The 144,179-nt window shown below is 37.1% G+C and overlaps 11 protein-coding genes, 1 long non-coding RNA gene and 4 pseudogenes across 14 annotated transcripts; 9 read left to right on the forward strand and 7 right to left on the reverse strand.

Moving 5' to 3' along the window:
- The first annotated feature begins 18,913 nt into the window (after positions 1-18,913).
- LOC143575144 (transcription factor bHLH157-like) lies at positions 18,914-24,194 on the forward strand. The gene is made up of 10 exons (XM_077059587.1): positions 18,914-19,398; positions 21,629-21,718; positions 21,822-21,924; positions 22,016-22,057; positions 22,174-22,233; positions 22,343-23,215; positions 23,325-23,426; positions 23,502-23,642; positions 23,729-23,860; positions 23,954-24,194. The coding sequence occupies exons 1-10, from the start codon at positions 19,286-19,288 to the stop codon at positions 24,143-24,145; spliced, it is 1,848 nt and encodes a 615-aa protein (XP_076915702.1). The 5' UTR covers positions 18,914-19,285; the 3' UTR covers positions 24,146-24,194.
- Positions 24,195-30,174: 5,980 nt separating this feature from the next.
- On the forward strand, positions 30,175-32,454 carry LOC143575123 (aluminum-activated malate transporter 10-like). The gene is made up of 5 exons (XM_077059570.1): positions 30,175-30,811; positions 30,883-31,023; positions 31,131-31,403; positions 31,479-31,723; positions 31,817-32,454. Exons 1-5 carry the CDS (start codon positions 30,481-30,483, stop codon positions 32,276-32,278), a joined length of 1,452 nt encoding a protein of 483 aa, XP_076915685.1. The 5' UTR covers positions 30,175-30,480; the 3' UTR covers positions 32,279-32,454.
- A 1,545-nt stretch (positions 32,455-33,999) lies between these two features.
- On the forward strand, positions 34,000-45,067 carry LOC143575145 (aluminum-activated malate transporter 10-like; annotated as a pseudogene).
- A 13,398-nt stretch (positions 45,068-58,465) lies between these two features.
- On the forward strand, positions 58,466-63,930 carry LOC143575124 (oligopeptide transporter 7-like). Its single transcript, XM_077059571.1, has 5 exons — positions 58,466-59,076; positions 59,888-59,985; positions 61,029-61,598; positions 62,462-62,717; positions 62,822-63,930. The coding sequence occupies exons 1-5, from the start codon at positions 58,564-58,566 to the stop codon at positions 63,611-63,613; spliced, it is 2,229 nt and encodes a 742-aa protein (XP_076915686.1). The 5' UTR covers positions 58,466-58,563; the 3' UTR covers positions 63,614-63,930.
- An 840-nt stretch (positions 63,931-64,770) lies between these two features.
- LOC143575126 (uncharacterized) lies at positions 64,771-66,835 on the reverse strand. The gene is made up of 2 exons (XM_077059572.1): positions 66,306-66,835; positions 64,771-65,444 (listed from the first exon to the last, which is right to left on the reverse strand). Exons 1-2 carry the CDS (start codon positions 66,790-66,792, stop codon positions 64,867-64,869), a joined length of 1,065 nt encoding a protein of 354 aa, XP_076915687.1. The 5' UTR covers positions 66,793-66,835; the 3' UTR covers positions 64,771-64,866.
- A 1,812-nt stretch (positions 66,836-68,647) lies between these two features.
- Positions 68,648-71,876, reverse strand: LOC143575125 (uncharacterized; annotated as a pseudogene). Its single transcript, XR_013142715.1, has 7 exons — positions 71,663-71,876; positions 71,408-71,554; positions 70,077-70,175; positions 69,805-69,996; positions 69,613-69,732; positions 68,951-69,022; positions 68,648-68,877 (listed from the first exon to the last, which is right to left on the reverse strand). The product of XR_013142715.1 is annotated as an uncharacterized LOC143575125 (transcript).
- Positions 71,877-74,820: 2,944 nt separating this feature from the next.
- On the forward strand, positions 74,821-75,943 carry LOC143575138 (uncharacterized). The gene is made up of 3 exons (XM_077059584.1): positions 74,821-75,081; positions 75,385-75,682; positions 75,769-75,943. The coding sequence occupies exons 1-3, from the start codon at positions 74,821-74,823 to the stop codon at positions 75,930-75,932; spliced, it is 723 nt and encodes a 240-aa protein (XP_076915699.1). The 3' UTR covers positions 75,933-75,943.
- A 900-nt stretch (positions 75,944-76,843) lies between these two features.
- Positions 76,844-79,408, reverse strand: LOC143575127 (uncharacterized). Its single transcript, XM_077059573.1, has 6 exons — positions 79,322-79,408; positions 79,029-79,232; positions 78,033-78,112; positions 77,489-77,564; positions 77,325-77,405; positions 76,844-77,251 (listed from the first exon to the last, which is right to left on the reverse strand). Exons 2-6 carry the CDS (start codon positions 79,173-79,175, stop codon positions 77,111-77,113), a joined length of 525 nt encoding a protein of 174 aa, XP_076915688.1. The 5' UTR covers positions 79,176-79,232; positions 79,322-79,408; the 3' UTR covers positions 76,844-77,110.
- A 605-nt stretch (positions 79,409-80,013) lies between these two features.
- Positions 80,014-81,919, reverse strand: LOC143575140 (uncharacterized; the record flags this gene model as incomplete). Its single annotated transcript, XM_077059585.1, has 10 exons — positions 80,014-80,324; positions 80,410-80,487; positions 80,568-80,619; positions 80,701-80,759; positions 81,087-81,142; positions 81,229-81,280; positions 81,357-81,461; positions 81,548-81,607; positions 81,678-81,772; positions 81,856-81,919. Coding segments are annotated over 9 exons (588 nt in total), but the record flags the coding sequence as incomplete, so codon positions are not given.
- A 12,234-nt stretch (positions 81,920-94,153) lies between these two features.
- LOC143575146 (uncharacterized) lies at positions 94,154-95,025 on the reverse strand. The gene is made up of 4 exons (XR_013142717.1): positions 94,953-95,025; positions 94,639-94,850; positions 94,326-94,557; positions 94,154-94,236 (listed from the first exon to the last, which is right to left on the reverse strand). It is a non-coding gene; the product is annotated as an uncharacterized LOC143575146 (long non-coding RNA).
- Positions 95,026-99,664: 4,639 nt separating this feature from the next.
- LOC143575147 (aluminum-activated malate transporter 10-like) lies at positions 99,665-101,773 on the forward strand (annotated as a pseudogene). The gene is made up of 4 exons (XR_013142718.1): positions 99,665-100,130; positions 100,202-100,342; positions 100,450-101,042; positions 101,136-101,773. The product of XR_013142718.1 is annotated as an aluminum-activated malate transporter 10-like (transcript).
- A 1,391-nt stretch (positions 101,774-103,164) lies between these two features.
- On the forward strand, positions 103,165-116,893 carry LOC143575141 (aluminum-activated malate transporter 10-like; annotated as a pseudogene).
- A 7,688-nt stretch (positions 116,894-124,581) lies between these two features.
- On the forward strand, positions 124,582-127,628 carry LOC143575142 (aluminum-activated malate transporter 10-like). The gene is made up of 4 exons (XM_077059586.1): positions 124,582-124,912; positions 126,898-127,142; positions 127,240-127,481; positions 127,544-127,628. Exons 1-4 carry the CDS (start codon positions 124,582-124,584, stop codon positions 127,626-127,628), a joined length of 903 nt encoding a protein of 300 aa, XP_076915701.1.
- A 2,953-nt stretch (positions 127,629-130,581) lies between these two features.
- LOC143575128 (oligopeptide transporter 7-like) lies at positions 130,582-135,941 on the forward strand. The gene is made up of 5 exons (XM_077059574.1): positions 130,582-131,094; positions 131,906-132,003; positions 133,040-133,609; positions 134,473-134,728; positions 134,833-135,941. The coding sequence occupies exons 1-5, from the start codon at positions 130,582-130,584 to the stop codon at positions 135,622-135,624; spliced, it is 2,229 nt and encodes a 742-aa protein (XP_076915689.1). The 3' UTR covers positions 135,625-135,941.
- Positions 135,942-136,805: 864 nt separating this feature from the next.
- On the reverse strand, positions 136,806-138,800 carry LOC143575131 (uncharacterized). Its single transcript, XM_077059576.1, has 2 exons — positions 138,314-138,800; positions 136,806-137,451 (listed from the first exon to the last, which is right to left on the reverse strand). Exons 1-2 carry the CDS (start codon positions 138,792-138,794, stop codon positions 136,877-136,879), a joined length of 1,056 nt encoding a protein of 351 aa, XP_076915691.1. The 5' UTR covers positions 138,795-138,800; the 3' UTR covers positions 136,806-136,876.
- Positions 138,801-140,420: 1,620 nt separating this feature from the next.
- LOC143575130 (uncharacterized) lies at positions 140,421-143,927 on the reverse strand. The gene is made up of 7 exons (XM_077059575.1): positions 143,670-143,927; positions 143,415-143,561; positions 142,086-142,184; positions 141,815-142,006; positions 141,623-141,742; positions 140,953-141,024; positions 140,421-140,879 (listed from the first exon to the last, which is right to left on the reverse strand). Exons 1-7 carry the CDS (start codon positions 143,898-143,900, stop codon positions 140,655-140,657), a joined length of 1,086 nt encoding a protein of 361 aa, XP_076915690.1. The 5' UTR covers positions 143,901-143,927; the 3' UTR covers positions 140,421-140,654.
- Between the last annotated feature and the right edge of the window lie 252 nt (positions 143,928-144,179).

Raw genomic sequence — 144,179 nt, forward strand, 5'->3', positions numbered from 1 at the left:
ATTAGTATATATTAGCTGGATGCTAAGTTAAATAACACATGCAATGATGTGAAATAGTAAACCTAGGCTTAAATCTAAATGGTCATTTCCCCTATATTCATGTTCTGAAACTTGGCGTAATACCTACTTAATTAAAAGATCGACACCAATATAATTTTGACATCATTTTACTACTCTCGTGAAAATATCGTTAAAAGTTGTGGAATGTTAATAAGGCACCATGTGGTGGCGTTGATAGCCAAAAGACAATGGTACATACACCAATCGGCCAATATCCCGATGGTTGAGTGTTATGTGCCTTATGTCTAAGGTTTGATGCAAAACTACTATCTAGCCGGGGGTTTTACTGAAAACAGCCTTCTGTTTCTACGAGGTAGAGCTAGGACTCTATACATCTTATCATCCTCAAACCCTACTATAGCGTTGATATTGATGTGTTTACTGAGTATGATGATGTGATGATAATAGTAGTACGCAAGATCTCAATGAACAGTTTGAACAAGATCTAAAGTTTAATGGGTAATTCAATTTTCTTGGAAATTAAGTTTAAACAATGTTTATCTTTATCTTAATGTACGTTTAAGATAAACTTTGTTTATTATTTTAATTAATTATTTTTTAGTTTGAATAGGATTATGGATATTATGTATACCCATCTCTAGGCTTGTTTTATTCCTTGTAAGTTTCAGTTTTATTAAATAAGGAAAGAGTCGTAGAGAAGTTCTACAAGTATCGTGTTGGGGTTTCTTGATTTACTTGCTAAATAATTTGACGCCGTCCCCATTTGCCTTTGGCATGTCTCAACGGCCAAATATATGTGACACCAATGTCACATCACCCCTGTTATGTTATATGGTATTTAATACTTGTTTTTGTGTGTTACATATGTCACAAAATGTTACTGATTCTCTTAACAATTTTTAAAAGTGACCAGTATAAATAATTTTATTTAGATCCATTGATATCTCTCTGTGATCATATATAGTGATCAACACTTGGCTTCATTTATGTTATGTTTATATCTATCTTTTTGAGATTTGATGATACAGTTGACTTAACTTGTATAACCGATATGATGAAGCGTGTGTAGATTGAAGGGGGCAACAATCATAACTCATATAGCGATGTATGCATGTATAAAGACACCACTTTGAGCCTCTCTTTCTTTCTGTTTCAATCTTTTTTTCTTTTTCTAATTCTATATTGATAATTTGATATATACATATTTCATTTGAATATATGCGTGTATGCTAATTAACCAGCTCAATCTGATGACTTAATGTTAATTGAACTTATATGTTGTTTAGCAAATGTTAAATGTTACAAAAGTTTGTCATATTAATTAGATTATAAGTTAACCGTCCTCATAACTATATATGTTAAATTGTTAATTGCACTGTTAAGGTTAAGGAAAGTTGAAATAGGAGGTTAAAATAAAAATAGCTTGAACTTACATTTTGTTTGAACTTTGAACCTTAATTTAACTAAATGCCACATCATCCACCAACAAATCCCTTAAGTCATGATAGTTGTCGACATATAATGATTCATTTACAGGTTGTACAAGTTCGATTACTTTAAATTAGAAGAGAGTTAAAAGTTGTTACGTTTAAAGATAAATATTAAAGTTTGTTAATAAATACAAAAATAGGTTGATACAATATGGTATCTGAAGAGGTAGGTCCCAGCAGAGCCCAGTTGGACCCGCAAGACTCACCTAAAATAGGGACGTCTGCGCAGAGACCAACTGGATCCGCAGGACCAACCATGCTCAGAGACGTGACGTCCTTACGCGCAGTACGCAAGCTGGTCCCGCAGGAAATGCCTCCCAATGGTGAAGGACTCCGCCTGTCCCCGCAGCCTCGGATACAAGCCATTAGGGAAGGCCACCCGCGCAGCATGGCTACACGCACAAGGCACTTAGCTCTCGATCATTCAGTGTCACCTGAAGGAATGAGCCAAGCCGGGAGCAATCCCGCACAGAGGCGGGAGGGGGAATACTCCCGCCCAAATAAGCCAGTCTGTATACTGAAGGACCTTTTACTGTACCTGACGAGGTATGGGCGAAAGATCTGATCAGAGATACGACAGCTCACTGATACAGTATGGCGAGCAACATGCTCCTGTACTGTATCACTATTAGCCGCTGCCTACTCACCAACTACTGTCATACCACGTGCGTAGCCGGCAGTTGGTAGAAAGGGAATAGTATACAGCAGGCCTGGTCACTATCAGCCGCTGCCTACCCACCAACTACCAGCAGGGCACGTACGTAGGCTACTGTTGATGAACAGGAACACTGTTGCAGCCGGCCATACCTCCTTGGAAACCTACCTTCGGCTATAAATACCCCAAATGGTATGATCATCTAAACACATTACATTATCATATTATCATCATAATATACCTGATATCTGCTCTAGCAATCTCTTAATATACTTTTATATTTAAAGAGCAATCTAGTCTGATTCTCACGCCGGAGGGTGGTCACAAGGAGGAACCCCCCCCTTCTCAGTGACGAGCTCACGGTGTCTGTTTTGCAGGTTATCAGAAGAACCATCTTCCAAGGGTCTAACCCCTCGTGGGAAACAGCTACCCAACCCCCAGGTTACCAGTAATCTGTCCGGGGTCCGGTTGGTGTTTCTTCATTGGCGCCATCCGTGCATAAAGCTAGAACTTTATTTTTCTCCAGTTTTTTCAAACTTCTACAAAGATGGTTAGAGAAATTCCGGTAACCACAACCCCAGCTACTGGGATGAACACCGGCAACACAGCTTTTACGAACACTACCCCGACTACCGGAGCCGGGGCAAGTGAAGTAAATTTTACGAACACTACCCCACTTACCAAAGCTGGGGCAAGTGCAGTAAATGATCGCCTACTGGGATCCACCGATACCCAGTTTGAGAAACGAAGACTCCCCCGCCAGACTCTCGATGAAGTTAAGGCATGGGCGGAGGCACGACAAAAGGAATTCCAGGCTGAGTTGGACGAACGCTTGCGTTCCGTGCAACAGGCCGACGAATTCGAATACTGGGAGGATGACTCGGAGGAATCCGACTCCGACGCGAACCCTCGCCATAGGGCAAAAGGGAAGCGTAAGGAAACGGAATCCCAACCGAAAAGGCATTTTGGACAAGCCTTCAAACCAAAAAGCACAGGTGGAAGTCCACGAGACTTCTCTAAAACGTTCAGACCAAACGTTGCAAATGCAGGAACGTCCAAATTTGCAAGGGACATTGCTGAAGCAATCGCCCCAAAGAGTGCCAAACAAATGCCTAACATAGGCACATATGACGGTATATCTGATCCAGACGATCATTTGAACAGGTTCATAGCGGGGGCAACCGTCAGTAATTGGACGGAACCCACGTGGTGTTACATGTTCCAAATGACGCTGGTGGGGGCTGCTAGAGCATGGTTCGATCGTTTACCGGTCAACCACATCTACGACTGGGCAGACTTCCAACAGAAGTTTAGCCAACACTTCAGCCAGCAACGGAAGTATACCGAGGAGCAATGGACAATCCTCAAATGCATACGAGAGGAAGATGAATCTCTGCCAAACTTCATCACTCGCTTCAACTCAAAGAAGCTAAGTTTGGGCAATATCAGCGAAGATCTTGTTCGCGCTGCCTTCATCCAGGGCGCACATGACCCAGAGCTCATCCGCACCCTAACGGGTAAAGATGGCATGCCATCCACATGGGATGGCATCATGACAGCAGCAAAACGCTATGCGGAAACAGAGAAGCAACTGGGTAGAGATCTCCCACAGAGCACAAACCTCTACACCCAGAGGACGAGAGAAGACAACGTCCTCACCGCCCGACTAAATAAAAAACGGAAGCTAGGCATTTGGCAGTCAAGGGTAAACTTTGACACCTCATCCGGCTTGCAACATCGGTTGGGCGGAAGGGATAATGTACAGTCGCACCGGAACTCCAGATGGACGCCACTCACCAAAAGCGTCACTGAGATATTCGCCACTGAAGAGCTCCCATGGCCAAAGCCTCCAATAATCCGACATCGTCACGATGCTGATCGGAGCAAATACTGTGACTTTCACAAGACAAAGGGCCACAACACTGAAGAATGCATAGATGTAAAAGACATGGTCGAAGCATTTGTCAGAGATGGGACGCTCGCGCACCTCGTGGCGAAATAAAGGCTGAGCAGGCGAGTGCGTATAGAACCCCAGCTGGGGAAAACACGAATCAATTCCAGCCTCAATCGAGAATACATGCTGCGTAAAGAACGAGATCCCGAACCAGGTGCGTATCGGCTCGATGGCACTCCCATCCCAACAACATGGAAGGGAGCTCATTTACACAGTTTGCATGTAAATCAATTCCAATCTGTAAAGAAAAGGCCAAGAGCCACTTCTAATGGAAATGATTCTCTTTAAGAACATCGAAGCTGATGATTTTACATTTTATACTTTTCTGAACTAATATGCCGGTTTCCACCGCATAATTACGTCGTCATTGCATGGGAAGGCGGTCCTACCCGCACGAACCCAGCAGCGTGACAAAACCTTCACGCAGGTCAGTTGAAGGGGAAAAAAGTTCAGCACCCAAAAATGAAAGTGCCGGTCTATCCGCATGAATCATTAAGGAAACTGTAATAACCTATCAACAACCGCGCGTCGAACGGTTAAACTATCCAACACTGGTGACGGCATTCACATTACGAGAAGTCGTTGCGTGGGAAGGCGGTCTTACCCGCACGAACCCAATAACGTGGCAAACCTTCACGCAGGTCAGTTGAAGGGGAAGAGTTCAATTATCCTATTAAATGAAAGTGCCAGTCTATCCGCATGAATCATGAAAGGAAACCGAACACTAACCTATCGACAACCGCGCGTCGAACGGTTCAAAACAATTCTTAAAAAGGATAAGGAAAACCTACACGCAGGTCAGATAAGGGTAAAGTTTTGCCATCCTACTAAGTGCAAGTGACGGTTCTACCCACACAATCACGAAAGAGGAAGCAAAACTTCACACCTATTATCAACCACGTTCAAAGGTTAACTTATCCTCAAAAGGTAAGAAAACCTACACGCAGGTCAGATAAGGGTAAAGTTTTGCCATCCTACTAAGTGCAAGTGACGGTTCTACCCGCACAATCACGAAAGAGGAAGCAAAACTTCACACCTATTATCAACCACGTTCAAAGGTTAACTTATCCTCAAAAGGTAAGAAAAACCTACACGCAGGTCAGATAAGGGTAAAGTTTTGCCATCCTACTAAGTGCAAGTGACGGTTCTACCCGCACAATCACGAAAGAGGAAGCAAGACTTCCTGTTATCAACCACGTTCAAAGGTTAACTTATCTTAATGCCTTAGAAATTTCGAAAAGGAAAACCTACACGCAGGTCAGATAAAAGTTAAGGTTTAGCCATCCTACCAAGTGCAAGTGACGGTTCTACCCGCACAATCACGAAGGAGGAAGCGAAACTTTAACCCACTATCAACCACGTTCAAAGGTTCTTATTCTAAACACTTGGAAAATTGCTAATTTAAACTAAGTATGCAAGTCATAAGTTTATAAAGCAAGGAACCCAAAGAAGGAAATAACAATCTTATACGCAAAAAGATTAATATTTCAAGAATATATTACAAGAATGGCTGGGTAACTACCCGCCTAAAAGAAAAAAAAAAAAACTATACAAGTCTATCTTAGCAATGGGAAGGGATCTTCAGGATCAAGCTTCAGGGCCGCTTCCACTTGGACCCGCTCCGTCAGAAGAACGGGGTGGTTCGAGGAACGCTTTGAGGATAGCTAACCCATCATCAGCAGCAGCTACTTCGTCCACCTTCTCCACAACTGGATGCGGGAAGGCGGCGTATTGGTTCAATGCTTGGTCATAAATGGCTTCGGTATCCACATTGAACAAAGGGAAGTTGGAAGGCGGGACGCCTTTCTCAACAAACCCTAGACCAAGCAAGAAGCCGGCCTTTTCCCCATCCTCATGAGAAGCGTTGAGGGCTGCGGTCATAGCATCATCGTAAGAGGTCTCTGAAAAGACCCGACGCACAACCTACAAAGAACACAAGTATTAGAACCTTTTCTTACAAAAGAAAAGCGTGAAGATAAATCTAAACATACCTGAGGCAACGCTTCTCGAAGAAGCCATTGGAGGGCAGCTTGAGCTTCGTTATGAGCGCGTTCGGCTTCGCTCTTGTTAAGGTTGGCAAGTAAAACTTCCTTTGCGGCAGCCTCTTCGACGCCCTTAAGCTTCCGCTGGGTCTGGTCAAGCACCCCCCTCTGGTCCAGGATTTCCTGGAGTTTCTTGGCATCTTCCATTGCCAAGGCATCATGAGCGCGTTGGAGAGCCTCTAATTTGGCCTTGAGCTCCTCATTCTCCACACGCAAAGGCTCAGCAACGGCTTCAGCCTTGGCAGCCCTCTCGGTTGCGTTTCGCGCAGTCTCCCTGGCCAGCCGAAGCTGTTCATTCACAGCTTGGGCAGCCTTGGAGTGGGCCTCGAGTCGCGCTTGAACTTCAACCTCGAGGGCCTTGAAGGCCTTCTCCTTGTCGACGGCAGCTGCCGCCAGCTGTTGGTTCTCCTCCCGAAGAGCACGCGCCTCAGATATGTCCTTGGCGTGAGCTGCTTTCAACTTGTCGTTTTCACGACAAAGCAGCTCGACGCGCGGCTGCATCCGGGCCTGGAGAACCCGAAGCTCATTAGTTAGCCTACCCTCCTGGTAGCTAACCATGGCTTCCCCCAACGCACCCGGAGGAGCAGCGTGGCGAGCCCAGTCCACGCACTCCACAGGTGTGCGAAGGGTTGTTCCTCGGCGTATGTTCCATCGAGGAACATACACTTCATTGGAATCCGACACTGCAAAAGAAACAAAAGCAATAAGGAAAAGATGATACAAAACATAAGGGAAAAAGAAAGGAACCCTACGCACCTGTAGGGTCAATGACAGGCCGATAGCCGCCAAACCCATCACCTGAACCTAAAGGAAATCCATCCAACAGGTCAGGCAGACGGGAAGGTGGCAAAGATCGGCGGAAAGCCCTGCGCGTACCTGATGGTCCGGCCATCGGTGCCGGTGGCGCGGGCATGGTGGCAGCCGCCGTGGTCGCCGTTGTGGTCGCCGCCTTGTAAGCAGCAGCAGTAACCGCCGGCTCTGTGAAGGATGCTGTAAAAATCGCACTCACAGCCGGCGGTGACGTCATCTCTGCCGGAACAGTTGGCTCAAAGGAATGAGCAACTGGACCAGCGGATGCAGGCGCAGGCGCCTGGGTCGACACCTCAGGAAGGCTGACCGAGCCTACCGTCATTGGCGGGGAGATACTCCCCTGCGGTTCACCCCGGAATGCGTCAACATCCGCGCCTGCACAAAGAGTGTTAAATTTATGAAGTAATAAATCTACAAAGACAAACTATGATTGTACTTACGGGTTTTCTTGACCCTGAACGTACGGACGGGCGGGGAGGAACCCGATGGAGCCGGCCTCTTGGTACCGGTCACCGTCGTCTTCGTTGGTTCTCCGGAGGTAACGGTTGTAGCCTCCGGAGCAGTGGTCTTCTCACCACCGGGCTTCCCCGCCACCTCTTCACTATCTGACTCCGAGTCAGATAGAACCACTGGATCAGCTGTGGAGGCCTTCTCCTTCCCCTTCACGCCGGCAGCAGCCTTCTTCTTCCGCACAAGGGGAGGACCATCTGCGGATTCCTCAGAAGACAGGATGTAAGGATTTCCAGCAACGGGTACAGCATTGAGGGGTTCAGGATAGAATATCTCCTTACCTGGCCGCCGGTGGCTCAGGATCTCTTGGCCCGGCGGATAGACCTCCACAAACCTATCCGCCGTTTGCTCCAGGATGGGCAACTCATTGTCGTCCAGAGCACGAGTGCCCACCCGCACGGGACTGTCAGCTTCCCGCGGGAACAGGAGCGACTCCAAATTATTCCCCTCTGAAAGAAAAAGAAACAGTTAGAAAATTAACTAATATCAGCAAGAAAGACAAGACATACCATAAGGAATAGAGTTCAAACCGTATTCAAGAAGGATGGGAAACCGGGACGCATCCTTCCATACCCGGCTCATCCCCAGCAGCACCATCCCGGACTCCGCAAACCGGTAAACCGGAGATTGGACCCGGGATATCTTCGCGAACCATTCCGCCTCCTGGTAGCTGGAAGCGTGAAGGCTCGGAAGCGCTTGACCCTTCTTGAACTTCATAGCAATGGGGATGGCGCGGGCAGAGATGTAGAAGAACTCCCGCTTCCACGATCGGAGACTGCGCTCGGTCACGCAGATCTTCAAACCCTTGATACGGGTTGTCAGGGTGTACCACCCCTGGACACACCTCCAAGTATAGAAGGTCATCAGGCGGTCCACGTAGGGCTCAATACCCAGAATCCGACACACCCACTCGAAGTGCCGGACCTTGGCAATCGCCATCGGATGCACCTCGGTCAGGTGCACCCCGTGCCTCTCCAGGACACGGTACACAAACTTTGTCAATGGGAACCTAAGGTTCCCATAAACAAAGAATGCAGCATATACCCCGATCTTGCCACTGGGGGCATCGTACACAGTCTGGTGGGATTCAGGAAACTCAGGCTCGAGAGACTCGAGCATGAACTTCCTGACGATGTACTGGTACTGATCGACAGGTAGAGCACACTGGCACTCGCCAGCAGTACTCCTATCGTCGGCTACAGCTTCAGCATCATGAGAAGACATTTTTGCAGAAAGAATAGTGATTTCGGGAAAATGCTTGCCTGAAAAAGGGGAGTATTTGCCGGAAATCACTAAGAAGAAGAAGAAGAGAGGTGAAAGTGTGGATTACAAAGAGGCATCTCCCCCTTTGTATACTAATCGCAATTAATGCGGTGAATTTAATGCGGAGGAGAGAGAAATCGAAGGTGCAATGAAACTATGACACGTGGCAAAAAGCAGGCTGGCAACAGCTGTTGACAGGACGTGTGCCAGTAATTTCGCGGCCACGCGCCCGAAAAACCGTGCCCACGCGCCAGGAAAAGCGTCTGGAATGACCATGTTCTGTCACGTCACCATAACTTCCTGCACGTCCTGACACAGTCAGAAGAAACCGTCGCACGACGTTTCAGAGGTTTGGACTGTTCTTATCTTTTCACCAACTCTTCGAATTTCAAAATTCAAAAAAATTTGAAAATATTAAAAAGTAAGCGGGAAAATACCCCTTACCCCTTGGCAAACAAGTAACCGTAAGACGGATGCGGGTACAGTGTAAAGGCAAAACCCTTCACATACCTAGCACCCGCAGGGAATTGAAGCCAAATAAACCTTGGCAAACAAGTAACCGTAAGACGGATGCGGGTACAGTGTAAAGGAAAACCCTTCACATACCTAGCACCCGCAGGGAATTGAAGCCAAATAAACCTTGGCAAACAAGTAACCGTAAGACGGATGCGGGTACAGTGTTAAGGCAAAACCCTTCACATACCTAGCACCCGCAGGGAATTGAAGCCAAGTATTCCTCGGCAACCAAGTAACTATAAGACGGGTGCGGGTACAGTGTAAAGGCAAAACCCTTCACATACCTAGCACCCGTAGGGAATTGACGCCAGGAATACCTTGGAAGTAAAGTAACCGTAAGACGAGCGCAGGTACAGTGTTAAGGCAAAACCCTTCACATACCTAGCGCTCCGCTGGGAATTGAAACCAAGAAGGATCTTCTGGGCAATGCTTGCGGAAACGGAAATAACATCCCCGCAGAGCGGGAACGTCGAGAACTACGTTGTTTGAAGCTCCAGGATGGAATTGGTGGTCTTAACATAATTGATCACTATGTTCAAAACTACCAAAACCTCATGGAAAATCCATACAACTGGGACTCAATGCTCCTGACTTGCGAGGAGGTTACAGACCTACCCGCATCATACCCAAAGACCAAGCAGGAAACTCGGGCATTTCTGCAAGTGACAAGGACTTCCGCGGAAAGAATCCCCATGGAAAACCTTACAAAACCCTTTTCAAAACCCTTTGCTCAAGTCCAAAAGTTCACCTCACTTTATTAAACACTCATGAGAAGAACATTGGACTGGGGGGACTTGAAGAGGTAGGTCCCAGCAGAGCCCAGTTGGACCCGCAAGACTCACCTAAAATAGGGACGTCTGCGCAGAGACCAACTGGATCCGCAGGACCAACCATGCTCAGAGACGTGACGTCCTTACGCGCAGTACGCAAGCTGGTCCCGCAGGAAATGCCTCCCAATGGTGAAGGACTCCGCCTGTCCCCGCAGCCTCGGATACAAGCCATTAGGGAAGGCCACCCGCGCAGCATGGCTACACGCACAAGGCACTTAGCTCTCGATCATTCAGTGTCACCTGAAGGAATGAGCCAAGCCGGGAGCAATCCCGCACAGAGGCGGGAGGGGGAATACTCCCGCCCAAATAAGCCAGTCTGTATACTGAAGGACCTTTTACTGTACCTGACGAGGTATGGGCGAAAGATCTGATCAGAGATACGACAGCTCACTGATACAGTATGGCGAGCAACATGCTCCTGTACTGTATCACTATTAGCCGCTGCCTACTCACCAACTACTGTCATACCACGTGCGTAGCCGGCAGTTGGTAGAAAGGGAATAGTATACAGCAGGCCTGGTCACTATCAGCCGCTGCCTACCCACCAACTACCAGCAGGGCACGTACGTAGGCTACTGTTGATGAACAGGAACACTGTTGCAGCCGGCCATACCTCCTTGGAAACCTACCTTCGGCTATAAATATCCCAAATGGTATGATCATCTAAACACATTACATTATCATATTATCATCATAATATACCTGATATCTGCTCTAGCAATCTCTTAATATACTTTTATATTTAAAGAGCAATCTAGTCTGATTCTCACGCCGGAGGGTGGTCACAAGGAGGAACCCCCCCCCCCTTCTCAGTGACGAGCTCACGGTGTCTGTTTTGCAGGTTATCAGAAGAACCATCTTCCAAGGGTCTAACCCCTCGTGGGAAACAGCTACCCAACCCCCAGGTTACCAGTAATCTGTCCGGGGTCCGGTTGGTGTTTCTTCAGTATCGTACGAAATTTAGAGTTTTAGACACAATAAAAGTCTTACGTTGAATTTGGTTTTGGACCTTTGGTAATCCATACAATCAAACCACAAAGCAATAATTTTTCAAAAATGAATTCGGAATTAGAGAAAATGATTTCAGTTTAAAGTACTTGATTAATTAGCACGAGCTGGTCTGTTATATTGTTTAATTAAAAAGTAGTGTTTAGATTGATTGAAATAGAAGACACACGAGTAACAGGCTGCGTCGCTAATCCTTTTTGGATATAAAACTAATAGTCTGTTTGGTAAGGTAAGGAGTAATGGAATTGAGAGGGAATGAAATGGAAGATCGAATGAAATGGTTAAATATCATTCTTTATGTTGTTGGTGGGGAGGTGACAATCGTGCTGGTGGCGATGATGACGGTGGTGATGTTGGCGGTGACGATGGTCAGGTGGTGGAGGTGGCGAATGGTCAAATGATGGTGGTGATGATGGCACTCAGGTGGTGGTGGTGGTGGAAACATCGACAATGGTGGCGGTTTAATGGTGGAGGTGGTTGCGGCACTGGTGGTGGTCAAGTGGTGTTGAGATAGTGCGTAGGGTGAAAGAAGTGAAATGAAAAATAAAACATGAAGTGAAAATGATTGTTTTGATAGAATGAGTTGATTTCATTCTATTAACCAACTAAACATCCAATTTTCATTCCCTCACCGTGATTCATTCGATTCTCCTTATGTATTTAAATTTCATACAATTTAAATACACAAACTATTATATATATATATATATATATAAGATCAGGATCATGAGAGAACCTTTTTAAAATTGAGAACTATGAAAACCATTTTGGACCACAAAAAACTCAAAAATAAAAAAAATCATAAAATAAAAAAAAACACGAAAATAAAAAAAGTAAAAAAAACCAAAATTCTTATTTTATCATCCCGGTTTCATAAAAAAAACTCGGTTTAGCTAAATTATATACACATATGTATAATATATACATATATGTACATTTACATGTTTTTTTTGTACACATGTGTATAATTTAAGATAAATGATACTGTACATATGTGTATATGACGTAACTAAAGATTATATAAAATTATACATACGTGTATAGTACGACGTTTTTTTTAATTTTTTTAATGAAACCGGAATGAAATATAAGAATTTTGGTTTTTTTTACTTTTTTAAAATTTTTATTATTTTTTGTTTTATGATTTTTTAAGTATTTTTTCTTAAGGTGTTTTTAGTGGTCCAAAATAGTTCTCAAAGTTCTCAATTTGTAAAGGGTTCTCTTAGGATCCTTACCATATATATATATATATATATATATATATATATATAATGTATATCCACCAATGCCAAATCTTATCAGAGTGTGATCCTGAGATCCCTAAAGACACACCTTAACAAAAGCAAACCAAGCACACTAATCAATTTGTCCAAAAATAACCCTATATTGAGAAGACCCGTTTAATCATTTAGTAGCCATAAGTATGGTCTACAACGAGTTAGTGTTCTCTAAAGTAGAAAATTATTTTTGTTGATGGTGGGTTATGAGTGGATCGTAAGAGATATATGCAATTGATTTGGTTGCTAATTATGAGTAGTAAATATCAAAAAGCTATAGAAAAAGGTTAAAATTTTTTTAAAAAACAAGATTTTCAAGGGTGTCACGATATGTCACACTAAAGTCAATATTCTCATACTCACACACAAAGATTTGGGTTTAGCCTAAAGGGTCCCCATATCATTTGAGATACACAAATTTCTTACCCATGTATATTATGCCAAATAATGGATGTTCCTTAAGGTTTTTTTGGGTTTCCACTTTCATACCCCAAACATTCACATCATCTTAATAATTAGCTCTTTATATCATCATTCTATCTTTTCTAGTTGTAAATGAATCGTTTATTATCGTAACAAGTTTAAACAAATTTTAGTGTGTCGTGCATTCTTCAGCCCCTATAACTTAAAAACTTGTTTTCAGTTGGATCGGTTTTGCTAACTCAAAGGGTGCTGTGACGTAGCTTTTAATCTGTTTACCTGTCAATGTATTGTAATCAGTTTGAAAATGTATGTCAAAATCATTTTAACAATTAAAAAAAATCCACTACAAAAAATTAAACTAAAAAAATACATCACAATAAAAGTTGTTTTTTATATCAAAGGTGACACGTATGATGATTATGTTGCTACTCTTGTTCTTTTCTCAATTATTCAGTATGAAACTTTGAACTCAATTGAATTATTATTATTATTATTATTATTATTATTATTATTATTATTATGGTTTGGAACCACCCTCAATGTCCGGATGTGTCTTTCTAAAACAAGATGTTAACTGTCTATACGGATTTTGACGTTCCAGTCCTGACTCATTCAATAATACCATCAAAGAGAAAATCCACGTTCGTGGGATATCCCTCTTGATCGAGTCATGTTTCAATCTTTAGGTCTTAAGATCCTAAGTCCTAACCATCCCTATGCCATTGAATTAGAGCGCCAACTGCTTAAACACTATGGTTGACTTGATTAAAAAAAATCGCACAAACATAAATATGATTAAAAAAAGAAAGTCTTGACAGATATCAACTGTAAGCACAAACCTAATTTTAAACAAGATTCTCATGTTTCTTCCTCTCTTTAGTACGTGTCTAATCCAACACCAGCATGAACACAAATGTAACATATTTTTGTGTATTCATTTACATAGTTTGAAGGTATATACCAGACAATGATGTGAGAAGCTTGACCTAACACTTAGTTTTCTAACATAGTCAACCTAATTATATATATAAACTAGTATAACCCGTCAATTATTTTAAAATTTTGTTCATGTGTTATATTATGTCAATTATTAGGGATACGTGGCCGGAAGGATATATAGGACGTACGTATCTTAGTTTATACAAACAGATTATTTTCTTTTTCTGCTAGTTTCAAAGGCTAGGATTAATAAAATATTAGGTGGTCACTACTCAAACTTGTTTCTAAATACTATACTCCTAGTTTCAAAGGCTAGGATTAATATTAGGCTATTTTTGAAGGGCGATTTTTTAGTCAGCAAACAATATTAACATTTATAATGAAAACGTTTGGTTTTTAGTCGATAACTGTTAATCAATTTTTACGAAGTGCTTAATTTGTATAATATTGACACTTTTTTGATATTTGTTATTCTAAGGTTTCAAGAAACGAGGTTATTACAATTATCTAACCTAATACTTGATTATTTTAGTGTTGTATCATACTTTACCCTAGTTTAATTAACTTAAACGTACATAAGAATACTATATAAAGTTATATTAAATTGCTGTAAAAAGTTTTTCATTTTATTAAAAAATGGTTGAAGATGACTTTTGAAGTTAATGAGAACATAAATGATATATTCTTTGGGAATCCATTTAATCCTTAGCTTGTTCATTATGGAGGAGCTTTAAAGCTCCGTCTTTCTACGTCAACGTCACGTTCGAAGCCTTCTTCATAACGCCCCGCAAGGAGTTTTATTGGAGATAAAACAGGTGGACATGACATTTATCATAGGGGTTCGGTTGGTGCTTTGGGTGAGAACATCATCGTAACTACAATCATGCTAGTTAAATCATTTTGGTATCACTCCCGTGTTCACAAACCCACTCTAGATGAGAGGAAAATAAGGCATGGGGGAGGGGTGATTGTCTTGGGAAGCGTGAGGTACATCTAGAAAAATGAGCTAGAAAACTACCACAAGTGATATGGGTTCGTTTGAGTTCACATGAGTTGGGATAAGGTGGCAATTGATGGTGAGCGTTGTCCACAAGATGAGGGACTCTCTAAGACCACTCGTAGTGGTTGGGGGGAACGAAGCAAAATTACAAAGGGGAAAAAAAGGGCTTGGCTGGCCCCACTACCGTACACAACGAACCTGGCTAAAACGAACCCAAAAATGACAGGGTGAGATGGTGCGTGACAGCGAGCCCACTACGAATGGACTAAGAGTGAAGGGTGACATTTTAAAAAAAGAAAAAAAAAATATTATGCATAAATTGCACCCTTCACAGATTGATAGCTGTGGTGCATGGTTGTTAGTGGTGGTTGAATGGAATTTACAAAGATCAAGGTGACAATATGGCAGGAGATAGCTTCAGAGAATGCACCCTACAAACCCCACAACTGTTGAGCCACTCACCCACATAGCTAGCTATCCTCATCGCTTCCCAATGACAGTCATCACTCGCCATTATTACCTCTTCTTCCTTTTCTTTTTAACTCTTTCTCACAATTGAACATCTCTCTTTTCTATGCTACATAGATTCTTTGTTTTTAATAGTAGAGTGTAACTGGCGACTTTAAAAAACGTATACCACCTATCCTAAATGAGTTCAAATCCTTCTTAAAGTGGTGCTCTGATATTTTAGAGCGTGAACATAAACCGACATTCAAACTTGAAAACCTCCTGACCAGATGACTTTTATGCTAGACGGATAAATATTTTCTATCCTCTCCCTTCACACTCTCTTCCTCTCTATTTATTCATCACCATGAATGTTTCTACTTAATCATGTAGTTGTCTCGTTTTCTTCTCTCTTCTGTCTAAATTGTAAACTCATGAATGTCCTCACCGCTTATGCTCTTAATGTCCACATTCATAATCAGTATGCATTCTAAAAGATATACCGTGTTATCTTGTGTAACAATATTGAGATAAAATGCATTCGATATTAGATTACACAAGCACAAACATCAAATAAAAGAATATAAAATATATCTAAAGCAATTGGTTTACCATATGGACGGAACTAAAGGGCGTGCGTCTTAGCGGTATTAAGTAAACCATTTATACGAGATGCTTCATTTCTATGATATGTTTGAGATTTTCTACTAGGTTTATTTATTTGCTTATTTCGTTTTGAATTAGTCGCTTTTGAATAAACGTAAATTTAAATAACTTATTCATAACAGCTCTTCATTTCTCCCTTCCTCATTTTCTCTCTATTTTATTTATTAAGATATTGTTTTACAACAAAAATAAATGATATTTTTTCTTGAAAGTTAAAATAAGTAGGGATTTTCTAATTACTATATGTAATTAAGTTTTAAAGTATAATATTTGGTATTAAATAAATGAACTTGAAGTTAATGTATCTTGATTTTGTGTTAAGATTAACAAAAACTAAAACAAAGACACCGTTTTTTTTTTCTAAATAAAAGATACAAGTTGTTAATGTTGGGCTTTATTTTTTTGTTATTTGGACCCAAATTGGAAAATTTTATAGAGATTTTTTTTGTTATTTTTGTTTAAAACACATAGCTCGCACACTCTAAAACCTATTACTAAATTTATACATTTGTTTTAAACGGTAGCGCACACACCCTCTTCTTGGCTTCTAATTTACATATTTTTTTACGATCACGAGACTTGAGTATTCATCCTTTCAAAAGGCAAGTTTTTTTTTTTTTTTTTTTTTTTTCTTAGGACACTAGGCCAAATGCTTTTTGGTACTAGATCTATACATTTCTCTACTATAAAAGTAAAAAATCAACTATTTAAGTAGCATAATATTTTTCATGTAACTTGATACGCTAGAATACAATATACCCTTTGGTTAATGTCGGGATAAATGCCTTCAAACTTTGAATCTTCAAATCTTTTGTATTTAATTAAAAAAAGACCCACTTCTTAATAAGTTTACGTATTTTGCATTTAACAGCATAAGACCCGCATAAAAATAAAATATACTGTGAACATATGATTTGGAAATTAACTAAATGATATTTATTCATAAAAGAGTGAATGTATATAAGTATCACTAAATAACTTTAATTAAAAGTATATATTTTTTTAACTTTAGTTATCAAACTCATAAAAAAAAGAGATTGATACGATTAATTTTTTTTAACGGCCAAATAAGTAACGCCGGGTACTCCGTACGCGGGTCCTGTTGGCTAAAGGTAGCCCGAGCCGGCCACTAGTCCGGACGGAGCCCCTAGCGGTCCACCTGTTGAGGGATTCACCGGATAAAACCCGACCCCCACGCCCGCCAAACGGCACGATAGCGAGGAGCCGGTAAAACCGGGTGAGATCAGGACTCGAACCCTGGCAAGCCAGGGTCATCCCTCATATCTCCCATATAAATTGGTGATAGTGAAGTTTGAACTCCCTACCTCTCACTAGTAAAGTGAGTGCTCCACCATTGAGCCACATCCAATTTATAGATTGATACGATTAATGAAAATAGGATTAAAAAGGTTTTTTTTTTTTAATTTTAATTATTTAATAGTTGTCATTTAAATTTACTCGTATAAACGTAAGTAAAAATATATTAAATGTTTGTTTGTCATTTAAATAATAGTTTACTTCAAACATACAAAAAATTAAAAAAACAAACTGTATACTAGAACTAGAAAGAAATATATTTTTAGGGTGGTTATTGTCGCCAAATAAACCAACTTTATTTTTTATTATTATAATTAAGTTCATATGCAATGAACTTGACCATTATTTGAAACGAATAATATTATATGGAGGTCAATGGGTTAACGTTATCGTTTGTAACTAATACTATAAACACATTATTTCAGAGGAACCAACTAATTAAATAAATTAATCCCATCTTAATTAGTAATTATTTTACATACAATCTCGAGTCATAAGGAGTCTAGTGTGTAGTGTCTATGTGTTTAAGTTTAAGGGCGCATACATACTACGTGAGAATGTCTAATTTTTTTTTAATAAAGATGTACAATAATTTTATTAACTTCAAAGCTAAAAGTTATCTACTCGTCAACTATTGTTAAAAGTATACTGTATTTTTATATGAATAAATATTTCATTATTTAAAGTACGTAATTAAATAGCTTATAATTTCTAGTTAATTTTATTAATTAGTTCAATAGGGCAACTATTGCAATATTATTTAGCAATGATCGGCGATAAGTTGTACAATATTTCTACTTTTATTATCTATGGCTGCTTGAAAAGTTTGCAGCTCACTCGAAAAAAACCAGCTCAAAAAAAGCTCTTAACAAATGAGCCGAGGCAAGACGGCTATGACTAGTTCGATTCAGCTCGTTTACAACCCAACTTCTACCAAATAGAATCCAAGTATTAAAAGGTAGAAATGCATGTATAGGTATAGGCATCTCTCTTAATTAAGGATGACAAACAAACTTATGCAAATGACACATGTAATTAATTAACTTTTCAATTCTTTAATCTAGCTTTTAATTAAACTATCCAAAATATAAAAACACAAGCATGCATCCCATTTTAGTTTCACAACTAAAAAGACATACTGAATAATAAAAAATTAAACTTCTATTTTTTTATGCACCTTACCATAATCTAAACTTCAAACATATTGTACATAGTGGGTGAGCATGAACCAGTCTTAACCGTAACACCCATGAGACCCTTTAAACCCAAACCGATCATACATGTTTAAAATACAACATCGTCGGTCCCTAGTTCCTAAAAATACCAAAAAAAAGGGGTCCTAATCAGGTATGGGTTTACAAGAATGACTTAGAACCTGCACAAATCGTTTCCGATACTAATAAATGGTTCTAGAACCTAAACCGTGTATTAACAAATAGGCCTCAGTTCCCTGATATATATAGTCTTTACCATTATCCGGGTCCAGATCAGTTTTTGTGGGTACCATACTCAAGGGGTCAACCTTATAAAAATGAAGAAATTACACATCTCAAGAATCAAGATGAAGGCGTATAAACTAGGCAAGATCTTTGTTATCCTTCGAACTAGGAAGTTTTTGTTTTGGCCTTTTCTTCCTTAAAGACACACCCCACCTACCTCTACCCCCCACCCACCCCCCCCCCCCCCCCCCCCTAAAAATTTGCATCTTTCTGACTGAACCCTTTAATAGGTCGAGAATTTTAGCTTTGTTTTCTCATAGAATAACAGCTTTTTTCTAGTCCTTTCATTTTACACATTTGCTGTATCTTTCTTTAACCTTTAACCTACTTGAATATATATAACCAAAGCTAGCTTCCATCACCCAAAAACAACTTAGAAAACCCTCATATGTTTGTTTCTGGACAAACACAAAATATTAAACCACAGCTTTAGCTTTTTCTGATCAAACAAACATCACAAATTACTTTCCCAAAGCACTTATTATTATCTCAAGTTGGGTTTGCTTGAAATCTTTGTCTAGTGGAAGGAGAACAAGACCTTTGCTTTCTTGCAGAGTTTAGTAGCAGAAGTAGAAAGAGTAGTGTTGTTCAAAGATCTCTAGATATCTTTCTGTGCTAATGGCTACAACAAAGAAAGATTCAACTGTTATTACAAATGTTATCAAGAATCTTTGTTGTTCTTATGGATGGTCTTATGGTGTTTTGTGGAGCTTTGACCAGTCAAATTCCATGTATAACTCTCTCTCTCTCTCTCTCTCTCTCTCTCTCTCTCTCTCATGTGCACACACATAGATATATACAACATAGATGTATATACATGCACATACATACATACATGTATATATATGTGTGTGTGAGAGTTAACCATTCATCCAAAGATCATAGTTTCATCATTTATGTAAATTTTCTTGTTTTTTATTTTTTTATTTTAATTAATTATTTTTTAAGGAAAGGGGGGGGGGGGGGGTGGTTTAGCATCATGACATACTGTGGTTGAACATGGTGAATCCACTACATTAATTCTAAGGCTGAGGGGTGTGGGGGCTCTAATGGGGGCTTTAGTGGGGGCTCCAGTCAATAATATTATGACGTGTGGCAGAGAGAGAAACTGGATAAGGGGGGTGTTGGAGCCCCTGACCCTGGTGTGGAGGGGCTCCAGCGAATTTTTTTTTTATTTTTTTATAAATATATTCAAACAACGTATTATTAAAAAAACACACATTAATAAAAAAAACAAATTAATATCTAAAAAAATAAAAATTAAAGTACTAAAAAAACATTATTCTTATTCTTCGGCTTGGTCTTCTTCGATCAACCTCTTTCGGATACGTTCCTTTTGCTTTTCCATTAGCATTTGATCGACCGGATTTAGGTTACTGAAGTCTCTAGTAAGGAAGTCCAAATCTCTCATTCGACTTTTTTCCATTTTGTCATTAGAGACCACCTCCATGGTTTTGTTGAATTTATCGAGGGATTCAACAAGATTGGCGATGTTTACGGCTTCCCCCTCAGCCGGTTTTTTCCCCTTGGCGTCCCTTCCCAATGGCCGCCTCCTCGGCGGTGAAGACGTTTCCTCCTCCGCAATGTTTAGGTCGAATCCAACGCGGCAATCCGACCCGATTGAAGTGCTATACGCTCCAGACGAACTAGTTTTAGTCCGTTTCGGCCGTACTTCCGAATCAACGTCCGGCGCCACCAGCTCAACCCACTTAGAACACCTTTTCAACCTCTCCCACAACTTTAAATCGTCCCACGTCTTCACCGTCCCATACCTCCGCAAACACTCCTGCTTCCACTCTTCGACCGTGAAATTGTAAACCGCCAAATCATCACTGTCACTTGGTCTCATACGACCGCTGTTCCTGTTGAAAAGATTAGTAAACAAGCCGACAAATTTTCTGATTTCGGACCACCGACCCGAAATCATATCGGCGTTCCGCTCTGTACTCCCAACGAGCGTATAGAACGTCTCCCTAACCTTTGTTCAAAAAATCTTGCTCTTTTGGTAGTCGGCTGCAAAATGAATAAATAAATTAGATTTCCATTTAACTTTTTTATTTAACTTTTTTATTAAAAATCATTTTTAAAAACGTTAAAACAATTACCGCAACGCCGATCCTCAGAAATGACTATCCAAGCCCGACACAAGGCTTCCTTCTCATCCGATGACCACGGAGTGGTTTTCCGTTTCGTCCTCGGAGTCGAAGCCGGTCCCGACCCGTCCGTTGCAACTTGTTTTTTCCGGTGGACGCGTCTTCTTGGTCCCGTAGCTTCACCGTGTGATTCTTGTGTCTCCGGAACAACAAAGTTAGGAGACGGTTGTGTGTTGGATGGTTGAAAGCCGGATGATTCTTGCGGCTCCGAATAAAACATCGGTTGGTGCGGTGACGACCATAAATCGTCGTCAATATAATCTGAATCAAAGTTGGGGTACCAATTTCCAGCCATTTTTTTAAAAAAATGTTGGGAAGATGAGTTTATTTTGGGTTAATGTTTGAAGTTGTGGTGATTGATATGGGTGAAATGGGTTTTATATAGGAAAAAAAACGTTTTTTTTTTTAATTAAATAAGAGCCCAACGGCTCTTTTATATCCTCCAACGTCTCTTTGCACACTATCCAAGGCCACTTTACGCTCATATCTGCCGCTAACCCCATCACGCCTGCCTCATTTTTCGTGCTAGCGCCCCGTTAGCGCCCCGGGTCACGCCCCGGTGGTGTGGTGTTAGCGCCTGGGGGCGCGAGCGGAGAAGCTCTAGCGCCCCCGTTGAAGCCCCACACCCCTCAGCTTAATAAGTGAATATTGCTCAACTTAACTGTTCATAAATTCACTTTTTTCAAATTAATTACTTTCTGATTTGATTTGATTTGATTTGATTAAATAAATTTGTATATTCTCTAGTATCTGTGTTAATTATATATTTAAATTTATCTTTATATATTTTCTTTGGTTTTGTTACCAGATTGTTGACTATACAAGATGCTTACTTTGACGACCACATAAAAGGTCTAATTGATGATTTACTTTTACAATCACCCATGTTTGGAGGAGGGTATGTTCATTTTTCTTAATCTTTTGTGTGAAAAAAACACTTAATATTCTTTAATTTAGAATACTAATAATATTAATATTTATACTTTCTTAAAATTTTTAAGGTTAATTGGACAAGCTGCTTTAACTAAAAAGCACCTATGGATATTCTCAAAAGATAATTACATGGGACAAAATTCTTCAGGGTCAATCTGGGATATGTTTCAGGTATTTAATTCGTTCGTCTATCTGATCTACAAATACTTGTTATAAACTTAAAATGTACCTAAGTTAACATGTTTTTCTTTTAAATTTTCAGGATGATTCGAAATTTTTTCGACAATTTTCTTCGGGTATAGAGGTAATTTTATTTATTTAGTTTCAACTTAAAGATGGTACCACCATGGTTGCACCTTGTGGGCCTATTTTGTGATCTTGATTCATGACATAAACTTTTCTTTTACTTTAATCTTGCAGACAATTGCAGCAATCCCTGTGGAACCACAAGGTGTGATACAATTTGGGTCCACTAATATGGTTAGTAAGCAAAGTATAAAAAAAAGTACAACTTTTATTTCTATGTTAACTTAGTATGTGTAGATCTAATGAACTGCTTTTGTTGTTGTTGTTGTTGTTTGTTGTACAGATTGTGGAGAATATTGAGTTTATAAATCATACAAAAAGAATCTTTAATGAAATTGTTAATGGAAATGTTACAAATGTAACAAATGCACCAACAGGTTCATCTTTGATATCGTCAGAAGATTGGTTTTCGGTTAACCAAACTTCTTTTGGTTTTCCACAACAATCTCAATCTATGTTTCTTGATCATAATCAGTCTGATATGTTTGACTTGTCAACGGATTTCGGTATCATGGAAAATTTTTTCCAATCAGGCGTTTTCGATATCTCTCAATGGTGCCCTCTTGATGAACAAGTCAAACCTTTGACTTTTTCTAGTACAGATGTTGACTTGTTTGGAAACACAGGAGATTTAGGAGATGTTATAACACCAGTCATAAATGGAAATGGTTCCGGTTTTGGATTCGGTTATGATTCATACATATCGGGGTCAAAGTCAACTCAAAGTATCGAAAATGGCGTAAACGACTCGCTTACTCTTCCTCCAAAGAAAGGATTGTTCTCAAATCTTGGGATAAAGGAGCTTTTCGAGGGCGTTTCTGGTACTTCAACATCTTGTGTTGAGGATCAAGGGTTGTCATGTTCAAAAAGAAGGAAAACCAGGAACCCCATATGGGAAACGGGCTCGTTACAGCCCGTTTTGTATAACAAGAGTTTTGGGCAGAAAAGCGAGCCCATTTTTAAGTCGGAGCCATGGTTGGGTGACGGTTATAGCATGGATGGTTCAAGCACAATATCGCAAGCTAAGAAGCCGGTCGAACCCACAAAGCCCACTAAGAAAAAGGCCAAACCAGGTACTCGGCCCAGGCCCAAAGACCGACAAATGATCTTGGACCGTATGGCTGAGTTAAGAGAACTCATTCCAAATGGTGCAAAGGTAACAATAAAAAAAGTTAAACACACACAATTTTATAAGTATAAGTATAAATATAAGTATAAGTATATATAATATATTTATACTCTTTACTAATTGTTTGATTATACAGATGAGCATTGACTGTTTATTGGACCGAACGATAAAACATATGCTTTTCTTGCAAAGTGTAACTCAACATGCTGACAGAATCAAACAAGTTGATGAACCAAAGGTGAATACAGTTCTTGTCTTTACAAAAATCATAATTTTAAAGTGTCGGTTTTCTTAAAACGATGAATCTTTGCAGCATATTGGTGTCACTCAGAACGATTATTTGAATGATCCAAGTAATAATAATGTGACATGGGCATGTGAATGGGAAAATCAAACTATGTTTTGTCCATTAAGAGTTGAGAACCTTAGTACTCCAGGACAAATGCTCATAGAGGTAAAAGTAACACACATATTATTGAATATTGATTATATATGTTAATAAAGTTGAACGAACTCTAACCGCAAAATGTTGTGATGTAGATGATCTGTGGAGAACACGGGTTTTTTCTTGAAATAGTGGACGTAATCCGTGGATTTGGATTGACCATTTTGAAGGGTGTGATGGAAGCACGCGAGGAAAAGATATGGGCTCGGTTTATAGTTGAAGCCGAGGTAATTTAAATCATTGTACAACAATCATTCATCCAATGTTTTAAAAATGGGAAATTTTTCGAGTTTTTATATTAATTTGAATTTGTTTCATAGGCGAAAAGGCATGTGTCAAGGCTTGAGATATCTGGAGCACTTGTTCAACTTCTACAAACATTGGGATCTAATGACAACCGTCTTGATAACAAGATTATGCAAACCTGGAACTCTATAGTTAACGGTTTCCATCATTCCGATATGCAACTTCCTGTAAGTTTAGCACACACAAGGTATCGCGTGGACTTGTAACAATATAACATTGTTTTTAAGGATACCATGAACATAGATATCCATGATTGGTATTTGGGTTTCTAGTAAGATTTGATAGTGTCTTTTTAGTTGATTTCTTTTGGCAGTTTTTAGAATTTAAGTGTTGATAGTTTGAAACTAACATGAAGAACAAAGAACCAATATAATTTGTAGGCTGATAGCCACCTTGTGATTAATTGTAACATATGTGCTTTGGTTGCTTTTAAATGTTGGCATTGGTTATTGGTGATTTTAGTATCATCAAGTTATATTGGCTAATTGTGATTTAATTTGTAGACTAAATGAGAAGTCATGATACATATTGATACGAGTCTAGTACGGTGTGGGTACCGGTACTTGGTACCAAATGTTCATCCCTACGGCTAATAACCGTTGTCAAGTGATTGTAAGCAATTATACCAAAGTATTAACGTGACACTACAATCATGTATTTAATCAGTAACGAATGAAACCGATAGAGTTAATATAAATTAAGTTATCCTAGTAAATTTATCCTAGTAAAATATGTCTTTCATAACCACATACACATGACAAACACACGTTTATAATCAAAAAATTCACAACAAAAATAAAAAAGGATATTCATGTTTAGTACAAATCAACAGGTTAGACCGTTCTGTGTATGCGATCATCCTTAGTAGTCTCGTGTAGAGGTGCACAAATCGGTTAACCGGTTACCGGTTATTTTGCTAACCGGTTTTTTTTTTGGCGGGCATTAACCGCTTATACCGGTTTTTCGGTTAGGTTAGTAACCGGTTTTGGCCGGCTAGAATAGCGGTTTTGACCGGTTAGGCAGGACCGGTTAACCGGTTAATAACCGGTTTTTAATAAAATAATAATTAAAAAAATCGGTTAACCGGTTTATAACCGGTTTTGAAATCAAGAATACAAACACGTTACTAACCGGCGGTTAGAATCGGTTAGTAACCGGTTAGGATTTGACCGGTTACAAAATCGGTTAGAAACCGGTTAACCGGTTATGTTGTGCACCTACTCTCGTGTTTTATTCTCTCTTAATTAATTTGATATAAACTGATTGGTTTAGTGGGCTTCTTGGGCCAGCCCATAAACTAATTTCATGCATAACTCTTCAATGTATTAATTCGGCCCACTCTAAATTTAGTTGCAAATTGCAATTCATCCAACCTCATATTTCTAATTCCATATTCCACACCTCCTAGTTTTTATTAATACTAACACATTCAATTAAAAATTAACACTCAAATACGAGTATCTAAAATGAACCGATCAACTTTCCCACGGAAGGTTCGGGTCAATGTGCCGGCAGAGTCAAGTGGTTCGGGGCAATTTGCATGGAAATTTTCGATTGATGGTAGTCATCAGAAACACAACAAATCGGTATGGATGGTGAAAATTTTTATTTGGAAAATGATCGTTAAAAGTAACTAGAAATAAGTTGCAAGTTGCTATTAGTCGGTAGCAATTAACTTGGTTGCTAAAGGTCGGTGCCAACTTTGTTCATATGGTAAACAATTAATATATAGATAACTAATGAGCTAAGTACCAAACAAGGTGCGGTATCATCTTGTACTTCAATAGTATATATTAGAATTTTGGTAGCAACATAATCGGTACCATGAGTTCCCGAAATACTTTGCTACTAACGCAATTGTAGTGGTTGCATCTCAAATGCCAAAAATGTTTATGAAACGTCACAACTTTCATCCTTACCACTGTATTGGTTCGACACCAATTTTAAAATAAACATTTTGGTCTGACTTCGTATAACCAATTTCATAAAGAGAACTCTTATTCTTTGAAAGAACAATTTATGTTTTATCTGATTATTAATTTCGTTACACGCAAGATACTTTGATCTAAACCTTATGCTTCTAAGCAAGTTCTGGTTACACAAGCCCATATCTATGGTCCGATATTCATGTCTGTTGGTCACAAGCATGACCTAATTCGGCATATCAATCGACAATCTTGTTTTTTAAGCATCGATATTACATTTGTTTTAGCTGCATTTTGAACATGTCACGGGCTTGTCGTGAAGCTCTCCCCAAAGAAAAGGCAAACCCAATAAAATTTGAATTCTGTAACTATTATATATACCGTTTTTTTGTCTAAAAATTAGTATAAAGCTTCATATCTTTAACTAAGCACGGTTAACAGAATTAGGTAAATGCGTTTAATACCCATATTACTAGAGAAAAAAATATTTATATATAACTGAAATCAATAGGTTATAAAAATATCGAAACAAAAGTACATGACTCTCAGTACAAACAAGCCTACGTCCGACCTTCATCTCAGAGCCCAAAATTCCATGGTAACAATTATAGCGATGGCATAGTAGTAAGCGTTTAAGTCCCTTTAGCAGACATCTCAGGTCCGAATCAACATTCATTGTGTTACGCATTTAGCTCCTTGAAGCCTACGAAAACTATGTTTTATTTAATCGCATTGATTAGCATGGTATTAGTTCACATATTCATGAAGTTAAAGGAGGACATATATGCATGGTTAATTATTTTATCGTCAGTTAAAATCTTTGGATTGAGTTAAGATGACGTATGGGCGAACGTGTCATAGGTAGACCCGTCTGCCAATATTCGTTTACCAAACGACTCATGTTTAGATATAATTCAAAAATCATAAGTACTGATCATTTATCTAAACATCTAAAAGATCAAAGACGTGTTATACAAGCAACCAAAAATATCAAGTGATAAGAAATAGACCCCTCTACCAAAGTAATGCAGAAAGAACTAATTTACTTTACATGCGTGTTGTGTTTTTTCCAGGTGTAACTTTTATAAAATCCAGTGCTTTGGTGACAAAACATACTCAAATATGTCCAAAAAAACTCAAAGAAAAAAAGTTTAAACTTTAAAGTGTATATATGGGTCTAGTTTACCTGGTATACCCATCAAACATCACATCAAAATTTTTTGTATCTTTTGTTCATTTATTTTTATTAGACCTGTGTTTTTTTAGAACGACGACTTTGTATTACACTTGTGTTATTATTCGATTATTATATATAATAATAACAATATTAATAAAGACAAAGTATTGGTTGTTGGTGTATTTTCAATTTGATAATTTCAGAAGTATAGTATAATTACAAGGCCATTTGTATATTTCAGAGGTGACTAATAAAAACCTGTAAATAGGGCGATACGCGTTTCATTTGTAGTTACGATCGTTCATGAATAAAAAGTACCCTTGACTAGCTCTAACTCTCTTAGTGAAATGCGTGTATGAATAGATCATAAACCTATTGTGGGATGAGTACATCACAAATGGAAAAAGAGAGAGGATAAGTGAACGTGAAAAAATCAAAGCTGTTAAGCCTCCAACCAATGACCTCAAATGTGACGTTGGAAATGTATTACCAGCTCTTGCATCACTACTTTTGTGATTAAATCATGAACATAACATTAAATAACAATTATCTTATGCATTAGAGGATATAAAGAAAGTTTACCCACCTAAATTTTGTGAACAAGTAAAAGCAACACCAATAATGCACATTCATTTTTGGAACTAAAGAACTGAGGTGTGTAAAAACAATGATAATTTGTATATTTTTTGTACTTTGAGACTTTTTTGAAACTATATATGAACCACAAGCCAATTGTATGACTTATTCAAAGAATCAAAATGATATGATATATTTATATTTTAAGTGAAAATGCAAGATCATACCCACTATGGATGTAGACAGGACAAAGGTACAAAACCTTATTCTCTCTTCACATTGGTGATATAAATATAATGCTAAGTTGCTAACATATATAAAATTAAAGGTGGAAACATGTGAAAAAGACATTACTTAAGATATTCAAGGGATAAAAGAGTGTGAAAAGTGGAAGACTCGCTTTTGAGCAAACTATAACTATGGGCTTGTACTCAATTTACATGTTTACTCCACTAAGAATTTATATTTTGACTCTTTTATCCAAAATCAACTATTATCTCGAGTTAGGCCTCGGACATTCTTAATTGTGAATGCCTCCAAGGTGCTTTTCAGCATCTGTTTATTACGAAGTAAGACTTTGTGTAATGGGGTGGCGCCCCTATGATGTCACTCGCATTTCATTTGTCACTCCATTACGGCATTACGTAACCTAATTACATGGACGCGAAAAGGGGAGGAGACCCCTTGGCCGCTAACAAGAAAATTGGATAATTATACTGCTAGTTAAATCATTAGGTGTTCTTAATGGAAAAGCTAATGAGAACCCCTATGCCTATGTAGTAGTGACGTGGGAGTTCCGTTTTGCATATGTGTAGTTTAACAACTACAGTACTACACATAACAAAAATGTTAAGATGTATAAAAATGAAGATGGGTGGGTGCACATTTTACTTGTCTACAATTTTAATTTGGTATATACTTTGTGGTCATTTTCCATCAAATAAACTTGCAAGTTGAGCATAAGTCTAGGGGTGAAATATAAAGTTCAATGTCGCTTTTGATATTTGGGTTTGCCTTTCAAGTTAGTGCATAAAAGTGAGATAAGTGGTCTTCCCATTCCTTAGTGAAGAGGCTAAACAAACCAATGACATTAATTCTTTACATTTACATATTTTGGTTAAAAGAAACCTTGCCATTCATTACCTAATTAATTCGTTGCCTTTTCAAATAAATCCAAAATTGACTTGCATTTTTCTATTGAATAAGACCAAATATTATTGTACAAATGTAAATAAAACTTTATATGCACTACTACAGAAAGGGTCCAATGCTATAGAAATTTATGATTGTTAACACTGTCGATTCCCTAGAAAAAAATTGGAGGAAAAAATTGCTACTCATTTTCATGCCATATACACGTGTTAACACCTGAAACGCCACCTCGCTCCAAGCAAAGAAGGGCATTACAAGATGGGTTAGTTCGAAAAACAAGATGGGTTAGTTAACACATTAATAATGCCTTGAATGCAAAATCTATTAAGGTCCATCCTCAAATGCACGAATCAAAGTTTTGTGTTTTTTCTTTATTTTAAACTCTAGTTAGCCCACAACATAATAAACGGTTGGTTAGTTAAAACTCATTGTCTACGTAAAAATGACGTGACAGGGCATTATGCACTTTTTAGTTAGTTTACGACACATACCCTAAAAGGGCAGAAAATGGGCTAATACCGAAAGGGCATAAGCTTACCCTTCCTGCCCTCCCGACTTTCGAAGTTTATTTTTTATTTTTCTTTATTTTTTTTTTCAGAAGTACAACTTCTGCATTTTGTTAATTTTTTTCTTACAATATTTTAACTCGCCCTACAAAAGCAAGACGAATGAAATGGTTTTTTAGTTATTGTATTGGGAAAAAAAATAGGATAGCCTCCTTTTGCATGTATCACAAAAGATAAAATCTTGATATTGTTTACATGGGGAATTGTCGCCATTACAAATGACGACCGTTTGAAAGATAATCATAGACGTCTTATAAAACCTGATCAAGATTTTACTCTACCCATTAAAAAATTGTCCCCCATCCTATTTCAAGAACTAGTTTTATTGACGTCTTATAAAACCTTATCAAGATTTTACTCTACGCATTAAAAAATGTCCCCCCTCCTATTTCAAGAACTACTTTTCTTTTTGAAGTTTTCTTGAACAAAGTATGTTGGTAAGAAACCAACTAGCTTCTAGTATGTAGTTATGAATGAAATAAACTCCACCTAGGATCCCATTAACCCTTTAAAATATACCTAATCCAATTAGAGCTTAACCTGTAAGCCATGAACAAGAAAAAAAAATAGGTACAAGTGTCTTGAAAGAACATAAGTTATGCTAATTAGTAATTATCACCTTTTACACGAAATTTAAGCTCCGTGTGAACTATTTACACAGAACACAAAGTAATATTTAACTAAAAATTTCGCCGAACATGAAGAACGTGTCATCGACAAGCGACATTACCTAATGACATGTAGAATATATGAAATTCAACCAATGTGAATGATGAGCTTATTTAATATATCCCATCCTCTAAAGAACTAAAAAAGCAGGCCATTTAGTGCATTTACGTAAGGAAACAACATTGATCTATAGTGCTTTGTGACTGTTGGGCATTGTTAGTATTACTTATTTGAGAGAAAGTGACATATGTATGTAATGCACCCTATCTTGACCTACTTAACCAGAAAATATGATGCGACATTATATTATCTAGCCATCTAGATTAAAGCTAGTTTCAAAAATATGTGTTCTACATATAGAAAGTGGTCACCAAATCTTGGGTATAAATACAGTAGATGTCACATAGCAAATCAACAAAAAGCATAGCTTATCTAACATTTGACACCATTCTCTATAGTCATATGCTTTTGTAAAAATGTGTAACAAGAATGGAGTTGAGTGGAGTATCAGGGTGAGTGATGGATCATCAATGGCGCTTGAGCCCGAGCACACGCATGGAGTGATGAGATTATGGGACCGATTAACGAGTTTGGTGGTTCGGTTTGTGATGAGAGTGTGGATGTTTCTGAAGAAGGCATGGGATTTAGGGGTTGATGACCCTAGAAAATTCTTTCATTGCCTTAAAGTTGGAGTGGCTTTAATGGTTGTTTCTTTGTTTTACTACATGAGACCATTGTATGATGGTGTTGGTGGAAGTGCCATTTGGGCTGTTATGACCGTTGTCGTCGTCTTCGAATATACTGTTGGTAGGTATTTAGTTTGCAACCAATCTTACTTTACTTCAAGAAAAACATTCTAATGTGTAAATGTATTGTAGGTGGAACATTGTACAAGTGTTTGAACAGAATTTGTGCCACTTTTCTTGCTGGATTTCTTGCACTTGGGATTCATTGGATTGCTAGTCATACTGGCCACCAATTTGAGCCATATATTATGGGCATTTCACTCTTCATACTAGGTAACTTCAACAAACCATATCATGAAAATTCGTTTATTAAATAAACATATATGATATATCCTAAGTTAAGTTTCACCAACTAATGATAACTTTCTTAATTATAACAGCTTCCGCTACAACGTTCTCAAGATTCATCCCCGTAGTGAAAGCTAGATACGATTATGGTTGCACCATCTTCATTCTTACATACAGCCTAGTCTCGGTGTCAGGGTACCGCGTTGATCACCTCCTACACATGGCTCATGAAAGGTTATCAACCATAATAATAGGGACTTGCTTGTGCATTATAACTAGCATGGTTGTTTTTCCTGTTTGGGCTGGTTTAGAGCTTCATCTTCTAGTCCCGCGTAACATGGATAAACTCGCAAAATCTCTAGATTGTAAGTACTAACATCATTCAACTTTCAAGTTATATTATATAACCAACTTTTAATCATCATTTTTGTCTTGTAAAGGTTGTGTAGCTGATTATTTTGGGGACGGTGACGAAGAAACTAAGAAAAGTTTACAAGGTTATAAATGCGTGTTGAATTCCAAAGCCTCCGAAGAATCCATGGCAAACTTTGCTAGATGGGAGCCCGCACATTGGCGTTTCAATTTCCGACACCCATGGAAAAATTACCTTAAGATTGGCGCATCTTCACGCAGTTGTGCTTATTGCATTGAAACACTCACTAGTTGCTTGGCTTCCAAGAATCAGGTGAATACTAAATCCTTATTGACTCTAAGTTTTGTCACTTTTCATACATGAAATTGATTATTGATCAAAGAAGCTTTCATTGTTCTTAAACAGGTTCCGGAATCAATAAAGAACCATCTTGAATCAGCATGCATGAATCTAAGCTCAAGTTCATCAAATGTTATAAGAGAACTAGCAACAAGTGTGAGCACAATGACAAGATCAGTTAAGATGAACATGGCGGTTAAAGATATGAAAAATGCAGTCAAGGAACTACAAAATGACTTGAAATCACTTTCGGATTTGCTGATCCAACCAAATGATCGTGAGGAGAAAAATGAGCCGAAGGACATTACAATAATGCCGCTCCTAGATGTCATTCCGCTAGTGAGTTTTGCATCTTTATTAATTGAAACCGCTTCTAGGATTGAAGAAAATATGATGAAAGCAGTGGAAGAGTTGGCAGAATCGGCTCAGTTTAAGCAACCAGAAGATGAAGTAAAACTCAAAAAGAATCAGACTGCTAACAAGATTGTCTCTGATGAAGAAAATGCGATCGCCCTTCAACGAGTATAAGTACATACACATTGGTGACGCATTTTTCGAAGAAACTTAATGATATGATAACATAAAAACATTCTGATGCACCTAGTGTAGGCAGTTCCTTGTTATTTTAGTTCCATTTTCATTCTTATTGCACTCATTTTGTATATGCATGTGTTACAATCTTACAATTCAGTGGAAACTTACTAATTTTTTTAATGAAGTGTGTACCTGAAAGTAGGATAAATATAAAAGTAAATTAGTAATACATCCGGAAATTTCAGGTTCATTACACATGATTAAATCGGTTTAGACATGTTCGGCCCAACCTCAAGTCAAGTTAGAAAATAATAATTATATCATGTACAAATAAAATCCTGACTAATTACTAACTAATATTAAACCTTCTCTAATGTTAAACTACTGTCTAAATCATCTCTAAACATATTTCTAATCTCACTAAACACCATATGTAACCAATTAAACTAAAAAGCTTATTCGAAACCTAAACTAAACTAACTACACTAAATTATAAATTACTAAAACACATAAAACCTAAATTATGTACTAACCCATCCTTTGTACAAAGATTTTAACAGCACTATGATCGAGATCACATCATTTCTAGCCACATATGTATAATACACAAAAATTATTTAATATTTTTCGTTCCATTTAATTCTACGTTCTATGAACCGGCTCTCAAACCCTTTTCATTTTCTATTTTTTTATTTATGAATTGACCATAGAGCACCACCAATCACATGCCACACTACTTGGACATATCATTTCACACTACCAACTAGACTCACATTCCCCTCTTTGTTTGTTTTATTTAGGGGTGTTTGGGTGTGTTTTTAAATTTGTTTATTTGTTTATTTGCTTTTTGAAAAGCAAAAGACATTACTTTTGAAAAACTCAATTTTAAAGATGAGTTTTACTAAACACTTTTTGTTTTTTAACAAACAAATAACAAATAAGCAATTTTAAAAAGCTCATCCAAACACCCCCTTAGATATACTTCCCCATTTCTTTTGACCAAACTCCCCGGCCTCGGGCCCGCCCCATCCCCATTTCTTTTTACAAACTCCTCGGCCTCTGCAATATTTGTTCTGGATATTAAAATTGATCACCAAATCTGGCTTGGGTATAAATTGTAAAACTTGGAGCTACAGCAACTTAAATGACTAGAATTGTTAATACGAAAAGAAAAGTATAAGGGTGATACGGAAGATCTCAAGTGACGGTTTGGTAGAGATCTAAAGTTCAAAGACCAAGTTAAATAAATTGGTGTCATAGTTATCTTTTATTTATTATTAAATAAGTTAGAAGTTTAATTTGATTGTGTTTCCTATTTGGGTAAGATTGGAATTGTGGGTGTTATCTAAACTCATCAAAGGTTTTATTTGTAGTAGTAGATTGAGTTTCGTTCTTGTTTATTGTTAGTAGAAAAGAGTCGTATAAACATTTTATGCAGTATCGTCTTTCGTGTTCTTAATTTACTTGTCTGATGTTTAAAATAAATACAATAAGATGTCATATAGTAAATCAATAAAAAAAAACAAAATTTTGGCACCATTCTGCACTCGGACCACTCACATTCTTTTGTAAAAATGACTAACAAAAATGAAGTTGAGAGGGGTATCATGGTGGGTGATGGATCATCAATGGTGCTTGAGCCCGACCACACGCATGGAGTGATGTGATTATGGGGACAGTCCCGTGATCACATCTTAGTTTACTTTAAGAAAACATTCTAATGTGTATGATCATTGTAGGTGGAATGTTGTACAAGTGTTTGAACGGAATTTGCGCCACTTCGCTTGCTGGATTTCTTGCACTAGGCATTCATTGGATTGCTGGTCATTCAAGCCACAAATTTAAGCCATATATTGTGGGGATTTCTATCTTCATACTAGGTAACTTCACAAATTTTATCATGAAAACTTGTCCCTCTAATAAACATAGATCCTAAGTTTCACTAACTAATGATAACTTTCTTAACAGCTTCTGCTACAACTTTTCAAGATTCATCCCCATAGTAAAAGCAATATTTGACTTACATACAACCCAGTCTCAGTCTCAGGGTATCGTGTTGATCATCTCCTACAAATGGCTAATGAAAGGTTAATTAACCATAACCATAGAGACTTGTTTGTGCATCATAACTAGCATGCTTGTTTTTCCTGTTTGGGAGGGTTTGGAGCTTCATTTTCTTGTCCTAGATAACATGGATATAGCTTGCAAAATCTTTAAACATGCAAATAAATTTTTTTGAATTTACACATTTTTACCAACTTTTAATCATCATAATTTTATATGTTGTAAAGGTTGTGTAGCTGATTATTTTGGTCACGTTGACGAGGAATCTAAGGAAAGTTTAGAAGGTTATAAATGTGTGTTGAATGCAAAAGCTTCCGAGGAATCCATGGCTGTATTCGCTAGATGGGAGCCCGCACATGGCAACTTCAATTTCCGACACCCGTGGAAGAATTACCTTAACATTGGCGCATCGTCGCATAGTTGTGCTTATTGCATTGACACACTCACTAGTTACTTGGCTTCCAAGAATCAAGTGAATTTTAGCTATTGAGTTTTTCCTAAATTTTTCAGTTTTTCTACAATTTCTACAAGAAATAGAATATATATAAATTAAGACAAGTTCTTGTCGTAAAAACAGGTACCGGAATCAATAAAGAACCATCTTGAATCAGCATGCATGAATCTAAGCACAACTTCATCAAATGTTATAAGAGAACACTAGTACAAAATTGGTTGGTTTTTAAGCGGTAAATTGGCTGTTTTAGGCGGTTTATGGACCGCTCAAACAGCTATCGCTAAAAAGGACGAAATGGTTTTTTAGGCAGGTTTGGAGACCGCCCAAAATGAAACTAGAGACCGCCCAAAAAAGAACACTAGAGACAGCCCAAAAAAGAACATAAACAAGTAGCAAATTAACCGTTCATAATTACTTGAGGACCGCTCAAAATCTCAATCTTCCCAAAATATAGGACCGCCCAAAATGCAAGATTACAATTAAAAAATAATTTTATTTAAAATCAGAAAGCCACCTTTAAATGTATATAAACTAGCAATGTTTCCCGCGCGGTGCTATTTTTATAGTTACAAATAGCATTTCATTTTGTGCTATTTATGTTTACATCATATATATTACAGTTATTGGTTATTATACGTGTTTCTTTGCTCTGTGAATGTTTTTATACATGTATATTCGAAGGGGATGCGACGGTTACAGTATTGAAACTGTCATTCACAGGGGATGCGTTACAGTATGGAAACTGTAATACTGGATGCCACGGTCGCAGGGGATGCCACCATCCTTTGAAACTGTAGGGGTATGGTACTAAACCCGGCTTACGACCTTAATTTATTATGTCTGGCTTATTTTATTATATGGACTAATACAATATTATTGGGCTGAGGGGGTTTTGTGGAGGTAACCCTAACTGGGCTAGGCCCATTAGGGTACCATGATGGTGGCCATGAGGCTCCCTATATAAGGAGGTCTCCACCTCCTTATTAAGGGTTGGTTGTTCTCAATAAGAGCCACCACCATAACCATTTTTGTGTCTGTAAACAAGAGATCCTTGAGATTTCTTAGCAGTCACCTCCACACCTCCAAAAACCATTGCAGATCTTAAGCTACCGGAGAAGAAGATCGAGTCGTGGTTCGTTCATCTCGAAGACCGGGGAACATCGTCATGGATCAGGTCAGATTCATTTCATGTTTCTACAGAAACAATCGGCAACCAATGGCCGGCAGATTTTGTAAAGGCGTTACAAACCATCGGCGAGCAGCGCTAACAAAAATTGACAATATCTGGAGATTGACTGCCTCTAACCACCACCGGAACGACGACCACCAGCAGATCGATCAGATCAATGGAAGAAAGAAGATGTGCCAATATGTGGCGTTACTTGGTTTATTTAAGAGGGACTATTTATGTAAAATAAATAATATAGGCGGTTACAATCTTCAAACTATTTAAGGAGACAATTTACGTAAAATAAATAACAAATATAACAATTAAATAAATAAAATATAAAAGAAAACTAAAAATTTTTCAACCAATTCTAAATGTAGTAGACTAGCATTGTTACCGCGCGTTGCGACGGTGCTATCTTTGACATGTTTAAAATATATAATAGCATTGTTACCCACACGTATCGAAGGTGCTATTATTGGCATATATAAAATTGTTTAAAATATATAATAAAGATAATGACTACAATAGTTTTGTTGTATCCATCTCATGTCCTTTACAAACCAGAGTATTATTTAATAATATTTAGTGTAGAAAAAAAGAAATTAAACCATTTACTCAACACCTAGGCCAAAGGTGTTTAGCAAACATGCTATGGCATGATATGTATATGTTAAATTGAAGCATGTTGATGAATAATTGTTCTTTTCCTTTAATACATGTATATGTTAAACTGAACATTCAAAACATACATGAACAATAATAGAATATAATTCTACAAAAATTTCCCTACACAATCAAAATATAACCGATATAAACTTAAGTTAAACTCGAAAAGATTGAACATGTATATCTATCATTTTGACTAACAATTACATTAATATTAACATTGTGATAAAAATTTACATCAAAACTTTTATAAAAATAATCTACAAAAAAAATTATTAAAATATTTGTGTTGGTAAATACATCATATTGATTAAAAAAAATTAACCGTCAGTTTTAACGTACGAAAAACGAAATTAAAAGGTTTTGATTTTAGGTGACAATTTCTTCATAATTCTGTTCTCCTTGAATTTAATGTGTCAATAAATCTTTTGCTGTAATTCTGTATAAGTAAATCAACCTAATTATATATGCATTACTTTTAAAGTTTTTTTTCTTTAAAAAAACCACAGTTTGCAATAATAATTCCGATATAACTATAACCTTTTTTGTCACATTTTCTTTGATCAAAGAGATTATGTCAAAATCAAACAAATTCTGTAAGTGACACCCAACTGAAATACAGGATTGGTTGATCGGAAAAATATCGAAAGTGTATGAATGTTACTAAAAAAAATGGTTAAACTAATAGGCAACTTATGTAAGTAAATCAAACATTCTCATATATTATGTGTCATCCTCCTGCGGAAGATTATGATTTCATATATATTCCCTCCAGTGGAGGCATTTAACATTCTCCATTATCCTCCGGCATCGGGATCGTTTATCGGGTCCCGTAGCTTTTCGGTGCCGGTTCGTCAACGACGTGGCCATCGCTCTAGCTATGCCATTTCCGAACTGTGATGGTGACTGGATGCAAATACGTTGACGGTAGTGGAGGTATTATTGCAGAAGAGGATGGCATGGTCATCGGGTTCTAAACGCCTCCGTTCACCGCTAATGGTTGATAGAAGGCAAGTATATTGGCTTCAGAATAATATTGGAAGTTGGGTTTGAGGAGAACGTGTGGGATATGGAGATGTAATGATGTATTTATAGGTTTGGAGATGGTGGCGGTTATTGGTTTTTGACGGGTAGAAGGTAGTTATTGGAGAAAAGCAAAGGTCACGACCTTAATCAATGAGGACAAATGATAGTAACCGGATTCGAGATCGGCGGTCTCCCGAGATATGACCCTTTGAGCGGGTTAGACTCCAAAAAAATAAGATAAAGAATTAGACATTTGTCTTCATAATTTTTTACTTGCTTTCATTAATAATCAAGGCCTTTTTATAGGCCACAAATAAACAAACTAAAGAAATTGACTAGAGGTTATCACCACTAATCCACTACCTAAAAGAACATGCCTACAACAAAGTAAATAATGCCATAAAGATTGATGCATTAGCTAGCCCACAACTCTATATTGTTTATGCATGGTGGACTAAGTGGTTGTGCACTTATCAACAAACCGTTGTGGCCTTTCAATATTTATAAAATATGAAGAAAGACAATAACGTAATTATTATATATTAATTGAACTTAGGTTGGTTTAATAAAAGTTACAGTTATCTTTTTCATGCACTTACAAGTGCATGTTGGTTAAAAATGTTAGATACGGAAATTTATATATTTATTTGGAAAATGGTTGGAAAAAAAGTTTGCAACCAATTCTAAATGTAGTTTAGAATAATTCAAAACAGTTTATGCATATTCAGAAAAAAGAATAACAAATCCTACTAACAAAGTCAACAAAACTTCTTTATTTCATTATAACATGCATAGTTTACAAAACCTGCTTGTTCAAATACAATGCCAAACTATACTCTATCTCGCTAATTTTATCACTAAATACCGAAATAAAACACAGCATGTTGGCTTCCTCTTGTGTGATATCCGTTGCATCGTTCCGAATCTAAAATAAATACAAAATGTGAGATTAGGTATTGCAACAAGGTCAATATTAACTGGTCCCAAACTGGATATCATCCGAACCCAAGTAAACCAAAGCATGAAAAAAATATTTGAATCACCGTAACAAACCAAAAGCCAAATAATAACGTGAAACCCGAATAATACAGCCGCAAACCCGATTAACCCAAACAACACGCAAAATTCAAAGTATATATAGAATACTTACATTGTTTGGAAATTAAAATGTAAGTAATAGTTGGCAGTAGAACGCCACCAACAGAATCTCCTTTCACTCAGACTGCATCAATAGCAGCAAATCATCTTCTCTGCATACCTGGGGTGTGAACACCTGAGTATAACCTTGTGAGCTTGAGAGGCATATGCAAAGAATCTGGTGAACAACAAACACATAATTAGTTATAATAGACTGTTGTAAACCAAATCCTGGGGTCTTTGAACGTGTTTTGAAACTATTTATGTAATATTGAAGAACTGAAATCATATAAACAGTCTAAAAGAAGTGGAAAAACCTTGGTTCCTAAATATGCTTTAAGAATTTTCTTGGCAACAGTAGTAACAACTCTCCCAATTGTCTCTCTAGTGGATGATCAACTGCTACCCTACAATAGTGCAATCCATCAACCAAATGTGAACATTCAGGCATTCATGAGCTTGACATGTTTATAATTTTATATGTAGAAAACAGGTTTACCTCTACTGATCTTAAACCATACTTTAATTCATAAGTTGTATCAGCATGAGAATTGACAATTTACTGTAATCATGATAAGTACAATAGTGATAGTAACCGATTCGAGATGTTTAATCTCCCTAGCCTTTTGTAGTAGGCAAACACTCCCAAGAATTAGATGAGAAAGATAGAGACACTGTTTTGGAACACCATTTTTAATATTTCATTCATGCTAAAAACAAATACAAAGTAACTATAAATAGCCATACAAACCACCTACCCACTACTTGCTAATATGACTCTTAATAAACTAACCACTATGAATACTAAACTACCCACTACTAAATCATAGACCAATTACTAATTAACTTAAATAAACTAATAAATAAATACTAATAATTATATTAATATTAATACATGCACATGCACGTATCAAATAGCTAATGATTTAGGCTACATAGCATGCTAACTGAATATAATCTTTCATATTCAAAATTATAATAGTACTCACTTTTCCCTTTCGGTATGTATCAGAGATCCAACCGTAAATCCTGCATGGAAGCACCATGTGTTTGAGTCTTAAGAAATATCTTAAAAGTAACTTCATAAATTCATAAATAAAGATAATCACAAAGAAAACTCTGATAATCATGTGATAAGGTGTTAATTACAAACTAACCTTCACCAACACCTGAATATATGTGGGCTTTATCAGTCTCTTTACTAGGTGTAGTAATTCGGCTCTGACTAGGCCTACGTATAAGAAAGAGTCATGTTTAAAACAAATAACTTCATATAGAATAGCAGTCTTTATTTTGTAAACCAGCTTTATGTGATGAGTAGGATGTATTTAATCTTCTGTCAATGTCACACAAGCAACTCCACCACCAAGAGATTCACCAAAAGTTGTAACACAAAAGTAGTCTCCATATGTACCTTGGCTCCAGCTGCTTTAATCACTGTTCAAAACAAGGTGATAATGTTTTATCCATCAATAAATCTTTTCAATTTTATTTTCAAATATATCTAACGGCACACCGGCCTTTAATTTCACTCCTAACCATGTAGTGAAATCATTAGTGTTATTTCCAATTGGTTGCATGTAAGTATATAACTGTCAATTCAATTGTATTATCAGTCTTCTTTGAAAAGGTAGCAGCCTTACGTTTCTTAAGTTCAGACAGTTTACACACTAAACAACCAAAAAACCCCAAATTAACAAAAGTTCCAAATCCTTAGCCTGTTCAGTTGATTTGTAAAACTGATGGTAACAAATTAATTTAAATTGATTGTCAAATACAAATAATTAAATTGATGGTCACACAGATTTGCAAATACAAACAAGTTTAGTACTAATAAATATAGGGGAAAACGTAACCTTTGAAAGCTCAAATTGGACAAACTTTTCACCATAAGTTCCAAATAAATTCACAGCCTAAATTCCTGAAACAATGTTGAACTTCTTTCACAAAATTAGAGGATAATGAAGAAGAAAGGTTAGGGTTCTTACATGCGCAGCCGTCATGATGGAGGAGATCGGAGAAAGAGATGGTCGTCGATGGTGTTACGGACTGAAACCATTGCAAGGTATGAGACTTGTCCCACATCGGTTGTATGGGCAACTGGTGTGGGGTTTATAAGCCAAATGGGTTCCCTCACCTATCAGACTAGTCTTTTTGGGTAGTCTGATAGGTGAGGGAACCCATTTGGCTTATAAACCCCACACCAGTTGCCCATACAACCGATGTGGGACAAGTCTCATACCTTGCAATGGTTTCAGTCCGTAACATATTGGTAAACCATTTGCCCATACAACCAATGTGGGACAAGTCTCATACCTTGCAATGGTTTCAGTCCGTAACAGATGGGTAAAACGGAGAGATGTGATGTGATGTGTCGTTATTGAGGAGATAGGAATAACTAAGGACTTATGGAGTTAGGGTTTGAGTTGAGAGAAGAAATAACACTCTGCGTGCGAGAACCTATTATTAGCAGTCTGCGCACGAGAACCAAATATTATTTTGGCTGTGGTTTTCAAAATATTTGGTGGTGGTTTTTTTTCTTTTTCCTGAGATGCTTATCAATAGGGATGAGCATGGTTCGCTTCGGTTCGGTTATTGGGTGAAACCCATACTGAAACCTAAGCTATCGGCTATTTTAGAATACCAACCGATCGGTTTTCGGTTATTCATTTATTCAGTCTTCGGTTATTTTCAGTTTTTTTATTGTGAGTAGACATTACAACAAAAAGGAATTCAAAAAAGAGTAGAATATCTCATATAAATTGAATTCCTAAATATAAAAATAGGCACGTGTTACGTGAAATCAAACAAATACAAAGTTGTTTGAGTAGTACAGTTTAAAATTTAAAGTTCTTTCTAATAAAACACTATAGTAAATTTGGCTTGAATCTTCATTCATTATCTTATTCATCTTCAAAGTTTAGACTCAATCTTCGTAATTTTCATCATCGTCAATGGTAGATTCTTTTGGTGTTTGGTTTCCGGTCAGAACATATCACACCCCCATCTTAGGCCTGGGCGTATAACTAACAGATGGTACCACATTTGTAAATAAATCAGAGTTACGTATTTAAACGGAAGTCTTTTGAAACATGTGGATATAAAAGATAATATTTACATTATACAAAGGACGGAACAAAAGTTTCCGTTTAAGATTATTTGTTTTAATTTACAAAACCACCATTCGTTAATATTTAAGTTTAACAAAAAGATCCGAGTCATCGGATATCTTGAGCACTTCGTTCTTCAAGCTCTAATCTTGGTTACCTGCAAAATGTTAGAAAATACGTCAGCAACGAATGCTGGTGAATATGCTGACGCTAAAATATTTTCTTTTACTTGATTACCTCTCGAGACATAACTTAGGTCCGGCCCATCGTGGTTTAGGAATAATCAAGTTATAAAACAATACAATTTATAAACTCAAATCTCTACACACAGAACCCCAGCAAACACAGAAGCGTTCGACATTACTTAGATACTATAGGTATACACATGGTCATTACTCCCCGCAGGCGAGCGTGACTATAACCAAGCGTGATGCGATGTGCCCACTGCATTTTATCACATATGTAAAGATCCAGACAAAACTCAGGGGCCATAGAGATACGCGATGGCCCTTTGGCTAAGCCCATCGCGTATCGCGACGTAGGCTTGCCTGGTCACCCCTTAGACCTACCACGTGGCGCACGTGGTAGAGGTTGTGACACGTGTGGACACGTGGCACACCACGTGCCTTGTGTGTCAGACAACCCATCGCGGTAAGCAATGGGTTGCTCTTCTGATCCATCGCGATGGGTCAAGAAAACATAATTTTCATTTTAGTCATTGAAGTTTAGATTTTGACATTTTTATTTTTTTGACTTTGGAAACTTGCTATTTTTGACCTGAAATTTTCATGATGTTACATAACATCTTAAAAAACACGTAGAAAACATATATTCGATTAATCGGTTCGGTTCGGTCTTCGGTTTTTTTAAGACGGGTAACCAAGCCTAAACCCAAAAATCCGTTTTTCGAAAAACTAAAAAAATTAACCGTCGGTTAATGCTTTGGTTCGGTTTTTTCGGTTATTCGTTTTCGATTTAGTGAATTCGGTTTTCTTCTCACCCCTACTTATCAAACTTTGGCCGGTTCATTGGCTTCTATTTAACTAATGTATTTTGAAAGGTTGCAAACGATCTTGTTTGGTTCATTGGTGATTTATTGTTACTGACTTAGGGGCTGTTTGGTAGCCTTTTAATGGTCATGAAGAGGTTATCTCTTAATGGTTCATAACCTCCTAATAAGTAAGAGGTAGCTATAAGTCTGAATGGTTAAGAGGCTACCTCTCATTCAAACTTATGACTACCTCTTAACTATTAAAAGGTTGTGAAGCAATAAAAGGTAGCTTCTTAATAACCATTAAAAGGCTTAGTGTTAGTAAAGTTATAGGTTTGAGGCTCTATTTTTTGCTTGTATTTTTTTAGTATAAAACATAATACTATTTATTTATTTTTATTTTTATTATTTTGCAATAAAAAAGTCAAATACTGTTAACTTTAATTTTTAAATAATAATTACAACATTGTCTCTTAACATTACTCAAGTTTTGTAAATTCTAAAACTATTTATATATTTGCCCCCTCATCTTTAACAAAAAAGTTGACAACTTTATTCATTTTTTTAATTTCTTATATATTTGTAAATATATTATGCTTTAGAAAAAAAATCGAACATACCATTGCGACGTACTTATTTTTGTTGACGTTTTGATATAAAATTTATTCAGTATTGTGATTTAGATTATAAAGTACAGGTTAGTGGAACATTAATATACACGTCAATAAAGCATTATTTAAAACTTAATATGTTTTTATTTTTAACTATAGTTATAATAATAATACTTTAACTTTAATAACTATTGCTACTTATATGAAGGGTTATATATTACCCCCTTAATCTTTATCCAAAAAAATTTGATAAGCTTATTTATTTCTTTTTTTTTTCCTTTTATATGGTTGGATATAATATATTTTAAAATAACTGAACATACCGAAATTCGTATTTTTGTCGATGTTTTGATGTAAATTGTATTCAATAATGTAAATTATTAAGTACAAGTTTATATATATTTTACAAAAATATGGTTAAAAGAACTTAAATTATATAAATATCACAATAATCAAGACGAACTCAAGTTTAAAATTTCAGCTATTATTTTGAGCCGAGCTGAGTCAGCTCGGTATGAAATTCGAGATTATCAAGCCTTGGCTCGGCCAGGCTTGGCTTGCTAACAACCTTTTAGTGTTGTTATCCGTTGTATCGTGCAAGCACCTGACCAGTATATACATGTGTAAACACACCATAGATACATGTACACATATAGATCAACAATAAAGCTAATACATTTAACGTGTTGAGATTGAATAAAGAGTAGAAAAACACAGAACTATTCAATATGTATATACAATTACAAAATATATTCAATTAATACATAGCAAATCAAACAGTAGTTAAACTTATGAACAATAAGTATAATCCAAATTCAGATTTTTGCTATTAAATGAAAAATAAATTGAATGAATAAAAAAATTGAATAATGAAAGAGAAAGTGCCTAGTAACTCGCCTAGTAGAGGAATTTCAAAATGAGTTATTTATCAAAAAGTAGGGGAAAAACCATCCTTTTAGGCGGTTTGAAAGTCACCGCCCAAAGACCTAGAATATTGAATTTATAGGTTAAACATGTAATTGTTTTAGGCGGTCATTTGTTTGTTTAGGCGGTTAAGCTGATAGGAAAATAAACAACACATGTTTCAAGCGGTTTTAAGGTATAGACCGCCCAAAAGGGTTTAGTTGACCGCCCAAACAAATCAATTTTGTACTAGTGGAATTAGAGAACTGGCAACATCTGTAAGCACAATGACAAGATCGACGAAGATAAACATGGCTGTTCGTGAACTAAAAAATGACTTAAAATCCCTTATAGATTTGTTGATCCAACCACATGATCACAGGACGAAAAATGAGCCAGTAATGCCACTTTTTGAAGTCATCCCGTTAACTAGTTTTGCATCTTTATTAATTGAAACACTTGATTAGATTTTATTGTAGGCGGTACCCTTTGTCTAATGAAAGCCTTGGAAAACAATCAAGTTGTTTAGCAACATATAGTATCATACTGGATCGTGTTGACCTGGTTAAGAAAACGGGTCGTGACAGCTAAAACCAAAACTTGTTTTTTCCATGTCGTGCTCTGGTATTGTATGTTTGATTTGATCGATTGTAGGTTTAAGGACCATAACTGTAAGATAAGAAATGATAGAATAGTAAGTTATTTGATATAAAAGTTTTGTTAAACGAACATCCATTTTAGAAAAGAAACACTTGTAAATTTCTTACTTGATCTGTTGGATGGAAATCCAACTCTTAGATCAACTGATATTTTGGTCTCTGGATGGATAAGGAGAAACACGCATGTTAGATCTAACAAGGGTTTCCCCTTTTGTGGGCTTGGGTAGTTGTGTCAGGTTTAGGCTACATCAAAAGTTGTTTCATGCAAGGTGACCAAACACGAGAAAGTATGTCTTGACAACACCATGTGTTTTTACCCTTCGCATTTGATACTATTGGTTTTCTAGCGCATGAGGTTGTAAAAATACTTAGTCATATCCAAAGGGTCATGAATTGTAATGTTATAACCCCACATTCTATGAATGCTATTATTAAATGACTTACTTTTGCTATCTAGAAAGGGCTAGCGGCGCAGATTGTGACCCGTTTGCCTTTTGTATCAACGTAAACACTACTTTATATTGAAATAAAGTCTTTGTAAAACAAAAAGAAAGGAATAACTAATGGATTTGAAAAACAATGGCAATTCGTATACCTTTTTTTTAATAACTAAGAGACTATTTTAAAGCTGTATACTTTTTCCACTTAAGAGACTATTTTAGAAGTGTATGTTAAGCACAAGTCATTTGTATAAATTATTCAAAATGATTTGATATGTTTATATTTTTAGTGAAAGTGCGAGATTATACCCACTATGGATGTATAAAGGACAGAAGTACAAAACCTTATTCTCTTTCACATTGATGATATACTGATATTAATATAATGATAACATATATTGAAGGTGCAAACATGCGAAAAGGACATACATTAAGAGTGTGTCAAAAGTTGAACATTTGCTTTTGAGCAAACTATGACTTTGGCTTGTACTTAATTTTAGATGTGTATAGTCCGCCAAGAAGTTCTTTCTTAGTACTCTTCTATTCGAAATCAGCTATTTTATCTAGGCTTGGTATCTCGTTTGGTTCTTTGAAATGATGGAAAAGATCATATCATTGGCCTATCTTTGAATTAAAATAGATCATCGTTCAAATCTTTGTCTTGGAATTATTAGTGTGTTTTTCTACTTTAAGTTGTGTTTGCTATTTTGACTTCTAGCGTCTTGTTGGTTAATTGTGCTGTTTTTTAATAAAAGTTGTCATTCGAAAAAAACAAACAAAGATGGGCGGGGTGCCCATTATACTTTTCTATTGTTTTCATTAGGTTTTTTATGGTTGAAGTAAAGCTTGCAGATTGAGCATAAGTCTAGGGACGAAATATTAGGTTTACTCTTGCTTTTTATTTTTGGATTTGCCTTTCAAGTTGGTGCATAAAAGTGAGATAAGTGTTCTTCCCACTCCATAGTGAACAGGCTAGACAAACCAATAAAATTAATTCTTTACATGTACAAATTTGGTTAAAAAGTACACTTGTCATTTATGTCCTAACTATTTCTTGATATTCCTAATTATTTCACAAAAAATTTGTATTAATTTATTAAATCAAACATAGTAATTACATCGAAACAGAATTCAAGTGAGCAACAACCTACGTCGCTATCTTTTTTTAAATTGCAAAACTTAGTCTTTTAAAAGCTACATTATCTATAATCATATATTAAATAAAATAGTGCACAAATGTAAATAAATCTTCATGTTCAATATTGCAATAGAAATTTGTGACGGATAAAAATAAAGAAATAAAAAACACGATTTTCAATGAATATCTTTATTAAAAACATCCTGTATTTTGAATGAAATTTTAGTGTTCTGGTAATGAAAACAATTAATATTGTGAGAACTAAGAGTATATTTGTGTGAAATCAATAATAGAATTTTCGAGAGCTGAAATCCATCAGTAACTATATCGCAACTAAGGAGCTTTAATTTGTAAAATAACGGCTTATGTGACGGGCATAAATAGGTTGTTAATAGCGAGCTGAAATCCATTGATATCGTCAATTGTTTAATAACCATGAAATTTGTCAAAACTGGTCATTAGTTTGGTTTTATGGTCGTTCTTTATATTTTACTTTTCTTAACTCCTCATTTTCTTATCGTTGTGTTTCACTAACGTTGCGTTTTCTTAACGTTGTGTTTTCTTATAGATGCGTTTTCTTAACACTTCGTTTTCTAAACGCTGCGTTTTCTTATCGCAGTGTTTTCTTAATGCGTTGTTTTCTTGACATTGCGTTTTCTTATTGCCACATTTTCTTCATGCTTTAACGCAGAGTTTTCTTAACACTGCATTTTCTTAACACTACGTTCTCTTAACGCTACGCTTTTGTCACACCCCAACCTATGAAGGAAATATCGGGGCGTGAATTGATTGCTCACATCTCAAAAGTCACTATCATATAATATTTATGACCACATCTAAATTATTTTATTAGATCAACCAAGTACAAACACAACATATTTTCACTTCAACCATGTATATAATCTGCAATCTGTATACAAAATACAATAGATTTGTCATCATAAAGTTGAGCAAGTAATCAGCCGTTGATAATAAATATAATATATGAGAAAGATGCAAATCAATGTTATGAGTGTATGTTTATAATACCAGTGTAGGAAGAAATAGCATATGTACTCTATGCAGGTTTATCATTACAGTGTAGGTTAATCATAACATCGTAGGAACACGTTGCAACTATGTAGGCTCAACATCAATTAATGTAGGTCATCCTGTTATGTTTACATGTGTAGGAGAGTTTGTATATCACGTTGTGTAGGAGCTTGTGTAAGTTTTCAGCTGGTGTGTATTTCAAAGTAAGTGTAAGAGTCTTTTTTCCTTGTGTAGAAGTCTGTATACACAAAACTACAATAGTATTTTGTAAAAGTGTGTGTATTTATTTCGAAATCAATAGGATTTTCTTTGACATATATGAGTTTCTATATTTATTATAACAAGAAAATTACAACTCTATTCTTTTTATTAAAACCTAATTAAAAATATTTTCCAATTATTACAAAAATGCCATAAACATTGTAGGCCTTAGATCAATCTAAATCAAGGGTTATAAATCATTTTTCGCATTTCTCGCACTAAGTTGATTTCTCTCCTGAACCACCCCATATATATATATATATAGAAAAGGGTTCAAATAAAAATAAAGAGTTTCCTAAGAATGGTAAGAACCAATAGATTTTTGGCATGTGGCATTACAACCTATGGTAGAAGAACAATTCTAGGAAACTATGTCAGTTATAGTGGTGAAAGAGTAATTCTAGGAAACAATGGCGGTTTTTTGTAATTTTAAATCTCAACCATAAATTAACATGATCCAATGATTAAGATCTATTCCTAGTCTTCCTATGAAACTACTTCTTTTTAGAATAACCCTCTCCTATATATATATATATATAAAAAGGTTTAAAATAAAAATACATAGTTTTGTAGGAAGAGTAGGAATAACACAAAATTTAGAGTTAAAAAACTATGTAGCATAAATCCTTAATCCTAGGAAATTATTTGGTAGTTTAAAAACTACCAATCTCAACCATTAGATCACAAATCCAATGGCTTAGATTGATTCTTACTATTCTTAGAAAACTATTTCTTTTTATTATAACTCACCCCTATATATATATATATATATATATATATATATATATATATATATAGAAAAAGGTTCAAATAAAAAGAAGAATTTTCCTAAGAATGGTAAGAACCAATAGAATTGTGACATTTGGCATTACAACCTATGGTGAAAGAACAATTTTAGGAAACTATGTTGGTTATAAGAGTGAAAGAGTAATTCTATGAAATTATGACGGTTTTTAATAATTTTAAATCTCAACAATTGATTGATATGATCCAATAGCTATGATTTATTCCTAGTCTTCCTAGGAAACTACTTGTTTTTAGGATAACCCTCCCCTATTTATATATATAATTAAGAGACTTTTATAAAGTTATATACTTTCTTCCACTTTAAGAGACTATTTTAAAACTGTGTGTTCACCACAAGCCATTTATATAAATTATTCAAAGTGATATGATATCTTTATATTTTAAGTGAAAATGCAAGATCATACCCACTACGGATGTAGACAGGACAGAACTCACAGAAATACAAAACCTTATTGGCTTATTCTCTTTTCACAATGGTGATACAAATGTAATGTTAACATATATTAAAGGTGGAAACATGGGAAAAGGACATTAGTTAACAATAATATTCTTGGAATGAAGAGTGTGTCAAAAGTGGAAGATTTGCTTTTGAGCAAATTATAACTTTGGCTTTGTACTTAACTAAGATGTTTACAGGGCACCTAGAACTTCTTTTCTGAGTGCTCTTCTATGAGAAATCAACTATTTTATCTAGTTTCCGTCTTCGACATTCGTGATTGCGTGCCTTGATCAGGGCATTTTTTAAATGCTTGATCAGGGCATATAAAACGAAGATGGCCGGGTGGGTACGTGCACATTTATTTTTCTGCTATTTTTATTAGGTATTTTATGGTTGAAGTAAGCTTGCAGATTGAGCATAAGTCCAGGGATTAATTATTAAATTTACTCTTGCTTTTTATTTTTGAGTTTGGCTTGGCTTTCAAGTTGGTGTATAAAGGAGAGATAAGTGCTCTTCCCACTCCATAGTGATTCTAGTGAAGAGGCTAAACAAACCAAATAAATTAATTTTTTACATTTTACAAATTTGGTTAAAAGATAGACTTGCCAATTTGCCATTCATGTCCTAATTAAAGTCCTTTTCAAAATATATAAAAATTAAACACTTGCACAAGTGTAAATAAAACTTTATGTACACTTTTGCTATAGAATTTTGTGACTTAAAAGGAAAAAAAAAGACCGATTTTCTATGAAAATCAAAGGAAATTTCAATATCTTGAAAACCCTAATGTAGCAATTAAGTTTTGAAAAGAACCGACAAACATTATTTATGCATTTCCAACAGTTTTTGGTATAGAAAACGACTCAACTTCTAGTGGTGACAACCCTTAATATTATGAGGACTAGCCGGGGACTAAGAGAAGATATGTGTGAAATCAATGATGGCATCAATAATTATGGAGCAACTAACCAGTTGTGTAAAACTACGAAGTTTGTGATGGGCAGAAATTCATCCCTAGTTATATAGCAACTATTTCTGTTACACCTTTATGTTCGTCGCACATGGTTTCACTTTTTTATTTGTGTTGTATGTTAATGGAGTTGATCCGAGAGGTAACATAATGTTATTTGGATCAACTAGTAAGAGAAAATGAGGCAAAACAAGGGCTTTTTGCGAAATGGCATAAGCTTCTCCTTCGTACCAAGGCTATCTTCTCTCGACTTCATATTATTTTATTCTTTGAGATTAGTATATGTGTCTTTTGATTATTTTTTTATTTGGGCTACCCTCCTTTTGTATGCATCTCAATAAGGTCCCGTCGCCATTGCCATTTGCTAGCTACTTAGCTAGGTGTGTTCATGGTTTCTTTTAAAATCCGTGAAATCATTCACACAAGTCATTGGTTTAGTTTCATGGTCGTTTTTTCCATTACTTTCGGCCAGTCAGTTTCAAAGGTCAATAAGCATATACTGTGAAACCAATTACTAACGGTTTGGGTTGGGTTTAATCATGACACATTTTGGTTTTTTATAATAAAAAACCGTTATCACCAGTTTGGCTCATGGTTTGATCTTAAATCCGGACCGTGGATACCCTACCAATGATGGCGTCCTTATGAAACATGGTCAAGATATTACTCTTTTCTTGTAACCAATACAATATCTTGATACCTCAATGAAAAAAACTCCCGTTTATTTGGTTTTGTGCTACACGAGTTATCCCACCTATCCGATTACAAGAACAGAAGAACTAGTTTTCTTTTTGAAGTTTTTTTGATCAATTTATGTTGGTTAGAAACCAATTGGCTTCTAGTATGTAGTTCTGGATGAAATAAACTCCGCCTAGGATCTGGTAAGACGAAGAATAGTGGAGGGGGTTTAGTTAACCAAAAGTACTGTCACGTAGGAACTGGGACATTAACTAACTACATAACCCATAAATCATGTATAGTGGAGGGGCTTTAACTAAGCAAGTTTATAATCAAATTGCTTTTTATACATTTACGAATGGATTCTGACTAGTTGAATTTGACTGTGGTCCCATTACCTTGAGCCTCTTTGCTCGTTAAAGCATTAGCGGCCCATGAGGCCAAACCCTCTTTAATTAAAAGCCCATCCTCCGAAGGTTGTATGATGATGCCATTATTCCTTAATGATGTGGCGGGAACATAGGTTTTGGCACCCATAACACTCGGTCTAACCCCTTAAAATACCTAATCCAGTCAGAGGTTAAAATGTAAGTCTTGGACATCAATAAATATGCTTATTTAAGAAGGAAAAGGCATATGCAAGTGTCTCGAAAGAACAAGATTTACAGCATATGACTTTACCGATGTAATGATCGGCTTAATTAAAATATCTCATGCTCTGAAGAGCTAAAAGCAATACTTAGGGGAATAGGGGGTGTTTGGGATTGCTTATTTTTACAAACTTATAACTTATTAACTTTTTAAAAGTGAATAAGTCGTTTGGGATTGTTTTTTATGTGAGAGGGAAAAGTTAATAAGTTACACTTTTGTAATTCATTAACTTATTGAAAAGTTATAAAGAGTTTTCATAAGGAATCCTGAACACCCCCTAATTAGTGCGTTTACGTATGGAAACAATATTGATCTGTATAGTGCTTTATGACTAATGTTGAGCACTGCTATTTACTTACAAGAGTAAACTGCGGTTTTCGTCCCTTTGGTTTGTTCAAATCTGCGGTTTTAGTCCAATGGTTTTAAATTTGCGATTTTCGTCCTTGTGGTTTCATTTTACTTGCAATTAAACCCGAATTCACTAACCCCGTTAATTTTGGTCTTTAAACCCATCAGCGCGCCCCTAACGTGAAGGGCAAATTTGTCCATTTTCTTCACAAATGCAACCCAGCCCCTCACGTGAGGGGGCTTGCGAATTATGATTGGGGTTTATTTTGGGAGAAAAAAGACAAAACTGCCCCTGAAGTGAGGGGCACGCTGATGGGTTTAACTACCAAACTTAACAGGGTTAGTGGATTCGGGTTTAATTGCAAGTAAATTGAAACCACAGGGACGAAAATCGCAAATTTAAAATTATTGGACTAAAACCGCGGATTTGGACAAACCACAGGTACGAAACCCGCAGTTTACTCTACTTACAATTTGAGATCGAGAAAGTGACATATGTATGCCATGCGCCCTATATTGACTTATCTAACCAGAAAACATGATGCCACGTTATATTATGTAACCACTTATTCTACATATACAAAGTGGTCACCAAATCTTGGTTATAAATACACTAAATGTCATATAGCAAATCAATAAAAGGCATAGCTTAATTATCTAGAACATTATTAGCCATATTCTCTTCAGGGTCTTGTTCTAGTTCTCCACACTTAGTAATGGCTAACATGAATGGAGTCGAGTGGAGTATTAGAGTGGATGATGGATCATCAATGGTGCTTGAGCCCGAGCACACACATGGAGTGATGAGATTGTGGGACTGGTTAAAGAGTTTGATCGTTCGGTTCATGACGAGAGTGTGGATGTTTGTAAAGAAGGCATGGGATTTAGGGGTTGATGACCCTAGAAAAGTCTTCCATTGTCTAAAAGTTGGGGTGGCTTTAATGGTTGTTTCTTTGTTTTACTACATGAGACCTTTGTATGATGGTGTTGGTGGAACTGCCATTTGGGCGGTTATGACTGTTGTTGTCGTCTTCGAATATACTGTTGGTAGGTATTTGGTTTGAAACCAATATAGTTTTCTTTAGAGTAAAGTGCCATTTTAGTTCTTGTGATTTGGCAAATAATGCGAATTTAGTCCAAAAAGTTTATTTTTTACATAAGAACCCTCCACGTTTCTCAGTTATTGTTAATTACATCCAAATCACTAACCCCGTTAAATTTTATCGTTAAGTCAGGGGTAGACATGCCTTTTCACTATTTCTTTATTATAATACTTATTTCAGTGAACTGCGATTTTCGTCCTTGTGGTTTGTCCAAATCTGCGGTTTTAGTCCAATAGTTTTAAGTTTGCAATTTTCTTCCCTATGGTTTCATTTCACTTGCAATTAAACTCGAATTCCTTAATCTCGTTAAGTTTGGTTGTTAAACCCATCAGTGTGCCCTTCACGTGATGGGCAATTTTGTTCCTTATTTTTTCCCTTTTTTCCCAAATACACCCCAGCCCCTCACGTGAGGGGGTTGCGATTTAGGGTTAAGCTTTATTTGGAGAGAAAAAAGACAAAATTGATCGTAACATGAGGGGCACGCAAATGTGTTAACGACAAGACTTAACAAGGTTAATAAATTCGGGTTTAATTGCAAGTGAAATGAAACCATAGGGAATAAAATTGTAAATTTGAAACTACTGGACTAAAACTGCAGATTTTGACAAACCAGAGGGACGAAAACCGCAGTTTACTTAAACAAGTATTATAATGAAGAAAGAGTGAAAAGTCATATCTACCCCTGACTTAACGATAAAATTTAACGGGGTTAGTGATTTGGATGTAATTGGAAAAAACTGGGAAACGTGGAGGGTCCATATGCAAAAAATAAACTTTTTGGACTAAATTCGTATTATTTACCAAACCACAAGGACTAAAATGACACTTTACTCTTTTTTTTTAAGAGAAACATGCTTATGTGTATAAACATTGTAGGTGGAACTTCGTACAAGTGTTTGAACAGAACTTGTGCCACTTTTCTTGCTGGATTTCTTGCACTTGGGATTCATTGGATTGCTAGTCACACTAGTCACCAACTTGAACCATATATTATGGGGATTTCCCTTTTCATATTAGGTAACTTACACAAAGCATATTATATAATTTTGTCTATCAAATAAACATGAGTGAACTACGGTTTTCGTCCATGTGGTTTGTCTAAATCTACGGTTTTAGTCCAATAGTTTCAATTTGCGATTTTTCGTCCTTGTGATTTCATTTCACTTGCAATTAAACCCCAATTCGTTAACCTCGTTAAGTCTGGTCGTTAAACCCATTAGCATGCCCCTCACGTGAGGGGCATTTTTGTCCTTTTTCTCCCCAAATAAACCAAGTTGTAATTCGCAAGCCCCCCCCCCCCCCCTCACGTGACGGGCTGGAGTGTATTTGGGGGGGAAAGGGACAAAATTGCCCTCACGTGAAGGGTACGATGATGGGTTTAACGACCAGACTAAACAAGGTTGATGAATTCGGGTTTAATTGCAGATGAAATGAAACCAAATGGACGGAAATCGCAAATTTGAAACTATTTGACTAAAACCGCAGATTTAGACAAACCAAAGGGACGAAAATCGCAGTTTACTCAATAAACGTATATCCTAAGTTTAGTTTCACAAACTAATGATTTTCTTAACAGCTTCCGCTACAACCTTCTCAAGATTCATCCCAGTAGTGAAAGCTAGGTTCGACTATGGATGCACCATCTTCATTCTTACATACAGCCTAGTCGCATTGTCAGGGTACCGTGTTGATCATCTCCTACACATGGCTCATGAAAGGTTATCAACCATAATCATAGGGACTTGTTTGTGCATTATAACTTGTATGGTTGTTTTTCTTGTCTGGGCTGTTTAGAGCTCCATCTTCTTGTCTCACATAACATGGATAAGCTCGCAAAATCTCTAGATTGTAAGTACTTCAAACAATGCATGCTAAATAACATCATTACAAGTTACATGATTTTACCATCTCTTAAACAACATTATTTTCTTATAAAGGTTGTGTAGCTGATTATTTTTGTTGCGGTGACGAGGAATGTAAGAAAAGTTTACAAGGTTATAAATGTGTGTTGAATTCAAAAGCCTCAGAAGAATCCATGGCAAACTTTGCTCGATGGGAGCCCGCACATGGGCGTTTCAATTTCCGACACCCATGGAAAAATTACCTTAAGATTGGCGCATTGTCACGTAGTTGTGCTTATTGCATTGAAACATTAACTAGTTACTTGGCATCCAAGAATCAGGTGAATCCTTATGTCTGATTTATTCAAATGTCACCTTTTATACACGAAACCGAATATTAATAAACATATAAACACGCTTTCATGGTTGTAAACATAGGTCCCGGAATTAATAAAGAACCATCTTGAAACATCATGCATGAATCTAAGCTCAAGTTCATCGAATGTTATAAGAGAACCAGCAACAAGTGTAAGCACGATGACAAGATCGGCAAAGATTAACATGATTGTTAAAGATATGAACCACGCGATTCGTGAACTACAAAATGACTTAAACTCCCTTCTAGATTTGATGATCCAACCACATGATCACGAGGAGAAAAATGAGCCGAATGAAATACAGTATTGCCAGAAGTCATCCCGCTAATGAGTTTTGCATCTTTATTAATTGAAACCGCTTCTAGGATAGAAGAACATATGATGAAAGCAGTGGAAGAGTTGGCAGAAAAGGCTCAGTTTAAACAACCAGAAAATGAAGTAAAACTCTAAGAAAAACATATAGCTAACAAGATTACGTTACTCGATTAACTCATTAAATCGAGTGGGTTCGCTTATTTTATGTTTTCCGCTACTTATCTAGTTCTTGAATAATGTTGTTGAGCTTTGTTACATTTGTTATGTTTTTTATTCGGATATGCATTGAATAACCATAGCATTGTTACTATGCAAGTTAGTTAAAAATGTTAAATGATAATCATTTTGATAGTTATCAAATATCCAAGAGTCGCGTTTGTTAGTTTAGTTTATATAAACGCAATTTCATATTCAGTTTTAATAAAGTTTGAAGAACGATTACATAGTTTAAATGTGATTACAACTATGGTGTCCAAGAGCAAACTGCATACTGGATTATCATCCGATCAGAAAGCATTCGATCAAGAACCGGCCAATGTGATCGCTTTTCAACGAGTATAAGTATATACAACCTTGATGACATGTTCTCTGATGTACTTTAATGATTTGATAACATAAACACATTCTGGTACACCCAGCATAGGTAGAGTATTAATTTAGTTTTATATATACATACTTTTAATTAATCGAAAATTAATTTATAATGTAACATACCGAAATTTTTAACTAAATATATTTGGAGAATCAACTATGAATGTTTTGTTTTAGATGTAGCAAGAATATGTAAGAATGAGAGGGAGTATTATGTGCTGGTATCAAAACTTAAACATGGAATTCTAAGAGCATTTTCAGTCCGTTCTCTATAAATATATGTAATTGGGTTTTGTAAGTATATGGTATCGCTCACTATCGCCTTTCAACGAGTATAAGTATATATACAGTGGTTACGCATTTCCTTATAGAAGTTAATAAGCTGATAACATAATTAAACACGCCATGATGCACCTAGCGTAGGCAACTCCTCGTTATTTTAGTTTCGTTTTTGTTCTTATATACTGATTTTTTTTTAATTAAGTGAAAACTTACTAGTTTCGAAAGTAGTATCTAAATATGAATGTGAATATGAATATGAATCTGTCATATTAGCAACTAGCGGATGCTTATAACTAAACGTAGTTATTAACTCACTCTCATATGCTAATGAGTTGGACCAAAGAGCACAAACAATGACACTGTTCTAAATAATTTTTCTACATAATTAAGTCTACTTAGATAATTAAACACATATGTAAGCTCACTACTACATGAAGCATTTGTAATTAAAGTTTTATTGCTAACGGATAAAGAATAGTAATTTTAGTCATGTCCAACAAGTCATGAATCTACGAATATTATTTTAAATGACTTAGTTTTGCTATCTAAAAAGGACTAGCGACGTGATTTGTTGCTCATTTGCCTTCTAGTCATTGATTATTAATGGACGACGCACAATTTACTAGCCCATCAAATTTAACTCAAGCCCAGTGGATTTTCGTTGTAGCTCGGTATTCCCGATTTACTTCTTTACTTGGTGTTGCTAGATTTAAACCATCATTTTAAGATTTTTTTTTCTTTTCTTGTTCTTAGATTTAACTTCACAAATCATCCATTTGTCTCAGTTTATTGATATACAGCTTCCTAACTTCGTGCATACTCTTTCATTTTCACATCAACGTCACTTCTCTTTCCCTAAATAAAAAGTTTATTGTTTTATATCTATAGAGGTTACATTGAGCTTGAGAACTTGCACATCGTCTTCTTCTTCCTTCGGCTTCATTAGCGAGAGAAAGTCGTGCTCCCTCCCAGTGACGGAAGGTCGGGCACCTATGAAATTTTTTTTAGAGGCATACATATGTTAAAATTCCAATCAACCGCTATGAAATTTTAACATCGACCTTCTTTCTACCCCTGTAAAAAAATTTCCGTGTCACTCCCTCCTCCCCTTCCCGGACAATTGTCACATAGGCCTTCCCTTCTCCATTTTTCAACTCCTTGCACCCAAATAAAAATAAGTGCATGTATAAGTTTTAACACTAAACAAATATTTGAGTAAGTTTTATTTTAAACGTGTAGAAATAATATAAAGTGGTTTCAAATTTAAAAAATTAAGAAAACCAATTTGGCTCTCATTTTGAAACCAAGCTAAATTCAAAATCTAGTTTTGTAAAGAAAGTAAAATCTAATAACAAAATTCAAATTTTTCGGAACCGTCCATGAATGTATGATGGTGATGGGCCTTATACTAATTAAATTCAATAAAGTAATTTAGTTAAATTTTACTTTATTCATTTGAATTATTATTATTCAAACAATTGTAAATTGGTGATCGTGCTATCTTACTCGATGTTTTAGAAACCGGTATTTTATTCTTACTGGATTTAGTTCAAACACGGTATAACCGGTTAAATCAAAATGAATCGAAAAGTTTAACCGGACTGAATAATTTACGTTGTTACTCCATATAAATGCACTTTTTAACGGTCAACAAACGTATAATTGTCTAGGTACTTCATACGAGGTGACTCAATGCCAGTTGGCCGAACCCAGCCGTACGAAGTGCTTTTGCGTCTCCAATTTATCTCCAGTTTCGAAAAAACCCCACCCCGAACGTCCAATGGTGAGAAAACTCAGACTACCTCATGATCGAACCAAAGATCACAAAAGTACTGTCTTTCCTTCATTGAGCCACATATGTCTTCTTCAAAATGTTATAAACAGAAATCAAACATGAACACCTGTTAAAAAACCCAAACTTCCTAACACTTTACGGTATTGAAAATGACTCAACAAACCATGCATTAAATTCATACCATGAAAACAAGAAATGAGAAATTATATTTTACTCTAGTTATATTTATTGTAACTATTTACCGACTCCATTCACTTCCTCCACGTGGTATGGAAGTGCATCATTCGTGTTCAAAATTTAAACATGTTGGCATGTTTGTTAAGTTTGGTGGCTCTTCATCAAATACTCTATTTCTATTTTATACTCTCTTCATTTCATATTATTTTCCCTCCATAATAATAATAACAATAATATCTCCGATGGAACACAATCCCTCCGATGCCATCCATGTTCCACTTCTTCTGTCGTCCTCCAGTGGCTCGTCCTCCGAGCCACCAGAAGACGACAACTCGCCTATAAAACAGGTCACATTGACCGTACCTACAACAGACGACACAACGCTCCCAGTACTCACATTCCGCATGTGGGTGCTGGGAACGTTGGCATGCGTCCTGTTATCATTCCTAAACCAGTTCTTCTGGTTCAGGACCGAACCACTCAGCATCACCGCGATCTCTGCCCAGATTGCGGTGGTGCCACTTGGCCGCCTAATGGAGGCCAAGATAACTGACCGTGTGTTCTTTAAAGGCACACGGTGGGAGTTTACTATGAACCCTGGGCCGTTTAATGTTAAGGAACATGTTTTGATCACGATATTTGCGAATTCGGGTTCGGGTACGGTGTATGCGATTCATGTGGTTACGGGTGTGAAGATTTTTTATAAGCAACATATGAGTTTCTTTGTGTCACTCGTTGTTGTTCTCACAACTCAGGTAAATTGCTTATTTTTGCTTTCATGGGTTATTAAATGTTAGGGGTGTGCATGGAATTGAAAAAATCAATCTGAAACCGAAAATAGCAATACGAGAAAGAGAAAGTTAGATCGAAATGGCTGAATGAAGGTTTATGTTTTCGTAAAAACTGAACTTTTGTTTTTGTAATTTTCGTAAAAATGGCCACCACGTGAGGGGCATTTTTGTCCCTTTTCTTCCTTCCCAAATTAACCTGGTCGTAATTCGCAAGCCCCCTCACGTGAGGGCTGTGGTGTATTTGGGAAAAAGGGACAAAATTGCCCCTCACGTGAAGGGTACGCTGATGGGTTTAAGGACCAGACTTAATGGGTTAATGAATTCGGGTTTCATTGCAAGTGAAATGAAATCACGTGGACAAAAATCGTAAATTTGAAACTAGCGAACTAAAACCGCATATTTAAACAAGCCGCATAGATGAAAACCGCAGTTCACTCCAAATATTTTAAATTTTAATTCAAATGTCTAATATTATAAATTAATTACTAGCTAACAATAGTCTTTTTTTTTACAATTGTCCAAATGACGAAACCCAAAATTCCGAAATCAAACCGGTCCAAACAAAAATACCTGAAAAACCGAAACCGAATGGATTTAAAAAAAAAACTTAAAATGGTGCATTTCGATTATGGTTCGGTTTTAGCCAAAAGCAGAACCGAATCATGCACACTTCTATTAAGTCGATCTGGTTCAAAGAGATCAATGTTTAATAGGGTATTCAGTTTTTTTGATTTTTCACGAATATGGTGATGATGTGACGGTTTAATTGTGGCAGGTGCTAGGGTTTGGATGGGCTGGAATATTCAGAAGGTATCTGGTGGAGCCAGCTGAGATGTGGTGGCCATCCAATCTTGTTCAAGTTTCTTTGTTTATGTAATTACTTGTATTGGGATGCGTTATTCATACACCCTTTATAGGGTCTATATAAAAGATAGATATAAATTCATTTTCAAAACTTTTCAAAATAATGTTTTGTGAATGTATCTAAAGTAACCAATAATGTTTTTTTTTTTGAAATGATACCAAAAACCAAACCAAACCAAAAAGATGTTTGTCACCTTGTTGGCCCACTACATTTTTCACGTGTGATATTGTGTCACATATTAAATATCATTTGGCCGGCTTGCTTGTTTAAAATTGAGAGGCGGTTTATTACTTTGTTTTTGTCAAATTTATGACATCATTAATATTCTCTCTTTTTATATTAAGAAACAAAAACATGTTGACTTGATGCTTTATGAAAAGGGCACAATGATTTAATAGGATGATATATGTTTAGTCAAGAGAGCGGGTCTTAAAGCAATCGGAAAGGTTGCTGCTTTATGATCATGGGTTTAAGGCTTGAAAATAGCTTATTGCACAAAAGTGTAGGGTAAGGCTGCATATAATAGATCGCAAAGCTAGTGCACACTGCACACGCCATTTATATATATGTTTAGCCAACCCAATTAAGTATTTTTTTTCATTTATTTTCCTCACTCCATATATGATTAAAAATTAGAGAATCAAGTAAAAGAGAATGGTGAAAAATACAAAATGACCATAGCTGTGATATATTGGTATTACTAGATTTTTTTTCATATAATATAATCTGAACTACTTATAATTTTGGATGCTGGCTGCATGTAGACAAGCTATGACATGTGTAATTTTTTTTCCTTAAGTACTAAATGAATATTGGTTGCATGTAGACAGGCTTTGAAGTTTGTAATTTTTTTGTTTGGGAATATTTATGTAAATAAAGCTTTAAAAGTTTATTCATTATTTTGGTTAAAAGGATCAAATTGAATCCTACAATATTTATTTTTTAACAACTAAACATACTCTTTTTTTTAAAATTAAATCACCTTGTTCAGGTTTGAACCTAAGTTTTCACAACCCGATTATGAAACTAATTATATGATTTACTCGAACAGGGCTTTACACGAGAAAGAAAAACGACCCAAAGGCGGATTGACACGAACCCAATTCTTTCTAATCGCATTCACATGTAGTTTCGCATACTACATTTTCCCGGGTTACCTTTTCCAAATGTTAACCTCACTCTCATGGGTCTGCTGGATCTTCCCATCATCAATCATGGCCCAACAAATCGGATCCGGGCTTCACGGGCTCGGTATAGGTGCTATTGGGCTAGACTGGTCCAGCATTTCTGCTTACCTTGGAAGCCCATTAGCAAGCCCATGGTTTGCCACAGCCAATGTTGCTGCTGGCTTCTTCTTGGTTATGTATGTAATCACTCCACTTGCTTATTGGTTCAATGTATATAATGCGAAAAACTTCCCGATTTTTTCGGATGGCTTGTTCACAGCCGATGGCCAGGAGTATAATATTACAACGATCGTTGACTCGAATTTTCACTTTGATAATGATGCTTATCAACAACAAGGGCCTTTGTATCTTAGCACGTTTTTCGCTATGACTTATGGTGTTGGCTTTGCGGCTCTTTCGTCCATGGTGGTTCATGTGTTTCTCTTCCATGGAAGGTATGTTAAACTTCACATGTGAACTATATCAAGAAGTTTTTTAAAAATTGGCACTTTAAAATAATGTGATTACTTAGGAGTATTATTTTGAAACATTTTTATAAAGACAGAATTACATATTTTGTCCTTTAAACATACACAATTTATGGATCGGGTCTTTTAAAAAGTTTATTTGCATGCGGTGTCATTTACATGACATGTTTGTTTGATTTTCGTCCTTTTGACTAACGACATCCAACAACTCCGTTAAGTCTTGGCATGTGATGGCATTTAAGTCTTTTTATGCATACTATTTAAGTATTTATAATCAAAAAAACAAATTAAATATATTATTAGAAAAAAAAAAGCTAAATAAAATATGTTAAACAAAAACCCCGTTAAGTCTTGACATGTTTGGATTTAACTGGGTTTTTGGATGACAGTTAGTGTAAAGGCAAAAAACAAATGTATTTTGTTATATAAAGGACACCGCCCGCGAATAAACTTTTTAAAGAGCATGATCCATAAATTGCATATATTTAATGGACAAAATTTGTAATTGTGTCTTTTATAAATAGAGGGTGACATACAACTTTTTTTTTTAGTTTTCATTTAACATTTAATTTAATTTTCTCGACTAACATGTAATATCATGTATTTAGAAAATCTTATTTAGAAAATATAAATACAACTTTTTTATATAAAATGTGTTGTAAAAAGTTTCAAAATGGATGTAATCATATTCTTTCAACTTTATACATCTATTAACAAAAAAATAAATCCTAAATGAAGTTAACGAGATTTGGGCGTGTTTTACCTCAAACGAGTCATAGTAACCGTTGAACCCGAACTTACCTAGTTTGTTTGTGTGGCATATATTATAGTGAGATATGGGAGCAAAGCAAGTCAAGTTTCAAAGAAAAGAAAGTGGACATACACACTAGACTAATGAGCAAGTACAAGCAAGTGCCCGAATGGTGGTTTTGGTGCATACTTTTTGTAAACATATCATTAACTATATTCGCGTGCGAATATTACAACGAGCAGCTTCAGTTGCCATGGTGGGGTGTCGTTTTAGCTTGTGCGATCGCAGTATTCTTCACTCTCCCCATCGGCATTCTCACCGCCATCACTAACCAAGTAATTTAAATAAAAAATATTTTTTTCTCTAAAAGAATATGTTAACTTCTATAGTTCTAAATTAACTCATGTATTATGATATGGTGTTATTTAAATCATTTTAGGCCCCGGGTTTGAACATTATAACGGAGTATATAATCGGGTACATATATCCGGGATATCCGGTTGCTAATATGTGCTTCAAGGTGTATGGTTACATTAGCATGACACAAGCAATAACTTTCCTTCAAGATATCAAGCTTGGTCACTACATGAAGATACCGCCTCGATCAATGTTCATGGCACAAATAGTTGGAACCATAATTGCGGCTCTAGTGTACTTGTGCACCGCATGGTGGTTATTGGAGACAATTCCAGACATATGTGACTCGTCATCTGATGTCTGGACATGTCCTGGGGACCATGTGTTCTATGATGCATCGGTTATTTGGGGTTTGATCGGGCCTCGAAAAATCTTTGGAGATCAAGGAACTTATACCATGATCAATTGGGCTTTTCTTATAGGAGCGATAGCTCCTGTGTTGGTCTGGTTAGCCCACAGGGCTTTCCCTGACAAACACTGGATCACACTGGTAAATATGCCAGTGTTGATTGGTGCTACGGGGAATATGCCGCCGGCTACAGCTGTGAACTACACGGCTTGGATATTTGTTGGGTTTTTATCGGGATTTGTGATGTTTCGATATAGGCCCGATTTATGGCAAAGGCATAATTATGTGTTGTCGGGTGCGTTGGATGCGGGGTTGGCGTTTATGGGTGTGTTGTTGTACCTTTGTTTAGGTTTGGAGGATATTGGTTTGTATTGGTGGGGGAATGATCTTGACGGGTGCCCTTACGCTTCTTGTCCTACGGCTCCTGGTGTTTTCGTCGAGGGTTGTCCTGCTTTGGCATTTTGAATCCGTTTGCCTTTTCTTTTATATCAGGAGTGACGCTGGTAAAAATTTTGGATACGTCACTGGTTTTGTGGTTGGATTTTCTTGCTCAACCGCTTACGTTTCTTTATATTAAAACACATGGTCGATGTGGCTGCTCGCCACAATCTTGTTTCTAAGATTCTGTGTTGCTTGTATGTCGTGGTTGGCCATCAAAGGCTTCGATTGTTTCGATTCTGTTTTGGTTAGTTTATGATTCTTGTATTGCTTAGCTGCTTGCTGGCTTGTTTCTCTTCATCTTTTTATATATGTATCTTGCTAATAATTTTTTTTTAAGCAGACTCGCTAATTCTTGATTTCAAGATTGAAATATGATGTGTAGGCTATTGAAGTGAATAAAAAAAAATCATCAATAATAGACAACAAATGGAAACTTATTGTAATGTTTCATATAAATTGCCAATCCAGTATATTAATTACTTATATGGCAAAAAATCTAAAATTAGAGGTGCACAAAATGGTTTTTTATTTTTTATTCTTTAAACCAGAACTGGGTAAGAACCTGTTTCAGATTTGGTCAACAAAACCAAAAACAGGGTCAAGTGGGAATTGCTTCCGGGTATAGTCGGATTTTTGACTAGTTTTGCCATGTTTTTATCGTTGTTTTATTGTTGTTTGGCAGGGCAGGTCCGGGTTTTGACCAGGCAGAGGTGGTAGTGTGTTGTAAAAATCCGATTAATCGCTCTCTACCCCCCACCGACTTGTCACCGATTAATCCTGATTTACCCAAAGGCGGTCAAAATTAAAAATTTTATGCATAAAATTTGGAATACATAATATTCGAAAATTTACATATAAATTCAATCTGATTAATAGTTAGTCCCTACCCCACCTAGCACCTGGCGATTTCTACAACACTAGGTGAAACTATTCCTCGGTGTGTGTAGTGTTTCTCTAAGGAACTGAAACCTGGTTTGTACCTACATCAGGTCCGGTTCCGGGCCGGGTAGGGTACACAACCAGGTTTATGCCCAAGTCTAACTAAAATCAGATGAAAATAGAAAACAGTCAAGCATGTTGTTTCTATGCATGTTACCCCAATATTGTAAAATTGGTTAAACTAATTATCTTACAATTATTTACAAAGCTGTTAAAATCAAAGTTTACCTTCTTTATTTTTGAGATACAACAATGCAGCCATGAATCTTAATGACAACCCAAATGTTGCATTTTTTGCTTATTAATGTTAACAAAACAAGAAACACTAAACCATAAAATCACTCACTCCAATACTTCTCATCACTATCTTTATCATTATTATTATCTTCTTCATTAGACACCATTGATTCCATCTTAAACTTCTTCACATCTTCCACACAAGCACTCCTAAACAACCCTATATCAACCGTCCCGGATATCATGTGATACCCGCGTGACCTCATATCTTCCGGCTTGTCATGTGGCATTGCGAAACCAGACAGATACGCTCCACGGTCCTTCCCCGTCGTCTTCAGCACCCCCTTCTCCGCCGTCCTTAACATCTCCTTCACTTTCTTATTCCCCGGGTCCCACAAATACCCCATGCTCGCGCTCAAATCCAACGGGCCCATTTGCACGCAGTCGACTCCTTCAACGGATGCGATCTCGTCGATCTTCTTCACTCCCTCTTCGGATTCCACCTGGCACATGATTAGTAACTCGTCTTCATAGTTACTTAAATATCCATTGTCGATTCCGTAATCGGAGGCACGAACGACGGTGTGTGCAGAGCCACGGACTCCGTTTGGCGGGAATTTGCAGTAAGAGACTGCCTTTTTCGCCATTTTCTGGCTCTCGATCATCGGGAACATGAGACCTTATTATATACATAATTAGTAAATGTTGGTATTATATAAATATGAGTTAAGTATATTACGGGATAACACTCTGTCTTGTAAAACCTAGGGGCGTGTATGAAACTGAAATAACCAAACCGAAACAAACCCAACAGTTTGGTTTTATGTTTTCGTAAAAAACTTCAGTTTTGGGTGCAACTACCGAGAAAACGGCACTGTAACAAAAATCAACAGTTTGGTTTTGTGTTTTCGTAAAAATGGACTTTCAGTTCGGGTGCAACTAAAACCGAAAACAACAAACTGAAACAAAAACCAACGGTTTGGTTTTAAGCTTTCTTAAAAGCCAAACTTTCAGTTCAGTTTCAGTTTTGTGTGCAACTAAAACTGAAAACACCAAACTGAACTTATAGATTTCTTATTTTAATTTAAGGAATTAATTAATAGTTTAATATATAGCTTAACCCAAATAATTTAGCTGAATGTATAGTGATCAATTAATTATTAATTGCTGACTAAGAAAATAAACTTATGCCCAATTCGTTATTTCTCGCAACTTGTTTTTTGGCCCAAAATTTTCAAGCCAAGATAGCAAAACCGAAACCGAACAGTTTTCAAAACTAAAAAACCTACATTTCGGGTTGTGGTTTGGCTTAACCCAAAACCAAACCAGACCGACCCATGCACACCCCTAGTAAGACCGTAATTAACAATTATCAATAAAAACCACATCTACACCACCAATTTAAGTTAACACGAATTAATAATCTACATTGTAAAACAGTATTTAACAATTATCAATAATTCAATATTTAACCCATTACATTTTATACACATCATTAACAATTTAACAGTAACGCAAACTTAAAAGCCTTTAACTTTACCTTGTGGCCCAAGATCAAGGGCCTTTTTAGCCCACGCCGGATCAGTATCCGGCAACCTAATAATCGCCGGCGTACCCGCCGCCGCAAGCGCGTGAAGACACGCCAACGCTTCAGGAATCCCACCGGGGCCATGCTCCATATCAACGACGACGAAATCGTAGCCGGAGAGAGCAGCAATCTCGGCGAGAGTGGGAGAGAATGATAGTAAGAACATCCCGTACAGTGTTTCACCATTCTTGAGGCGTGACTTTAGGGTTTGTGGGTTGTGTGTGGTGGTGGTGGTGGTGGATGATTTGATTGGAGTGATTAAGGGTTTGTGAGTGGTTGTGGTGGCTAATGAGGTGAAATTGGGGGTGTTTGGGAGGTGGGTTATGGACCTTATGGTTTGAAATGATGAATTTGAGGTGGGTTTTGAATTTGGTGGTGTATGGGTTTTGGAGTGGAGTGATGAAGGTGAAGGTGAAGGTGAGAAAGTATGAGTTGCCATTGAAGACTACTACTATTGTGATGCACCTGGTTGTTGCATTTGGATCTATTAGTGTGGGTGGTTTTGAGTGGCACGTGACAGTGTACATCTGAAAAGTTGTATATACGGCTCGTATAGGCTAACATGCGATCTTCATACGTTACGTTATATGTAGGAAAAAAATAGTTTTTTTGTGACTGGATGATTTATTTGCCTGTATAGTACCTGGTACATCATAAAACCTATACAGGTCGTTGTATGACCGTATAGAAAGCCTTTGTAGAAAAACGTTATAACCTAATCTTAAACAAAGGTTCTCGGGGTATAACTACAATTTACTTAGTCAAGTATGTTAAGTAAATTTAAATTAAATTTATCGTATTGTATTTTTCAACCTTTCAATATTTATTCATCTTCAAGTTTGTATGTAAATAGAACCTCCTAAGGCAGTGCATTTACACTCTCTCTACGACCGTATAGGGCTATACAAGGCACCTGAAACAATGATCTAGAACGTCTGACACAACGCAGATGTTATACGACTCGTATATCCCTATACGAGCCGTATAGGCAAAAAATGGTGTATGAGGATCCTAAGCCTTAAACAAATACAACTTGACCAAACGTACTAGCACGCATTTGAAGGGGAAAACACCCCCAAACACCACCTCCCGAGACGCTATAAGGGCTTTTGGGGGGACAAATTTGGGTGAGGAGTTTAGTGCATAGTGCCACTAATTCACCACTCTCAAAACAAAATTTGTTCCAGACAATTGAGTGGATGTGGAGGGCGTTATACTCCATCACTACACATGGTCTTAGTTTGTGTGTGAATGGCGTGGCGTTAACACATGTCATGCTCAAACCTCGAAGAAAATTAAAGTAGATGGGATTAGATAGCGTAAGTTCGACGTTTTATGCTTGTAAGCTAAGATTCTTGTTTTTTGGGGTCTTGTTGTCGCTAGTCCACGTTGTGAATATAATACCGTCATTCAAAAAGAAAGAGTTTGTCTTAAAATAATTACAATTACAATACTTCTAAAGAAATAAGTATGGTTAATTATAGTTTTAATATTATGCAAGGTAGGGATGTAGACGAGCCGAGCCATGTCCAAGCTCGGTAAGGCTCGAGCTCAACTCGTTCTAAATTAAGAGGGCTCAAGCACAGCTCATTTAGAGTTCTCTCTCTAAAGTTCTTATTAGTTTTGTGGGTAGTTTTTAAAACTCGAACTTGATATATGAGACTTGAACTCGAGCTTGTTTATTACATCATCAATAAGCCTATAAGGTTTCGGGAACTAGCTACTTCACACTAAACAGGCTGATATTAAGGAAAAGATTTAAGAAAGATATTAAAGAACATGTTGAAACTACTTGTGACTGTTAACTCAAAGTGAGAGAATCAAATATTTGCATGTAGAAAGCAGAGATGATTATCACATACACTTGACAGTTGACACATAAAGTTGTCTATAAAACATCAACAAAAACAAAGAATATATACCATAAGATGGCAAACATGGTTAAATATAAAACTACACACTAGTAAAGCAGTAACTTACTGCACAAACTAGATATATAATACTGCTTGAATAAAGATAACTAGCTACATGGGTCAAAGTTAGTCACATGCAGTCATGCACCAGACCAAAACAAACCGATGATGGTGACGAACTTCAATAGCGAACATGCAAATATTTAAAAACAAGTGACGTGAATATACGAGGTTGATTCATGAAAAACGACGATTTCGTTAAATCTCACAAAGTTTGAACACAAATATGTTGTGTTTAATGCTAAGAAACTTGTTGCTGAAACTAAAATAATAGCCAAACAAAAATAGTGGTTTAATGAAATAACCGTCACGATACACAAATCAGCTTAGAGCTTTAGGCTACCTTTGGCCATAGCAAGTGCACCCTCATAGGTTTGATTGCCTCCAATAAAACCGCTCATATGCACAAAAACACACCCCGGGATCCCAGCTTCCTTGGACAAATCATCATCTCTTAAACCTCTCCATTGAGCTGGAAGAGCCTTGCGGCTCTCAAAGCTATCAGGCGATTTGGCCATCGCCTGCACACGCCAGCTTTTACTCCTTTCATCCTATCGGTACAAAAATATAATAATTATCATTATAAAGATGTTTCATGGTTTATAATATAAAATATACAAATACCTGGTAAAGAACATATTTGATAGATGGTTCTGTTTTCAGCTCCTGTTCTAGCTCAAATAAATGAAGCTTCCACTGTCAACACGAAAATCAAATTAAAACAGCAGCAAAGCAGGGAAAATATTATATATATATATGTGTGTGTGTGTGTGTAGGGTAAGGATCCTAAGAGAACCATTTGAAAATTGAGAACTTTTGAGAACCATTTTGAACCACTAAAAAAACCTCTAAAAAAATTGTAAAACAATTTTTTTTTAAAAAGTAAAAAAACCAAAATTCTTATATTTCATTCTGGTTCCATGAAAAAAAATAAAAACCGCGTATCATACACATATGTATACTTTCATTTAATCTCTAGTTACATGATGTACACACATGTATATTATCATTTACCTTAAATTGTACATATGTGTATAAAAAAACATGTATGTATAATTTAGCTAAACCGAGGCGTTTTTTTTATGAAACCGGGATGATAAATAAGAATTTTGGTTTTTTTACTTTTTTTCATTTTTGCGTTTTTTTTTGTTTTATGAAATTTTTTTTTTTGGTTTTTTGTGGTCCAAAATGGTTCTCATGGTTCTCAATTTTCAAATAGTTCTCACATGATCCTCATCCTATATATATATATATATAAGAATCACTTATTAAGTTATACAACTTACAGGGCAAAATCTATCCAAAACCATGATTTCTCCACTAGGATCAATATTAGTTCTTGCTGCAAGACACTCCATGACAATTGAGCGGGCCGGGAGCCATGACTTTGCATGAAACCGAACACTCTGTGTACACCACAAGTTAGATCTAACCAACTAGAAACTAGAAAGAACTTTATATTAAAAGTTAAAACTTACTTCTAAAAACTCAGTGCCGGCTAGAGCCATTGCACGTTGGAAAGCTGTGTTTTCCTTCTCGGAAGACTGGTCGGGATCGGTCCAATCCAAATTGAGCCTTCCAACTCTTGCTGACAAGTGAGTATTGTTGACGTATTTTGGAGGTTGATCGGTGTCGTATCGACTGATTCCATTATCAGTTGCATCGATCGCCTGTTACACAAGAAAACAAAGACTAATTTTTGAGAAAAAAATAGCAGGAAAAAAACATATATTTGTAATATAATCATCACCTCCATGAAGCTTTTGTAAATGGCTAAATATAACCGAGTCACATCAGGGTGCCCTTCATCAACTTGAAGCTCTTTTGCAATTATCTCTGTTCCAAAATGCTATAAAAGAAAACCACATATTAATCATTAGATACTTACTAGGTTTGTAAACAAACACGAATAGAGCATGTAAGTTTTTGTTAGTTTGTTTAACTCAAACCGAACAAACGATTGATCACAGGCAACTATACGAAAAGCGTTTTCTTGTTCGTGCCCGTTCATTAACAAAATGAGCATGTTCATGTTTGTTTGCATTCGTACTTTAACAGAATAAACGAATGGTTCACAAAAGTAAACAAACATAGATGAATGAATATAAATGAACATAAATAGAGCATGCTAGTGTTTGCTTAACTCTGACCGAACAAACGATCGAAAACGAGCAATTAAACAAACATGATTTTCTTTTTCATATCAATTCATTAAGAAAATCATCATGTGCATGTTTGTTTACATCCGTACTTTAACAGTGTAAACTCTCGGTTCACGAACGTAAACAAAGATAGACAAACAACTATAATGGAACCAAAACCAAACGCACATGAATAGAGCATGTTAGTGTTCATTTGTTTAACTCTAACCGAACAAGCGATCGAACACGGACAACTAAACAAACAGTGTTTTCTTGTTAGTGTCCGCTCACAAAGAAAACAAGCATGTTCATGTAAATGTTCATTCGTTAACGGTATAAACGAACTGTTCACGAACGTAAACGAGCATAACTAAACTAAAACCTGTTAAAAGTAATGTAAAGAACAATGTGTTGGGCCTAAAAATTTACTAAAACTAAACTAAACTGTAATTGGCCAAAAATACTTAAAATGAATACGTTAAACAACGTAAACAAACATAGATGAAGGTATATAACTGAACTAAACCGAACGAACATAAACAGAGCATGTTAATGGTCATTTGCTTAACTCTTACGGAACAAACAATCAAACACGAGAGATTAACCGAACATGGTTGTCTTATTCACATCCATTCATTAACAAAATGACCATGTCCATGTCCCTTTTCATATTCATTCATTAACAGTATAAACATACGATTCACGAACACAACTTAACACAGAAGAACGAATATAACTAAACTAAAACTAATGTGAAGAACAATGTGTTGGGCCTAAATACTTATTAAAACTAAACTACGCCGTAATTAGCCAAAAATAAATTTAATGAATATATTAACGAACATAAACAAACCAGAACTTAACCGTAACATTAACGATCGAATTTAAATAAACGAACATTCACAAACATAAATAAACGAACAACAATTGTGATGTATACCTTGTAAACAAGACCAGCACTACTAAGCTTAGTAGTAAACCCATGCCCAAACACCTCATCAAACCCCTTCTGATGATGATCATACCGATCCCGACTCGGGTCATACACTCCACCCACATCAAGAACAGCATCAAGACCCTCCAACACCTGAAACCCAAAAATACCCAACACTCAATTTCCATCAAAACCTCATATTTCCACTAAAAAAACATTTTTTTCCACTTGGGCATTTTATCAAACACTTGGTGTGCATACCTGAGAGTCTCTTGTTCGAACAATTTCAGCTCCGGAGAACTTGTTGGTGAGGCGTATCATGAAGCACCCCAGTGCTTCGTCACAGTGGAAGCTGCCGTTGTGGGTTCCGACCCGTTTAGGAGGTGGGTTTGGGGGTGATATAGAATGTGAAGGTTTTGTTTGAAATGAAGAGTTTATTAGGAGAGAATAATAGTTTTGTTGAGAGGGTAAACATGTTTTGAATTTATTTATTTGTAATGGACAGAATTACAAATTTTGTCCTTTAAAATAAGACGAATTACGGTTCGTGTCTTTTTCTAAGTTTCCTTGCAGGCGGTGTACTTTAAACTTTTTTTTCTTACAAGTTATGTCCTTTACGCTAACTGGGTTAGAAAAACTCTGTTAAATCCCATCACGTGAGAAGCATGTGAGGGTAGTTTTGTCTTTTTGCCTACCCTGCAACTTCTTCTTCTTCTTCATCTGTTTCTCCATCTTCGTCTTCCTCTGTTAAATCCCAATTTCATCACCATACCTCCCACTCTTCTTCTCCATCTTCTTAACCATCTACTCCTCCGCCCACTTCCTCCTCTTCCGCCACTGGACCACCACCCTCCGCCCAATCGCCGCCAGCTGCCTCATCTCACTTCTCTCTCTATGTTCTACCACACCATCACCATAACCACTCCTCAAACACCATCACCACCGCCACCATAGCTCCGCCACCAGCCCCAAATTACACGAAAACAATACCAATCAATAATAAAACACCGTACATTGTTCAAATTCCAAAACCCTAAAAAACCCACCAACAAAATCAATATCTGAACCCAAAAATGAGAACCCATTACCTTCAAACCCAGTATCTTGCTGAATATGATCCGCTGTGGTCCGTCCGTACAACTCCATTAATTAGGTTTTCGAGGTTTTATTTACAAAATTGGGTAATGAATTCGACGAAAGTGGAAGTGAAAGAGCACCGGCAGGGGTTAATGCGAACTGGGTTTTTGAAAAATCGATCAATTTGAGCTTGATCGATCGAACCAAGGGTTAATTTGGTGCGTGTGTGTGTGTGTGTGTACGAGTCTTACTGCATCATCAACTTTATTGTGTTCGATTGTATTGTATGCAATTGCAAGTGACACTTTATTTGTTTGATTTTGTTGGTGGGTAAAAGAAAAACGAGATGAGTATCCGACACTCCTGATTCTCAAATTACCATTTTACCCTTCAAGGTATGAGGGGTAACATAAAGTAAGATGTGTGGTTTTGAAGGGTGGGCGGAAGAGGAGGAAGTGGTATTAATTTGGGGCTGGTGGCGGAGCTATGGTGGCGGTGGTGATGGTGTTTGAGGAGTGGTTATGGTGATGGTGTGGTAGAACATAGAGAGAGAAGTGAGATGAGGCAGCTGGCGGCGATTGGGCGGAGGGTGGTGGTCCAGTGGCGGAAGAGGAGGAAGTGGGCGGAGGAGTAGATGGTTAAGAAGATGGAGAAGAAGAGTGGGAGGTATGGTGATGAAATTGGGATTTAACAGAGGAAGAAGAAGATGGAGAAGAAGAAGAAGAAGAAGTTGCAGGGTAGGCAAAAAGACAAAACTACCCTCACATGCTTCTCACGTGATGGGATTTAACAGAGTTTTTCTAACCCAGTTAGCGTAAAGGACATAACTTTTAGGAAAAAAAAGTTTAAAGTACACCGCCTGCAAGGAAACTTAGAAAAGGACACGAACCGTAATTCGTCTTATTCTAAAGGACAAAATTTGTAATTCTGTCTTTGTAATGTGAATAATAAGATGAGTTATGGAGTTATGGGTCGGGTTTAGATACGGGCGTAAACGAGCTGAGTTGAAACCGAGTCTAAGCCTGAGTTTAACTAGGCTTAAGCTCGTATTATTTAATTTACAAAGAGAGCTTGGCTCGTGTTGAACTTTATTTATAAAGCTCTAACTCTTCTCGTTAATAACTTTATTTATGGGTTATTTTTAGTACTAACGTTAAATTTAGTACTAAGTTTAGTTAATTATGAAAATTATGACCAATCAATTTGGTCTTATGTGCGAGAAAGAGGGAAGTGGAGGATATAGCGAGAAGAGAGATGGTGAAAAATCTGTCTTCACCGGTAAGTAGAGGTGTAAAAAAACCGGTTCCACCCAAACCGGTTTCCAAACCGACCCAAACCGCCAGTTTCAGGACCGGTTGCCCTTCAAATATATCAAACCGGTTTGAGAATAAAGCGGTTTGAAACCGGTTAAACAGGTGAAACCGGTTTATAAACCGGACCGAACCGGTGTGACCAGGTCGGCTTATATTGCTTCGAAACAGGTTTATAAACCGAACCGTTTTGAGTCAAACCGGTTTTGACCATCCGTTGATCAAACCTGTTCCTTTTATAAACCGGTTCGGTTTGGGTTTAAAACCGGTTTTGTACACCTCTACCGGTAAGGTCAGACGAGAATGTAATAGGGGGAAGAGAGATGTTGTTTATGAAGATCTAGCGTGGAGAAAAGAGAAGGTGCATACATTGTTCCCTTACAAAACGATTACTATAAAAACAATCTTTTTGACACATTATGGGCTTCCACTTGATGTGATAATAGTACAAAGTCAATATAGTTATCTCATTTTCTGTGTCTTGTATGCACTAAAAATTATAATGTGTGATATATTGTATAATACGTGCTTTTATTCATTGGAATCTACAATACATGCAATCAGATAGACAAAAAAAGAAAATATTTTATATGAAGGCATAATCTCTCTTGTGCATCACAAGAGACAAAACATTGTCTTGTTTACACAAAAGGGGTGATCGCCAATCATTTGGCGATCTCTAAGACCCCAAGTAGGCTTGTAGGTTTGTAGTGAACTCAAAAGAAAAGTTGCATAGAAAAACAAGTTATTTTTAAATGTAATGACGCCTAGTCATGCAAAAGTTGTATAATTTTTTTTTTAAAAAAAGTTGATTTAAATTATATTTTCTAGATCTACATTTGATGATCAAAAATGAGTTTGGTTTAAAAGCAAGAAAACTTTTATTTTCAAGTAAAATAACAAGCCATATATTTTAATTTTATATAATATATTAACCCAATAAAACAAATAAAATAAAAAGGAAAATAATGCAAATTTGTCATCTCCAATTGGCTAACAACCATAAAATAGCAAGTCACTTATCCACATAACATGGCAACCACACTCACTCCCATTGCTGCTGCAAATACTCCATTTCTTTCATATCCTTCATTCTATGTGAAATGCAGCAAGCCCATTAATATCAATGGTGTTAGTGATACAAAAAGCTTGAAAGCCCGTAAAAACGGTGTCGGTGGTATTCGGTTAAATGGATTCGATAAAGCTAAACCGATAAATGAATCGAATGAAATCAAGAAACAAGAAACCGAAGCCAGGAAGACGATGGAATACATCAACCAGCTTGAATCTGAGGTATGTTTTGAGTTTTCTTCTATATTTAACTATCAAACGACCGTCCACAAAACACTCCGAAATGCCGTTTTGACCGAAAAAGTCAACTTTGCAAATTATTGGTCAAAACTCAAAACCCCATTTGAACAATATCCGGACGGCCGTTGACCATAGTCAAACTATTCAGATTATTAGTCAGAGCGGTCGTTACGGTCAAACTTTGATATCTTTTGGTCAAAACGGTCACCTGGCCTCAATCCAGATGGCCGTTTAAAACGGTGTGTGTATAGCTGGCTCCATAACAAATGTTTGTTTCCGTTGAAGGTTGCACGACTTCGGAAACAAGTATCGGAAACCGAGATTGGAGAAACCGAAAAAAATCCCACGAAGGAAAAACTGGAATCTGTAAAAGCTGCATGCATTTCCGCCATCGTTGGCACCTTAACAAGCTTGCCCATTTCATTAACTCATGTTACCGACACGTACGATCTAACAGTTTCAACCGCAATCATCATAGTCACCTGTGCATTGTACGGTGCAACTTACCGTTATATTATTCGAAGAGATGTGGATGATTTTCATCTCAAAACCGGAGCTTCTGCGGCTTTTGGCATTGTCAAAGGTATTTAACATTTTAACATTTACCAACCTTCAAATGATGAAATAAAATTATACATATACACCAAAAATGTTAAATTTATGATGTAGGAGTTGCTACATTGGATGGGCAATCGTCGATGGATGCGTTAAGTGGTGCGGTTTGTGTATATGAGAATGTTATAATCTTTCTTTTAGTTGCTGCTGGTTTAGATATATGTTATAAGATGGGGATTTTGAGTCCATTTCCACTTGAAACAATAACTAAAATGTAACAAAAGCATATTTGTTTATAACAGAGACCATATGGCTTTCTAGGATTGAGTTTGTACATTCACCAAAACATGTCCCAAGATTCTGGATACAACATTGTCATATGCTGGAATCTTTGATTCTTTTAGTATAGCAACTGTGTTTTTTCTAGGTCAGTTGAGACATTGGCCGTGAAAGGAACTGACAGCAGGTCGAAAGAAACTCGCAAAGATAACTGTAAACAACCTTTCTCGGTAAGTGTTTAAGCGGTTACTGAAGGCAATGCTCGGTAGAGGTGCGCAAATCGGGTTTTTCAAATACCCGGTTCCATGTATGGAACCGGGTTCGGGTATGACCAAGTATTTGAAAATAGGGTATTGGTAATATCCAGGTCGGGTTTGGGTCCGGGTATTGTCTCTAAAAACCATACCCTATGCATTGGGTTCGGGTTGGGTATAGAACCGGGTATTTGAATACCCTATTTTCGGGTATTGAAAAAACCCTATTTTCGGGTTTTTTTGGGCTTTTTTCCGGGCATTTTTCGGGTTTAGATTAGATTTTTTAAAAGGTTGCACTTTTTAGGGGTATTTTCGGGTATTTTTAAGGTATTTTTCAGGTATAGATCAGGTATTTGAAATATCCAGTTTCGGGTATTGGAAAAAACAGGTTCCAGGTATGGAAGCGGTTCGGGTTTTCAGGTATTAACGGGTACAAATCGGGTCCAGTTCGGGTTTTAGTACCAAAATGCATACCCTATCCGTACCCTACGGGTAGGGCCGGGTTCGGGTATTGAAAACCCGGGCATAAAATAACCGGTTCCGGGATATTATTTCGTGTCCGGTTCCGGGTTCGGGTTTTTTTGCACCTTTAACACTCAGTGTCTAAACTTAATGACTTAAGTATCAAACTCAAATATCGTGTAGTCATTCAATTTTGTCAGCTAACAACGTGAGATAAAAGTTGATACACGAGTGGTGTTTCACGTATTACATGTTTTAGCCTAGACTGGCGGATTAAAGTCAGGTATACGAGTCAAACTAGATATGTGGCATCATATATGCAACGGTAAAATGACTGCATTCTTGGTATTTAAACAATTTTCTAGTTTGAACTTTGAAGAGTTCACGTGTCTAATTAATGCATTGATGAATCAAATTGACATAACTTAAATTCAAAACCTTTTTAGTATGGAAGGAAACACCTATTCCGCTTTATCTTCCTCTTGTTCTTCATCCAAATGATCAACTTGTCGTGTGCGTTTTTTAGGGATTCCCCAATTCCTAAGCTTATTTCTCAGTTCGTCATTTGCGGAAGGTAGGTTTTGTTCATCTTTTCTCGTCTCCTAATAAACCAAAACCATTACACAGTTTACACCCATGATCATAAACATAACCGACTTAACTTGTAACTGATACCTGTTTGGAGATTCTATTATCTTTCTTCCCACCCAGTAACGGAAAGTTCTGAATATCTCCGTTCTTGATGCTGGCTTCCAACTGCCAATGGTATAAACATCAATGTATTCAGTTTAATAACTCATGCACAATTGGATATTACGACTTTTGAGCAATTATGTTACCTGAATGTGAAGAATGCAGAGAAGAATACTAGCAATTGGCAACCAGCTATCATCAGGTGAAATTGACAAGTTTGACCTGCAATCACAGCCCAGTGATCATGTCAGACAGTGAAAACCATAAGAGGTGTGAACGAGCCAAGCCACTTGCGAGCTATTCGAGATTGGATAGATAAAAAGCTTGAAACGAACTGGGCTTTTTCAAGCTCAAGTACAGCCCGAGCCTCAAACGAAGCTCGTTTAGCCGTCGAGCCCGAGCCTTGTGTATAAGTTTTACCTTTATGGAGTACTATGTATAAATTTCATGCAAAGCCGAGCTTTGGCTTATTTAAGGTACTACACGAGCTCAAGCTGAGCTTAGGTTCGTTTGAGGGTTTTCTCAAAATATATAAAAATTATTAAAAACGTGTATAAATTATTTAATAAATTATAAACAAGCTGAGCCTGAGCTAAAAGTAAGGACTCACAAGCTGAGCTCGAGCCTAGCTCGGGTCGCTTACATCTTGAAAACTATGAAGATGCACAAGAATAATACAGTATTCAAAACCTTAAGTAAGGAGCTAAGTAAACAACAGCGTATACAGCGTAACGTCGATCTCCAGTATCCATCCAAGCAAACACCCAACTCTACACACATTAAACCACAACGAATTAATCAGCAAAACCGATCATTAGGGTCACAAACGAGCCCAGCTGCTCAGGAGCTACTCGACATCAGATCGATAAAAAGTTCGAAACCAACCGAGCCTTATCAACCTCGAGCCTCACATAAAAGATTGTTTAGGCTCGTTGAACCTTAACGAGCCTAGTGTATTTTTTAAATTTTACTCTTTTGGACTTCTCATTGATATATATAAGTTTCACACTGTACAGCCAAGCTCGAGCCAGGCTTGGGCTCACCGAGCTTAGGCTCGTTAAAAGTTTTCTCAAAATATATATAATAAAAAAGGGCTCAACGAGCAAACACCCAACTCTATATACATTAAACCACAACGATTAATCAGCAAAACCAATCATTAGGGTCACAAACGAGGCCCGCTCCTAGCGACCTACTCAAAATTGGATCAATAAAAAACTCGAAACAAACCGAGCCTTATCAAACCCGAGACTCAAATAAAGCTTGTTTAGTCATCGAGCCTGAGCTCGAGCCTCGTATGGAAAGATCACTTAGGCTCGTCAAGCCTTAACGAGCCTTGAGTATTTTTAAGTTTTTACTCTTCTGGACTTTTATTAAACTTTTCTCAAATATAAAAAGAGCTCGAGCTCTCGCAAGTCAAAACGAGCCGAGCTCTGCTTAGTCGAGCTCAGGCTCCTTAAAGTTTTCTCAAATACATATAAAAAAAGGAGCTCGAAAGGAGCCGAGCTCGAGCTCTCGTAAGTCAAAACGAGCCGATCTCCGCTTATTACTACTTAGTCGAGCTCAGGCACGTTTAAAGTTTTCTCAAATACATAAAAAAGAAGCTCGAAATGAGCCGAGCTCGGGCTCAGCTCGGCTCAGCTCGTTTATTATCATATCAATCAGATTAATGACTCATAATCTCACCATCCAATTAAAATAAGGTATGAAGCTAATAATCCCCATAACCGCAAACCTCGCATCCGCCGAATCAATAACCGAACTACTCTCTTCATCATCATTCGGTCCCATAGGTAACGGAAACACCATAGAATTTAACACACACGCGCCCATGGCAATCACAAACGGCGCGTCGTAAGGTATCACCACCGTACACCTAATTCTACTCTTCTGTTTTAAATTAAAATCTGACGATGACGTCATCAATAATAATAATGATAATAATAATAATAATAATAAGAACGGAGAGATGAGATGACCTGGTTAACGTGTTTATGGAAGTGATGATGAAGTAAAAGTGAGTATACGTGTTGTTCAAGCTGTGGAAGCTTACGGGCGGTGGAGAACGCAGTGATAGAGAGTGAGCTCATTTCCGGCCGGAGAAGATAACGACGACGGCGGTTGACGGTGGCGTGAGTAGTAAAGGATTAGGTGGTATAATAATGATTCGGTTGGTGTATGTTAAGTTCATTATGGCACTAGGACTAAAACAAAAATAATAAAAATAAAGATTTGTAAATGCTTGAAACGGTATTGAAAAAAGTATAACTTATGTTCAAAGCGTCATGAATTTGGTTGGCATCGATTAGGTTGGTTATAGTACCGGAACTAAATCCAAAAAATAATTTGGTGCCATCAAAATGGCAATGTCACTCATATTACGTTTATTGGGTTGATAAAATCAAGGCATTGCGGCGGCGAGTTGACACGAATTCCGCCAGTATTGGTTAGGTGTGTTAGCTTACCGAAATTGACCCAAAATGATATTAAAACATAACATATTTAAATTTACGTTTATTTAGTCAGTAAATTACTAAAACTACAACGTTGCAGCAGCAAGTCGATTTGAATTCAATCGGTATCGGTTAAATTCACTAATATACTAAAAATATAACCAAATTAACATATTTTAAAATAAAAAAGAAGCACTATAGTAATATAAAAACCTTACAAAAAAACTGATTCATTCCATTTAGATATTCACATTTTTGTTATTACAACAGTTACAAAAAGTCTTAAATACAACAAAACTTATCATGCAAATGTATGTTTTTTAGCAATTACAATTTGCTACAACATTAAACATAACATATGATCTATAAACGAGCTCCAAACCGATCTCTTTGTATGAAAAACGAATCAAAGAAATAGCTTCCCCACGACCCGAACTTTGGCGTTTAAAGTTCGGGAATTCTTTAAGTAAAAAACTTATTAATACACAAGTTGAGGAAGATCATCCAATATTCTTGATTGCAAGCACCACTATCAGTTGTAGTTGCAATTATAATACATTCATATATTCAACACTTATTTAAATTTCTAAAAAGTTAAGAATACGTTAATTTACCATAATATACATCACACCGCGAGGATAGCACTATCAAGCATCAGGATTACTGGTAATAGCTTCAACTCGCTCTTGTAACTGAAAACATTAACCAATTTAACGTCTCGTGTAATAATAATAATATAATTAAAGGAAATACAAAATCTCAACCGACTCACTTGTAAATATTTTGACTTTTCAGCGGTCAACTCCTCGGTCAAGCTCGTTAACCTGTATACGAATGAAAAGTCAAAATAATAATATTAACAACTTGACTTTTGATTGAATTTAACGCGGAATGTATTCAATAACCTGGATTGTAACTCGGAAACCTTGGTAAGCAGCAAACGCTCTCTATCCAAAACTTCAACCTGAAAAATTGAAATGTAAAAAAATTACTAAATATTATATATGTACTCCCTCCGTCCCATTAAAAGTGTTATAATTTGAAAAACACAAAGTTTAAGATAGATTAAATGATTACTTTTTTTTGCTTACCTAATGACAATAATGTCCTTGAAAATTGGGTCCATCAATATTGTTTATTAATGTTAGTTGTGTATGTTTAAGGGTAAACTTGGAAATTGGCTAATAAATTTTGAAATTGGACATTTGTAATGGGACAAACAAAAAAGGAAATATGGACACTTTGTGGGACGGAGGGAGTATGCATTTAGTAATTATGTGAAAATACATACGTATCCATTATTCTCAGAGGTGCGAGGTAACGGCGGCAACTTCCCATTTTGAGAAGCTGAAACAAAATTAAAAAAACAAAAAAAATAATCCAAAACTCGTTAAACAATAAGATACAATGAAGATATTATCATTTTAACTCACCCTCTGACACATCAGATAGTTGTAAGCTATTAACCAAATTTAAGATAAGATCCTGTGAAACAAAACAAGCGAGATTCGTTTATTAGAAACATCATCATTAAATTCATATTTGTAATTCTGTATTTTACCTGTTGAAGCGTTGTCTGTTGAAAAAGGTTTTGAAGGTGAGGCAGGAGTACTGATGCCGGTAAAATGTTATGTACAGAGCTGCTATTAATATCTTTAGGTGTCGGCTGTCGAGCAGTTAATTAAGATTTCACTATTTCAGCATCACATAAGTTTATGAAGCTAAAAAATATGTTATGACTCGATTACTAACCATTTTATTTGAATCAAGTATCCAGTCACCTACACTAGCAGACTTTCTCAATGATGCCTCCTAAGTTACATAATTAAAGAATTAGATTAAATAAATAATAATATATAGTTGTTTGCAAAATGCAGTTTACCTTTACAAAATCAAGATCTTCGGATGTTACAGAAAACCGTCCTTTAATTTGTACTAAATTCGCTTTCGATTTCTCATCCAACGAATCTCGGTATCCTGTAAAAGTCAAAGTGGTCAAACGACTCAACAATAATTTCATTAAAAGATTTCATGAAATTCTTAAAGTGATAATATGATACCTCCTGATGGTTTATTTGGAGCGGATAGACTGTTTCCGGAAGCTCTATGAAGAGGTAGGTCCCAGCAGGGCTCAGTTGGTCCCGCATGACTCACCTTGAACAGGGATGTCTGCGCAAAGACCATCTACTCCCGCAGGACCCACCATGCTCAGAGAAGCCTACGCGCAGTATGCAAGCTGCATACGCAGGGAAAAGCCTCCCAATGGTAAAGTAACCCGCCTGTTCCCGCAGTCGCGGATACAAGCCATCAGGGAAGGCTACCCGCACAGCATAGCTACACGCATAAGGCTTAACACTTACAAATATTCAGTGTCACCTGAAAGAATGAGCAGAGGCGGGAGGGGGAAAACTCCCGCCAAAATGGGCCAGTCTGTATGATGGAGGATCTTTTGCGTGATACCTGACGAGGTAAAGACAAAAGATCTGACCAAGAATGCGACAGCTCACTGACAGCAGCGTGGCAGACAGCACGCCACAGCACTGTGACCAATAGCCGCCGCCTGCCCACCAACTCCTGCCAGACCACGTGCCTAGCCTGCAGTTGGTAGAAGACGAAGAGTGCACGGCACGCCTGCTCTGTGTCAGCCGCTACCTATCCACCACTCACAGGTAGGGCACGTGCATAGGTTACAGTTGGTAGCGTGTTGGGCCGGCTAAACCCCTTGGAAACCCACCTTCGGCTATAAAAGACAGCAAATGGTATTATCATTTCATCATCTACTATCTCGTATAACTTACTTGATAATTGCTCTAATAGTATTCATATACTTTTATATTTAAAGAGCAATATAGACTGATTCTCACGCCGGAGGGTGGTCACAAGGAGGAACCCCCCCCTTCTCAGTGACGAGCTTACGGTGTCTGTTTTGCAGGTTCCTTGAAGTACAACTTACTCTGCTGGACCTAACCTTCGTGGGAAACATTACTTAGCCCCCAGATTACCCATAATCTGCCCGGGGTCACTTAGTGTTTCTTCATTGGCGCCATCCGTGCATAAAGCTAGAACTACATCTTTCTCCAGTTTTTCAAAACTTCCAAGATGACTAGAGAAATTCCGGTAACCACAACCCCAGCCACTGGGGTAAACACCGGCAACACAATGTTTACAAACACTACCCCAGCCACCCAAGCTGGGGCAAGTGAAGTACATTTTACGAACACTACCCCAGTCACTCATGTAGGGGCAAGTGGAGTAAATATTCCACTGGGATTCACTGATGCCCAGCTGGAAAAACGAACTCGAGCCCCTCGCCAAACACTTGATCAAGTGAAGGCATGGGCCGAGGCACGTCAAAGAGAATTTCAGGCTGAGTTGGACGAACGCTTGCGTTCAGTCCAACAAGCTGAGGAATTCGGTAGTACTCGCCAGCACCTCAACATGAGTAGTGAGTACGAGTACTCAGACGCCGAGAGGGAAGACTCCGACACCGACGCGAACCCTCGCCATAGGGCGAAAGGGAAGCGTAAGGAAACGGATCCCCAGCCAAAAAGGAATTTTGGGGAAGCATTCCAACCAGTCACGGAAAAAAGCTCGCGTGACTTCTCCAAGGCCTTTAGACCTACTGCCACAAACGCAGGAAGGTCAAAATTTGCAAGGGACATTGCAGAAGCAATCGCCCCGAGGAGTGCCAAACAAATGTCCAATATTGGCACATACGATGGTATATCCGACCCAGATGACCATCTGAACAGGTTCATTGCGGGGGCAACCGTCAGTAACTGGACGGAACCCACGTGGTGCTACATGTTCCAGATGACTCTGGTAGGAGCAGCCAGAGCATGGTTCGACCGTTTACCGGTCCACCACATTTATGACTGGGCAGACTTCCAGAACAAGTTCAGTCAACAGTTTAGTCAACAGAGGAAGCACACTGAGGAGCAGTGGACGATCCTCAACTGTGTGAGAGAAGAGGATGAATCCTTACTGGACTTCATCACCCGCTTCAACTCCAGGAAGCTGAGTCTGGGCAACATCAGTGAAGACCTCGTTCGCGCCGCTTTCATTCAGGGCGCTGAATACCCAGAACTCATCCGCACTCTGACGGGTAAAGACGGCATGCCATCCACGTGGGATGCCATAATGACGGCAGCCAAGCGCTTTGCCGAAACGGAGAAACAGCTGGGAAGAGATCTCCCCCATAATACAAACCTCTACACGCAGAGGACAAGGGAGAACAATGTGAGAACCGCCCGGCTAAACAAAAAGAGGCGGCAAGGTATTTGGCAGTCAAGGATAAACTTTGACACCCCCTCAAGCTCTCGCCCTCTGGTTGGCGGAAGGGACAACACGCACCCTTCGAACCGGAAAAACCGTTGGACGCCACTCACCAAGAGCGTCACGGAGATATTTGCCACGGAAAAACTGCCATGGCCAAAAGCCCCAGCGATCCGACAGAAACCCAATGCGGATCAAAGCAAGTCTTGTGACTTCCATGGGACAAAGGGCCATAGCACTGAGGAGTGCACATCCTTGAGGGACATAGTCGAGACATTCGTCAAGGATGGGAGGCTCGCACACCTCGTGGCATCTATCAAGAAGGGAGGAAGGAACGACAACAGGTACAGGGGTAACGGACGAAAGCCCGTCGACATTAGCATCAACATGGTCCATGGTAAGGTCAGAGGAAGAAAGAGACCGATAACCGAACCATGCGCATGGAAGGAAGCAGAAGTGCGCTTCCCGCGAGTGCCGGGAGGCCCAAACAAAGAAGGCCCCATTGTCATTAAAAGCCAGCTGGGGCACTACATCACCTCCCGCACCCTCGTTGACAATGGCGCATCGTCGACAGTGATGTACAGGCAGTTCTTCGACAAGCTCGACGATGAAGACAAGGAACGCCTGGAGACGGTCTACGCTTCAATGGAAGGGTTTGACGGCAGCATGAACACTCCCTTGGGCATCCTATCTTTCCCCGTCACTCTCACCGATGGGAATTATTCACGCACGGAGGATGTGGATTTTGTTGTAATGAAAAAACCACATCATACGTATGACATCCTATTCGGGAGAGACGGGATGGCAAGATTCAACGCCGTGGTATCCTCAGTCCACGGCATGATGGGATGGCCAACAACTGAAGGCGTAGCGATGATCACGGGCATTCCCCAGGTATGCATCGCATCTGTCTCCTCTAAACCCAAACCGAAGATGGCCAAACAAACCATCACTGAACCTGAACAGTGGGCATTCAATGGGAAATATCCCGATCAGGCCGTTACCATTGGCCCGACAATTGTTGATCCAACACGCACCTTACTCAAGCGCTTACTGCAGCGAAACGCAGACATCTTCGCGTGGACACCAGCCGACATGACTGGTGTACCCCGGGGTAAGGCAGAGCATAAGCTCAAATGCGATCCGGCCGTTACGCCGATCGTACAAAAGCGCAGAGTAATGGGGCCCGAGCAAACCAACGCGTGCAGAACCCAAGTCAAGGAACTCCTTGATGCGGGCATCGTGCGCGTTAGCAAATATCAAACGTGGGTTGCAAATCCCGTAATGGTACCGAAGAATAACAAACAATGGCGCATGTGCATAGATTTCAAAGATTTGAATAAAGCATGCCCCAAAGATTGTTATCCGTTGCCAGAAATTGATCTCAAGGTGGATTCGGTGGCACCATTTCGCCTTAAATGCTTCTTGGATGCGTATAAGGGGTACCATCAAATCCACATGGCTGTAGATGACCAGGACAAAACCGCCTTTCGGACGCCCGATGGCACATTTTGTTATAAAATGATGCCATTCGGACTTAAGAACGCGGGATCCACGTACCAACGACTAATGGACAAAGAGTTTCACGCCCAAATTGGGAGAAACTTGGAAGTCTATATGGATGATTTGGTCATCAAAAGCCCCGAGCCAGAGGCGATGTTGAAAGACATTGAGGAAACTTTCAACACACTCAGAAAGATAAACATGAAGCTCAACCCGAGCAAGTGTTCATTTGGGGTGGAAGAAGGGAAGTTCTTGGGAGTCATTATTACTAAAGATGGCTTCAGAGCGAACCCTGAAAAAGTCGAAGCCATTGTCAAAATGGAATCACCTACCACCATAAAACAGGCTCAAACACTGAATGGACGACTAGTCGCGCTTAACCGCTTTTTGGCAAACCATGCGGATAGGTCGTTCCCATTTGTGTCAACGCTAAGAAATTGTTTAAAGAAAACGCACTTCCGCTGGACACCAAAAGCGGAAGCAGCTTTTCAGGAGATTCGATCACGCCTGATCGAACTCCCAACGCTCACAGCACCACAAGCGGGGGAGGAGTTAATCCTATACCTCTCCGCAACAGATAGAGCAACCGGGGCAGTCCTGCTTGTAGAACGAAAAGGCATCCAGATGCCAATCTATTATGTTAGCCGCGTGCTGGCAGACGCGGAAACCCGGTACTCTATCCTGGAAAAACTGGTCTTGGCACTTATTCACGCTTCACGCAGGTTGAGACGATATTTCCAGGGTCACCCAATCACTATTCTCACCAACTTCAAACTCTCAAATGTTCTAGGCAAACCCGAGTTATCGGGACGTCTAGCCAAGTGGGCAATTGAATTGGGAGAATATGCGATTCAATACAAGCCGAGACCAGCCATTAAAGGCCAGGTCCTGGCTGATTTTATTGCAGAAGTCCCCGCTTCACGGGAGAAAGAGTGCCAGGAGGAGGTTCAACCCTCCCCAGCACACGAAATCAATGAGGTCTGGCGACTCTACACTGATGGAGCAGCTAGTAACGAGGGTTCAGGCGCAGGGTTAAAATTAACAAATCCAGCAGGCCAGGAATATACTTATGCTATTCGGCTGGATTTTCCAAGTACGAATAACGAGGCTGAATATGAAGCATTCCTGGCCGGATTGAGGATTGCGCGTAAAATGGGTGTAAAAAATTTGGAAGCCCATGTAGATTCCATGCTAGTGGCAAACCAAATAAACGGGACGTACACGGCTGTGAACGACACAATGGCCCTGTACCTTGCCCAGGCCAAAGCCATCATGCGCGATTTTAATGATTGTAAAGTGATACACGTCAAGCGCAGCGAAAACAAATCTGCGGATGCGTTAAGCAAGCTTGCATCACTGGCCTTCACCCACTTGGGAAAGGACATCCGCGTGGAACTCCTCGAAACACCATCAGTCCCGCACAAGGAAATTTGTGTCATCCAAACCGGTACAGAAACATGGATGACCCCAATAATAAAATACCTTGAAGCAGGAACGTTACCAGAGTCGAAGTCACAGGCAAGAAAACTACGCTGTAAAGCACTGAATTATCAGCTGGTCAATGACATCCTTTACAGACGTAACTTTCTTGGCCCATTGTTAAGATGCGTGGACAACCAAGATGCCGACTACCTCCTAAGGGAGGTTCACGAAGGCATCTGTGGAGTACACGCAGGCCCCCGCGCTGTGGTAGCCAAGCTAAACAACGCGGGATACTTCTGGCCGGGGATGCATATGGACGCGTTGGCATACATCAGAAAATGCAGATCTTGCCAGCTTTACGCACCCAACACGCATCGCCCGAAAAATGAACTTGTTCCTGTCACTTCCTCGTGGCCATTTCAGAAGTGGGCCATTGACGTGACAGGCCCATTTCCTACAGCAGCTGGGAATGTTCAGTTCCTAGTGGTAGCCATTGACTACTTCACCAAATGGATAGAAGCGAAACCTTTAGCCCAAACAACCGCAAAGCATATCAAAAAATTTATTTGGGAATTTATTATTTGTCGTTTTGGACTTCCACAGAATTTGGTAAGCGATAATGGCACCAACTTTGCTGACAAGAAGCTACAGCAGTGGCTGAAAGAACTTCAAATCACCCACACCTTTACCTCAGTGGCACACCCGCAAGGTAACGGTGAGGTGGAAAGAGCAAATAAGAGCATCGTCGAAGGCATAAAGAGAAGACTCTTGGAACATAGATCCGGTTGGGTGGACGAGCTTCCACACGTCCTTTGGGCAAACAGAACGCTGAAGAAGACCAGTACGGGAGAAACCCCGTTCAGTCTCACTTATGGCACTGAAGCCATGATCCCAGTCGAAATCGGTTTACCCTCACCAAGGGTCTTAATCCAACCAGGAGACAATGATGCGGAAAGACGGTTAGACCTTATGCTAACCGAAGAGCGCAGAGACTTAGCCGCCGTGCGTGAAGAAAACTACAAACGACAAATGCAAAAATACTACAACACGCGGGTAAAACTCTGCAATTTCAATGAAGGAGACTACATACTGCGTAACAACGAGGCTTCGAACCAACAACGCCCAGGAAAGTTGGCCCCGATTTGGGAAGGGCCATACGTTATCAAAGAAGTTCTGGGAAAGGGCGCATACCGGCTCGAAAGGCTCGATGGCACTCCCATCCCTAGAACATGGAATGGAGCTCAATTACGCAAATGTTATATGTAGATCAATTCCAACTTGTAAAGAAAAGGCCTAGAGCCACTTCTAATGGAAATGATTCTCCTTTCATGATGTATTGATAGCTTGTAACCTATGAACTTCCCTTACGGGAAGAAGTAGTTGCGTGTGGAAGGCGGCAATACCCGCATAAACACAACGCCAAAATGTTAAAAAGTTCTAAGGAAAACCTACACGCAGGTCAGATGTAGGTAAAGTTTAGCCATCCTTGTAAGTGCAAGTGACGGTCTTACCCGCACAATCACAAACAAGGAAGCCAAACTTAACTTACCATCTACCACGTTAAAAGGTTAACTTATGAACACTTAAAAAAGGATAAGAAAAACCTACACGCAGGTCAGATATAGGTCTAAAGTTAAAGCCATCCTACTAAGTGCAAGTGACGGTTGCACCCGCACAATCACGAAAGAGGAAGCGAAAACTTTAGTCCATTATCAACCACGTTCAAAGGTTTAACTTAATGCCTTAGAAATTTCGAAAAGGAAAACCTACACGCAGGTCAAATAGAGGGTAAAGATTAGCCATCCTACCAAGTGCAAGTGACGGTTTTACCCGCACAATCACGAAGGAGGAGGCGAAACTTTAACCCATCATCAACCACGTTCAAAGGTCCTTATTCTAAACACTTGGAAAATTGCTAATTCAAACTAAGTATGCAAGTCATAAGTTTATAAAGCAAGGAACCCAAGGAAGGAAATAACAATCTTATACGCAAAAAGATTAATATTTCACAATCTATTACAAGAATGGCTGGGTAACTACCCGCCTAAAAGAAATCTATACAAAGCCAAGTCTATCCTAGCAGTGGGAAAAGATCTTCAGGATCAGGCTTCAGGGCCACCTCCGCTTGAACCAGCACCGTCAGAGCGCGGCTGCCCAAGGAAAGCCTTAAGGATGTTTAGCCCATCATCAGCAGCAGCAGCTTCATTCACCTTCTCCACCACTGGATGCGGGAAGGAAGCGTACTGGTTCACAGCTTGGTCATAAGCAGCTTCAGTATTAACATTGAATAAAGGGAAGTTGGAGGGCGGAAAGCCTCTCTCAGCAAACCCTAGACCAAGCAGGAAGCCAGTCTTCTCCCCATCCTCATGAGAAGCGTTGAGGGCTGCGCTCATCGCATCGTCATAAGAGGTCTCTGAAAGGACCCGACGCACAACCTACAAAAGAATACAAATTAGAACATTTTCTAATTACGAGCGGAAAGCGTAAAGAAAAAGATAAAGATACCTGAGGCAACGCTTCTCGAAGCAGCCATTGGAGGGTAGCTTGACTTTCTTTGTAAGCACGATCGGCTCCGCTTTTATCAAGGTTGGCAAGTTGAACTTCCTTGGCGGCAGCCTCTTCGACGCTTTTAAGTTTCCTTTCAGTACGGTCAAGCACCCCCCTCTGGTCAAGGATCTCCTGCAGCTTCTTGGCATCTTCCATTGCCAAGGCGTCATGAGCATGCTGAAGAGCCTTTAATTTGCATTTAAGCTGCTCATTCTCTTCGCGAAGCGGCTCAGCTACAGCTTCAGCCTTGGCAGCCCTCTCAGTTGAGTTTCGCGCAGTCTCCTTAGCCAGCCGAAGCTGTTCATTCACAGCTTGGGCAGCCTTGGAGCGGGCCTCGAGTCGCGCCTGGACTTCAACCTCGAGGGCCTTGAATGCTCTCTCCTTCTCGGCGGCAGCAGCGGCCAACTGCCGGTTCTCCTCCCGCAGAGCCCGCGTCTCAGATATTTCTTTGGCGCGAGCTGCTTTTAACTTGTCGTTTTCACGACAAAGCAGCTCGACGCGGGGCTGCATCCGGGCTTGGAGAACCCGAAGCTCATTGGTTAGCCTACCCTCCTGGTAGCTAGCCATGGCTTCCCCCAACGCACCATGAGGAGCAGCATGGCGAGCCCAATCCACGCACTCCACAGGGGTGCGAAGGGTTGTTCCTCGGCGTATGTTCCATCTTGGAACATACACTTCATTGGAATCCGATACTGCAAAAGAAACAAAGACAGTTAGGGAAAGATGACAAAAATATACAAAGGAAAAAGAACCCTACGTACCTGTAGGGTCAATAACAGGCCGATAGCCGCCAAACCCATCACCTGAACCTAAAGGAAATCCATCCAACAGGTCAGGCAGACGGGAAGGTGGCATAGATCGGCGGGAAGCCCGGCGCGTACCTGATGGTCCGGCCGTCGGTGCCGGTGGCGCAGGTATAGTGGCAGCCGCTGTGGTAGCCATTGTTGGCGCCACCTCCTCAGCAACAGTAACCGCCGGCTCCGTGAAAGATGCTGTAAAAATTGCACTCACGGCCGGCGGAGACACCTTCTCAGCTGGAACAGCCTCAGGAAGGCTGGAACCAGCGGAGGCAGGCGCAGACGCCTGGGTCGACGCCTCGGGAAGGCTGACCGAGCCTACCGTCATTGGCGGGGGAATACTTGCTCCAACTCCACCCTGGAATGCGTCAACATCCGCACCTGCACAAGCAAATGTGTTGAATTTATTTAAAACAACAAATCTAGACAAGAATTATGGGGGTACTTACGGGGTTTCTTGAGCTTGAACATACGAACGAGTGGGGGCGAACCCGATGGAGCCGGCCTCTTGACACCGGTAACCGTCGTCGTCGCTGCCTCCCCGGAGGTATCACCTACAGCCTCCGGAGCGGTGGTCTCCTCACCACCGGGCTTCCCCGCCACCTCTGCATTATCTGACTCCGAGTCAGATAGGACTACCGGGTCGGCCGTAGAGGCCACCTTCTCCTTGCCTTTCCCGACGGCAGCCTTTTTCTTCCGCACCAGTGGAGGACCTTCTGCGGATTCCTCAGAAGAAGAAATGTCAACTCCAGCAGCAGGCACAGCATTGAGAGGTTCAGGATAGAAGATAGGCTTACCTGGCCGTCGGTGGCTCAGGATCTCTTGCCCTGGCGGGTAAACCTCCACGAACCGACCCGCGGTCTGCTCTAAGATGGGCAACTCGTTCTCGTCCAGAGCACAAGTACCCATCCGCGCAGGACCATCTTCCTCCCGCGGATTCAGGAGCGACTGAAGATCGTTACCCTCTGAAATCAACAAGAAAGTTAGAAAAAATCATAGTCAGCAAAAAGAAACAAGACATACCATAAGGGACAGAGTTCGAACCATATTCGAGGACGATCGGAACCTTATCCGCATTCGCCGCCTTCCACACCCGGCTCATCCCCAGCATCACCATCGCCGACTCCGGAAAACGGAAAACCGGGGACTGGACCCGGGATATCTTCGAGAACCATTCCGCCTCCTCATAATTGAGGGCGGGAAGGTTCGGAAGCGCCTGGCCATTCTTGAACTTCATAGCGATGGGGATGGCGCGAGCGGATATGAAGAAGAACTCTCTCCTCCATGAGCGAAGACTCCGCTCGGTGGTACAAATCTTTAAACCCTTGATACGGGTTGTAAGAGTGTACCACCCTTGGATGCACCTCCATGTATAGAAGGTCATCAGGCGGTCAACGAGGGGCTCAAGGCCCAGTATCCGGCACACCCACTCAAAGTGCCGGACCTTGGCAATGGCCATGGGGTGCACCTCTGTCAGGTGCACACCGTGCCTCTCTAGGACACGGTACACAAACTTTGTCAACGGAAACCTAAGGTTCCCGTAGACAAAGAATGCAGCATAAACCCCGATCTTGCCACTAGGGGCATCGTACACAGTATGGTGGGGCTCAGGAAACTCAGGCTCGAGAGACTCGAGCATGAACTTCCTGACGATATACTGGTACAGCTCGACAGGAAGAGAACACTGGCATTCGCCAGCAGTCTTCTGATCATCAGCATCGTGAGAAGACATGGTGGAAGAAAGAAGAGATTTCAGAGTAATGCTTTACTGAAAAGAGAAATTCGCCGGAAATTACTGGAGAAGAAGAGATGAAAGTGGAAAGTGTGAATTGCAAATAACCCTCTCCCCCTTTATATAGTAATCGCAATTAATGCGATGAAGTTAATACGGAAGAGAGAGAAGTCAAAGGTGCAATGAAACTATGACACGTGGCAAAGGCAAGCTGGCAACAGCTGTCAAAAGGACGTGTGCCAGAGATTTCGCGGCTACGCGCCCGGAATCCCGTGCCCACGCGCCTGAAAAAGCAACTGGAATGACCACATAATGTCATGTCGCCATAACTTCTGGCACGTCCTGACACAGTCAGAAGAAACCGTCGCACGACGTTTGAGGTATTGGGTTGTTATCCATCCACCAACTCTTCAAATTTCAAAATTTAAAAAATTTGAAGACTAAGGTTCAAAAAAGTAAGCGGGAAAATACCCCTTACCTTGGCAAACAAGTAACCATAAGCCGGGTGTGGGTACAGTGTAAAGGCAAAACCCTTCACATACCTAACACCCGCAGGGAATTGAAGCCAAAATATTTGGCAACCAAGTAACCATAAGACGGGTGCGGGTACAGTGTAAAGGCAAAACCCTTCACATACCTAGCACCCGCAGGGAATGGACGCCAGGAATACCTTGGAAGTAAAGTAACCATAAGACGGATGCAGGTACAGTGTAAAGGCAAAACCCTTCACATACCTAGCACCCGCTGAGAATTGAAACCAGGAAGGATCTTCTGGGCAATGCTTGTGAAAACGGAAATAATATCCCCGCATAGCGGGAACATCGAGTACTACGTTGTTTGAGGCTCCAAGATGGAATTGGTGGTTTAAACATAATTGATCACTATGTTCAAAAAACTACCAGAACCACAGGGAGAATCCGCACAACTAAGACTCAATGCTCCTGACTTGCGAGGAGGTTACAGACCTACCCGCATCATACCCAAAGACCAAGCAGGAAACTCGGGAATTTCTGCAAGTGACAAGGACTTCCGCGGGAAGAACCCCCATGGAAAACCTTACAAAAACCCCTTTTCAAAACCCTTTGCTTAAGTCCAAAAGTTCACCTCACTTTATTAGACATTCGTGAAAAGAACATTGGACTGGGGGGACTTGAAGAGGTAGGTCCCAGCAGGGCTCAGTTGGTCCCGCATGACTCACCTTGAACAGGGATGTCTGCGCAAAGACCATCTACTCCCGCAGGACCCACCATGCTCAGAGAAGCCTACGCGCAGTATGCAAGCTGCATACGCAGGGAAAAGCCTCCCAATGGTAAAGTAACCCGCCTGTTCCCGCAGTCGCGGATACAAGCCATCAGGGAAGGCTACCCGCACAGCATAGCTACACGCATAAGGCTTAACACTTACAAATATTCAGTGTCACCTGAAAGAATGAGCAGAGGCGGGAGGGGGAAAACTCCCGCCAAAATGGGCCAGTCTGTATGATGGAGGATCTTTTGCGTGATACCTGACGAGGTAAAGACAAAAGATCTGACCAAGAATGCGACAGCTCACTGACAGCAGCGTGGCAGACAGCACGCCACAGCACTGTGACCAATAGCCGCCGCCTGCCCACCAACTCCTGCCAGACCACGTGCCTAGCCTGCAGTTGGTAGAAGACGAAGAGTGCACGGCACGCCTGCTCTGTGTCAGCCGCTACCTATCCACCACTCACAGGTAGGGCACGTGCATAGGTTACAGTTGGTAGCGTGTTGGGCCGGCTAAACCCCTTGGAAACCCACCTTCGGCTATAAAAGACAGCAAATGGTATTATCATTTCATCATCTACTATCTCGTATAACTTACTTGATAATTGCTCTAATAGTATTCATATACTTTTATATTTAAAGAGCAATATAGACTGATTCTCACGCCGGAGGGTGGTCACAAGGAGGAACCCCCCCCCTTCTCAGTGACGAGCTTACGGTGTCTGTTTTGCAGGTTCCTTGAAGTACAACTTACTCTGCTGGACCTAACCTTCGTGGGAAACATTACTTAGCCCCCAGATTACCCATAATCTGCCCGGGGTCACTTAGTGTTTCTTCACTCTATTAGGAAGGTTTAACGGACCACTAAAGCTCGGTGCTCTTCTGACTTGATGAATTCTATCAATTGCTTGTGAGCTTTCACTGTCGGATAAAAAAAGACTTGGTATATCATAAATCTTCATAAAAGTAACAATGAAGATTAATAAAATGAGTAAAGATAATGATGAAACCTTTCTGAACTACGAGTTCTGTCAGATTTCGAATGATTTAAGACCACACCAGCCACTAAGGGCCCACTCTGAGTTTGTCGGCTTCTTCCGGTTATAACTCTAGTTTTAGCCTGAGGTCGATGGTAGTTGATCAGCTTTTGTTCTGTTTTTTTCTAAAATGTTCCCTTTATTGCCATCTGGCATATTAGTATCTCCCTTATTGCTCTGGGATTCAGATGGGACTATTTCATCACTGAAGTATGTTAATAAAAAAGAAAAGAGTTAAAAACAATAAAATATCAAACAACAAAAAAGAATAAAAAATTGAAAATACCTAGAAACAAACTCGCTTGTGGAATCTAGTTTGTCAATTGTAGCCTTTGACTCAGATGCATCCTACAGCAGATAATAGCGGTAAAAAGTGAAATTCTAGCTTAATATTCCAAAGCTCTGATAGTATTTTAGAATCAGACTTGCATTATTGACAACTGAAGTTGAAGTTACATCATCTTCCTTCGTATCTTGAATTTCATCATCATCTTGCAACTTTGGCCAAATTTTAAAGATTTGTTTGAAGTCATACGATTATACAGTGCTAAAAAAAAGTAACAAGATGCATAGGCCATAGAATAAATGATATGTTAATACCAAGGATGCTTTGAATTTTAAGTCTTGAACGTCAAAGTTCCAAGCACTAACACCTCGCTGGTACTCACTCTGAATATTATCATCATAAAAGGAAAAAAAAAAGACAGCAATTAAAACCATTTTTGATAAGAAACTAAAAATAAGTACATTCACTTCATTAACAGAACTAAAACCATACTTTGCTACTAACGCAATTGTAGTGGTTGCATCTCAAATGCCAAAATTGTTTATGAAACGTCACAACTTTCATCCTTACCACTGTATTGGTTCGACACCAATTTTAAAATAAACATTTTGGTCTGACTTCGTATAACCAATTTCATAAAGAGAACTCTTATTCTTTGAAAGAACAATTTATGTTTTATCTGATTATTAATTTCGTTACACGCAAGATACTTTGATCTAAACCTTATGCTTCTAAGCAAGTTCTGGTTACACAAGCCCATATCTATGGTCCGACATTCATGTCTGTTGGTCACAAGCATGACCTAATTCGGCATATCAATCGACAATCTTGTTTTTTAAGCATCGATATTACATTTGTTTTAGCTGCATTTTGAACATGTCACGGCATTGTCGTGAAGCTCTCCCCAAAGAAAAGGCAAACCCAATAAAATTTGAATTCTGTAACTATTATATATACCGTTTTTTTGTCTAAAAATTAGTATAAAGCTTCATATCTTTAACTAAGCACGGTTAACAGAATTAGGTAAATGCGTTTAATACCCATATTACTAGAGGAAAAAATATTTATATATAACTGAAATCAATAGGTTATAAAAATATCGAAACAAAAGTACATGACTCTCAGTACAAACAAGCCTACGTCCGACCTTCATCTCAGAGCCCAAAATTCCATGGTAACAATTATAGCGATGGCATAGTAGTAAGCGTTTAAGTCCCTTTAGCAGACATCTCAGGTCCGAATCAACATTCATTGTGTTACGCATTTAGCTCCTTGAAGCCTACGAAAACTATGTTTTATTTAATCGCATTGATTAGCATGGTATTAGTTCACATATTCATGAAGTTAAAGGAGGACATATATGCATGGTTAATTATTTTATCGTCAGTTAAAATCTTTGGATTGAGTTAAGATGACGTATGGGCGAACGTGTCATAGGTAGACCCGTCTGCCAATATTCGTTTACCAAACGACTCATGTTTAGATATAATTCAAAAATCATAAGTACTGATCATTTATCTAAACATCTAAAAGATCAAAGACGTGTTATACAAGCAACCAAAAATATCAAGTGATAAGAAATAGACCCCTCTACCAAAGTAATGCAGAAAGAACTAATTTACTTTACATGTGTGTTGTGTTTTTTCCAGGTGTAACTTTTATAAAATCCAGTGCTTTGGTGACAAAACATACTCAAATATGTCCAAAAAACTCAAAGAAAAAAAGTTTAAACTTTAAAGTGTATATATGGGTCTAGTTTACCTGGTATACCCATCAAACATCACATCAAAATTTTTTGTATCTTTTGTTCATTTATTTTTATTAGACCTGTGTTTTTTTAGAACGACGACTTTGTATTACACTTGTGTTATTATTCGATTATTATATATAATAATAACAATATTAATAAAGACAAAGTATTGGTTGTTGGTGTATTTTCAATTTGATAATTTCAGAAGTATAGTATAATTACAAGGCCATTTGTATATTTCAGAGGTGACTAATAAAAACCTGTAAATAGGGCGATACGCGTTTCATTTGTAGTTACGATCGTTCATGAATAAAAAGTACCCTTGACTAGCTCTAACTCTCTTAGTGAAATGCGTGTATGAATAGATCATAAACCTATTGTGGGATGAGTACATCACAAATGGAAAAAGAGAGAGGAGAAGTGAACGTGAAAAAATCAAAGCTGTTAAGCCTCCAACCAATGACCTCATAAGTGACGTTGGAAATGTATTACCAGCTCTTGCATCACTACTTTTGTGATTAAATCATGAACATAACATTAAATAACAATTATCTTATGCATTAGAGGATATAAAGAAAGTTTACCCACCTAAATTTTGTGAACAAGTAAAAGCAACACCAATAATGCACATTCATTTTTGGAACTAAAGAACTGAGGTGTGTAAAAACAATGATAATTTGTATATTTTTTGTACTTTGAGACTTTTTTGAAACTATATATGAACCACAAGCCAATTGTATGACTTATTCAAAGAATCAAAATGATATGATATATTTATATTTTAAGTGAAAATGCAAGATCATACCCACTATGGATGTAGACAGGACAAAGGTACAAAACCTTATTCTCTCTTCACATTGGTGATATAAATATAATGCTAAGTTGCTAACATATATAAAATTAAAGGTGGAAACATGTGAAAAAGACATTACTTAAGATATTCAAGGGATAAAAGAGTGTGAAAAGTGGAAGACTCGCTTTTGAGCAAACTATAACTATGGGCTTGTACTCAATTTACATGTTTACTCCACTAAGAATTTATATTTTGACTCTTTTATCCAAAATCAACTATTATCTCGAGTTAGGCCTCGGACATTCTTAATTGTGAATGCCTCCAAGGTGCTTTTCAGCATCTGTTTATTACGAAGTAAGACTTTGTGTAATGGGGTGGCGCCCCTATGATGTCACTCGCATTTCATTTGTCACTCCATTACGGCATTACGTAACCTAATTACATGGACGCAAAAAGGGGAGGAGACCCCTTGGCCGCTAACAAGAAAATTGGATAATTATACTGCTAGTTAAATCATTAGGTGTTCTTAATGGAAAAGCTAATGAGAACCCCTATGCCTATGTAGTAGTGACGTGGGAGTTCCGTTTTGCATATGTGTAGTTTAACAACTACAGTACTACACATAACAAAAATGTTAAGATGTATAAAAATGAAGATGGGTGGGTGCACATTTTACTTGTCTACAATTTTAATTTGGTATATACTTTGTGGTCATTTTCCATCAAATAAACTTGCAAGTTGAGCATAAGTCTAGGGGTGAAATATAAAGTTCAATGTCGCTTTTGATATTTGGGTTTGCCTTTCAAGTTAGTGCATAAAAGTGAGATAAGTGGTCTTCCCATTCCTTAGTGAAGAGGCTAAACAAACCAATGACATTAATTCTTTACATTTACATATTTTGGTTAAAAGAAACCTTGCCATTCATTACCTAATTAATTCGTTGCCTTTTCAAATAAATCCAAAATTGACTTGCATTTTTCTATTGAATAAGACCAAATATTATTGCACAAATGTAAATAAAACTTTATATGCACTACTACAGAAAGGGTCCAATGCTATAGAAATTTATGATTGTTAACACTGTCGATTCCCTAGAAAAAAATTGGAGGAAAAAATTGCTACTCATTTTCATGCCATATACACGTGTTAACACCTGAAGGGCATTACAAGATGGGTTAGTTCGAAAAACAAGATGGGTTAGTTAACACATTAATAATGCCTTGAATGCAAAATCTATTAAGGTCCATCCTCAAATGCACGAATCAAAGTTTTATGTTTTTTCTTTATTTTAAACTCTAGTTAGCCCACAACATAATAAACGGTTGGTTAGTTAAAACTCATTGTCTACGTAAAAATGACGTGACAGGGCATTATGCACTTTTTAGTTAGTTTACGACACATACCCTAAAAGGGCAGAAAATGGGCTAATACCGAAAGGGCATAAGCTTACCCTTCCTGCCCTCCCGACTTTCGAAGTTTATTTTTTATTTTTCTTTATTTTTTTTTAGAAGTACAACTTCTGCATTTTGTTAATTTTTTTCTTACAATATTTTAACTCGCCCTACAAAAGCAAGACGAATGTAATGGTTTTTTAGTTATTGTATTGGGAAAAAAATAGGATAGCCTCCTTTTGCATGTATCACAAAAGATAAAATCTTGATCATGTTTACATGGGGAATTGTAGCCATTACAAATGACGACCGTTTGAAAGATAATCATAGACGTCTTATAAAACCTGATCAAGATTTTACTCTACCCATTAAAAAATTGTCCCCCATCCTATTTCAAGAACTAGTTTTATTGACGTCTTATAAAACCTTATCAAGATTTTACTCTACGCATTAAAAAATGTCCCCCCTCCTATTTCAAGAACTACTTTTCTTTTTGAAGTTTTCTTGAACAAAGTATGTTGGTAAGAAACCAACTAGCTTCTAGTATGTAGTTATGAATGAAATAAACTCCACCAAGGATCCCATTAACCCTTTAAAATATACCTAATCCAATTAGAGCTTAACCTGTAAGCCATGAACAAGAAAAAAAAATAGGTACAAGTGTCTTGAAAGAACATAAGTTATGCTAATTAGTAATTATCACCTTTTACACGAAATTTAAGCTCCGTGTGAACTATTTACACAGAACACAAAGTAATATTTAACTAAAAATTTCGCCGAACATGAAGAACGTGTCATCGACAAGCGACATTACCTAATGACATGTAGAATATATGAAATTCAACCAATGTGAATGATGAGCTTATTTAATATATCCCATCCTCTAAAGAACTAAAAAAGCAGGCCATTTAGTGCATTTACGTAAGGAAACAACATTGATCTATAGTGCTTTGTGACTGTTGGACATTGTTAGTATTACTTATTTGAGAGAAAGTGACATATGTATGTAATGCACCCTATCTTGACCTACTTAACCAGAAAATATGATGCGACATTATATTATCTAGCCATCTAGATTAAAGCTAGTTTAAAATATGTGTTCTACATATAGAAAGTGGTCACCAAATCTTGGGTATAAATACAGTAGATGTCACATAGCAAATCAACAAAAAGCATAGCTTATCTAACATTTGACACCATTCTCTATAGTCATATGCTTTTGTAAAAATGTGTAACAAGAATGGAGTTGAGTGGAGTATCAGGGTGAGTGATGGATCATCAATGGCGCTTGAGCCCGAGCACACGCATGGAGTGATGAGATTATGGGACCGATTAACGAGTTTGGTGGTTCGGTTTGTGATGAGAGTGTGGATGTTTCTGAAGAAGGCATGGGATTTAGGGGTTGATGACCCTAGAAAATTCTTTCATTGCCTTAAAGTTGGAGTGGCTTTAATGGTTGTTTCTTTGTTTTACTACATGAGACCATTGTATGATGGTGTTGGTGGAAGTGCCATTTGGGCTGTTATGACCGTTGTCGTCGTCTTCGAATATACTGTTGGTAGGTATTTAGTTTGCAACCAATCTTACTTTACTTCAAGAAAAACATTCTAATGTGTAAATGTATTGTAGGTGGAACATTGTACAAGTGTTTGAACAGAATTTGTGCCACTTTTCTTGCTGGATTTCTTGCACTTGGGATTCATTGGATTGCTAGTCATACTGGCCACCAATTTGAGCCATATATTATGGGCATTTCACTCTTCATACTAGGTAACTTCAACAAACCATATCATGAAAATTCGTTTATTAAATAAACATATATGATATATCCTAAGTTAAGTTTCACCAACTAATGATAACTTTCTTAATTATAACAGCTTCCGCTACAACGTTCTCAAGATTCATCCCCGTAGTGAAAGCTAGATACGATTATGGTTGCACCATCTTCATTCTTACATACAGCCTAGTCTCGGTGTCAGGGTACCGCGTTGATCACCTCCTACACATGGCTCATGAAAGGTTATCAACCATAATAATAGGGACTTGCTTGTGCATTATAACTAGCATGGTTGTTTTTCCTGTTTGGGCTGGTTTAGAGCTTCATCTTCTAGTCCCGCGTAACATGGATAAACTCGCAAAATCTCTAGATTGTAAGTACTAACATCATTCAACTTTCAAGTTATATTATATAACCAACTTTTAATCATCATTTTTGTCTTGTAAAGGTTGTGTAGCTGATTATTTTGGGGACGGTGACGAAGAAACTAAGAAAAGTTTACAAGGTTATAAATGCGTGTTGAATTCCAAAGCCTCCGAAGAATCCATGGCAAACTTTGCTAGATGGGAGCCCGCACATTGGCGTTTCAATTTCCGACACCCATGGAAAAATTACCTTAAGATTGGCGCATCTTCACGCAGTTGTGCTTATTGCATTGAAACACTCACTAGTTGCTTGGCTTCCAAGAATCAGGTGAATACTAAATCCTTATTGACTCAAAGTTTTGTCACTTTTCATACATGAAATTGATTATTGATCAAAGAAGCTTTCATTGTTCTTAAACAGGTTCCGGAATCAATAAAGAACCATCTTGAATCAGCATGCATGAATCTAAGCTCAAGTTCATCAAATGTTATAAGAGAACTAGCAACAAGTGTGAGCACAATGACAAGATCAGTTAAGATGAACATGGCGGTTAAAGATATGAAAAATGCAGTCAAGGAACTACAAAATGACTTGAAATCACTTTCGGATTTGCTGATCCAACCAAATGATCGTGAGGAGAAAAATGAGCCGAAGGACATTACAATAATGCCGCTCCTAGATGTCATTCCGCTAGTGAGTTTTGCATCTTTATTAATTGAAACCGCTTCTAGGATTGAAGAAAATATGATGAAAGCAGTGGAAGAGTTGGCAGAATCGGCTCAGTTTAAGCAACCAGAAGATGAAGTAAAACTCAAAAAGAATCAGACTGCTAACAAGATTGTCTCTGATGAAGAAAATGCGATCGCCCTTCAACGAGTATAAGTACATACACATTGGTGACGCATTTTTCGAAGAAACTTAATGATATGATAACATAAAAACATTCTGATGCACCTAGTGTAGGCAGTTCCTTGTTATTTTAGTTCCATTTTCATTCTTATTGCACTCATTTTGTATATGCATGTGTTACAATCTTACAATTCAGTGGAAACTTACTAATTTTTTTAATGAAGTGTGTACCTGAAAGTAGGATAAATATAAAAGTAAATTAGTAATACATCCGGAAATTTCAGGTTCATTACACATGATTAAATCGGTTTAGACATGTTCGGCCCAACCTCAAGTCAAGTTAGAAAATAATAATTATATCATGTACAAATAAAATCCTGACTAATTACTAACTAATATTAAACCTTCTCTAATGTTAAACTACTGTCTAAATCATCTCTAAACATATTTCTAATCTCACTAAACACCATATGTAACCAATTAAACTAAAAAGCTTATTCGAAACCTAAACTAAACTAACTACACTAAATTATAAATTACTAAAACACATAAAACCTAAATTATGACTAACCCATCCTTTGTACAAAGATTTTAACAGCACTATGATCGAGATCACATCATTTCTAGCCACATATGTATAATACACAAAAATTATTTAATATTTTTCGTTCCATTTAATTCTACGTTCTATGAACCGGCTCTCAAACCCTTTTCATTTTCTATTTTTTTATTTATGAATTGACCATAGAGCACAACCAATCACATGCCACACTACTTGGACATATCATTTCACACTACCAACTAGACTCACATTCCCCTCTTTGTTAGTTTTATTTAGGGGTATTTGGGTGTGTTTTTAAATTTGTTTATTTGTTTATTTGCTTTTTGAAAAGTAAAAGACATTACTTTTGAAAAACTCAATTTTAAAGATGAGTTTTACTAAACACTTTTTGTTTTTTAACAAACAAATAACAAATAAGCAATTTTAAAAAGCTCACCCAAACACCCCCTTAGATATACTTCCCCATTTCTTTTGACCAAACTCCCCGGCCTCGGCCCCGCCCCCGCCCCATCCCCATTTCTTTTTACCAAACTCCTCGGCCTCTGCAATATTTGTTCTGGATATTAAAATTGATCACCAAATCTGGCTTGGGTATAAATTGTAAAACTTGGAGCTACAGCAACTTAAATGACTCGAATTGTTAATACGAAAAGAAAAGTATAAGGGTGATACGGAAGATCTCAAGTGACGGTTTGGTAGAGATCTAAAGTTCAAAGACCAAGTTAAATAAATTGGTGTCATAGTTATCTTTTATTTATTATTAAATAAGTTAGAAGTTTAATTTGATTGTGTTTCCTATTTGGGTGTTATCTAAACTCATCAAAGGTTTTATTTGTAGTAGTAGATTGAGTTTCGTTCTTGTTTATTGTTAGTAGAAAAGAGTCGTATAAACGTTTTATGCAGTATCGTCTTTCGTGTTCTTAATTTACTTGTCTGATGTTTAAAATAAATACAATAAGATGTCATATAGTAAATCAATAAAAAAAACAAAATTTTGGCACCATTCTGCACTCGGACCACTCACATTCTTTTGTAAAAATGACTAACAAAAATGAAGTTGAGAGGGGTATCATGGTGGGTGATGGATCATCAATGGTGCTTGAGCCCGACCACACGCATGGAGTGATGTGATTATGGGGACAGTCCCGTGATCACATCCTAGTTTACTTTAAGAAAACATTCTAATGTGAATGATCATTGTAGATGGAATGTTGTACAAGTGTTTGAACGGAATTTGCGCCACTTCGCTTGCTGGATTTCTTGCACTAGGCATTCATTGGATTGCTGGTCATTCAAGCCACAAATTTAAGCCATATATTGTGGGGATTTCTATCTTCATACTAGGTAACTTCACAAATTTTATCATGAAAACTTGTCCCTCTAATAAACATAGATCCTAAGTTTCACTAACTAATGATAACTTTCTTAACAGCTTCTGCTACAACTTTTCAAGATTCATCCCCATAGTAAAAGCAATATTTGACTTACATACAACCCAGTCTCAGTCTCAGGGTATCGTGTTGATCATCTCCTACAAATGGCTAATGAAAGGTTAATTAACCATAACCATAGAGACTTGTTTGTGCATCATAACTAGCATGCTTGTTTTTCCTGTTTGGGAGGGTTTGGAGCTTCATTTTCTTGTCCTAGATAACATGGATATAGCTTGCAAAATCTTTAAACATGCAAATAAATTTTTTTGAATTTACACATTTTTACCAACTTTTAATCATCATAATTTTATATGTTGTAAAGGTTGTGTAGCTGATTATTTTGGTCAAGTTGACGAGGAATCTAAGGAAAGTTTAGAAGGTTATAAATGTGTGTTGAATGCAAAAGCTTCCGAGGAATCCATGGCTGTATTCGCTAGATGGGAGCCCGCACATGGCAACTTCAATTTCCGACACCCGTGGAAGAATTACCTTAACATTGGCGCATCGTCGCATAGTTGTGCTTATTGCATTGACACACTCGCTAGTTACTTGGCTTCCAAGAATCAAGTGAATTTTAGCTATTGAGTTTTTCCTAAATTTTTCAGTTTTTCTACAATTTCTACAAGAAATAGAATATATATAAATTAAGACAAGTTCTTGTCGTAAAAACAGGTACCGGAATCAATAAAGAACCATCTTGAATCAGCATGCATGAATCTAAGCACAACTTCATCAAATGTTATAAGAGAACACTAGTACAAAATTGGTTGGTTTTTAAGCGGTAAATTGGCTGTTTTAGGAGGTTTATGGACCGCTCAAACAGCTATCGCTAAAAAGGACGAAATGGTTTTTTAGGCAGGTTTGGAGACCGCCCAAAATGAAACTAGAGACCGCCCAAAAAAGAACACTAGAGACAGCCCAAAAAAGAACATAAACAAGTAGCAAATTAACCGTTCATAATTACTTGAGGACCGCTCAAAATCTCAATCTTCCCAAAATATAGGACCGCCCAAAATGCAAGATTACAATTAAAAAATAATTTTATTTAAAATCAGAAAGCCACCTTTAAATGTATATAAACTAGCAATGTTTCCCGCGCGGTGCTATTTTTATAGTTACAAATAGCATTTCATTTTGTGCTATTTATGTTTACATCATATATATTACAGTTATTGGTTATTATACGTGTTTCTTTGCTCTGTGAATGTTTTTATACATGTATATTTGAAGGGGATGCGACGGTTACAGTATTGAAACTGTCATTCACAGGGGATGCGTTACAGTATGGAAACTGTAATACTGGATGCCACGGTCGTAGGGGATGCCACCATCCTTTGAAACTGTAGGGGTATGGTACTAAACACGGCTTACGACCTTAATTTATTATGTCTGGCTTATTTTATTATATGGACTAATACAATATTATTGGGCTGAGGGGGTTTTGTGGAGGTAACCCAAACTGGGCTAGGCCCATTAGGGTACCATGATGGTGGCCAAGAGGCTCCCTATATAAGGAGGTCTCCACCTCCTTATTAAGGGTTGGTTGTTCTCAATAAGAGCCACCACCATAACCATTTTTGTGTCTGTAAACAAGAGATCCTTGAGATTTCTTAGCAGTCACCTCCACACCCCCAAAAACCATTGCAGATCTTAAGCTACCAGAGAAGAAGATCGAGTCGTGGTTCGTTCATCTCGAAGACCGGAGAACATCGTCATGGATCAGGTCAGATTCATTTCATGTTTCTACAAAGACAAGCCGAGATAGTCATCCTGCGTAGAAGAGGCCCTTGTGGGCCAGTCATTATCATCATATTATAGCTCATAAGCCGCAACTCGCGCATGCTTCGTTATTTTATAGCTCGTAAGTCGCCTCGCGCGCAAGCTTCATTATTTTTATAGCTCGTAAGCTGCCTCGCGCGCAAGTTGCATTACATTATTATCGAGATGCGCACTCTATCTTTTATCAGGCCCCGCGCCACTACTGTTATGATGCATGCTATATCTTATTCATGCCAGTGCACCATTATTATCATAAGGATCACAACATTTCACCATCATGGAGGAAACCTCTCAAAACTCAAAGACAATAAAGACAAGACCGAAGAAAGAGGAAAAAACCGCCTCATATCCTAACACACCTTATGAAGTCCAGCGCTCCACCTAAACGCTTGCACGCCTAGGAGCAACACTGGACTTGGGGGGCTTGTAGGGGTATGGTACTAAACCCGGCTTACGACCTTAATTTATTATGTCTGGCTTATTTTATTATATGGACTAATACAATATTATTGGGCTGAGGGGGTTTTGTGGAGGTAACCCTAACTGGGCTAGGCCCATTAGGGTACCATGATGGTGGCCATGAGGCTCCCTATATAAGGAGGTCTCCACCTCCTTATTAAGGGTTGGTTGTTCTCAATAAGAGCCACCACCATAACCATTTTTGTGTCTGTAAACAAGAGGGATATCCTTGAGATTTCTTAGCAGTCACCTCCACACCCCCAAAAACCATTGCAGATCTTAAGCTACCGGAGAAGAAGATCGAGTCGTGGTTCGTTCATCTCGAAGACCGGGGAACATCGTCATGGATCAGGTCAGATTCATTTCATGTTTCTACAAAAACAATCGGCAACCAACGGCCGGCAGATTTTGTAAAGGCGTTACAAACCATCGGCGAGCAGCGCTAACAAAAATTGACAATATCTGGAGATTGACTGCCTCTAACCACCACCGGAACGACGACCACCAGCAGATCGATCAGATCAATGGAAGAAAGAAGATGTGCCAATATGTGGCGTTACTTGGTTTATTTAAGAGGGACTATTTATGTAAAATAAATAATATAGGCGGTTACAATCTTCAAACTATTTAAGGAGACAATTTACGTAAAATAAATAACAAATATGTGGCGTTACTTGGTTTATTCTATAACAATTAAATAAATAAAATACAAAAGAAAACTAAAAATTTTTCAACCAATTCTAAATGTAGTAGACTAGCATTGTTAACGCGCGTTGCGACGGTGCTATTTTTGACATGTTTAAAATATATAATAGCATTGTTACCCACACGTATCGAAGGTGCTATTATTGGCATATATAAAATTGTTTAAAATATATAATAAAGATAATGACTACAATAGTTTTGTTGTATCCATCTCATGTCCTTTACAAACCAGAGTATTATTTAATAATATTTAGTGTAGAAAAAAAGAAATTAAACCATTTACTCAACACCTAGGCCAAAGGTGTTTAGCAAACATGCTATGGCATGATATGTATATGTTAAATTGAAGCATGTTGATGAATAATTGTTCTTTTCCTTTAATACATGTATATGTTAAATTGAACATTCAAAACATACATGAACAATAATAGAATATAATTCTACAAAAATTTCCCTACACAATCAAAATATAACCGATATAAACTTAAGTTAAACTCGAAAAGATTGAACATTTATATCTATCATTTTGACTAACAATTACATTAATATTAACATTGTGATAAAAATTTACATCAAAACTTTTATAAAAATAATCTACAAAAAAAATTATTAAAATATTTGTGTTGGTAAATACATCATATTGATTAAAAAAAATTAACCGTCAGTTTTAACGTACGAAAAACGAAATTAAAAGGTTTTGATTTTAGGTAACAATTTCTTCATAATTCTGTTCTCCTTGAATTTAATGTGTCAATAAATCTTTTGCTGTAATTCTGTATAAGTAAATCAACCTAATTATATATGCATTACTTTTAAAGTTTTTTTTCTTTAAAAAAACCACAGTTTGCAATAATAATTCCGATATAACTATAACCTTTTTTGTCACATTTTCTTTGATCATAGAGATTATGTCAAAATCAAACAAATTCTGTAAGTGACACCCAACTGAAATACAGGATTGGTTGATCGGAAAAATATCGAAAGTGTATGAATGTTACTAAAAAAATGGTTAAACTAATAGGCAACTTATGTAAGTAAATCAAACATTCTCATATATTATGTGTCATCCTCCTGCGGAAGATTATGATTTCATATATATTCCCTCCAGTGGAGGCATTTAACATTCTCCATTATCCTCCGGCATCGGGATCGTTTATCGGGTCCCGTAGCTTTTCGGTGCCGGTTCGTCAACGACGTGGCCATCGCTCTAGCTATGCCATTTCCGAACTGTGATGGTGACTGGATGCAAATACGTTGACGGTAGTGGAGGTATTATTGCAGAAGAGGATGGCATGGTCATCGGGTTCTAAACGCCTCCGTTCACCGCTAATGGTTGATAGAAGGCAAGTATATTGGCTTCAGAATAATATTGGAAGTTGGGTTTGAGGAGAACGTGTGGGATATGGAGATGTAATGATGTATTTATAGGTTTGGAGATGGTGGCGGTTATTGGTTTTTGACGGGTAGAAGGTAGTTATTGGAGAAAAGCAAAGGTCACGACGTTAATCAATGAGGACAAATGATAGTAACCGGATTCGAGATCGGCGGTCTCCCAAGATATGACCCTTTGAGCGGGTTAGACTCCAAAAAAATAAGATAAAGAATTAGACATTTGTCTTCGTAATTTTTTACTTGCTTTCATTAATAATCAAGGCCTTTTTATAGGCCACAAATAAACAAACTAAAGAAATTGACTAGAGGTTATCACCACTAATCCACTACCTAAAAGAACATGCCTACAACAAAGTAAATAATGCCATAAAGATTGATGCATTAGCTAGCCCACAACTCTATATTGTTTATGCATGGTGGACGAAGTGGTTGTGCACTTATCAACAAACCGTTGTGGCCTTTCAATATTTATAAAATATGAAGAAAGACAATAACGTAATTATTATATATTAATTGAACTTAGGTTGGTTTAATAAAAGTTACAGTTATCTTTTTCATGCACTTACAAGTGCATGTTGGTTAAAAATGTTAGATACGGAAATTTATATATTTATTTGGAAAATGGTTGGAAAAAAAGTTTGCAACCAATTCTAAATGTAGTTTAGAATAATTCAAAACAGTTTATGCATATTCAGAAAAAAGAATAACAAATCCTAGCTAACAAAGTCAACAAAACTTCTTTATTTCATTATAACATGCATAGTTTACAAAACCTGCTTGTTCAAATACAATGCCAAACTATACTCTATCTCGCTAATTTTATCACTAAATACCGAAATAAAACACAGCATGTTGGCTTCCTCTTGTGTGATATCCGTTGCATCGTTCCGAATCTAAAATAAATACAAAATGTGAGATTAGGTATTGCAACAAGGTCAATATTAACTGGTCCCAAACTGGATATCATCCGAACCCAAGTAAACCAAAGCATGAAAAAAATATTTGAATCACCGTAACAAACCAAAAGCCAAATAATAACGTGAAACCCGAATAATACAGCCGCAAACCCGATTAACCCAAACAACACGCAAAATTCAAAGTATATATAGAATACTTACATTGTTTGGAAATTAAAATGTAAGTAATAGTTGGCAGTAGAACGCCACCAACAGAATCTCCTTTCACTCAGACTGCATCAATAGCAGCAAATCATCTTCTCTGCATACCTGGGGTGTGAACACCTGAGTATAACCTTGTGAGCTTGAGAGGCATATGCAAAGAATCTGGTGAACAACAAACATATAATTAGTTATAATAGACTGTTGTAAACCAAATCCTGGGGTCTTTGAACGTGTTTTGAAACTATTTATGTAATATTGAAGAACTGAAATCATATAAACAGTCTAAAAGAAGTGGAAAAACCTTGGTTCCTAAATATGCTTTAAGAATTTTCTTGGCAACAGTAGTAACAACTCTCCCAATTGTCTCTCTAGTGGATGATCAACTGCTACCCTACAATAGTGCAATCCATCAACCAAATGTGAACATTCAGGCATTCATGAGCTTGACATGTTTATAATTTTATATGTAGAAAACAGGTTTACCTCTACTGATCTTAAACCATACTTTAATTCATAAGTTGTATCAGCATGAGAATTGACAATTTACTGTAATCATGATAAGTACAATAGTGATAGTAACCGATTCGAGATGTTTAATCTCCCTAGCCTTTTGTAGTAGGCAAACACTCCCAAGAATTAGATGAGAAAGATAGAGACACTGTTTTGGAACACCATTTTTAATATTTCATTCATGCTAAAAACAAATACAAAGTAACTATAAATAGCCATACAAACCACCTACCCACTACTTGCTAATATGACTCTTAATAAACTAACCACTATGAATACTAAACTACCCACTACTAAATCATAGACCAATTACTAATTAACTTAAATAAACTAATAAATAAATACTAATAATTATATTAATATTAATACATGCACATGCACGTATCAATACTCCCACCCTCAAAAACGTCCTTGTCCTCAAAGACGATACCAATATGCTTGTCCCATGGCGGGCGCCATTCGACTCTCCCAACGGAATTCGGTGCGGTCTCAATACGTCGCCATGGTGGCCTCCAAGCATGCCTTCCTGTTGCATTCGGTCCTTTGTTGAATAATGGCAAGGCCCAATTGGTGTGTTTGTAAGAGTTGGTGGTTGGTGCAGGTTTAGGTTTAGCCTTTGGTTTCGGTTTAGTGTTGGTAGTGGTGGAAGAGGGTTGTTTTGGTGTCGGTTTGGGGTTTGGTTTGTGGTGCCGATAGGTTCTTTTTTTGGTTTTTGATGGGTGAATTTGGTGTAGGAAAGGTTTTGGAGCAAACGGTTTCGATGGCGGTGTAGGAGGTGGTAGTGGCGGTTCATGGTGTAATAGCGGTGGGCGAGCAATTAGTGGTGGTGGAGGCCCTAAACCTAGTTGGGCGTTAAAAAGCACGAGTTGTTGTTGGTTCTTCTTGAGAATGATCCACAAGTCGTCAATCAATGACATGATGTGAGAGGCCATGGTGGAAGGTGAGTAAGCCAATGAAAGCACCAAATGATAGTAACCGATTCGAGATGTTTAATCTCCCTAGCCTTTTGTAGTAGGCAAACACTCCCAAGAATTAGATGAGAAAGATAGAGACACTGTTTTGGAGCACCATTTTTAATATTTCATTCATGCTAAAAACAAATATAAAGTAACTATAAATAGCCATACAAACCACCTACCCACTACTTGCTAATATGACTCTAAATAAACTAACCACTATGAATACTAAACTACCCACTACTAAATCATAGACCAATTACTAATTAACTTAAATAAACTAATAAATAAATACTAATAATTATATTAATATTAATACATGCACATGCACGTATCAATACTCCCACCCTCAAAAACGTCTTTGTCCTCAAAGACGATACCAATATGCTTGTCCCATGGCGGGCGCCATTCGACTCTCCCAACGGAATTCGGTGCGGTCTCAATACGTCGCCATGGTGGCCTCCAAGCATGCCTTCCGGTTGCATTCGGTCCTTTGTTGAATAATGGCAAGGCCCAATTGGTGTGTTTGTAAGAGTTGGTGGTTGGTGCAGGTTTAGGTTTAGCCTTTGGTTTCGGTTTAGTGTTGGTAGTGGTGGAAGAGGGTTGTTTTGGTGTCGGTTTGGGGTTTGGTTTGTGGTGCCGATAGGTTCTTTTTTTGGTTTTTGATGGGTGAATTTGGTGTGGGAAAGGTTTTGGAGCAAACGGTTTCGATGGCGGTGTAGGAGGTGGTAGTGGCGGTTCATGGCGTAATAGTGGTGGGCGAGCAATTAGTGGTGGTGGAGGCCCTAAACCTAGTTGGGCGTTAAGAAGCACGAGTTGTTGTTGGTTCTTCTCGAGAATGATCCACAAGTCGTCAATCAATGACATGATGTGAGAGGCCATGGTGGAAGGTGAGTAAGCCAATGAAAGCACCAAATGATAGTAACCGATTCGAGATGTTTAATCTCCCTAGCCTTTTGTAGTAGGCAAACACTCCCAAGAATTAGATGAGAAAGATAGAGACACTGTTTTGGAACACCATTTTTAATATTTCATTCATGCTAAAAACAAATACAAAGTAACTATAAATAGCCATACAAACCACCTACCCACTACTTGCTAATATGACTCTTAATAAACTAACCACTATGAATACTAAACTACCCACTACTAAATCATAGACCAATTACTAATTAACTTAAATAAACTAATAAATAAATACTAATAATTATATTAATATTAATACATGCACATGCACGTATCAAATAGCTAATGATTTAGGCTACATAGCATGCTAACTGAATATAATCTTTCATATTCAAAATTATAATAGTAATCACTTTTCCCTTTCGGTATGTATCAGAGATCCAACCGTAAATCCTGCATGGAAGCACCATGTGTTTGAGTCTTAAGAAATATCTTAAAAGTAACTTCATAAATTCATAAATAAAGATAATCACAAAGAAAACTCTGATAATCATGTGATAAGGTGTTAATTACAAACTAACCTTCACCAACACCTGAATATATGTGGGCTTTATCAGTCTCTTTACTAGGTGTAGTAATTCGGCTCTGACTAGGCCTACGTATAAGAAAGAGTCATGTTTAAAACAAATAACTTCATATAGAATAGCAGTCTTTATTTTGTAAACCAGCTTTATGTGATGAGTAGGATGTATTTAATCTTCTGTCAATGTCACACAAGCAACTCCACCACCAAGAGATTCACCAAAAGTTGTAACACAAAAGTAGTCTCCATATGTACCTTGGCTCCAGCTGCTTTAATCACTGTTCAAAACAAGGTGATAATGTTTTATCCATCAATAAATCTTTTCAATTTTATTTTCAAATATATCTAACGGCACACCGGCCTTTAATTTCACTCCTAACCATGTAGTGAAATCATTAGTGTTATTTCCAATTGGTTGCATGTAAGTATATAACTGTCAATTCAATTGTATAATCAGTCTTCTTTGAAAAGGTAGCAGCCTTACGTTTCTTAAGTTCAGACAGTTTACACACTAAACAACCAAAAAACCCCAAATTAACAAAAGTTCCAAATCCTTAGCCTGTTCAGTTGATTTGTAAAACTGATGGTAACAAATTAATTTAAATTGATTGTCAAATACAAATAATTAAATTGATGGTCACACAGATTTGCAAATACAAACAAGTTTAGTACTAATAAATATAGGGGAAAACGTAACCTTTGAAAGCTCAAATTGGACAAACTTTTCACCATAAGTTCCAAATAAATTCACAGCCTAAATTCCTGAAACAATGTTGAACTTCTTTCACAAAATTAGAGGATAATGAAGAAGAAAGGTTAGGGTTCTTACATGCGCAGCCGTCATGATGGAGGAGATCGGAGAAAGAGATGGTCGTCGATGGTGTTACGGACTGAAACCATTGCAAGGTATGAGACTTGTCCCACATCGGTTGTATGGGCAACTGGTGTGGGGTTTATAAGCCAAATGGGTTCCCTCACCTATCAGACTAGTCTTTTTGGGTAGTCTGATAGGTGAGGGAACCCATTTGGCTTATAAACCCCACACCAGTTGCCCATACATACGATGTGGGACAAGTCTCATACCTTGCAATGGTTTCAGTCCGTAACATATTGGTAAACCATTTGCCCATACAACCAATGTAGGACAAGTCTCATACCTTGCAATGGTTTCAGTCCGTAACAGATGGGTAAAACGGAGAGATGTGATGTGATGTGTCGTTATTGAGGAGATAGGAATAACTAAGGACTTATGGAGTTAGGGTTTGAGTTGAGAGAAGAAATAACACTCTGCGTGCGAGAACCTATTATTTAGCAGTCTGCGCACGAGAACCAAATATTATTTTGGCTGTGGTTTTCAAAATATTTGGTGGTGGTTTTTTTCTTTTTCCTGAGATGCTTATCAATAGGGATGAGCATGGTTCGCTTCGGTTCGGTTATTGGGTGAAACCCATACTGAAACCTAAGCTATCGGCTATTTTAGAATACCAACCGATCGGTTTTCGGTTATTCATTTATTCAGTCTTCGGTTATTTTCAGTTTTTTTATTGTGAGTAGACATTACAACAAAAAGGAATTCAAAAAAGAGTAGGATATCTCATATATATTGAATTCCTAAATATAAAAATAGGCACGTGTTACGTGAAATCAAACAAATACAAAGTTGTTTGAGTAGTACAGTTTAAAATTTAAAGTTCTTTCTAATAAAACACTATAGTAAATTTGGCTTGAATCTTCATTCATTATCTTATTCACCTTCAAAGTTTAGACTCAATCTTCGTAATTTTCATCATCGTCAATGGTAGATTCTTTTGGTGTTTGGTTTCCGGTCAGAACATATCACACCCACATCTTAGGCCTGGGCGTATAACTAACAGATGGTACCACATTTGTAAATAAATCAGAGTTACGTATTTAAACGGAAGTCTTTTGAAACATGTGGATATAAAAGATAATATTTACATTATACAAAGGACGGAACAAAAGTTTCCGTTTAAGATTATTTGTTTTAATTTACAAAACCACCATTCGTTAATATTTAAGTTTAACAAAAAGATCCGAGTCATCGGATATCTTGAGCACTTCGTTCTTCAAGCTCTAATCTTGGTTACCTGCAAAATGTTAGAAAATACGTCAGCAACGAATGCTGGTGAATATGCTGACGCTAAAATATTTTCTTTTACTTGATTACCTCTCGAGACATAACTTAGGTCCGGCCCATCGTGGTTTAGGAATAATCAAGTTATAAAACAATACAATTTATAAACTCAAATCTCTACACACAGAACCCCAACAAACACAGAAGCGTTCGACATTACTTAGATACTATAGGTATACACATGGTCATTACTCCCCGCAGGCGAGCGTGACTATAACCAAGCGTGATGCGATGTGCCCACTGCATTTTATCACATATGTAAAGATCCAGACAAAACTCAGGGGCCATAGAGATACGCGATGGCCCTTTGGCTAAGCCCATCGCGTATCGCGACGTAGGCTTGCCTGGTCACCCCTTAGACCTACCACGTGGCGCACGTGGTAGAGGTTGTGACACGTGTGGACACGTGGCACACCACGTGCCTTGTGTGTCAGACAACCCATCGCGGTAAGCAATGGGTTGCTCTTCTGATCCATCGCGATGGGTCAAGAAAACATAATTTTCATTTTAGTCATTGAAGTTTAGATTTTGACATTTTTATTTTTTTGACTTTGGAAACTTGCTATTTTTGACCTGAAATTTTCATGATGTTACATAACATCTTAAAAAACACGTAGAAAACATATATTCGATTAATCGGTTCGGTTCGGTCTTCGGTTTTTTTAAGACGGGTAACCAAGCCTAAACCCAAAAATCCGTTTTTCGAAAAACTAAAAAAATTAACCGTCGGTTAATGCTTTGGTTCGGTTTTTTCGGTTATTCGTTTTCGATTTAGTGAATTCGGTTTTCTTCTCACCCCTACTTATCAAACTTTGGCCGGTTCATTGGCTTCTATTTAACTAATGTATTTTGAAAGGTTGCAAACGATCTTGTTTGGTTCATTGGTGATTTATTGTTACTGACTTAGGGGCTGTTTGGTAGCCTTTTAATGGTCATGAAGAGGTTATCTCTTAATGGTTCATAACCTCCTAATAAGTAAGAGGTAGCTATAAGTCTGAATGATTAAGAGGCTACCTCTCATTCAAACTTATGACTACCTCTTAACTATTAAAAGGTTGTGAAGCAATAAAAGGTAGCTTCTTAATAACCATTAAAAGGCTTAGTGTTAGTAAAGTTATAGGTTTGAGGCTCTATTTTTTGCTTGTATTTTTTTAGTATAAAACATAATACTATTTATTTATTTTTATTTTTATTATTTTGCAATAAAAAAGTCAAATACTGTTAACTTTAATTTTTAAATAATAATTACAACATTGTCTCTTAACATTACTCAAGTTTTGTAAATTCTAAAACTATTTATATATTTGCCCCCTCATCTTTAACAAAAAAGTTGACAACTTTATTCATTTTTTTAATTTCTTATATATTTGTAAATATATTATGCTTTAGAAAAAAAATCGAACATACCATTGCGACGTACTTATTTTTGTTGACGTTTTGATATAAAATTTATTCAGTATTGTGATTTAGATTATAAAGTACAGGTTAGTGGAACATTAATATACACGTCAATAAAGCATTATTTAAAACTTAATATGTTTTTATTTTTAACTATAGTTATAATAATAATACTTTAACTTTAATAACTATTGCTACTTATATGAAGGGTTATATATTACCCCCTTAATCTTTATCCAAAAAAATTTGATAAGCTTATTTATTTCTTTTTTTTTTCCTTTTATATGGTTGGATATAATATATTTTAAAATAACTGAACATACCGAAATTCGTATTTTTGTCGATGTTTTGATGTAAATTGTATTCAATAATGTAAATTATTAAGTACAAGTTTATATATATTTTACAAAAATATGGTTAAAAGAACTTAAATTATATAAATATCACAATAATCAAGACGAACTCAAGTTTAAAATTTCAGCTATTATTTTGAGCCGAGCTGAGTCAGCTCGGTATGAAATTCGAGATTATCAAGCCTTGGCTCGGCCAGGCTTGGCTTGCTAACAACCTTTTAGTGTTGTTATCCGTTGTATCGTGCAAGCACCTGACCAGTATATACATGTGTAAACACACCATAGATACATGTACACATATAGATCAACAATAAAGCTAATACATTTAACGTGTTGAGATTGAATAAAGAGTAGAAAAACACAGAACTATTCAATATGTATATACAATTACAAAATATATTCAATTAATACATAGCAAATCAAACAGTAGTTAAACTTATGAACAATAAGTATAATCCAAATTCAGATTTTTGCTATTAAATGAAAAATAAATTGAATGAATAAAAAAATCGAATAATGAAAGAGAAAGTGCCTAGTAACTCGCCTAGTAGAGGAATTTCAAAATGAGTTATTTATAAAAAAGTAGGGGAAAAACCATCCTTTTAGGCGGTTTGAAAGTCACCGCCCAAAGACCTAGAATATTGAATTTATAGGTTAAACATGTAATTGTTTTAGGCGGTCATTTGTTTGTTTAGGCGGTTAAGCTGATACGAAAATAAACAACACATGTTTCAAGCGGTTTTAAGGTATAGACCGCCCAAAAGAGTTTAGTTGACCGCCCAAACAAATCAATTTTGTACTAGTGGAATTAGAGAACTGGCAACATCTGTAAGCACAATGACAAGATCGACGAAGATAAACATGGCTGTTCGTGAACTAAAAAATGACTTAAAATCCCTTATAGATTTGTTGATCCAACCACATGATCACAGGACGAAAAATGAGCCAGTAATGCCACTTTTTGAAGTCATCCCGTTAACTAGTTTTGCATCTTTATTAATTGAAACACTTGATTAGATTTTATTGTATACCCTTTGTCTAATGAAAGCCTTGGAAAACAATCAAGTTGTTTAGCAACATATAGTATCATACTGGATCGTGTTGACCTGGTTAAGAAAACGGGTCGTGACAGCTAAAACCAAAACTTGTTTTTTCCATGTCGTGCTCTGGTATTGTATGTTTGATTTGATCGATTGTAGGTTTAAGGACCATAACTGTAAGATAAGAAATGATAGAATAGTAAGTTATTTGATATAAAAGTTTTGTTAAACGAACATCCATTTTAGAAAAGAAACACTTGTAAATTTCTTACTTGATCTGTTGGATGGAAATCCAACTCTTAGATCAACTGATATTTTGGTCTCTGGATGGATAAGGAGAAACACGCATGTTAGATCTAACAAGGGTTTCCCTTTTTGTGGGCTTGGGTAGTTGTGTCAGGTTTAGGCTACATCAAAAGTTGTTTCATGCAAGGTGACCAAACACGAGAAAGTATGTCTTGACAACACCATGTGTTTTTACCCTTCGCATTTGATACTATTGGTTTTCTAGCGCATGAGGTTGTAAAAATACTTAGTCATATCCAAAGGGTCATGAATTGTAATGTTATAACCCCACATTCTATGAATGCTATTATTAAATGACTTACTTTTGCTATCTAGAAAGGGCTAGCGGCGCAGATTGTGACCCGTTTGCCTTTTGTATCAACGTAAACACTACTTTATATTGAAATAAAGTCTTTGTAAAACAAAAAGAAAGGAATAACTAATGGATTTGAAAAACAATGGCAATTCGTATACCTTTTTTTTAATAACTAAGAGACTATTTTAAAGCTGTATGCTTTTTCCACTTAAGAGACTATTTTAGAAGTGTATGTTAAGCACAAGTCATTTGTATAAATTATTCAAAATGATTTGATATGTTTATATTTTTAGTGAAAGTGCGAGATTATACCCACTATGGATGTATAAAGGACAGAAGTATAAAACCTTATTCTCTTTCACATTGATGATATACTGATATTAATATAATGATAACATATATTGAAGGTGCAAACATGCGAAAAGGACATACATTAAGAGTGTGTCAAAAGTTGAACATTTGCTTTTGAGCAAACTATGACTTTGGCTTGTACTTAATTTTAGATGTGTATAGTCCGCCAAGAAGTTCTTTCTGAGTACTCTTCTATTCGAAATCAGCTATTTTATCTAGGCTTGGTATCTCGTTTGGTTCTCTGAAATGATGGAAAAGATCATATCATTGGCCTATCTTTGAATTAAAATAGATCATCGTTCAAATCTTTGTCTTGGAATTATTAGTGTGTTTTTCTACTTTAAGTTGTGTTTGCTATTTTGACTTCTAGCGTCTTGTTGGTTAATTGTGCTGTTTTTTAATAAAAGTTGTCATTCGAAAAAAACAAACAAAGATGGGCGGGGTGCCCATTATACTTTTCTATTGTTTTCATTAGGCTTTTTATGGTTGAAGTAAAGCTTGCAGATTGAGCATAAGTCTAGGGACGAAATATTAGGTTTACTCTTGCTTTTTATTTTTGGATTTGCCTTTCAAGTTGGTGCATAAAAGTGAGATAAGTTTTCTTCCCACTCCATAGTGAACAGGCTAGACAAACCAATAAAATTAATTCTTTACATGTACAAATTTGGTTAAAAAGTACACTTGTCATTTATGTCCTAACTATTTCTTGATATTCCTAATTATTTCACAAAAAATTTGTATTAATTTATTAAATCAAACATAGTAATTACATCGAAACAGAATTCAAGTGAGCAACAACCTACGTCGCTATCCTTTTTTAAATTGCAAAACTTAGTCTTTTAAAAGCTACATTATCTATAATCATATATTAAATAAAATAGTGCACAAATGTAAATAAATCTTCATGTTCAATATTGCAATAGAAATTTGTGACGGATAAAAATAAAGAAATAAAAAACACGATTTTCAATGAATATCTTTATTAAAAACATCCTGTATTTTGAATGAAATTTTAGTGTTCTGGTAATGAAAACAATTAATATTGTGAGAACTAAGAGTATATTTGTGTGAAATCAATAATAGAATTTTCGAGAGCTGAAATCCATCAGTAACTATATCGCAACTAAGGAGCTTTAATTTGTAAAATAACGGCTTATGTGACGGGCATAAATCCGTTGTTAATAGCGAGCTGAAATCCATTGATATCGTCAATTGTTTAATAACCATGAAATTTGTCAAAACTGGTCATTAGTTTGGTTTTATGGTCGTTCTTTATATTTTACTTTTCTTAACTCCTCATTTTCTTATCGTTGTGTTTCACTAACGTTGCGTTTTCTTAACGTTGTGTTTTCTTATAGATGCGTTTTCTTAACACTTCGTTTTCAAAACGCTGCGTTTTCTTATCGCAGTGTTTTCTTAATGCGTTGTTTTCTTGACATTGCGTTTTCTTATTGCCACATTTTCTTCATGCTTTAACACAGAGTTTTCTTAACACTGCATTTTCTTAACACTACGTTCTCTTAACGCTACGCTTTTGTCACACCCCAACCTATGAAGGAAATATCGGGGCGTGAATTGATTGCTCACATCTCAAAAGTCACTATCATATAATATTTATGACCACATCTAAATTATTTTATTAGATCAACCAAGTACAAACACAACATATTTTCACTTCAACCATGTATATAATCTGCAATCTGTATACAAAATACAATAGATTTGTCATCATAAAGTTGAGCAAGTAATCAGCCGTTGATAATAAATATAATATATGAGAAAGATGCAAATCAATGTTATGAGTGTATGTTTATAATACCAGTGTAGGAAGAAATAGCATATGTACTCTATGCAGGTTTATCATTACAGTGTAGGTTAATCATAACATCGTAGGAACACGTTGCAACTATGTAGGTCATCCTGTTATGTTTACATGTGTAGGAGAGTTTGTATATCACGTTGTGTAGGAGCTTGTGTAAGTTTTCAGCTGGTGTGTATTTCAAAGTAAGTGTAAGAGTCTTTTTTCCTTGTGTAGAAGTCTGTATACACAAAACTACAATAGTATTTTGTAAAAGTGTGTGTATTTATTTCGAAATCAATAGGATTTTCTTTGACATATATGAGTTTCTATATTTATTATAACAAGAAAATTACAACTCTATTCTTTTTATTAAAACCTAATTAAAAATATTTTCCAATTATTACAAAAATGCCATAAACATTGTAGGCCTTAGATCAATCTAAATCAAGGGTTATAAATCATTTTTCGCATTTCTCGCACTAAGTTGATTTCTCTCCTGAACCACCCCATATATATATATATATATATATATATATATAGAAAAGGGTTCAAATAAAAATAAAGAGTTTCATAAGAATGGTAAGAACCAATAGATTTTTGGCATGTGGCATTACAACCTATGGTAGAAGAACAATTCTAGGAAACTATGTCAGTTATAGTGGTGAAAGAGTAATTCTAGGAAACAATGGCGGTTTTTTGTAATTTTAAATCTCAACCATAAATTAACATGATCCAATGATTAAGATCTATTCCTAGTCTTCCTATGAAACTACTTCTTTTTAGAATAACCCTCTCCTATATATATATATATATATATAGAAAAGGTTTAAAATAAAAATACATAGTTTTGTAGGAAGAGTAGGAATAACACAAAATTTAGAGTTAAGAAACTATGTAGCATAAATCCTTAATCCTAGGAAATTATTTGGTAGTTTAAAAACTACCAATCTCAACCATTAGATCACAAATCCAATGGCTTAGATTGATTCTTACTATTCTTAGAAAACTATTTCTTTTTATTATAACTCACCCCTATATATATATATATATATATAGAAAAAGGTTCAAATAAAAAGAAGAATTTTCCTAAGAATGGTAAGAACCAATAGAATTGTGACATTTGGCATTACAACCTATGGTGAAAGAACAATTTTAGGAAACTATGTTGGTTATAAGAGTGAAAGAGTAATTCTATGAAATTATGACGGTTTTTAGTAATTTTAAATCTCAACCATTGATTGATATGATCCAATAGCTATGATTTATTCCTAGTATTCCTAGGAAACTACTTGTTTTTAGGATAACCCTCCCCTATATATATATATATATATATATATATATATATATATATATATATATATATATATATATATAAGAGACTTTTATAAAGTTATATACTTTCTTCCACTTTAAGAGACTATTTTAAAACTGTGTGTTCACCACAAGCCATTTATATAAATTATTCAAAGTGATATGATATCTTTATATTTTAAGTGAAAATGCAAGATCATACCCACTACGGATGTAGACAGGACAGAACTCACAGAAATACAAAACCTTATTGGCTTATTCTCTTTTCACAATGGTGATACAAATGTAATGTTAACATATATTAAAGGTGGAAACATGGGAAAAGGACATTAGTTAACAATAATATTCTTGGAATGAAGAGTGTGTCAAAAGTGGAAGATTTGCTTTTGAGCAAATTATAACTTTGGCTATGTACTTAACTAAGATGTTTACAGGGCACCTAGAACTTCTTTTCTGAGTGCTCTTCTATGAGAAATCAACTATTTTATCTAGTTTCCGTCTTCGACATTCGTGATTGCGTGCCTTGATCAGGGCATTTTTTAAATGCTTGATCAGGGCATATAAAACGAAGATGGCCGGGTTGGTACGTGCACATTTATTTTTCTGCTATTTTTATTAGGTATTTTATGGTTGAAGTAAGCTTGCAGATTGAGCATAAGTCCAGGGATTAATTATTAAATTTACTCTTGCTTTTTATTTTTGAGTTTGGCTTGGCTTTCAAGTTGGTGTATAAAGGAGAGATAAGTGCTCTTCCCACTCCATAGTGATTCTAGTGAAGAGGCTAAACAAACCAAATAAATTAATTTTTTACATTTTACAAATTTGGTTAAAAGATAGACTTGCCAATTTGCCATTCATGTCCTAATTAAAGTCCTTTTCAAAAAATAAAAAATTAAACACTTGCACAAGTGTAAATAAAACTTTATGTACACTTTTGCTATAGAATTTTGTGACTTAAAAGGAAAAAAAAAGACCGATTTTCTATGAAAATCAAAGGAAATTTCAATATCTTGAAAACCCTAATGTAGCAATTAAGTTTTGAAAAGAACCGACAAACATTATTTATGCATTTCCAACAGTTTTTGGTATAGAAAACGACTCAACTTCTAGTGGTGACAACCCTTAATATTATGAGGACTAGCCGGGGACTAAGAGAAGATATGTGTGAAATCAATGATGGCATCAATAATTATGGAGCAACTAACCAGTTGTGTAAAACTACGAAGTTTGTGATGGGCAGAAATTCATCCCTAGTTATATAGCAACTATTTCTGTTACACCTTTATGTTCGTCGCACATGGTTTCACTTTTTTATTTGTGTTGTATGTTAATGGAGTTGATCCGAGAGGTAACATAATGTTATTTGGATCAACTAGTAAGAGAAAATGAGGCAAAACAAGGGCTTTTTGCGAAATGGCATAAGCTTCTCCTTCGTACCAAGGCTATCTTCTCTCGACTTCATATTATTTTATTCTTTGAGATTAGTATATGTGTCTTTTGATTATTTTTTTATTTGGGCTACCCTCCTTTTGTATGCATCTCAATAAGGTCCCGTCGCCATTGCCATTTGCTAGCTACTTAGCTAGGTGTGTTCATGGTTTCTTTTAAAATCCGTGAAATCATTCACACAAGTCATTGGTTTAGTTTCATGGTCGTTTTTTCCATTACTTTCGGCCAGTCAGTTTCAAAGGTCAATAAGCATATACTGTGAAACCAATTACTAACGGTTTGGGTTGGGTTTAATCATGACACATTTTGGTTTTTTATAATAAAAAACCGTTATCACCAGTTTGGCTCACGGTTTGATCTTAAATCCGGACCGTGGATACCCCTACCAATGATGACGTCCTTATGAAACATGGTCAAGATATTACTCTTTTCTTGTAACCAATACAATATCTTGATACCTCAATGAAAAAAACTCCCGTTTATTTGGTTTTGTGCTACACGAGTTATCCCACCTATCCGATTACAAGAACAGAAGAACTAGTTTTCTTTTTGAAGTTTTTTTGATCAATTTATGTTGGTTAGAAACCAATTGGCTTCTAGTATGTAGTTCTGGATGAAATAAACTCCGCCTAGTATCTGGTAAGACGAAGAATAGTGGAGGGGGTTTAGTTAACCAAAAGTACTGTCACGTAGGAACTGGGACCTTAACTAACTACGTAACCCATAAATTATGTATAGTGGAGGGGCTTTAACTAAGCAAGTTTATAATCAAATTGCTTTTTATACATTTACGAATGGATTCTGACTAGTTGAATTTGACTGTGGTCCCATTACCTTGAGCCTCTTTGCTCGTTAAAGCATTAGCGGCCCATGAGGCCAAACCCTCTTTAATTAAAAGCCCATCCTCCGAAGGTTGTATGATGATGCCATTATTCCTTAATGATGTGGCGGGAACATAGGTTTTGGCACCCATAACACTCGGTCTAACCCCTTAAAATACCTAATCCAGTCAGAGGTTAAAATGTAAGTCTTGGACATCAATAAATATGCTTATTTAAGAAGGAAAAGGCATATGCAAGTGTCTCGAAAGAACAAGATTTACAGCATATGACTTTACCGATGTAATGATCGGCTTAATTAAAATATCTCATGCTCTGAAGAGCTAAAAGCAATACTTAGGGGAATAGGGGGGTGTTTGGGATTGCTTATTTTTACAAACTTATAACTTATTAACTTTTTAAAAGTGAATAAGTCGTTTGGGATTGTTTTTTATGTGAGAGGGAAAAGTTAATAAGTTACACTTTTGTAATTCATTAACTTATTGAAAAGTTATAAAGAGTTTTCATAAGGAATCCTGAACACCCCCTAATTAGTGCGTTTACGTATGGAAACAATATTGATCTGTATAGTGCTTTATGACTAATGTTGAGCATTGCTATTTACTTACAAGAGTAAACTGCGGTTTTCGTACATTTGGTTTGTTCAAATCTGCGGTTTTAGTCCAATGGTTTTAAATTTGCGATTTTCGTCCTTGTGGTTTCATTTTACTTGCAATTAAACCCGAATTCACTAACCCCGTTAATTTTGGTCTTTAAACCCATCAGCGCGCCCCTAACGTGAAGGGCAAATTTGTCCATTTTCTTCACAAATGCAACCCAGCCCCTCACGTGAGGGGGCTTGCGAATTATGATTGGGGTTTATTTTGGGAGAAAAAAGACAAAACTGCCCCTGAAGTGAGGGGCACGCTGATGGGTTTAACTACCAAACTTAACAGGGTTAGTGGATTCGGGTTTAATTGCAAGTAAATTGAAACCACAGGGACGAAAATCGCAAATTTAAAATTATTGGACTAAAACCGCGGATTTGGACAAACCACAGGTACGAAACCCGCAGTTTACTCTACTTACAATTTGAGATCAAGAAAGTGACATATGTATGCCATGCGCCCTATATTGACTTATCTAACCAGAAAACATGATGCCACGTTATATTATGTAACCACTTATTCTACATATACAAAGTGGTCACCAAATCTTGGTTACAAATACACTAAATGTCATATAGCAAATCAATAAAAGGCATAGCTTAATTATCTAGAACATTATTAGCCATATTCTCTTCAGGGTCTTGTTCTAGTTCTCCACACTTAGTAATGGCTAACATGAATGGAGTCGAGTGGAGTATTAGAGTGGATGATGGATCATCAATGGTGCTTGAGCCCGAGCACACACATGGAGTGATGAGATTGTGGGACTGGTTAAAGAGTTTGATCGTTCGGTTCATGACGAGAGTGTGGATGTTTGTAAAGAAGGCATGGGATTTAGGGGTTGATGACCCTAGAAAAGTCTTCCATTGTCTAAAAGTTGGGGTGGCTTTAATGGTTGTTTCTTTGTTTTACTACATGAGACCTTTGTATGATGGTGTTGGTGGAACTGCCATTTGGGCGGTTATGACTGTTGTTGTCGTCTTCGAATATACTGTTGGTAGGTATTTGGTTTGAAACCAATATAGTTTTCTTTAGAGTAAAGTGCCATTTTAGTTCTTGTGATTTGGCAAATAATGCGAATTTAGTTCAAAAAGTTTATTTTTTACATAAGAACCCTCCACGTTTCTCAGTTATTGTTAATTACATCCAAATCACTAACCCCGTTAAATTTTATCGTTAAGTCAGGGGTAGACATGTCTTTTCACTATTTCTTTATTATAATACTTATTTCAGTGAACTGCGATTTTCGTCCTTGTGGTTTGTCCAAATTTGCGGTTTTAGTCCAATAGTTTTAAGTTTGCAATTTTCTTCCCTATGGTTTCATTTCACTTGCAATTAAACTCGAATTCCTTAATCTCGTTAAGTTTGGTTGTTAAACCCATCAGTGTGCCCTTCACGTGATGGGCAATTTTGTTCCTTATTTTTTCCCTTTTTTCCCAAATACACCCCAGCCCCTCACGTGAGGGGGTTGCGATTTAGGGTTAAGCTTTATTTGGAGAGAAAAAAGACAAAATTGATCGTCACATGAGGGGCACGCAAATGTGTTAACGACAAGACTTAACAAGGTTAATAAATTCGGGTTTAATTGCAAGTGAAATGAAACCATAAGGAATAAAATTGTAAATTTGAAACTACTGGACTAAAACTGCAGATTTTGACAAACCAGAGGGACGAAAACCGCAGTTTACTTAAACAAGTATTATAATGAAGAAAGAGTGAAAAGTCATATCTACCCCTGACTTAACGATAAAATTTAACGGGGTTAGTGATTTGGATGTAATTGGAAAAAACTGGGAAACGTGGAGGGTCCATATGCAAAAAATAAACTTTTTGGACTAAATTCGTATTATTTACCAAACCACAAGGACTAAAATGACACTTTACTCTTTTTTTTTAAGAGAAACATGCTTATGTGTATAAACATTGTAGGTGGAACTACGTACAAGTGTTTGAACAGAACTTGTGCCACTTTTCTTGCTGGATTTCTTGCACTTGGGATTCATTGGATTGCTAGTCACACTAGTCACCAACTTGAACCATATATTATGGGGATTTCCCTTTTCATATTAGGTAACTTACACAAAGCATATTATATAATTTTGTCTATCAAATAAACATGAGTGAACTACGGTTTTCGTCCATGTGGTTTGTCTAAATCTACGGTTTTAGTCCAATAGTTTCAATTTGCGATTTTTCGTCCTTGTGATTTCATTTCACTTGCAATTAAACCCCAATTCGTTAACCTCGTTAAGTCTGGTCGTTAAACCCATTAGCATGCCCCTCACGTGAGGGGCATTTTTGTCCTTTTTCTCCTCAAATAAACCAAGTTGTAATTCGCAAGCCCCCCCTCACGTGACGGGCTGGAGTGTATTTGGGGGGGAAAGGGACAAAATTGCCCTCACGTGAAGGGTACGATGATGGGTTTAACGACCAGACTAAACAAGGTTGATGAATTCGGGTTTAATTGCAGATGAAATGAAACCAAATGGACGGAAATCGCAAATTTGAAACTATTTAACTAAAACCGCAGATTTAGACAAACCAAAGGGACGAAAATCGCAGTTTACTCAATAAACGTATATCCTAAGTTTAGTTTCACAAACTAATGATTTTCTTAACAGCTTCCGCTACAACCTTCTCAAGATTCATCCCAGTAGTGAAAGCTAGGTTCGACTATGGATGCACCATCTTCATTCTTACATACAGCCTAGTCGCATTGTCAGGGTACCGTGTTGATCATCTCCTACACATGGCTCATGAAAGGTTATCAACCATAATCATAGGGACTTGTTTGTGCATTATAACTTGTATGGTTGTTTTTCCTGTCTGGGCTGTTTAGAGCTCCATCTTCTTGTCTCACATAACATGGATAAGCTCGCAAAATCTCTAGATTGTAAGTACTTCAAACAATGCATGCTAAATAACATCATTACAAGTTACATGATTTTACCATCTCTTAAACAACATTATTTTCTTATAAAGGTTGTGTAGCTGATTATTTTTGTTGCGGTGACGAGGAATGTAAGAAAAGTTTACAAGGTTATAAATGTGTGTTGAATTCAAAAGCCTCAGAAGAATCCATGGCAAACTTTGCTCGATGGGAGCCCGCACATGGGCGTTTCAATTTCCGACACCCATGGAAAAATTACCTTAAGATTGGCGCATTGTCACGTAGTTGTGCTTATTGCATTGAAACATTAACTAGTTACTTGGCATCCAAGAATCAGGTGAATCCTTATGTCTGATTTATTCAAATGTCACCTTTTATACACGAAACCGAATATTAATAAACATATAAACACGCTTTCATGGTTGTAAACATAGGTCCCGGAATTAATAAAGAACCATCTTGAAACATCATGCATGAATCTAAGCTCAAGTTCATCGAATGTTATAAGAGAACTAGCAACAAGTGTAAGCACGATGACAAGATCGGCAAAGATTAACATGATTGTTAAAGATATGAACCACGCGATTCGTGAACTACAAAATGACTTAAACTCCCTTCTAGATTTGATGATCCAACCACATGATCACGAGGAGAAAAATGAGCCGAATGAAATACAGTATTGCCAGAAGTCATCCCGCTAATGAGTTTTGCATCTTTATTAATTGAAACCGCTTCTAGGATAGAAGAACATATGATGAAAGCAGTGGAAGAGTTGGCAGAAAAGGCTCAGTTTAAACAACCAGAAAATGAAGTAAAACTCTAAGAAAAACATATAGCTAACAAGATTACGTTACTAGATTAACTCATTAAATCGAGTGGGTTCGCTTATTTTATGTTTTCCGCTACTTATCTAGTTCTTGAATAATGTTGTTGAGCTTTGTTACATTTGTTATGTTTTTTATTCGGATATGCATTGAATAACCATAGCATTGTTACTATGCAAGTTAGTTAAAAATGTTAAATGATAATCATTTTGATAGTTATCAAATATCCAAGAGTCGCGTTTGTTAGTTTAGTTTATATAAACGCAATTTCATATTCAGTTTTAATAAAGTTTGAAGAACGATTACATAGTTTAAATGTGATTACAACTATGGTGTCCAAGAGCAAACTGCATACTGGATTATCATCCGATCAGAAAGCATTCGATCAAGAACCGGCCAATGTGATCGCTTTTCAACGAGTATAAGTATATACAACCTTGATGACATGTTCTCTGATGTACTTTAATGATTTGATAACATAAACACATTCTGGTACACCCAGCATAGGTAGAGTATTAATTTAGTTTTATATATACATACTTTTAATTAATCGAAAATTAATTTATAATGTAACATACCGAAATTTTTAACTAAATATATTTGGAGAATCAACTATGAATGTTTTGTTTTAGATGTAGCAAGAATATGTAAGAATGAGAGGGAGTATTATGTGCTGGTATCAAAACTTAAACATGGAATTCTAAGAGCATTTTCAGTCCGTTCTCTATAAATATATGTAATTGGGTTTTGTAAGTATATGGTATCGCTCACTATCGCCTTTCAACGAGTATAAGTATATATACAGTGGTTACGCATTTCCTTATAGAAGTTAATAAGCTGATAACATAATTAAACACGCCATGATGCACCTAGCGTAGGCAACTCCTCGTTATTTTAGTTTCGTTTTTGTTCTTATATACTGATTTTTTTTTTAATTAAGTGAAAACTTACTAGTTTCGAAAGTAGTATCTAAATATGAATGTGAATATGAATATGAATCTGTCATATTAGCAACTAGCGGATGCTTATAACTAAACGTAGTTATTAACTCACTCTCATATGCTAATGAGTTGGACCAAAGAGCACAAACAATGACACTGTTCTAAATAATTTTTCTACATAATTAAGTCTACTTAGATAATTAAACACATATGTAAGCTCACTACTACATGAAGCATTTGTAATTAAAGTTTTATTGCTAACGGATCAAGAATAGTAATTTTAGTCATGTCCAACAAGTCATGAATCTACGAATATTATTTTAAATGACTTAGTTTTGCTATCTAAAAAGGACTAGCGACGTGATTTGTTGCTCATTTGCCTTCTAGTCTTTGATTATTAATGGACGACGCACAATTTACTAGCCCATCAAATTTAACTCAAGCCCAGTGGATTTTCGTTGTAGCTCGGTATTCCCAATTTACTTCTTTACTTGGTGTTGCTAGATTTCAACCATCATTTTAAGATTTTTTTTTCTTTTCTTGTTCTTAGATTTAACTTCACAAATCATCCATTTGTCTCAGTTTATTGATATACAGCTTCCTAACTTCGTGCATACTCTTTCATTTTCACATCAACGTCACTTCTCTTTCCCTAAATAAAAAGTTTATTGTTTTATATCTATAGAGGTTACATTGAGCTTGAGAACTTGCACATCGTCTTCTTCTTCCTTCGGCTTCATTAGCGAGAGAAAGTCGTGCTCCCTCCCGGTGACGGAAGGTCGGGCACCTATGAAATTTTTTTTAGAGGCATACATATGTTAAAATTCCAATCAACCGCTATGAAATTTTGACATCGACCTTCTTTCTACCCCTGTAAAAAAATTTCCGTGTCCCTCCCTCCTCCCCTTCCCGGACAATTGTCACATAGGCCTTCCCTTCTCCATTTTTCAACTCCTTGCACCCAAATAAAAATAAGTGCATTTATAAGTTTTAACACTAAACAAATATTTGAGTAAGTTTTATTTTAAACGTGTAGAAATAATATAAAGTGGTTTCAAATTTAAAAAATTAAGAAAACCAATTTGGCTCTCATTTTGAAACCAAGCTAAATTCAAAATCTAGTTTTGTAAAGAAAGTAAAATCTAATAACAAAATTCAAATTTTTCGGAACCGTCCATGAATGTATGATGGTGATGGGCCTTATACTAATTAAATTCAATAAAGTAATTTAGTTAAATTTTACTTTATTCATTTGAATTATTATTATTCAAACAATTGTAAATTGGTGATCGTGCTATCTTACTTGATGTTTTAGAAACCGGTATTTTATTCTTACTGGATTTAGTTCAAACACGGTATAACCGGTTAAATCAAAATGAATCGAAAAGTTTAACCGGACTGAATAATTTACGTTGTTACTCCATATAAATACACTTTTTAACGGTTAACAAACGTATAATTGTCTAGGTACTTCATACGAGGTGACTCAATGCCAGTTGGCCGAACCCAGCTGTACGAAGTGCTTTTGCGTCTCCAATTTATCTCCAGTTTCGAAGAAACCCCACCCCGAACGTCCAATGGTGAGAAAACTCAGACTACCTCATGATCGAACCAAAGATCACAAAAGTACTGTCTTTCCTTCATTGAGCCACATATGTCTTCTTCAAAATGTTATAAACAGAAATCAAGCATGAACACCTGTTAAAAAACCCAAACTTCCTAACACTTTACGGTATTGAAAATGACTCAATAAACCATACATTAAATTCATACCATGAAAACAAGAAATGAGAAATTATATTTTACTCTAGTTATATTTATTGCAACTATTTACCGACTCCATTCACTTCCTCCACGTGGTATGGAAGTGCATCATTCGTGTTCAAAATTTAAACATGTTGGCATGTTTGTTAAGTTAGGTGGCTCTTCATCAAATACTCTATTTCTATTTTATACTCTCTTCATTTCATATTATTTTCCCTCCATAATAATAATAACAATAATATCTCCGATGGAACACAATCCCTCCGATGCCATCCATGTTCCACTTCTTCTGTCGTCCTCCAGTGGCTCGTCCTCCGAGCCACCAGAAGACGACAACTCGCCTATAAAACAGGTCACATTGACCGTACCTACAACAGACGACACAACGCTCCCAGTACTCACATTCCGCATGTGGGTGCTGGGAACGTTGGCATGCGTCCTGTTATCATTCCTAAACCAGTTCTTCTGGTTCAGGACCGAACCACTCAGCATCACCGCGATCTCTGCCCAGATTGCGGTGGTGCCACTTGGCCGCCTAATGGAGGCCAAGATAACTGACCGTGTGTTCTTTAAAGGCACACGGTGGGAGTTTACTATGAACCCTGGGCCGTTTAATGTTAAGGAACATGTTTTGATCACGATATTTGCGAATTCGGGTTCGGGTACGGTGTATGCGATTCATGTGGTTACGGGTGTGAAGATTTTTTATAAGCAACATATGAGTTTCTTTGTGTCACTCGTTGTTGTTCTCACAACTCAGGTAAATTGCTTATTTTTGCTTTCATGGGTTATTAAATGTTAGGGGTGTGCATGGAATTGAAAAAATCAATCTGAAACCGAAAATAGCAATACGAGAAAGAGAAAGTTAGATCGAAATGGCTGAATGAAGGTTTATGTTTTCGTAAAAACTGAACTTTTGTTTTTGTAATTTTCGTAAAAATGGCCACCACGTGAGGGGCATTTTTGTCCCTTTTCTTCCTTCCCAAATTAACCTGGTCGTAATTCGCAAGCCCCCTCACGTGAGGGCTGTGGTGTATTTGGGAAAAAGGGACAAAATTGCCCCTCACGTGAAGGGTACGCTGATGGGTTTAAGGACCAGACTTAATGGGTTAATGAATTCGGGTTTCATTGCAAGTGAAATGAAATCACGTGGACAAAAATCGTAAATTTGAAACTAGCGAACTAAAACCGCATATTTAAACAAGCCGCATAGATGAAAACCGCAGTTCACTCCAAATATTTTAAATTTTAATTCAAATGTCTAATATTATAAATTAATTACTAGCTAACAATAGTCTTTTTTTTTACAATTGTCCAAATGACGAAACCCAAAATTCCGAAATCAAACCGGTCCAAACAAAAATACCTGAAAAACCGAAACCGAATGGATTTAAAAAAAAAACTTAAAATGGTGCATTTCGATTATGGTTCGGTTTTAGCCAAAAGCAGAACCGAATCATGCACACTTCTATTAAGTCGATCTGGTTCAAAGAGATCAATGTTTAATAGGGTATTCAGTTTTTTTGATTTTTCACGAATATGGTGATGATGTGACGGTTTAATTGTGGTAGGTGCTAGGGTTTGGATGGGCTGGAATATTCAGAAGGTATCTGGTGGAGCCAGCTGAGATGTGGTGGCCATCCAATCTTGTTCAAGTTTCTTTGTTTAGGTAATTACTTGTATTGGGATGCGTTATTCATACACCCTTTATAGGGTCTATATAAAAGATAGATATAAATTCATTTTCAAAACTTTTCAAAATAATGTTTTGTGAATGTATCTAAAGTAACCAATAATGTTTTTTTTTGAAATGATACCAAAAACCAAACCAAAAAGATGTTTGTCACCTTGTTGGCCCACTACATTTTTCACGTGTGATATTGTGTCACATATTAAATATCATTTGGCCGGCTTGCTTGTTTAAAATTGAGAGGCGGTTTATTACTTTGTTTTTGTCAAATTTATGACATCATTAATATTCTCTCTTTTTATATTAAGAAACAAAAACATGTTGACTTGATGCTTTATGAAAAGGGCACAATGATTTAATAGGATGATATATGTTTAGTCAAGAGAGCGGGTCTTAAAGCAATCGGAAAGGTTGCTGCTTTATGATCATGGGTTTAAGGCTTGAAAATAGCTTATTGCACAAAAGTGTAGGGTAAGGCTGCATATAATAGATCGCAAAGCTAGTGCACACTGCACACGCCATTTATATATATGTTTAGCCAACCCAATTAAGTATTTTTTTTCATTTATTTTCCTCACTCCATATATGATTAAAAATTAGAGAATCAAGTAAAAGAGAATGGTGAAAAATACAAAATGACCATAGCTGTGATATATTGGTATTACTAGATTTTTTTTCATATAATATAATCTGAACTACTTATAATTTTGGATGCTGGTTGCATGTAGACAAGCTATGACATGTGTAATTTTTTTTCCATAAGTACTAAATGAATATTGGTTGCATGTAGACAGGCTTTGAAGTTTGTAATTTTTTTGTTTGGGAATATTTATGTAAATAAAGCTTTAAAAGTTTATTCATTATTTTGGTTAAAAGGATCAAATTGAATCCTACAATATTTATTTTTTAACAACTAAACATACTCTTTTTTTTAAAATTAAATCACCTTGTTCAGGTTTGAACCTAAGTTTTCACAACCCGATTATGAAACTAATTATATGATTTACTCGAACAGGGCTTTACACGAGAAAGAAAAACGACCCAAAGGCGGATTGACACGAACCCAATTCTTTCTAATCGCATTCACATGTAGTTTCGCATACTACATTTTCCCGGGTTACCTTTTCCAAATGTTAACCTCACTCTCATGGGTCTGCTGGATCTTCCCATCATCAATCATGGCCCAACAAATCGGATCCGGGCTTCACGGGCTCGGTATAGGTGCTATTGGGCTAGACTGGTCCAGCATTTCTGCTTACCTTGGAAGCCCATTAGCAAGCCCATGGTTTGCCACAGCCAATGTTGCTGCTGGCTTCTTCTTGGTTATGTATGTAATCACTCCACTTGCTTATTGGTTCAATGTATATAATGCGAAAAACTTCCCGATTTTTTCGGATGGCTTGTTCACAGCCGATGGCCAGGAGTATAATATTACAACGATCGTTGACTCGAATTTTCACTTTGATAATGATGCTTATCAACAACAAGGGCCTTTGTATCTTAGCACGTTTTTCGCTATGACTTATGGTGTTGGCTTTGCGGCTCTTTCGTCCATGGTGGTTCATGTGTTTCTCTTCCATGGAAGGTATGTTAAACTTCACATGTGAACTATATCAAGAAGTTTTTTAAAAATTGGCACTTTAAAATAATGTGATTACTTAGGAGTATTATTTTGAAACATTTTTATAAAGACAGAATTACATATTTTGTCCTTTAAACATACACAATTTATGGATCGGGTCTTTTAAAAAGTTTATTTGCATGCGGTGTCATTTACATGACATGTTTGTTTGATTTTCGTCCTTTTGACTAACGACATCCAACAACTCCGTTAAGTCTTGGCATGTGATGGCATTTAAGTCTTTTTATGCATACTATTTAAGTATTTATAATCAAAAAAACAAATTAAATATATTATTAGAAAAAAAAAAGCTAAATAAAATATGTTAAACAAAAACCCCGTTAAGTCTTGACATGTTTGGATTTAACTGGGTTTTTGGATGACAGTTAGTGTAAAGGCAAAAAACAAATGTATTTTGTTATATAAAGGACACCGCCCGCGAATAAACTTTTTAAAGAGCATGATCCATAAATTGCATATATTTAATGGACAAAATTTGTAATTGTGTCTTTTATAAATAGAGGGTGACATACAACTTTTTTTTTTAGTTTTCATTTAACATTTAATTTAATTTTCTCGACTAACATGTAATATCATGTATTTAGAAAATCTTATTTAGAAAATATAAATACAACTTTTTTATATAAAATGTGTTGTAAAAAGTTTCAAAATGGATGTAATCATATTCTTTCAACTTTATACATCTATTAACAAAAAAATAAATCCTAAATGAAGTTAACGAGATTTGGGCGTGTTTTACCTCAAACGAGTCATAGTAACCGTTGAACCCGAACTTACCTAGTTTGTTTGTGTGGCATATATTATAGTGAGATATGGGAGCAAAGCAAGTCAAGTTTCAAAGAAAAGAAAGTGGACATACACACTAGACTAATGAGCAAGTACAAGCAAGTGCCCGAATGGTGGTTTTGGTGCATACTTTTTGTAAACATATCATTAACTATATTCGCGTGCGAATATTACAACGAGCAGCTTCAGTTGCCATGGTGGGGTGTCGTTTTAGCTTGTGCGATCGCAGTATTCTTCACTCTCCCCATCGGCATTCTCACCGCCATCACTAACCAAGTAATTTAAATAAAAAATATTTTTTTCTCTAAAAGAATATGTTAACTTCTATAGTTCTAAATTAACTCATGTATTATGATATGGTGTTATTTAAATCATTTTAGGCCCCGGGTTTGAACATTATAACGGAGTATATAATCGGGTACATATATCCGGGATATCCGGTTGCTAATATGTGCTTCAAGGTGTATGGTTACATTAGCATGACACAAGCAATAACTTTCCTTCAAGATATCAAGCTTGGTCACTACATGAAGATACCGCCTCGATCAATGTTCATGGCACAAATAGTTGGAACCATAATTGCGGCTCTAGTGTACTTGTGCACCGCATGGTGGTTATTGGAGACAATTCCAGACATATGTGACTCGTCATCTGATGTCTGGACATGTCCTGGGGACCATGTGTTCTATGATGCATCGGTTATTTGGGGTTTGATCGGGCCTCGAAAAATCTTTGGAGATCAAGGAACTTATACCATGATCAATTGGGCTTTTCTTATAGGAGCGATAGCTCCTGTGTTGGTCTGGTTAGCCCACAGGGCTTTCCCTGACAAACACTGGATCACACTGGTAAATATGCCAGTGTTGATTGGTGCTACGGGGAATATGCCGCCGGCTACAGCTGTGAACTACACGGCTTGGATATTTGTTGGGTTTTTATCGGGATTTGTGATGTTTCGATATAGGCCCGATTTATGGCAAAGGCATAATTATGTGTTGTCGGGTGCGTTGGATGCGGGGTTGGCGTTTATGGGTGTGTTGTTGTACCTTTGTTTAGGTTTGGAGGATATTGGTTTGTATTGGTGGGGGAATGATCTTGACGGGTGCCCTTACGCTTCTTGTCCTACGGCTCCTGGTGTTTTCGTCGAGGGTTGTCCTGCTTTGGCATTTTGAATCCGTTTGCCTTTTCTTTTATATCAGGAGTGACGCTGGTAAAAATTTTGGATACGTCACTGGTTTTGTGGTTGGATTTTCTTGCTCAACCGCTTACGTTTCTTTATATTAAAACACATGGTCGATGTGGCTGCTCGCCACAATCTTGTTTCTAAGATTCTGTGTTGCTTGTATGTCGTGGTTGGCCATCAAAGGCTTCGATTGTTTCGATTCTGTTTTGGTTAGTTTATGATTCTTGTATTGCTTAGCTGCTTGCTGGCTTGTTTCTCTTCATCTTTTTATATATGTATCTTGCTAATAATTTTTTTTTAAGCAGACTCGCTAATTCTTGATTTCAAGATTGAAATATGATGTGTAGGCTATTGAAGTGAATAAAAAAAAATCATCAATAATAGACAACAAATGGAAACTTATTGTAATGTTTCATATAAATTGCCAATCCAGTATATTAATTACTTATATGGCAAAAAATCTAAAATTAGAGGTGCACAAAATGGTTTTTTATTTTTTATTCTTTAAACCAGAACTGGGTAAGAACCTGTTTCAGATTTGGTCAACAAAACCAAAAACAGGGTCAAGTGGGAATTGCTTCCGGGTATAGTCGGATTTTTGACTAGTTTTGCCATGTTTTTATCGTTGTTTTATTGTTGTTTGGCAGGGCAGGTCCGGGTTTTGACCAGGCAGAGGTGGTAGTGTGTTGTAAAAATCCGATTAATCGCTCTCTACCCCCACCGACTTGTCACCGATTAATCCTGATTTACCCAAAGGCGGTCAAAATTAAAAATTTTATGCATAAAATTTGGAATACATAATATTCGAAAATTTACATATAAATTCAATCTGATTAATAGTTAGTCCCTACCCCACCTAGCACCTGGCGATTTCTACAACACTAGGTGAAACTATTCCTCGGTGTGTGTAGTGTTTCTCTAAGGAACTGAAACCTGGTTTATACCTACATCAGGTCCGGTTCCGGGCCGGGTAGGGTACACAACCAGGTTTATGCCCAAGTCTAACTAAAATCAGATGAAAATAGAAAACAGTCAAGCATGTTGTTTCTATGCATGTTACCCCAATATTGTAAAATTGGTTAAACTAATTATCTTACAATTATTTACAAAGCTGTTAAAATCAAAGTTTACCTTCTTTATTTTTGAGATACAACAATGCAGCCATGAATCTTAATGACAACCCAAATGTTGCATTTTTTGCTTATTAATGTTAACAAAACAAGAAACACTAAACCATAAAATCACTCACTCCAATACTTCTCATCACTATCTTTATCATTATTATCTTCTTCATTAGACACCATTGATTCCATCTTAAACTTCTTCACATCTTCCACACAAGCACTCCTAAACAACCCTATATCAACCGTCCCGGATATCATGTGATACCCGCGTGACCTCATATCTTCCGGCTTGTCATGTGGCATTGCGAAACCAGACAGATACGCTCCACGGTCCTTCCTCGTCGTCTTCAGCACCCCCTTCTCCGCCGTCCTTAACATCTCCTTCACTTTCTTATTCCCCGGGTCCCACAAATACCCCATGCTCGCGCTCAAATCCAACGGGCCCATTTGCACGCAGTCGACTCCTTCAACGGATGCGATCTCGTCGATCTTCTTCACTCCCTCTTCGGATTCCACCTGGCACATGATTAGTAACTCGTCTTCATAGTTACTTAAATATCCATTGTCGATTCCGTAATCGGAGGCACGAACGACGGTGTGTGCAGAGCCACGGACTCCGTTTGGCGGGAATTTGCAGTAAGAGACTGCCTTTTTCGCCATTTTCTGGCTCTCGATCATCGGGAACATGAGACCTTATTATATACATAATTAGTAAACGTTGGTATTATATAAATATGAGTTAAGTATATTACGGGATAACACTCTGTCTTGTAAAACCTAGGGGCGTGTATGAAACTGAAATAACCAAACCGAAACAAACCCAACAGTTTGGTTTTATGTTTTCGTAAAAAACTTCAGTTTTGGGTGCAACTACCGAGAAAACGGAACTGTAACAAAAATCAACAGTTTGGTTTTGTGTTTTCGTAAAAATGGACTTTCAGTTCGGGTGCAACTAAAACCGAAAACAACAAACTGAAACAAAAACCAACGGTTTGGTTTTAAGCTTTCTTAAAAGCCAAACTTTCAGTTCAGTTTCAGTTTTGTGTGCAACTAAAACTGAAAACACCAAACTGAACTTATAGATTTCTTATTTTAATTTAAGGAATTAATTAATAGTTTAATATATAGCTTAACCCAAATAATTTAGCTGAATGTATAGTGATCAATTAATTATTAATTGCTGACTAAGAAAATAAACTTATGCCCAATTCGTTATTTCTCGCAACTTGTTTTTTGGCCCAAAATTTTCAAGCCAAGATAGCAAAACCGAAACCGAACAGTTTTCAAAACTAAAAAACCTACATTTCGGGTTGTGGTTTGGCTTAACCCAAAACCAAACCAGACCGACCCATGCACACCCCTAGTAAGACCGTAATTAACAATTATCAATAAAAACCACATTTACACCACCAATTTAAGTTAACACGAATTAATAATCTACATTGTAAAACAGTATTTAACAATTATCAATAATTCAATATTTAACCCATTACATTTTATACACATCATTAACAATTTAACAGTAACGCAAACTTAAAAGCCTTTTAACTTTACCTTGTGGCCCAAGATCAAGGGCCTTTTTAGCCCACGCCGGATCAGTATCCGGCAACCTAATAATCGCCGGCGTACGCGCCGCCGCAAGCGCGTGAAGACACGCCAACGCTTCAGGAATCCCACCGGGGCCATGCTCCATATCAACGACGACGAAATCGTAGCCGGAGAGAGCAGCAATCTCGGCGAGAGTGGGAGAGAATGATAGTAAGAACATCCCGTACAGTGTTTCACCATTCTTGAGGCGTGACTTTAGGGTTTGTGGGTTGTGTGTGGTGGTGGTGGATGATTTGATTGGAGTGATTAAGGGTTTGTGAGTGGTTGTGGTGGCTAATGAGGTGAAATTGGGGGTGTTTGGGAGGTGGGTTATGGACCTTATGGTTTGAAATGATGAATTTGAGGTGGGTTTTGAATTTGGTGGTGTATGGGTTTTGGAGTGGAGTGATGAAGGTGAAGGTGAAGGTGAGAAAGTATGAGTTGCCATTGAAGACTACTACTACTGTGATGCACCTGGTTGTTGCATTTGGATCTATTAGTGTGGGTGGTTTTGAGTGGCACGTGACAGTGTACATCTGAAAAGTTGTATATACGGCTCGTATAGGCTAACATGCGATCTTCATACGTTACGTTATATGTAGGAAAAAAATAGTTTTTTTGTGACTGGATGATTTATTTGCCTGTATAGTACCTGGTACATCATAAAACCTATACAGGTCGTTGTATGACCGTATAGAAAGCCTTTGTAGAAAAACGTTATAACCTAATCTTAAACAAAGGTTCTCGGGGTATAACTACAATTTACTTAGTCAAGTATGTTAAGTAAATTTAAATTAAATTTATCGTATTGTATTTTTCAACCTTTCAATATTTATTCATCTTCAAGTTTGTATGTAAATAGAACCTCCTAAGGCAGTGCATTTACACTCTCTCTACGACCGTATAGGGCTATACAAGGCACCTGAAACAATGATCTAGAACGTCTGACACAACGCAGATGTTATACGACTCGTATATCCCTATACGAGCCGTATAGGCAAAAAATGGTGTATGAGGATCCTAAGCCTTAAACAAATACAACTTGACCAAACGTACTAGCACGCATTTGAAGGGGAAAACACCCCCAAACACCACCTCCCGAGACGCTATAAGGGCTTTTGGGGGGACAAATTTGGGTGAGGAGTTTAGTGCATAGTGCCACTAATTCACCACTCTCAAAACAAAATTTGTTCCAGACAATTGAGTGGATGTGGAGGGCGTTATACTCCATCACTACACATGGTCTTAGTTTGTGTGTGAATGGCGTGGCGTTAACACATGTCATGCTCAAACCTCGAAGAAAATTAAAGTAGATGGGATTAGATAGCGTAAGTTCGACGTTTTATGCTTGTAAGCTAAGATTCTTGTTTTTTGGGGTCTTGTTGTCGCTAGTCCACGTTGTGAATATAATACCGTCATTCAAAAAGAAAGAGTTTGTCTTAAAATAATTACAATTACAATACTTCTAAAGAAATAAGTATGGTTAATTATAGTTTTAATATTATGCAAGGTAGGGATGTAGACGAGCCGAGCCATGTCCAAGCTCGGTAAGGCTCGAGCTCAACTCGTTCTAAATTAAGAGGGCTCAAGCACAGCTCATTTAGAGTTCTCTCTCTAAAGTTCTTATTAGTTTTGTGGGTAGTTTTTAAAACTCGAACTTGATATATGAGACTTGAACTCGAGCTTGTTTATTACATCATCAATAAGCCTATAAGGTTTCGGGAACTAGCTACTTCACACTAAACAGGCTGATATTAAGGAAAAGATTTAAGAAAGATATTAAAGAACATGTTGAAACTACTTGTGACTGTTAACTCAAGGTGAGAGAATCAAATATTTGCATGTAGAAAGCAGAGATGATTATCACATGCACTTGACAGTTGACACATAAAGTTGTCTATAAAACATCAACAAAAACAAAGAATATATACCATAAGATGGCAAACATGGTTAAATATAAAACTACACACTAGTAAAGCAGTAACTTACTGCACAAACTAGATATATAATACTGCTTGAATAAAGATAACTAGCTACATGGGTCAAAGTTAGTCACATGCAGTCATGCACCAGACCAAAACAAACCGATGATGGTGACGAACTTCAATAGCGAACATGCAAATATTTAAAAACAAGTGACGTGAATATACGAGGTTGATTCATGAAAAACGACGATTTCGTTAAATCTCACAAAGTTTGAACACAAATATGTTGTGTTTAATGCTAAGAAACTTGTTGCTGAAACTAAAATAATAGCCAAACAAAAATAGTGGTTTAATGAAACAACCGTCACGATACACAAATCAGCTTAGAGCTTTAGGCTACCTTTGGCCATAGCAAGTGCACCCTCATAGGTTTGATTGCCTCCAATAAAACCGCTCATATGCACAAAAACACACCCCGGGATCCCAGCTTCCTTGGACAAATCATCATCTCTTAAACCTCTCCATTGAGCTGGAAGAGCCTTGCGGCTCTCAAAGCTATCAGGCGATTTGGCCATCGCCTGCACACGCCAGCTTTTACTCCTTTCATCCTATCGGTACAAAAATATAATAATTATTATTATAAAGATGTTTCATGGTTTATAATATAAAATATACAAATACCTGGTAAAGAACATATTTGATAGATGGTTCTGTTTTCAGCTCCTGTTCTAGCTCAAATAAATGAAGCTTCCACTGTCAACACGAAAATCAAATTAAAACAGCAGCAAAGCAGGGAAAATATTATATATATATGTGTGTGTGTGTGTGTGTAGGGTAAGGATCCTAAGAGAACCATTTGAAAATTGAGAACTTTTGAGAACCATTTTGAACCACTAAAAAAACCTCTAAAAAAATTGTAAAACAAATTTTTTTTAAAAAGTAAAAAAACCAAAATTCTTATATTTCATTCTGGTTCCATGAAAAAAAATAAAAACCGCGTATCATACACATATGTATACTTTCATTTAATCTCTAGTTACATGATGTACACACATGTATATTATCATTTACCTTAAATTGTACATATGTGTATAAAAAAACATGTATGTATAATTTAGCTAAACCGAGGCGTTTTTTTTATGAAACCGGGATGATAAATAAGAATTTTGGTTTTTTTACTTTTTTTCATTTTTGCGTTTTTTTTTGTTTTATGAAATTTTTTTTTTTGGTTTTTTGTGGTCCAAAATGGTTCTCATGGTTCTCAATTTTCAAATAGTTCTCACATGATCCTCATCCTATATATATATATATATATATATATAAGAATCACTTATTAAGTTATACAACTTACAGGGCAAAATCTATCCAAAACCATGATTTCTCCACTAGGATCAATATTAGTTCTTGCTGCAAGACACTCCATGACAATTGAGCGAGCCAGGAGCCATGACTTTGCATGAAACCGAACACTCTGTGTACACCACAAGTTAGATCTAACCAACTAGAAACTAGAAAGAACTTTATATTAAAAGTTAAAACTTACTTCTAAAAACTCAGTGCCGGCTAGAGCCATTGCACGTTGGAAAGCTGTGTTTTCCTTCTCGGAAGACTGGTCGGGATCGGTCCAATCCAAATTGAGCCTTCCAACTCTTGCTGACAAGTGAGTATTGTTGACGTATTTTGGAGGTTGATCGGTGTCGTATCGACTGATTCCATTATCAGTTGCATCGATCGCCTGTTACACAAGAAAACAAAGACTAATTTTTGAGAAAAAAATAGCAGGAAAAAACATATATTTGTAATATAATCATCACCTCCATGAAGCTTTTGTAAATGGCTAAATATAACCGAGTCACATCAGGGTGCCCTTCATCAACTTGAAGCTCTTTTGCAATTATCTCTGTTCCAAAATGCTATAAAAGAAAACCACATATTAATCATTAGATACTTACTAGGTTTGTAAACAAACACGAATAGAGCATGTAAGTTTTTGTTAGTTTGTTTAACTCAAACCGAACAAACGATTGATCACAGGCAACTATACGAAAAGCGTTTTCTTGTTCGTGCCCGTTCATTAACAAAATGAGCATGTTCATGTTTGTTTGCATTCGTACTTTAACAGAATAAACGAACGGTTCACGAAAGTAAACAAACATAGATGAATGAATATAAATGAACATAAATAGAGCATGCTAGTGTTTGCTTAACTCTGACCGAACAAACGATCGAAAACGAGCAATTAAACAAAGATGATTTTCTTTTTCATATCAATTCATTAAGAAAATCATCATGTGCATGTTTGTTTACATCCGTACTTTAACAGTGTAAACTCTCGGTTCACGAACGTAAACAAAGATAGACAAACAACTATAATGGAACCAAAACCAAACGCACATGAATAGAGCATGTTAGTGTTCATTTGTTTAACTCTAACCGAACAAGCGATCGAACACGGACAACTAAACAAACAGTGTTTTCTTGTTAGTGTCCGCTCACAAAGAAAACAGGCATGTTCATGTAAATGTTCATTCGTTAACGGTATAAACGAACTGTTCACGAACGTAAACGAGCATAACTAAACTAAAACCTGTTAAAAGTAATGTAAAGAACAATGTGTTGGGCCTAAAAATTTACTAAAACTAAACTAAACTGTAATTGGCCAAAATACTTAAAATGAATACGTTAAACACGTAAACAAACATAGATGAAGGTATATAACTGAACTAAACCGAACGAACATAAACAGAGCATGTTAATGGTCATTTGCTTAACTCTTACGGAACAAACAATCAAACACGAGAGATTAACCGAACATGGTTGTCTTATTCACATCCATTCATTAACAAAATGACCATGTCCATGTCCCTTTTCATATTCATTCATTAACAGTATAAACATACGATTCACGAACACAACTTAACACAGAAGAACGAATATAACTAAACTAAAACTAATGTGAAGAACAATGTGTTGGGCCTAAATGCTTATTAAAACTAAACTACGCCGTAATTAGCCAAAAATAAATTTAATGAATATATTAACGAACATAAACAAACCAGAACTTAACCGTAACATTAATGATCGAATTTAAATAAACGAACATTCACAAACATAAATAAACGAACAACAATTGTGATGTATACCTTGTAAACAAGACCAGCACTACTAAGCTTAGTAGTAAACCCATGCCCAAACACCTCATCAAACCCCTTCTGATGATGATCATACCGATCCCGACTCGGGTCATACACTCCACCCACATCAAGAACAGCATCAAGACCCTCCAACACCTGAAACCCAAATATACCCAACACTCAATTTCCATCAAAACCTCATATTTCCACTAAAAAAACATTTTTTTCCACTTGGGCATTTTATCAAACACTTGGTGTGCATACCTGAGAGTCTCTTGTTCGAACAATTTCAGCTCCGGAGAACTTGTTGGTGAGGCGTATCATGAAGCACCCCAATGCTTCGTCACAGTGGAAGCTGCCGTTGTGGGTTCCGACCCGTTTAGGAGGTGGGTTTGGGGGTGATATAGTGACGGCCATTAGTGAGAATGTGAAGGTTTTGTTTGAAATGAAGAGTTTATTAGGAGAGAATAATAGTTTTGTTGAGAGGGTAAACATGTTTTGAATTTATTTATTTGTAATGTGAATAATAAGATGAGTTATGGAGTTATGGGTCAGGTTTAGATACGGGTGTAAACGAGCTGAGTTGAAACCGAGTCTAAGCCTGAGTTTAACTAGGCTTAAGCTCGTATTATTTAATTTACAAAGAGAGCTTGGCTCGTGTTGAACTTTATTTATAAAGCTCTAACTCTTCTCGTTAATAACTTTATTTATGGGTTATTTTTAGTACTAACGTTAAATTTAGTACTAAGTTTAGTTAATTATGAAAATTATGAC

This window comes from Bidens hawaiensis, unplaced genomic scaffold (genome assembly GCF_021521415.1).
Source record: "Bidens hawaiensis isolate Kalapana, Puna unplaced genomic scaffold, B.hawaiensis_p1.1 tig00027299_1, whole genome shotgun sequence".
NCBI lineage: Eukaryota > Viridiplantae > Streptophyta > Magnoliopsida > Asterales > Asteraceae > Bidens > Bidens hawaiensis.

Bases quoted from the DNA above. Each gene is read 5' to 3' on its own strand.
- LOC143575130 (XM_077059575.1), bottom strand. From the start codon at position 143,900: ATGTTTACCCTCTCAACAAAACTATTATTCTCTCCTAATAAACTCTTC. The intron at 142,185-143,414 runs GTATACATCACA...TTTCTTTTATAG, and splicing joins GTGCTGGTCTTGTTTACAAG to CATTTTGGAACAGAGATAAT. The intron at 140,880-140,952 runs GTATTTGTATAT...TTGTACCGATAG, and splicing joins TCAAATATGTTCTTTACCAG to GATGAAAGGAGTAAAAGCTG.
- LOC143575127 (XM_077059573.1), bottom strand. From the start codon at position 79,175: ATGGGCGCGTGTGTGTTAAATTCTATGGTGTTTCCGTTACCTATGGGA. The intron at 77,406-77,488 runs GTAACATAATTG...TACCATTGGCAG, and splicing joins TCTGCATTCTTCACATTCAG to TTGGAAGCCAGCATCAAGAA. The intron at 77,252-77,324 runs GTATCAGTTACA...TTGGTTTATTAG, and splicing joins ATAATAGAATCTCCAAACAG to GAGACGAGAAAAGATGAACA.
- LOC143575142 (XM_077059586.1), top strand. From the start codon at position 124,582: ATGGCTAACATGAATGGAGTCGAGTGGAGTATTAGAGTGGATGATGGA. The intron at 124,913-126,897 runs GTAGGTATTTGG...TTTCTTATAAAG, and splicing joins CGTCTTCGAATATACTGTTG to GTTGTGTAGCTGATTATTTT. The intron at 127,482-127,543 runs GTATTGCCAGAA...AACCGCTTCTAG, and splicing joins AATGAGCCGAATGAAATACA to GATAGAAGAACATATGATGA.
- LOC143575126 (XM_077059572.1), bottom strand. From the start codon at position 66,792: ATGGCAACTCATACTTTCTCACCTTCACCTTCACCTTCATCACTCCAC. The intron at 65,445-66,305 runs GTAAAGTTAAAG...GTATATAATAAG, and splicing joins CCTTGATCTTGGGCCACAAG to GTCTCATGTTCCCGATGATC.
- LOC143575123 (XM_077059570.1), top strand. From the start codon at position 30,481: ATGTGTAACAAGAATGGAGTTGAGTGGAGTATCAGGGTGAGTGATGGA. The intron at 30,812-30,882 runs GTAGGTATTTAG...AATGTATTGTAG, and splicing joins CGTCTTCGAATATACTGTTG to GTGGAACATTGTACAAGTGT. The intron at 31,024-31,130 runs GTAACTTCAACA...TAATTATAACAG, and splicing joins CATTTCACTCTTCATACTAG to CTTCCGCTACAACGTTCTCA.
- LOC143575124 (XM_077059571.1), top strand. From the start codon at position 58,564: ATGGAACACAATCCCTCCGATGCCATCCATGTTCCACTTCTTCTGTCG. The intron at 61,599-62,461 runs GTATGTTAAACT...CATATATTATAG, and splicing joins GTGTTTCTCTTCCATGGAAG to TGAGATATGGGAGCAAAGCA. The intron at 62,718-62,821 runs GTAATTTAAATA...AAATCATTTTAG, and splicing joins TCACCGCCATCACTAACCAA to GCCCCGGGTTTGAACATTAT.
- LOC143575131 (XM_077059576.1), bottom strand. From the start codon at position 138,794: ATGGCAACTCATACTTTCTCACCTTCACCTTCACCTTCATCACTCCAC. The intron at 137,452-138,313 runs GTAAAGTTAAAA...GTATATAATAAG, and splicing joins CCTTGATCTTGGGCCACAAG to GTCTCATGTTCCCGATGATC.
- LOC143575144 (XM_077059587.1), top strand. From the start codon at position 19,286: ATGGCTACAACAAAGAAAGATTCAACTGTTATTACAAATGTTATCAAG. The intron at 21,925-22,015 runs GTATTTAATTCG...TTAAATTTTCAG, and splicing joins CAATCTGGGATATGTTTCAG to GATGATTCGAAATTTTTTCG. The intron at 22,234-22,342 runs GTTAGTAAGCAA...TTTGTTGTACAG, and splicing joins AATTTGGGTCCACTAATATG to ATTGTGGAGAATATTGAGTT.
- LOC143575128 (XM_077059574.1), top strand. From the start codon at position 130,582: ATGGAACACAATCCCTCCGATGCCATCCATGTTCCACTTCTTCTGTCG. The intron at 131,095-131,905 runs GTAAATTGCTTA...TAATTGTGGTAG, and splicing joins TTGTTGTTCTCACAACTCAG to GTGCTAGGGTTTGGATGGGC. The intron at 132,004-133,039 runs GTAATTACTTGT...TTACTCGAACAG, and splicing joins GTTCAAGTTTCTTTGTTTAG to GGCTTTACACGAGAAAGAAA.
- LOC143575138 (XM_077059584.1), top strand. From the start codon at position 74,821: ATGGCAACCACACTCACTCCCATTGCTGCTGCAAATACTCCATTTCTT. The intron at 75,082-75,384 runs GTATGTTTTGAG...TTTCCGTTGAAG, and splicing joins TCAACCAGCTTGAATCTGAG to GTTGCACGACTTCGGAAACA. The intron at 75,683-75,768 runs GTATTTAACATT...TTTATGATGTAG, and splicing joins GGCTTTTGGCATTGTCAAAG to GAGTTGCTACATTGGATGGG.